The sequence below is a fragment of the Oryx dammah genome, unplaced genomic scaffold (assembly GCF_014754425.2).
Source record: "Oryx dammah isolate SB20612 unplaced genomic scaffold, SCBI_Odam_1.1 HiC_scaffold_4, whole genome shotgun sequence".
NCBI classification, from domain to species: domain Eukaryota; kingdom Metazoa; phylum Chordata; class Mammalia; order Artiodactyla; family Bovidae; genus Oryx; species Oryx dammah.
Genome location: NW_024070188.1, coordinates 74,052,444 through 74,196,622, shown reverse-complemented (window position 1 = coordinate 74,196,622; position 144,179 = coordinate 74,052,444). Strand labels below are relative to the sequence as shown.

At 44.6% G+C, this 144,179-nt stretch overlaps 1 protein-coding gene across 1 annotated transcript; it reads right to left on the bottom strand.

Annotated features, from left to right (window-relative positions):
- Positions 1-28,786: 28,786 nt before the first annotated feature.
- PPP1R14C (protein phosphatase 1 regulatory inhibitor subunit 14C) lies at positions 28,787-115,853 on the bottom strand. Its single transcript, XM_040238679.1, has 4 exons — positions 115,062-115,853; positions 49,051-49,134; positions 47,674-47,706; positions 28,787-30,389 (listed from the first exon to the last, which is right to left on the bottom strand). Exons 1-4 carry the CDS (start codon positions 115,374-115,376, stop codon positions 30,315-30,317), a joined length of 507 nt encoding a protein of 168 aa, XP_040094613.1. The 5' UTR covers positions 115,377-115,853; the 3' UTR covers positions 28,787-30,314.
- Positions 115,854-144,179: the final 28,326 nt, after the last annotated feature.

The following is a 144,179-nucleotide window of genomic DNA, read 5'->3' as shown; positions in this document are numbered from 1 at the left end:
TGAAGAGCCCCGGTCCCTCCCCACCATCCCGGGAGAGCAGCCTCAGCAAACTCCAGAAAACCCTTTTATCCGGAAGGTATGGCTTCCAAGTTGGATGCCCTCTGGGAAACAAAAAGATTAGAAACTCACTTGGTGTTGAAAAACAAGTACCTAACCATCTGGGAGGGCTTCCCATGGGGACGTCCATGGGGTCACAAAGAGTTGGACATTACTGAGCGGCTGGCCTGAACTGAACTGGTGGTGCTAGTGGTAAAGAATCCACCTGCCAGTGCAGAAGACCTGAGAGACTCGGGTTCAATCCCTGGGTTGGGAAGATCCCCTGGAGGAGGGCATGACAGCCCACTCCAGTATTCTTGTCTGGAGAAACCTCGTGGACAGAGGAGCCTGGCGGGCTACAGTCTATGGGGTCGCAAAGAGCCGGACACAACTGAAGTGACTTAGCACTCACACAACCTTCTGGACAAGAGAGAGTTAGAGGGAAACACCACAGGGGCTGAAGAAACACAGTGTGATCCTAACCATCCTGATGTTCAGTTAACAAAGGAAGAAAGGCGGGGAGAGACTGTTTTGAGCAGGTGTCCCCCAAAGTGACCCGAGGACCCTCCTGAAGGGCGAGGTAGAAGGCGGATTCCTGACCTCCCTCCCACAGAGAAGCTGAGGACAAGGTCGTGTGCGCTAAGTTGCTTCAGTGATGTCCGACTCTTTGCGACCCCACGTACTGTAACCCTCCAGGCTCCCCTGTCCATAGGCTTCTCCAGGGATTGAACCCGAGTTTCTTACGTCTCCTGCATTGGCAGGCAGGTTCTTTACCACTAGCGCCACCTAGGAAGCCCGAGGATGAGGTCGGAGGCTGCATCTACCCAGATTCCAGATGATTCTAATGGGCACCACGTGCTGGGGAGAAACTGCTTTAGAAACATGTTTCAATAAATGCACTCTGACCAATCTTCTCTCTCTGTAGCGTTTATACTGTCTTGTGGTGGCTTAACAGGCCTTTTTCCCAGAACTGAAAGGGTGAGATCCCCAAAAGACAGATTCTGATGAGAAAAGAACCAGGCAATCAATCAAAGAGGGGCAAAGGAAGCAAGAAGAGAGGAACAATCATGTGAGCATGGGTCTCTGGAAGCTTTTCCAGCTGGCCCGTGCTGAACACCCTTTCCCCTCGCCTCCCCAGGTAGTACAACGTGACTGGGCTTATTAACTCAGAATGTTCCTCTAGTGTTGTGGGCTGGGTCACTGGTCTGATTCTTCAGAGGCCAGTTTGTCCATTTACTCTGCTTTGCCATCAAGTATCTCTCTATGCATCTTGTGAGGTGAAAACAATTGGGAAGCACTGTAATTATTCCACCGCAAGCATATTTATTAGCCTTCTAATGATTGTGCACTCAAGTCTAATGTGTGTGTAGGTGTATATGTGGCATGGATTCCCCACCATCAACAGATTCTCCCACACCAGCGGGGTGTTACACAATTCTGACTCTACCTACCAGGAGATAGCATCAGATCTCACAGATTAAAGAGCTCAGTCCTGTAAGAATGCCCTCAACCTACTTCAAATGCTAATCATAAGCCTAGGTCATCACCTGTGCTTCTGACTGACCAGCTGTAGACCAGAAGTTCCCATGACCCCTCTCCTCAGGTTTGATTCATTTGCTTAAGTGGCTCACCAAACTCAGAGAAGCATCTTACTTACTAGATAATGGGTTTATTATAAAAGGATATAACTCAGGAACAACCAAATGAAAGATATGCACAGGGTAAGACATGGGCAAGGGGTGCAGAGCTTCCATGCCTCTCCAGGTGCCCTCCCCTCCCCAAACCTCCCCATGTTTACCCACCCGGAAGCTCTCTGAACCCATTCTTCTGCGTCTCTCTGGAGGCTTCATTATATAGGCATGATCAATTAAATCATCGGCCACTGTTGATGGAGGATTCAACCCCCAGCCTCCCCCTGTCCTCTCAAATTCGGGATTGGGACTAAAAGTTCCAGCCATCTATTCACCCACTTGGTTCCCCAGGCAACCAGCCCCCATCCTTAGGTGACCCAGGGGCTTTCAAAAGTCACTTGTTAACTTAACAAAAGACAGCTTTATCATTCTCATCCGTTTTTTTTTTTTTTAACTTTATACTTAATCATCACTTTTGAAAAATCCCAAGGGTTTTAGCAGTTCTGTGCCAGAAACTGGGATGCAGACCAAATACATATCTTATTTTAATTATAAACCGCATTATCACCCTGTCTTTTTACAGGTTTACTTGGGAAAAGGGGGTGGGGAGCAGTGATTTCAGCTTGCTTGCTATTGAACGAACGGAATGAGAATGCAACGTTGTCATATCCACATGTCTCTATCAAAGTCCCACAGTCAGTACAGGGCTGGTTTATCCAGGAACAGCTGGAAGACTGTGCATCCCTTCAGAAAAGGGTGAAGCTCTCAGTGCTAATCTGATCAGAAAACCTCCCATGTAGGCCCTCTCCCCTCCCCTGGCTGGCTTTCTCTCTTTCCTGGTTTACTCCTTCCTTCCAGAGCTGGTGGGGTTTCTGGATGCTTCTGAAGCATCAGCAATAAAAAGGAAAAGCCAGAGGCAGAATCCCGGTGGGGAGAAGGAGAGTGCTGAGGTGACTGCTGCCCCACAGCTGGGTCATTTTACATCAAGTCATTCTCATCGAAAGACTGAGAAGGCCACTCACGTCCTTGCAACACGAATGGACGCACATGGTCTTTCCCCTGAGAGAATCACATTAAGACTGATTTGCCCTTTTAAGCTCCCCAAATGCAACTCTAGAAGGTGTGGTGAGGCTATATTTAACCTCAAACCCAAATTTGAACATCAGCCTCCAGTGAGGGATCGTTGTTCCCCTAGGAACCAGCCAGACTGGACTTTGCTCTCACCCAGCCTTCACTCATGGGGCCAGGCCTCCCAAGGGGAGCCCTCTGGGGATCACGAACTGGCAGCCACACCACAGACACTCCTTTCCCGGAGAAAGGACCGTAGCAGGCTAGACGGACACACCCCAGCCTGTTCTGCTTCACAGCAGACAGGGAAGGAAAGCCATCCGCCAGCTTCTCATGGGCAGAGTCAGAACGCATGTCCAGGGACTTGCGGAGATGCTGCCCATTTAGTGAGACTTTGGTCCACACACTTTCTAGAACAAAAGCCCTTGTTGGTTCATGCATCCCTCATATCTTCTTCCCACTCCCCGGACATCTGTCAGACTCCTGACAATTCTACCAAGCAGGTTTTCTGTCTTCCGAAGGAGTCAGTGGGCCTTTCTTCATATCTTCCAGAGAGTGGGGGCCAAATGTTAACCTATCACTGTGGACCTGAGAAAATGGGCTACAACCACACCAGTTTTTAAAATTAACTATTAGAAAAAAAAGAATTTTGTACATACTGCTATATTTAAGATAAATAACCAACAAGGACTTACTGTATAGCACACGGAACTCTGCTCACTGTTTTGTGGTAGCCTGGATGGGAGGGGAGTTTGAGGGAAAATGGATACATGTGTACATATGGCTGAGTACATTTGCTGTTCACCTGAAACCAACACAACATTGTTAATTGGCTATACCACAGTAGGAAATAAATAGAAAGTTTTTTTTTTTTTAAGAGTTTTCTGAGAGAGTGGTGAATATTGAAATGAAAAGTGGTGCTGTCTCCTTGATTATATTCCTTCAAGACGAGAGCTCCAGCTACATGATGAAGCCCTCACTCCAGACATGCATAGACTAACTTATTTTCCTGGATTCCTTTTAAAATCCTGTGACCTGTGGGAAAAAAGAAAAGTGCCAAAATGTGTGGCAAACAGTGTGTGGTACAATTATAGATTTGTTTTCCCTTTCTTCCTATTGGATGTATTTTGCAATGTTCTAGAACAAGCATTTATTACCCTTATCATCAGAAAGAAGGGGAGACAATGTCCTGGTGCTGGGACAGTCATAGGTTCTACTGTGCAAATGGATTAACTTAGCGGCAGATGCTTCGTGAGGGATGGGGAAGGGCTGGCACAGTGGCATCATTTCCGTGAGTCATGCAGCTGGAATCCAGAGTCAAGTCTTCCACGTGGGCAGAGCTGTCCTCTCTCAGGAATATGCCCAAATCCACCTGGGCCTGTGGTTAGATTTGGAAGCAGAGATGGTTGAGGTATTTCCCACCCACCTTTATGCATGCTTGCATGCTAAGTCACTTCAGTCATGTCCAATTCTTTGCGACCCTATGACCTGCAGCCCGCCAGGCTCCTCTGTCTATGGAATTCTCCAAGAATACTGGAGTGGGTTTCCATGCCCTCCTCCAGGGGATCTTAACCCAAGGATCAAATCCAAGTCTCTTATGTCTCCAAAATTGGCAGGCAGGTTCTTTACCAATAACACCACCTAGGAAGCCCAGCAACATTTATAAAACCAGTTAAATGCAGGCTTCCAAAAACCTGTTTACAAATTTGAGAACAACAACTATGAGAGCTACCATCAGTCATCCAGTCTTGGCTAAGTGGTCCAGGAGCAATGGAAAGAGAAAGAAATGAATGGACTGCTTCTGACCCATCTGACTCTGTGTCTTTGGCCCATAAAAGTAACCATTGTCAGCAATTCTCTTGGAGCTTGCCCTAGCCTGGTTTAGCAAATCATGTCTCCAGACTTCAGTTAGCTTGAGTACAAACTGAGGGCAAGGAAGAGGGTAAGTGTTTGGACTTTTCTAGGTAAATATATTAAAAATAGGAAGCAAATGAGAATTTCCCTCCTCTTGCCAGCTCCCAGCATTGATCTTCTTTTTAATGGTATTTTTTTTTATTTTTTGGAGTATAGTTGATTTACACTGTTGTGTTAGTTTTTGCCATACAGCAAACTGAATCAGTTATACATGGATGTATATCCATTCTCTTTTAGATTCTATTCCCGTATTGGTCACTACTGAGTATTGAATAGAATTCCCTGTGCTATACAGTAGCTCCCAGCATTGCTCTTTAATAGCATGCGCTGGACAAAGGAATATTCAGATACTTTCTCAGTGAAGTGGAGATGGTAGCTTGGTAGCTCTTTATCTATTCCAACCCAAGGGCTATCATATGCTGCAATCACTTTGAAGGCTTAAAAGTGGAATTTTCCAGACCTTTGATGGGTCGATCCTTAAATTATGTTCTCCTGAAAATCTTTTTTGGGGGCCCAGCCTAAAATCCCACATCTTTAGACCTCCCAACAATTTTGTAAGCAGCTAATGCTCTGTGTTAAATCCCTTTGTGCTTAAACTATAATGAACACTGTTATCTGCAACTGAACCCTGACTTTCAGCAAAGATGTGCTGACTGCCCCATAAGACAAGCCCTGTGCTACTTGGTGAATGCACGGACAGTAATTCATCTGTATCAAGTACCTCTTATGTGCCACAGATCACTCCAAAGTTCTTTTCCTCCAAAACCTTATTGATGATAATTACAACTGGATAAACAAATATAATTACAAGTGTACATTATGATACAGCCAGTTAATACTATAACAGGAGCTCTAAACAGAGCTATGTAACAGAGGAGAAGACAGAGATCAAGAGTTGGGTAAGCTTTCAAAAGTGGGGCTCCATACTCCCTATATGTAACACGGCTATTAACTCTAGGCTGCTCCTAAAGCCCTCTTCCTTTTCTGGCTGTCTGTCCACCTACTGAGGCTTAATACATTTCAGTCCTGCGAGGTTGGTCTCCTCATGATTCCTCACCTCACCACCTCTGTTCATTTTATCCCCCATACTTTGAGTGTTCCTCTTTGCCCATCCACTCTGACTCCTTATTCCCCTCTACTTTCTCTGAATTCCTACACCATTTCCACACTCACTGTTTTGTGTTCAGTCTTCCTGATGTGAGGTCTGTGTAGTTTGTCATTATCACCCATCTGCTTAACCTGCTTCAGCAGCCCTTGGAAACAAGGATCCTTACACTAAGCACATGACAGTTGCTGGATAAGGCGCTGGATAAGGCACTGGATACATCTGATTTTTTAACAACCTCTGCTGCCTGATTCACTTGTTTATCCACATAGCCCTCACCCTTGCTGTCCTAAATGAGGTCAACACAAATCAGAATTCAAGGGAGAGGAGGAAGTGGGGTACTCAGTTTAAGAATGAAAAGAGGACAAGAAAGGCAGAAAATGGGGAAGGTAATACACCAGAAATCAAATGAAAAAAGGAAAGGAAAAAATACTTTGTCCTAAGGCTAGACAACACATTTCTATCTTCCTCCGAGTATCATCTCCATTCTTGATGATACTGTTTGACTTTCTAAGTGCCTGTTCAGATGATATGAGCCATGTTAGAGTCTTCTGATGCTCATGCGAGTGTGACAATAGAGGTCAAGTTCCCAATCATGACCCCAGTCTGCCATTCACAATCCCCATCAGTTGCAATGGTGCAGACCAAGCATTTGCTTTATTTCCATCATCCAGGTACCAAACACAAAATCCTCTCCATTCTTTCCTGTCTACCATACTGCTGGGGAAACCCACCTGCCTCTCTTCTTCTAATGAACTAAAAAAAAAAAAAAAGCAAAATGCTTCTCCTGAGAGTAAACTAGGATTTGGAAGTTTTTGCAGTGTTTGTTTCCATCTATTTATCTTCCACTTGAGAGTAGATGGATTCATTCATCTGTATTATCTCCTATATGCCATAGATCACTCTGACATCCTTTCCCTTCAAGACCTTATTGATAATTACATTTGAGTAAACAAGCAAACCAAAAATTACAACCAGCTAGTGCTATAGCAAGAATTTACCTGGGAGCAAACCAGGTTTGGAAGGCTTTACAGTGTTTATTTAATCTCTCCACCCTCCACATCTCCCCATACAGAGCAGTACATTTGATCAATGAAAAGGCTAGTCAGCAGCTGAGCTGAATATGCTACAAGCACAGATAAATACCAAACCAGCATGTGAAGATGCATGGCCCTTAAATGGATCCAAGGTTTTTTTTGTTTTGTTTTGTTTTTAACTTATAACTCAATGGCCTTTGCTATTAACATGGAGACTCTCACTCATGCTACTGTGGTTCTTCCCTAAGGACTCTTCTAGACACCATTTATTCACCTAGATGCTCCCAAGACAGAAATTACTCCCTTCGTGTCAGGCCCTGAGGGCAGGCATGGTAACTCTCTGCTGCCCTGGGAGACTCGTTCATCACAGGCTGCTGATCATCCGCTTCCCAGAGCAGAGGGATGTCAAGCAGGTGCATCCAGGAGCCAAGGGTGAGCTGGGAGCCACGTGCACAGGAGCGCTGGGCCCTGCCCCCTTCAGACTCCCAGCAGGCCTCCCCCCACACAAGACTGATATTTCCCATAGGAGGCTCACAGCCTCTCTAGGCAGAGGTTCCTCTTATCTGTCTAATCATGCAAAAGGAAAAGGAAAGTGAAGTCTCTCAGTCATGTCTGACTCTTTGTGACCCCACGGACTGTAGCCTACCAGGCTCCTCCGTCCTTGGCACTTTCCAGGCAAGGGTACTGGAGTGGGGTGCCATTTCCTTCTCCAGGGGATCTTCCTGATCCAGGGATCGAACCCAGGTCTCCCATATTGCAGGCTGACAGTTTACCGTCTGAGCCATCAGGGAAGCCCGATCATGCAAAGGAACAGACAAAACAAGTAACAACAAAACCCAGGCCCAGGTGGAGTTAATTCTTTAGCCAACGTCACACTGCAGATGGATTCTCAATCCTCAGGCGCTACAATGGATCCCTGTGTGGATAAAGTACAAGCTGCTTAACACATATGTGAAGCCCCTTTTGACCTGGCTGTCAGCTCCACCCCTCCCGGCCTCAAGCTGCAGCCTCCAGTCCTGCTCACATCATTCGTGTCCAGACACTTGAACTGCGCCATTACCGCTGCTAGAACTTTCTTCTCCAGCTGCCAACCCACCACCTCCGATGCCTCCTCATACTCATCTTTACTCATCCTTAGGGTCCCAGGACCCCATTCATCCTCTCATTCAATCGATCAACAGGCATTCTGCTAGTCCTTTCCCTACATGGTGTTGTTGGACTCTGAGGATATGACAAGGAATAAGGGGAAGTGGTCCCTGCCACCCAGAGTTCACAGCCCAGTGAAGAGGCGTAAGTAAACAGGCAGTGATAAGATGCTGGGGTAGGTGGTGTGAAAGGATAAGAACAGGGTGTGTATTCAAGGTTGTCCAGAGAAACAGAGCCAATAGACACTAGAAGGGATGAGTGTGCCTGCAGATTGAAATAAAGATAAAGAGATGTATTATAAACACTTGGCTCATGTGATCACAGAGGTAGGCAAGTCTCCAGTCCTGCAGGGTGGGAGTCATCAAACTGAGACCCTTAAGAGCCCATTGGCTCCAGTTCTAGTCCATCTCTGAAAGCTTGAGAACCAGGACAGCCAGTGGTGGAGTTCCAGTCCAAAGGCCAGCTGGCTAAAGATCCAGGAAAAACCAATGTTTCAAAAAAGATCCGATGTCCCAGCTCACAGGCAGGCAGGCAGGAGGAGGAACCCCGCCTCACTCAGGGCAGGGTCAGCTCTTTGTTCTTTCCTAGCCTTCATCTGATTGTGTGAGGTCCACCCACACTAGGCAGGGCCGTCTGCTTTATTTGGTCCACACATTTAAATGTTAATCTCATCCAAAACATCTTCAGAGAAATACCCAGGATGATGTCTGACCTAATTATCCTGTAACCCAGCCAATCTGACACACAGAAGTAACCATCACAAGGTGCTGTGGGGACACATAGCCAGGCCCTTGACTCTGGAAGTGCTTTCGTGACCACCCCCTAAGACTCCATCCAGGGTCCTTTCTCTCTGTTCCAACAGCCCTCACTACACTCCTTACCGTAATTCTTGTGGGCTAGTATTCTCTCTCTCCTGACCATAAAGTCCCTGACATTGCTAAAATGCTATTGAGACCTTGCTCTGAAATCAGACCTACTAGGCTAAAGTCCCAACTCTTCCACTTTTAGCTGTATAGCTAGGCAAGCTTTCTAACCACCTGGGCTTCAGTTTTCTTATCTGTAAAATGGGATAGCATTAGTGCCTACCAGCCTCACAGGAATATTGAGAATTAAATGAAGCAATACACAGAATGTGCTGAGGGTCTGCTGGCACACGGTAGGTCTCCAGAAAACAGTAGCTCTAACAGTCATTCTCTGCGTACTCCAGCACCCAGCAGGCTTCCGGCACATGACAGGTTCTTGTGGAGACCTGCACATTGCCACCTGACTCCCTCTCCTATCCTGCCAGCAGCTGCATCTGTGCCCATGAGCATCTCAGGGCCTTGTTCTTGCAGAATGCTGCTAGCATGCCCCCAGACAGGAGCGGTGGGAAGGGAAGTGTCTTGTCTTGCTGGAAAGGTGATGACAGGATAGATGTCTGTGAAAGGCTGTAAGTGCCTGGAGCAGCTGCCCTGAGGACTATTCCCAAAAGGTGACAAACGGTGGTCTTTAGTGACCGGCTTGACCTTCAGTTAATAGTAAGAATGACTTCAGTAGGGAAATTGATTTTTGGCCAATCACCTTCAAAAGATGGAGACCTCGGGACAACTCATTATCCAGTATTTGATTTCCACTTGGAGGAGAAACAGGACCCAGGGGAATGAAGTGACATTGTGCAGTTTCATTTTTCCCGCCATTAAGGCCTCTCCTGTCTTTCTGGAAGCTTTTAACAAGTCCTTAGTTAATTTTTTTTTTAATTGAAGTATAGTTGATTTACAATATTGTGTTAGTTTCTGCTGTACAGCAAAGTGATTCGGTTACACATACATATGCATTCTTTTTATATATTCTTTTCCTTTACAGTTTTGCATAGTATACACAAAACATCTCCCTGCACTATACAGTAGGACCTTGTTGTTTATCTGTTCCATATATAATAGCTTACATCTGCTAACCCCAGTCTCCCACTCCAGCCCTCCTTCAACTCCCTTCCCCTTGGAAGCCATAAATCCTTTCTCCATGTCCCTGAGTCTATTTCTGGCTCATAGATAGGTTCATCTGTGTCATATTTTAGATTCCACATATAAATGATATCATACGGTGCTTTCTCTTTCTGACTTACCTCACTTAGTACGGTAATCTCTAGTGGCACCCATGTTGCTGCAAATGGAAATATTTCATTCCTTTTTAATGGCTGAGTAATATTCCAAGGTATACAAGTACCACATCTTCTTTATCCGCTCCTCTGTTGATGAACATTTAGCTGGTTTCCACATCTTGGCTATTGTGTATAGTGCTGCTATGAACATAGGGTGCATGTATCTTTTGGGATTAGAGTTTGGTCTGAACCAGTCCTTTGTGTAGTGTGAACTCAGTGGTGTACAGACACGAAAGGATTTTTTAAATTAATTTATTTTTATTGAAAGATAATTGCTTTACAGAATTTTGCTATTTTCTGTCAAACCTCAACATAAATCAGACATAGGTATACAAAAGGGAGAGTATAAATCCCCTCCCTTTTGAACCTCCCTCTCATCTATCTCCTCACACCCTCCTAGGTTGACACACAGCTCCTGTTTGAGTTTCCTAAGCCATACAGCAAACTCCCGTTGGTTGTCTATTGACATGAAAGTATTTTGCTGTCCTTCTACCAAGGTCTTCCATCTGTGGTCATGGAATCAGCCCTGGAATTGTACCTCTATCCTGGCCCAGCCTCTCACTCTCTGTGCATCTCAGTGACCACACTTGTAAAGTAGGGAGCATCACCTTCCCCACAGACCTCAGAGTGACATCTGAGATAGGACAGATAGAGTATCTATATCAGCTGGGCGGTACTTGTGAAAAAGCCTGGGAGAGTTTGCAGTGTTACGCACATACAGGGCAGGAGCTTACATGGTAGGAACTCAGCCTGAAGGTCTTCCGTAATCCAAACTAATTTTTCATTTCAGTTCAGTCATTCAATCATGTCTGACTCTTTGCGACCCCATGGACTGCAGCACGCCAGGCCTCCTTATCCATCACCAACTCCTGGAGCTTGCTCAAACTCATGTCCATCGAGTTGGTGATGCCATCCAACCATTTCATCCTTCTGTGGTCCTCTTTTCCTCCTACCTTCAATCTTTCCCAGCATCAGGTCTTTTCCAATGAGTCAGTTCTTCGCATCAGGTGGCCAAAGTATTGAAGCTTCAGCTTCAGCATCAGTCCTTCCAATGAATATTCAGAACTGATTTCCTTTAGGATTGACTGGTTTGATTTCCTTGCAGTCCAAGGGACTCTCAACACTAGGATAAATGTAAAATGGGAGAAATATTTTCTCACAGCATGTAAGTCAAAAACCATGGAGTCATGCTTTTTAAAAATAACATAGCTTTTTCTCTAAAACGTCCATGGTGTGTCAAGGTGTTTGAACTTCGTCATAGCTTTTTATTTCCAAATCGTTCCAACCCATCTTTCAGCATGAACACCACCAACTAAGCGGGTGCTTATGAGATACAAAAAAGATGTTAAAACGACAGGGAATATTAACAACAGAATGATGACCCCCAACGTCACTCTGGCTGAGGTTCCTCAGCACATACCACTGTGTGGCTTGAAATTGGGTATTTACTCATCAGCTAGAGACTTCACTTTCACCTATCACTTTCATGCATTGGAGAAGAAAATGGCAAACTACTCCAGTATTCCTGCCTGGAGCATACCAGGGACAGAGGAGCCTAGTGGGCTCTATGGGGTCTCACAGAGTCGGACACGACTGAAGCAACTTAGCAGCAGCAGCAGCAGCAGCAGAGGGCACTGCCCAGGCCAGAGCATGAGCTGATTATAATTCACTAGACTCAACACGAAAGCTGAGTGTCATGAGTTTGTGTCCCCCTAAAAGATATTGAAATCCTAACCCCAATACCTGTGAATATGGTCTTACACAGTCTTCACAGATGATCGAGTTAAGATGAAGTCGTTAAGGCAGGCCCTAACCCTACATAGCTGTGTCCTTACAAGAAGTGGAAACGGACGCAGAGACAGACATGCATAGAAAGAAGACAACAGCCATGTAAAGACACAGGGAGGAGCCAGCCTTCTACAAGCCGAGGAAGAGCAGAGGCTAAGCTTCCAAACCTAGGAAAGAAGCATGGAACAGATTGTTTCCCCAGCCCTCAGAAGAAACCAGTCCTGCCAACACCTGAACTTAAACTTCTCATCTAATGAACAATGAAAATATGAATTTCTGTTTAAGCCACCTGGTTTGTGGCTGTTTGTCTTAGCAGGTGTATTGCTAGTATATTAGCAAACTAATATACTAAGCTACCCTCGGTATTTTTAATTTAGAGGGACTCTCTTCCATAAGGTAATATCTTCTCAATTATTTAACTAGCATGTAGCTTCCAGTGTGCAGTTAGCAGTGGTAACCTAGGAAATGTTTGAGAAAGAAGAACTTGTAGAACTCTGGCCTTCATATAAGAATGTGGAGCTCAAAGCAAAAGAATCTAGGAAGATGGACAAATAATAAAGGAAATTATAGCTAACATTTACTGGCTCTTTCTACGTGCCAGGCACTGAGTTCAGCCCTTCACATGCATTAACTCATTTAATTTGCACAACAACCTTATGTAGTAGACACAGTCATCACCCCCGTTTTTCAAATGAGGAAGTCAGTCAGAAAGGTTTAGTTACTTGCCTGAGGTGGCACAGCTAGTAGGTGGGAATTCTATGAATTTCAGTCCTTGATAGTCAGGCTCCAGAGCACACTCTAATAGCTAGAAAGAGCTGGAAGCCACCAGTTTTATAAGCTATGGCTAACCCAGGGCCTTCCCTGGTGGTCCAATGGTTAAGAATCTGTGCTTCCACTGCAGGGGACATGGGTTTGATCCCTGGTCTGGGAAATAAGATACCACATGCCCTGCAGTGCAGCCAAAAAAAAAAAAAGATATGGTTAATTCCATCATCGGCATCTCTGAGATAATGAGGAAGTTTTACGTATTCCCCTTGAGTCCATATTCACTGATGGACTCTCATGGCTACCCATCATTCCAGGCACTGGGAAAGCAGCACTGAGCCTGATGCAGACCCTGCCTGTAGAGCACAGGTTAGGGCCCAAATCTTCAGTCTTATTTGCATTTCTCTAACTCTTGGTTCTGCCCACCACAGAACTGAGACTTATCCTAGGAAAGATTTTTGTCATATAGCTGTGATGCTTAATTTTATGTTTCAGCTTGGCTAGACTATGGTGTGAAGTGAAGTGAAGTGAAAGTCGCTCACTCGTGTCCGACTCTTTGCGACCCCATGGACTATACAGTCCATGGAATTCTCCAGGCCAGAATATTGGAGTGGGTAGCCTTTCCCTTATCCAGGGAATCTTCCCAACCCAGGGATCAAACCCAGGTCTCCCACATTGCAGGCAGATTCTTTACCAACTGAGCTATCAGGGAAGCCTCAGGCTATGGTACTCAGTCATTTTATCAAACAGTAATCTAGGTGCTGCTGAGAAGGTATTTTGTAGATGTACATATTTTTTTCAAGTGGTTGATAGTAAATAAGGAAATTAAGCTTGATAATGTAGGTGGGCCTCATTCACTCAGCTCAAGGCTTTAAGAACAAAAACTCAAGTTTCCCAGAGAAGAGAAATTCTGCCTCAAAACTGCACCATCAACTCTTATCTGAGTTCTGAACTTCCAGTCTGCTCAACAGATTTTTGAACCTACCAGTTCCTGTAATCATGTAAGACAATCCTTAAGATAATAAAATGATAATATTAATAAATAATAATATCATACATATAATTCTGAAGCCTAATATTTTTAAAATATACAATTATATTAAAAATAGTGTACACACATAAATATAGACATACACATTTGTATGGGTATATGCAAATGTGTATTTGTATATGTGTACTCTATTGGTTCTCTTTCTCTGGAGAACCATGAGGAAATAATATTCTCATTAAAAATCATGAGATTAAGGTTGAAGATTTGGGTCTGAGTCCCAGATCCATCACATACCAGCTCTGGAAACTTCAGAAATTTCTGGAAGGCCTAAAAACTATCTTCAGAAATTCTCTTCAAGCTTTATATTCCTTACTTATAAAATGAAAAAAATTTAAATGTTCGAATAAAATTTGCTTCACGTGCTTCCTAGAGATGTGTCGAATGACACAGATTAAAAACAGTTTTGAAACAAAATGCCAAACCAGTGTCAGTTATTACATTCCAAGGGCATAATTCTTACAAGTGTAGGTGACTATTTCTTTTTCTTTCCAACTTTGCACAACTGGCCTCAAAGTGGGACAGTAAAAAGACATGCTGGGCATCAGAGAATGAATGGAGACAGAGCTGACTGGAGGTCATGGTGAGTCGGTGCCAGAAGGTGATCAACACACACCGTGGGGCATCTTTGCTGGGGGCGCAGGGAGGACAGAGGCAAGCAGGACCTGCACGTACTGTTGGCATGGAGACAGAGGAAGAAGGTATTTTCCATCAGCCCTGCAATCTTCTTAGGAGACGCATGACCAGGAAAATCAGCAGGCAGAGGGGCTGCTCAGAGTTGTGCAGTAAAACTGCCTTCTGAAGCTTCAGCATCTTGGGTCCAGAGGTCCCTGAGTTCTAGCTGAGCAGCCCCCTGCGATATGAGAGGTGGAGAGGAAGCCCCCCTGACCCTATACAGGGCCTGGAATAAGCCTTCAGAAGCATAGAGCGTTTGGCTGGGTTAGGAGTGATATCCCTCGGAAGAGGAGCCTTCTGGTGGGTTAGACATGGGGAAGGCGTGAGAGATGGGGTGCAAGGTGCCAGGGAACCCAGCAAGGGTATCATGAGAGGAACACTCTATTTGCTGTATTCAGAAAGGTGTAGACAAGCTAGGCACCCAACAGCATCCTCCTCTCAGTGACGGGATGCCCTGCAGTTATTTCTCTGTCTACACAACAAGGATGCCATGCTGCTGGTTTGGCTGAGTTCTCCCGGAAGCCCCCAGTGACTCCATCTGCTTCAGCCTCATGTATTACAGAGTGCTCAGCAGTCACCCTCTCTGGTGTTTGGGGGGCAGTCTCCATCCACCCCTTCTCTCTACTCCTCTTTAAGCCAATGACCCCAAAAGCCAAATGACACCACACCTATAGGGTCACAGGGCCACTATTTCCCTGGTCTTTGGGGTTTTATCCAGGCTAACAAATTATTTCTGAGAACAAATGTTTTCATCTCCAATCCAACAGAACCAACCCATTCTGCTAATATTGTAGCTCTAACTTAAAATGTGTCAAGTGTGACTGGTGTGAGCTTGTTTGATGCCCTGCAGCCCGTGGTCTGGAATTTCTCCATTTTCTCAAAGCTCCTTACCATACACTTTTCATCAAATATTGATTTTGTATTCAGCCCTCAGGATGCGTCATATTTTTCTTTTGTATTTTCAAGACTGTTCTCTGTTAGTGTTTTCTTTGTCTTCCAGAACATTATCACCGTTCCCCATATGTTTTCTCCCCTAGATAATCATAAAAATTAAAAGCCTTCATTAGCATGCACCATTGATGATGCCAAGTTTTCTAAGCACGTTTATGGCTTTGCGTCCAGTGAACACTGTCTTCTCCCCTTGTCCCCACATGGCACCTGTTCTGAGGCTGTAGTTCTAGAGGCAGAAAGCATTTCCACTGTTCCCATAGTTTACCACCTGCCCCAGCCACACACTGGTTTTCAGAAGTGGGATGAACCTCAGTCTGTAAGAATTTTATAGAGGAAGAGTGACTCTGGCACTCTGCTCCTCCAAAGTAAACCTCTGAGTTCAAGCAAGAAGTTTCTATAGAAATGATAAATCGTGCAACACATAACCATACCGGAAGGAAGGAAGGAGGAAGAAAGCCATGGACTATCAGGGAGACAGGAGAGGTGACAGATTTTATGACATTCCAAAGTCATCTCAGAGCATTTAACAGTATCTAATAGGTTTACGGACATAGGTAGCCTCATCTCAGTGGTTCTCAGAGCAGGGTCAGGCACAGGCTAGTGGACCAAATCTGCCAGCATACTGTAGACAGCCCTCAAATTAAGAATGGTTTTTATATTTTTTTGAGGATGGTGAAGAAGGTGGGCTGGAGGGAATTGACAGGGCCTGTCAAGAGCTTTGTCACCACAAAGCTGAAACTATTTATGATCTGGCCTTTTACAGGAAAAGTTTGCTCTAGAGTTTCCCAGACTTGCCTGATCACCTTGATTCACTTGTGAAGACTGTCACGCACACAGACCCCCTGTAATGATGAGTCCATCACAGCATTGTTCATAATTGCTGAAAGTCAGGGCCTAAACATCCATCCAGGAGAGAAAGGGCACACCTCCTTTAGAGTAAATGAAGTGGCCAAATTATTAATATTTACACAGGAAATCCTCACATGTAATAAACAGATTGCAGACAGATACATAGAATATGATGCTATTTACATGAAGTTTTTAATGTAGTATTATTTTTGGATCCTTCATAAGTAGTGAAAGTATGAAGACATACGTGGCAAGGACACACACCAAAATCAGGTTCATAGTTACCACTTACTGCTCAGTAATTTATAGTTCTTAATAGATTTCCAGTACAGTGCGGAAGAAGACTTTTGAGAACACTTTGAACTGCAAGGAGATCCAACCTGTCCATCCTAAAGGAAATCACTCCTGAATATTCATTGGAAGGACAGATGCTGAAGCTGAAGCTCCCATCCATCGGCCACCTGATGCCAAGAGCCAGCTCATTGGAAAAGACCCTGATGCTGGGAAAATTGAAGGCAAAAGAAGAGGGCGGCAGAGGATGAGACGGTTAGATAGCATCACTGACTCAATGAACATGAACCTGAGCAAACTCTGGGAGACAGTGAAGGACAGGGAAGCCTGGTGTGCTGCAGCCTGGCATGCTGCAGGTCACAAAGAGTCAGACATGATTTAGTGACTCAACAACAACCACAACAACAGATATTCCAGGAAGCTGAAGGATTTAAGGGTCAACATGTGGATCACGTGAAAGAAAGTGCACATTTTCTGTTCCCTTTTCTTCTTAGATTAATTAATTGAATGATGATTTAAAATATCAATGAGTTTTTCTAATCATTTTAGGGTGCAATGTCAGCTGGGTGGATGCTCAAGTAAGAAGGCTCCTCCACTTTGGTTTTTTCTGGCTGAAGGAGGGAGCATTGCTTCCTTAAGTTTCTTTCTGAAAGTAGTAAGGAATGCTGGTCAATATCTTGATTAAATACATGGACAGGTGGAGATTAATTCTAGGAAGAGCCGGGAATAAAAATCAGTAGGGTAGCAATAGGCAGGGGATGGTGGTTTAAGAGACAAAGCTGGCTGTGACCTTAGCTGGGCTCACAACAAAGACGCACTGGGAGAGAAAAAGAATGCAGCCTGAGGCAGCCGGGGAAGAAATCCTACAAATGCTGCTTCCAGACACAATGAAACAGATTGGAGCTGTCAGAGCACTGTGAGACCTGCAAATAAAACCTCGAGGCTGGGAGGAAGGATTCTGCTAATTGGAGTGGATAATTTAAGAGGTGAACACAGCACAAAGCCCTAGAGGGACTGATGCAGGTTTAATTAAAGATGATTTTCTATAACCTTGTCCTTGATTTAAAAAACACTGGCCCTTAGAAACACTGGGGATAAAAAAAAGTGTGTGCCTTGTTAGATGGATTTCACCTTCTTTGAGCCTTAGCTATGGAGGGCCATTTTCCCATCCATAATTTTGCCCCACTGGGATGACTGCTGGATTTAGGGTACTGACCCAAAGGCCGTCTCCACCCCCAGCCAGGTATGACCCCAAGAAGGAGAAGTGATACAAACACATTTCAGTAATGTGGACAAAATGTAATACAGAGACAGCAAGGATCCACCCAAAGTTCTTTCAACTCCTCCAAGCTTCTAACTATGGAATTGGAAAACCTGGAGAACCCTGGGGTTCAGATCCTTGTCCCCCATGGGCAGGTGCTCCAGCCTTGCCCCTGGAGACTCTTGATGGTGGCCTCACAGACTTAAGCTGTGCTGTCAACTTCACTGACTTCCCCCGGCTTCACCCTTGTGGTTGAACCGAATCAGATCAATAATGGTAATAGATGGAGAAGGAAGAGAGAGAAAAAAAAGCAAGGGCCCTAAGGGTAGTGATAATCATTTCTGAAACTGAGAATGAGCAAGAAAGATATTCTAAGTAATAACATGCATGTAATAATAATAAGGTGCTGGGTGAGATGTAAGATGTGAGAGTTGGACCATAAAAAAGGATGTGCACTGAAGAATTGATGCTTTCGAATTGTGGTGCTGGAGAAGACTCTTAAGGATCCCCTGGACAGCAAGGAGATCAAACCAGTCAAGCTTCCAGTAGACGTTAATGCTGTGGCCAGCTTTTAACGTTTATTGCTCATTTCTACTCCACAAGATAGTTAGGCCAAATATTCTTAATTTTAAGAGAAGATGGAAGCCCAGACAGAATCACTTGCCCAAAGACACCAGGCTGGGTTCTGACAAATCCAAGTGCTTTTTTCACTCTACCAACCTCCTAGGGCCCACGTGGGGCCCTCAGTGGACTTTATCACAGTGAAGGCGATACCTGCCCCATCCACCCCTTTGCAAACTTATCCAAGGCCCTTCTGGTAATTTTCTGAGCTTTACCTTTCTCTGCAATATTTGCATCACATGAAACATTCTGTGGACGAAATATTCAGATCCACGTACCAGAATCGCAGACTGCTTCATCTAGTGCCAAGGCAGGGCCTGCCTCGATACATATTTAGTTTTGCTATTTTAGCATTTTAATTACAAGAGATGCCCTTACTTTGTTTGGTGGTGATTTAGTCACTCAGTGGTGTCTGACTCTTTGAAACCCATGGACTGTAGCCTGCCAGGCTCCTCTGTCCATGGGATTTCCCAGGCAAGAATACTGCAGTGGGTTGCCATTTCCTCCTCCAAGGGATCTTCTCGACCCAGGGGTTGAACCCAGGTCTTCTGTAATGGAGGAAGATTCTCTACTGATTGAGACACCAGGGAAGTACTTTGTTTCGGGAGCCCTATATCACAGTGGGGCCAAAAGACATGATGGTCCACACTTGACAAAAGCGAAAATGATTAAAGCTTAAGATCCCAGGAGTATGTGCTGGTTAACGTGAAGGAGAATGAATGCCTGACTGGGGGGCCTCTGATAAATTGGTCGGGGGGGTCACTGTGTGGAGGAGGACAGGGGCCCAGGGGCCTCGCTATGGCTGCTGAAGCCTCTTCTAGAAGGTGTGTGCTAACCCCACCCTGCTTAGTACCCGAAGCTCGTTTCCTATAAGATTCTTATAAAATCAGCAGCACAGCACTAAGGGAGCTATATTCAATATCTTGTGAATAACCATAATAGAAAAGAATTTTTAAAAGAATATATATATATACATATATATGAATTCAGTTCAGTTCAGTCGCTCAGTCGTGTCCGACTCTGCGACCCCATGAATCGCAGCACGCCAGGCCTCCCTGTCCATCACCATCTCCCAGAGTTCACTCAAACTCACGTCCATCAAGTCGGTGATGCCATCCAGCCATTCATCCTGTCGTCCCCTTTTCCTCCTGCCCCAATCCCTCCCAGCATCAGAGTCTTTTCCAATGAGTCAACTCTTCGCATGAGGTGGCCAAAGTACTGGAGTTTCAGCTTTAGCATCATTTCTTCCAAAGAAATCCCAGGGTTGATCTCCTTCAGGATGGACTGGTTGGATCTCCTTGCAGTCCAAGGGACTTTCAAGAGTCTTCTCCAACACCACAGTTCAAAAGCATCAATTCTTCGGTGCTCAGCCTTCTTCACAGTCCAACTCTCACATCCATACCTGACCACAGGAAAAACCATAGCCTTGACTAGACGGACCTTAGTTGGCAAAGTAATGTCTCTGCTTTTGAATATACTATCTAGGTTGGTCATAACTTTTCTTCAAGGAGTAAGCGTCTTTTAATTTCATAGCTGCAGTCACCATCTGCAGTGATTTTGGAGCCCCCCAAAAATAAAGTCTGACACTGTTTCCACTGTTTCCCCATCTATTTCCTATGAAGTGATGGGACCAGATGCCATGATCTTCATTTTCTGAATGTTGAGCTTTAAGCAAACTTTTTCACTCTCCTCTTTCACTTTCATCAAGAGGCTTTTTAGTTCCTCTTCACTTTCTGCCATAAGGGTGGTGTCATCTGCATATCTGAGGTGATTGATATTTCTCCCTGCAGTCTTGATTCCAGCTTGTGCTTCTTCCAGCCAGGTGTTTCTCATGATGTACTCTGCATAGAAGTTAAATAAGCAGGGTGACAGTATACAGCCTTGACGGACTCCTTTTCCTATTTGGAACCAGTCTGTTGTTCCATGTCCAGTTCTAACTGTTGCTTCCTGACCTGCATACAGGTTTCTCAAGAGCCAGGTTAGGTGGTCTGGTATTCCCATCTCTTTCAGAATTTTCCACAGTTGATTGTGATCCACACAGTCAAAGGCTTTGGCATAGTCAATAAAGCAGAAATAGATGTTTTTTCTGGAACTCTCTTGCTTTTTCCACGATCCAGCGGATGTTGGCAATTTGATCTCTGGTTCCTTTGCCTTTTCTAAAACCAGCTTGAACATCAGGGTTCACGTATTGCTGAAGCCTGGCTTGGAGAATTTTGAGCATTACTTTATTAGCGTGTGAGAAGAGTGCAATTGTGCGGCAGTTTGAGCATTCTTTGGCATTGCCTTTCTTTGGGATTGGAATGAAAGCTGATCTTTTCCAGTCCTGTGGCCACTGCTGAGTTTTCCAAATGTGCTGGCATATTGAGTGCAGCACTTTCACAGCATCATCTTTCAGGATTTGAACTAGCTCAACTGGAATGCCATTGCCTCCACTAGCTTTGTTCGCAGTGATGCTTTTATGTGACTGAATCGCTTTGCTGTAAAGCAGAAATTAGCTCAACATTGTAAATCAGCTATGTGTGTGTGTGCTTGGTTGCTCAGTCATGCCCAGTTCTTTGCAACCCCATAAACTATAGCCCCCCAGGCTCTTTTCTCCATGGAATTCTCCAGGCAAGAATACCTGAGTGGGTTGCCATTCCCTTCTCTAGGGAATCTTCCCCACTCTGGGATCAAACCCAGGTCTCCTGCACTGCAGGCAGATTCTTTATTATCTGAACCACCAGGGAAGCTCCAAATCAGCGGCACGATAGCTGTACTTCAGAACCATTTAAAGTGAAAGGGGAGACCCGAGGCCACAGCAGCAGTATTGCAAAAACCTGAACCCCGTGGGGTGATGGGTAAGCTCCACCCACCTTCCTAAGGAGATGATCCCCTCTGACAGCAACAGGTCATTTAAAAGCTCTTGTGAAGCCTTGGGTGGAAAGCCAACACAGCTTCCAGACTCAGCCAATCCCATATAAGCATTTGAAGGGTCAATCCTAAAGCATCCAAGGCAGACATTAACACTTACTTTCCCACTGACCCATAAATAGCCACCAAGGACTTTTCAAGAAAACCCTGACAACACAAACGTGATGACCCTTCAGTAATGAAGTTAGTATCTGAGGGAGTTGACTGGATTGATGATTGGTTATAATCTTAAGAGCTCTTGCTGCTGCTGCTAAGTCACTTCAGTCGTGTCCGCTCCTGCTTGTTTTCCTCTGGGCGATCACCACTGAATGGACATTCTGTCTAATATTTGTTGTTGGCAATAAAATGGGAATTTCAATTCTTAAAGGGTTTCTGCCTTCAGGGTCTGGAGCGCATTAGAAATGTTGCTTTGTCTGTTTCATTCTGTACACGAATGAGTCATTCTTGATCTCAGGAGGTGGCAGGGTAAGCAACTACTTAAGCAGGGGGCAAATTCTGTTCTGAAATGTGCATCCTGCTTGCAGAGTGGCTTTACAAAGCATCTTTCATGTTTCCTCCGCAGAAAGATTGTAAATTAGGAAGCAACACTTTGGATTAAATGAAACTCATGATAAAACATGAGTAAGAACAATTAAGGGTTGACTTTCTCCTAGAAATTAAAAAATATTTTATGGAATTTAAATTCCCAGCCCAAATATAATACAGTATATTTGTATGCTTCTAGAACAACAGAAGCATATACAGAAAAGTGGTTTGCAGAAGGCCAAGGCATTATTCCTACCCTTTCTTTCCTTGCTTTTTTTCCCAGGGACAGGATGCCAAAGCATGGATTTTCTTCCACTCCTTCCGGTGCATGGTATACCACTATTCACAGGCTTGTTTTCATGCATTTTCTTGTTGGATGACCTAAATATGATTCCAGAAGGGACAGGAAGGGGAGGAAAGACATTTCTCCAGGTGTTCCGTCAGCTCAGAGTGTGCACTGCTGAGGCAAAGGGCACTGGCTACCGAAGCAGACCTGTGAAGCTGAGCCTGTTGGAGGTGAATCTACATCAAAAACGTGTGATCCTCAGAGCCTATGAGTGGAATTCATCCCACAAAAACAGAAGAGGAAAGGGACATGGAGCTCACTCCTGAATAAGTCAGTGTATGTGCGTGGGGCGGGGGCGGGGGGGGGGGGGGCGGCGCGGGACCATCCCCAGGGGCTTCCCTGCTGGGCAGGTTGCTGTTTGCTTTGGGAGCAGCATCTCAGGGAGAAGCTAATATTCATAGAAGCAATTTAGCAAGTGGAACCTCTGAGGATGAGGTGGGAAAGAAGGAAACCAGGGAATCAGGGAGGGCTGGGGCCCAGGACGGGAGGCTGGGCTTGCCCAGCTCTTCTGGAATACCCAGCAACCCTGGCTTCCTGTGGGACTATGGCCTCCAGAGCTTGGTTCTTCACCTGTTCTCGGGATGGACACTGTGGGAACCTGAAGAGAGCCTAGACCCTCTCCTGCCAGAAATGTTCCCACTTCTCTGCTCTTCCCTCTCTGAAGCAATTTATGTCTCTCCTTTAGAGCGCGCTCTCTCTCTGTTGCTCTGTGTGTGTCTCTATCTCTGTCTGATCTCTTGCTCTCTCTTACAAAGTTTCAGAGGTTTTGAAGACTCCCCTTAAGGCCACATGAGCTGTAGCTTTAAGAACTCCTAGCTTAAAGATGCGACTTTCCTGGTGGCTCAAAGGTAAAGAACCTGCCTTCCAATGCAGGAGACATAAGACACGTGGATTCGATCCCTGGGTCAGGAAGATCCCCTGGAGGAAGGCATGGTAACCCACTCCAGTATTCTTGCCTGAAGAACCCCATGGACAGAGGAGCCTGGCAGGCTACGGTGCATGGGGCCACAAAGAGTCCCAACGACTGAAGTGACTTAGCACAGCACGAGCTTTAAGGAGATAGGCAGGGCGCTCTCAGCTCTGAAAGGAGCACGTGGGACTTCCCTGGTGGTCCGGTGGTTAAGCCTCCACACTTCCAATGCAGGGGGTGCAGATTTGGTCCCTGGTCAGGGAACTAAATTCCCACATGCCATGCAGCATAGCCAAAAAGTAAAAATTTTTTTAAATGAGAAAAGGAGCACATGTTTGAAATAGAATAAAAGATTTAAAAACTATACTTTTTTTTTTAAAGTAGTTTGGGAGATTTTGTTAAACTCCTCACCCATCATTAATTTCAGAAAGAGATGATTCTCTAAGCCTACACTATAGATTATGCATTTTGGTGCTCCATGTTGGGGTTACAGCCAAAAAGAGTGAGGTGCTAAATGCTATAAAAATATTTTTTTTAATTAAGATACTTTGCCTTGTCTCCTAATCCATAGCTATCAGAAAGGGGGTTTGAGTCACTTACGGCTCCCTTTACAAATCTAATCCACACCAGGAGTAATTTCCTACTACTAATAAGAGGAAAACCAACCTGCAAAATCACTTACCCTCAAACAACTTGTGACCCCAAGGGGTATGATGCGTTACACTTTATATGGATCACTTTGCGATCTGGGAGTACCAGGAATTCATTCCATGAGCTTACTTTCCTATCTTCTTGTTCAGGGACCACTGGATTGACTGGGATACTGCAAATAAAGTTTACAGTCACTAAACTGCTTTTGGAGTTTAATTTGAGGATGTCAAGGTAGCGTGTGATAAACTGCCACTCATATTATTTAAGTACCTATTTTAAAGAGAAAGATTCAAGACAAGAACTGCCATCTGCCTGTCTTCTCAGCTTCACTCTAGAGTGTCATTTTTCTGTAAATTTGTTATGTCTCTCTTCCATCGGTCCATTTTCCCTTATCTCTACCACACAGCATCCTCCTTTTGTTGCTAACAAGGAGAGAGAGAAAAAATAGCTTTTGTGAAAGTAAAAGTAAATTCTGCCAACAGAAAATCATTTCCAGACATGAAATCTCTCTAAAGAAAATTTCTGACTCTCTATAATTGAAAACGATGGATCAAATTAGGGTCTAAACAAAAGAAAGTATCTACTAGTTACACGAATGATGCAAATCATACTCAAAGAGACCAGGAAGACTGATCATTGCCAAGAATTGGGTGGCATATGAGATTTGACCCTATTTCCAAGTTGAAAAGTTAGCCTGCTTGAGAGCCAGGAATACATCAAAGACCCAATACTCCTGGGTCAGAGAGAGGACAGCTTATTATTCACAAGAATAGTAGCTAGAGAAGCAGCATTTTGGAATGATGATTTTGCAAGTCCCAATTCGCACAGGGGGTTGCAAAGAAGGCTGAGTGACAACTGTACTTGCAAAGGGTTGCACTACAGGAGAAAGAACTCTGAACTTAGGGAACCCGTATCTTTTATAATAGGCAGTAAGCTTACCTCTTTTTTGCTCTAGAGGGAGAAGCAATCTCTATCCTCCAACACAGTTTGCTGCACATACAATCATACTTGAAAACACTTGTGCAGCCCTAACGCAGTGTCTGGCCACAAATACACAGAAACACTAGAGACCTGTATATAACTGTCTCCCAACAAGGATAACACTGAATTTGTGTGCATATGTGTGTCTGTAAAATGTGACTAAGTCAACATAGCACAAACACTTTTTTAAACCCCCATATACTTGATAGGACTTTCTACCTCTAGAATCCACCATAATAAGGTGAACCCAAACCCAGCAAGGTCATTTAATACACCCTACTTTGAAGAGCTTGAAGCTGAAGGAAATATGTACCAGAGATAAATCTAGTCTTATTTATCCAATGGACCCAACAAAAGCATCAGAAGACCAGATCTCCAGGTCCTAGTTTGCAGTTGTTGTAACAGTACTCCACTGAGATGCTCATCCAGTATGCTGTGATGGGAACACCCACACAACTGAGAGAGGTGAAGAACAATCCAGCCTTATGCAAACCATTCATTCCCAGGTGCATGACACCACGGTGGCATCAGAACACTGAAGAAGTGAAGCATTTCCAGCTCTGGTGTCTGAGTCGGGGAGGAGGGGATCTCCAGGAAGTCTGGATCTTTCTTGCTTACAGAAGACTGGGAGAATCCACCTGTTTTTCACAGGCACATTACAAACACCCAGCTAGTTACATCCCAAACTTCAGAGAGAATGTCACCAGCTTTCAGTGATAACTCTCCCGGATCCTTTGTGTTGAAATAAATTCAAAGAAGAAGAAAACAGCCGTGGGGAGAATCACTAGGACCCCTGTCTCTGTTCAATCTGAAACCAGCTTTCCCAAAGTTCCAATGCCAAATACACTGAGTTCTTTGTGTGTTTTTAGACCATAGACAAGGGGCCCTCCCACCCACAGTACTTCTCCCCACCCAATATCACTTAGGCCATTTCTGCCATCAAAGTGTCCTCAGGTTGGTGCCCAAAGCAGGGGTGAAAGGATGTGGGTGAGGGGGTTGGTAGGAAGCTCCCCAAAGTGTTGGCACTCAAGGAAGATCCCTGAGAAGCAGAGGGAATCACAACAACTTTAACTCAGAAGCAGAAGCGTGGTGCAAATGCAGAAGTGTCACTCAGCAGTCACACGAAGGGCTGGCTCTGAGCCTGGGTGTCTTGCCGAGCAACACTGGAGGGACAGGAATAAGAACAAGCCCCATGCTTGCAGGCTGGCCGTGGAGCAGCACCCAGAGCAACACTAGGCACCAAGGCAAACATGTGGCTCCCACTCTGACCATGGAAAGGGATGAGGTCGCCTCCCAGATGCTCTCCCACCTGCGTCTCCAGGTGGGGGCCTGGTGCCTGCCTGGCAATCTCTCGGCATTGAACCCATCAGCCTGTACCCCTCAGTGTGGCTTGCACAGAGCTCATGTCCCCAGCCACTTCATCTTCTTGGAAAGAACCAGAAATAATGACTTACTCATCTACTGTTGATCAACTGATTTCTGCACAGCACACAGCCTTTCATGGGGTCTCCAGTTTGTAAATGAAAATCAAACATCTGTGTGTAACAAGAGCTGGAAACCACATCACCCTGGGCTTCTCTTTCTCCTAAATTCGCCTTCTCAGGAAACTGAAGAAAGGGTGCTCTGTACTTTGCTGCCAAGGCCAAACCCAGGAGCTTTTTGTTAGGGGAGACAACAAGAAGAGCCTGGAATAGGCTGTGCCACAGCTCCAGAGCAGGCGGGGCCCTGGGTTCTCCAGTAGAAAATAAAATGAGAAATAGTGTGCTCACATCATGGCTGCCACCTGTCACAACAGCACAAGCTGATGACCTGCCATCAGACGTGGGCACTGGGTTATACAAGACTGGCCAGTGGCCCAGGCACTCAATCTGGGGACCTTAAAAATTGCCTAAGCTCTGCTTCTACCTACAGATGGAGAGGACCGTCAGGAGGCCGAGGACCTCTCCAACCACAGAGCCTCCCCACCGCACCCACCAGCTCAGGGGCCCGGCTCACTGTAGATGCAGTGAGATACTCTGATAGATGCAGATTCAGGGGCCCTACTCCTGTGTATGGGACTGAATATCCCCCTGTAAGAGGCAGGTAAGCCTAATGGTCAAGGGCTTGAATCTCAGCTCTATAACTGTGTGATCTCAGGTAAGCTGCTTACCTTTTCTGAGTTGATTTTTTCTCACCTGTAAAATAAGACTAACAATCCACCCCATGAGATTAATGTCAGATATAATGAGATAAGGCAGATAAACACTTAACACGGTGATCAAGAAGTGGGAGCCACTATTACGATTGCTGTAAATGGATACCACTCCATTTAAACGTGCATTTCCCAGGGTTCAAGCAATCACTGAGCCAGAAATTGGTTCCTTTGAAGTCATTCCCCAAGTGCTGACCCTTAATTGCTCTCCAGTAGAAAATAAAATGAGAAATAGTTAAGGTGCTCACATCATGGCTGCCGCCTGTCCTAACAGCACAAGCTGATGCCCTGCCGTCAAACGTGGGCATTGGGCTACACAAGAATGGCCAGTGGCCCAGGGTACTCAACTTGGGGACCTTAAAAATGCCTAACCTCTGCTCCTACCTACAGATTCTGATTAAGTTGGTCAGGACTAGGGTCTAGGCATCAGCAGCTTTTAAAGCTTCGTGGGTGGTTCAAACATACGCTCGGGTCTAATATGCACTCTCCAAGGTGGGAAGGAGTCAGCTGAGTTTTCTCGAAGAATCATTTATAATGTTTATTCAATTGGAAAACACATGTTGATCCCTCTGATGGGTCAAGCACAGAACCAGGGGCCTGATTGATAAGACCCAGTTTCAACCTCAAGAATCCTAGAGTCTAACAAATAAGACAACAGATGAATAGCCAGTAGTAACAGTGGAGACATGCCACTAGGCTGTACACACACTTAGGAAGGGTCCAACCCAGCTCTCCAGATACAGCCTGTTGGTGGAGAGGGTGTACCAGACCCAGGCAATAGTTTCTGCAAAACTTCTGAGGAAAAAAATTACAGAGAACATTTCAGACACCCCAAGGAATTCAGTAGGACCAGACATCAGTCCAAAAGGCCAAAAGAGAAGGCTGGAGAGGTAGGGACCAATTCCTTGAAGAGAAGTCAGAGGGGTTTGGGTTTTAGGTAGGGAGTGGAGCGATCAGAGCTGTTTTGGGGAAAGATTATTCTGATTACTGGGTGGAAAACAGATTGGAGGGACATAAGACAGAACACAGGGAAGTCAAATCCAAGATAGTTGTAGCAATCACAGCAAGATTTCCCTGGGACAGATTTAAGCAGTATTAACAGAGGAAAAGCTTGGTGACTATGGATGCGTTGGGACCCGGATGAAGAGGCGAGGAGGAGGTCCCAGCTTGTGGCTTGAGTGCTCCAGGGAGTCAGGTGATGCCAGGCCAAGAGCAAGGCCGCGGGGGGTGCGAGGGGGGCAGGAAGTGTGTGATGTGGTAGGCCTCAGAGGCCTTCAAAGGAAAAGTTCAAAGGAAAAGATTATAATTCAGGCTGGTCAAACCTAACAGAACTCCCGCAAGTTCTGATTTTTGTGTACCCATAGCGTGTGAGGCCTTCTAACAATAACTGGAATATCTGATTAATCTGAAATCTTGAGAATATACACCAGATGGGCAAAAGGGAGTTTGAATGAAGTGAAAGACGCATGGCCTGGGGGAGTGCTGGCATAGAAGGCAGGCAGGGCCAAGGCATAGAGTTATTTTCTGTTTCCTGCTCAAGTGGGGAGTCTGTCCCAGCTCCCCTCCTTTCACCCCCTGATCTGAAGATGCCTCAGGTGAGGTCCAGGATCAAATGAACAAAAGACCTGAAAACGAAAAGCCAGGGGTGCTTGGTACCCTTGTCTGTGGCTTCTCAGTTGTAAAGAACCCACCTGCCAATGCAGGAGGTGTGGGTTCGATCCCTGGGTCTGATCCTTGGGTCAGGAAGATCCCTTGGAGGAGGGCAAGGCAGGCCACTCCAGGATTCTTGCCTGGGAAATCCCACGGACAGAGGAGCCTGGCGGGCTGCAGTCTATGGCGTCGCACAGAGTCGGACACAACTGAGCATGTGCGCACACACCCTCGTCTTGAGAGCATCTGACAAAGTAAAATCATCACTCCTATGTTGTTTTGCAAGGCAAATGTGTAAGCAGAGTTGTAAGCAGCTTTGTTTATTTGAGTAAATAGCTTGTAAATAAATCATTGGTAAACATTACAAAATTAAATACATTTTCAAAGCTTGCCAGTGTACATAAAATTCACAAACATAGTTCTTTTAAAAAATAAAATATGTTCAGAGCACCCTTGATATAAAATGCCTGACCCCTGTCCTCTGACAGGGCCACCTAGAGACACCTTACAGTAGGGAGGGGGGTTTCTATGGGAGGCAGTGGGGGCTTCCTGGAGGACACCAAGAGTTTCTACTCTGACCTTTGACCCCACCCACATCCAACTGCATTTTGATCCTTCTCCAAGGAGCCGGTATAGAACTGAGAGGGGCTCAGCAGGTGCCCCAGGCTCAGCTCCAACCAAAGGGATCAGATCAGGGTGCACAGTTAGGGCCAGAGTCCTCACCATAAGCCACTGAGAGAAGCCGGAAGGGAAATCTCTACCACACTTCCAAACCAGCCCATGCTCCCGCATCGACTTTCTCCAGAGGAGCCGAGGTTTCTCAGTTGTACACCCACTCATCACTCAGCTCACCCACTCTGGTCTGATGCCCCCCAGGCACAGAAGTGCCCAGATCTACTTCTAAGGAGGAAGATATTGAATCTGCTCACTTCCTTATGACCTGCTTTCATGGAGAGAGAATAATATATGGTATTTGGTAGAAAGCACAGAATGAATTGCTACACGGCGCTTTCTGGTTCCACCGCCAAACACCCCTCAGATAGTGTGAACATTTCTCGAGAAATTCGAATAGTCATTCAAAGAAAGGGTTCAGAAAACTTTAAAATACCACAAATGAGGCAATAAGTACATGACCTGGCGAAGCATCCCGATTAACAGAATAATATAAAGTCCATAAATTAAGCCCTTGACCAACTCCACATTGTCGTAGTGTAGCTCATTAAAATAACGGATATGCTGAGTTCGTTTCACTTTGGTGCAGAAAGTGAACATTGGTGGTCTCCAGCACTCACATGAGAAGACCTAGTGGCCTCTTGAAAACACACAGGCCGTGACCTCCAATTTAAAGGATGACCACAAGTTTATTCCATCCATGTGAAATAAAACTCACATCCACATTTTAACTTAGTTGCCTGTAGATATATACAAGTACAAGAAATTTGACCTTTGTGTCAAATGTACAACTCAAGAAAAAAGTATTAACCAAACTAGCTGTAAGAAAACCATCATCCCTGGATCAGTAGGTCTTTAACATCTGGTTTCTCCAAGAAGATGCTGCCTGGTCCAGCCCCTCCTTGCGTGTCTGCCTGATTTGATGCTCTCTGGTTGGGCTGAAGCCAGAGTCTGTGATATCTTTGCTATTAAAATATTACACCAACCAAACCTTTAAAAACCCAAAAAGGAACACTCTTGAATAAATGTCTAATAGATACCACCCCTCCCCACCCCCCAAAAAGTTGCTCTTAAGGACAACAGTTCTTTAAGAAAAGTCTTCGTGAAGTCCAAATTCCTTCCTGGGTCTCCAGCAGAGTTCCACCTGGGCTGGAATTATACAGCCTTCTTCTGTGGGGGGCTCAACTTCCTCATGCCTCTTATCCGAGAGAGCAGTTCCTTAATGAACTCCTAAAAGAGATCAGAAGTTATTATGAGAGAGACACTATTCAAATAAGGGTTTTAAAACTGCTTGAAGTCACTGAGGTCAACGGCAGCTAACCTTAATTGATGAGCTTGGTTGGGTATGTTAACCCAACTGGCACAGTTTAGGACATTTTTAAACAAATGAAGATACTTAAACTTCTCACCATCCTGCCTTTTCACTACTGTACTCTCTTTAAAGAGAAAACCAAGCTGCCTTCACTCATTAACATTATCTACCTGGCCCCTGAAGGCCTATGTGGTTTGGATCAATGCTTTGCAAACTTCACTAAATCTTTAACACTTGCTTACAACTCACCAGGGAAATGTGTGGATTCTGAATGAATAAGTCTGGTTGGGACTGAATATTTTGCATTTCCAACTGGCCACCAAATGATGCCAGCATTAGTCTCTGAACCTCACTTGAAATAGCTAAACTAGACTCGTGGTTTTCAAACTTGAGTGCACATCAAATCACAGGTGGGAAGGAGGGCTTATTAAATAAACTCCAGAGTGCTAGGCCCACTCCCCCAGGGTTTCTGACTCAGTAGATACAGGCTGTGGCCTGAGAACTTGCATTTCTGACAAGCTTCCAAGTGATACCTATGCTTCTGGTCTCAGGATCTTACTGAGAACCATGGGTCTAGATTGTAATAGAAGTCTCTTGACTTTTTTGGACTTCAAATCACAGTTTGAAAACAAAAACAAGACACATTTATATTTACAATTCAGTACATACAAAAATACATCTGAAATAAAAACTTAAAGAATTAACACCTACTATGATGAAAGTTAAAGTGGAGAGTGAAAAAGTTGGCTTAAAGCTCAACCTTCAGAAAACGAAGATCATGGCATCTGGTCCCATCACTTCATGGGAAATAGATGGGGAAACAGTGGAAACAGTGTCAGACTTTATTTTTTTGTGCTCCAAGATCACTGCAGATGGTGATTGCAGTCATGAAATTAAAAGATGCTTACTCCTTGAAGAAAAGTTATGACCAACCTAGATAGTATATTCAAAAGCAGAGACATTACTTTGCCAACAAAGGTCCGTCTAGTCAAGGCTATGGTTTTTCCAGTGGTCATGTATGGATGTGAGAGTTGGACTGTGAAGAAAGCTGAGCGCCAAAGAATTGATGCTTTTGAACTGTGGTGTTGGAGAAGACTCTTGAGAGTCCCTTGGACTGCAAGGAGATCCAACCAGTCTATTCTGAAGGAGATCAGCCCTGGGATTTCTTTGGAGGGAATGATGCTGAAGCTGAAACTCCAGTACTTTGGCCATCTCATGTGAAGAGTTGACTCATTGGAAAAGACTGTGATGCTGGGAGGGATTGGGAACAGGAGGAGAAGGGGACGACTGAGGATGAGATGGCTGGATGGCATCACCAACTTGATGGACGTGAGTCTGAGTGAACTCTGGGAGATGGTGATGGACAGGGAGGCCTGGCATACTGTGATTCATGGAGTCGCAAAGAGTTGGACTTGACTGAGTGACTGAACTGAACTGAACTGATATGCCCCACACTCTTTTTTATTCCACTCTAATTTCATTTAAAACATAATAGTGGGGAAGACCCACTAAAATGATGTTGTGACTATTCATGGATCAGAACCCAAAGAACAGTCTAGGATAGTTCTTACTTTAAGCCATTAACAATCTTTTGTTGTTGCCTCATGTATTAAAGTTTCTGGCTACTAAATAAGTCACATTTATTAGATAATAATTACTTTGTCTTCCTTTTTTAGATTTGTTGAAACAAATCAGACTTTCTGATCAGCAAGGGACAGCCAGTGAGTGACAGAACTGTGCACAACAGAAACATCCGAGAGCAAAAATGTTAAGGAGACTTCCTTTCGTTTAAGACCTCTGAAAAACAGCTCTCAGACAGTCACCCACCAATTACAACCCCGAGCCATAGCTCCCAGACTAAATGGTCCCTGTGCTTCTATCCAGCTCTAAAACATAATATGCTTAAACAGTTTATATATGATGAGCTGCCATGATTTCATTTTTAATAATCTTTTTGCTAATATGAAAGTTACATGTGCTTTTTCTAGAAAACCTAGAAAATATAAACCAACAACAATTACTCCTCAGAACAAACCACTATTAACATATTTTCTTCTATGGAAGTTATTTTTACCTAATTAAGATTATACTATATAAGTATATCCTTTATTTGCACTTGGCATTGTGTGTGTGTGTGAGTCACTCAGTCATGTCCAACTCTTTGTGACCCCACGGACTCTGACTCCAGCCCGCCAGGCTCCTTTGTCCTTGGAATTCTCCAGGTAAGAATACTAGAGTGGGTAGCCATTCCCTTCTCCAGGGGATCTTCCCAACCCAGTGATTGAACCCAGGTCTCCTGCATTGCAGGCAGATTCTTTATTATCTGAGCCACCAGGAAAGCCCACACTTAGCAGTATGTCAAGTCTTTCCCCCGCAACATTAAATAGTCTTTCTAAAAATTAATTTTAATAGTTATACAGTCCTTTATTATATGGATGTTCTACAATCTATTTAATTTCTCCATCACTGGATATTTGGTTGGTTTCTGGCTTTTCAAAAGTATAAACAATGCCACAATTAACATCTTTGCATATAAATCTCTGTATACAATTTGGATTATTCCCTTTGGAGAGCTATTCTGTAGTAGGTCAAAGGACATAAACATTTTAATCACCACCATTTCTGAACTTGGACAGAAAACATAAATATGGGTATGACTAGCACTGATCTAAATAGCTTTCAACTAAAAACAAAAACAAACGAAAAACTCGAAAAATCTTGTGATCTATACATCGTTATAGCAACCTAGTACACAGAGATGCAAGACTGAAACAAAAGCTTCACATAAAAATACTATATGTAATACTATATGTAAGATATTTTCTATTCTATTCTATTTTGAAAAAATACAGATCAAGATCACTTAATGGTTACCACCTATAATTTGTAAACACAGGAATCTAGACCAAGGTTATTCAATACATTAACTTCTAACCACAGGTGTATATTTCACTTTAAACTAATTAAAATAAATAAAAATTAAAATTCACTTCCTTAGTCACACAAGCCACATTTCAAATACTCAGTTGCCACATATAATATGTTAAACTAGCTAATGGTTATCATATTGAACAGTAGGATTTTTCCATCATCTCAGAAAATTCTGTTGGAAGTGCTCAAGATGACAATACTTGGAATCACAAAACTAGATGCAAAAACCCTGAAGAAAAGTGCAAATAGAGAGGAAAAAAAGGCCAAAGACCAAGGGCAGAGGCTCCCTAACAAGTGAGATCTAAAGGCTTGGAGCCAGCAAAGGAGACTGAAAAAGAGGAACCAATGAAATGAGGGGAAACTCAAGAAAGTGTTCTGGTTTTATTTTATTATTTTTTAAAAATTGAAGTTTAGTTGATTTCCAATATTGCAAAGAAAGTGTGTGGTTAAGAAGCCAAAAGAAGGAATTACTGATGAGAGATTAAGTCAAAGACAAAGCTATTGAATTAGGCAAGAAAGGGGCCATTGTGTCCTGGAGGAAAGAAATTTTAAGAGAATGGTTGGGATGGAAGCTCTTAACACTGAAAGGACCCCAGGGACTTTTTTGTAAACAGCTTCACTAAAATATAATTGATATGCCACAAAATATACATAGTTGAAGTATACAGCTACTATGGGCATACTATCTGCACAATGAATAGAATGGACATATCTAACACCTCCAGGTGATTTTTCATTTTCCTTGTAATCCTCCCCTCCTACCCCATTCCTCCTGCCCCAGGAAAACACTGATCCGTTTTCTGTCATTCTAGATTCATTTGCATTTTCTAGAGTTTTCTATAAATACAATTATAACACTCTATACTTTTTAGTCTGGCTTCTTTAACTCAGCAAAACTATTTTGAGGTTCAGTAATACTGCTGCATGTATTAATAGTTCATTCCTACTTTGTTGCCAATTGGCATACCACTTTAGAGAAGTATCACAATTTGTTTACCTAGTCACCTGTTGATGGAAATTTGAGTTATTTCCACTTTGGGGCTATTATGGATAAAATTGCTTAAAAACATAAATGTTAGAGAGAGCGTGGAGAAAAAGGAATCCCCTTGCACTGTTGGTGGGAATGTAAACTGATACAGCCAGTGTGGAGAATGGTATGGAGATTTCTTAAAAAACTAGGAGTAAAACCACCATGTGATCCAACAATACCACTACTAGGCATATACCCTGAGGAAGCCATAACCGAAAAAGACACATGCACCCCCAGTGTTCACTGCAGCACTCTTTACTATAGCTAGGACATGGAAGCAACCTGGATGTTCATCAACAGATGAATGGATAAAGAAGCTTTGGTACATATATACAATGAAGTATTACCCAGTCATAAAACGGAACGCATTTGAGTCAGCTCTGATGGGGTGGATGAACCTAGAGCCTATTATATAGAGTGAAGTAAGTCAGAAGGAGAAAAATAAATATTGTACATTAATATGTATGGAATCTGGAAAGATGAGACTGACGAACTTATCTGCAGAGCAGCAGTGGTGACGCAGACATAGAGAACAGACTTACGGACTCGGCGGTGGGAGGAGAGGGAGGGATGAATTGAAAGAACAACACTGAAACGCTGCAGTCCCTGGACAGCAAGGAGGTCCAACCAGCCCATCCTAAAGGAAATCAGTCCTGAATATTCACTGGAAAGACTGATGCTGAAGCTGAAACTCCAATACTTTGGCCACCTGATGCGAAGAGCTGACTCACTGGAAAAGATCCTGATGCTAGGAAAGATTGAAGGCAGGAGGAGAAGGGGACGTCAGAGAATGAGATGGTTGTATGGCATCACTGACTGGATGGACATGAGTTTGAGCAAGCTCCAGGAGTTGGTGATGGACAGGGAAGCCTGGCGTGCTGCAGTCCATGGGGTTGCAAGGAGCTGGACATGACTAAGAGACTGAACTGAACTGAACTGAACATTGAAACATACACACTACCATATGTAAAACAGATAGCCAGTGGGAATTTGCTGTATGATGCTGGGAGTTCAAATTCAGTGCTCTGTGACAAGCTGGAGGGGTAGGATGGGGTGGGAGGTGGAAGGGGAGGTTCAAGAGGGAGAGGACATATGTATACCTATGACTGATTCATGTTGCTGTATGGCAGAAACTAACACAATATTGTAAAGCAATTTCAAAAATAGAAAACTACATAAATCATTAAAAAATTGCTAAAAACATCATGTACAAGTCTTTGTAAGAAATATGCTTCCTCTTATTTTGGGTAAATACCTAGAAGTAGAATAGCTGAGGCATTGATCTATTTATGTGTCTATCCTTACACCAATGTATGGCAAAACCAATACAGAATTGTAAAGTAAAATAAAAAATAAATAAATTAATTAATTAAAAAAAATAAAAACATTAAAACAGACAAAGTATAGATTTTTATAATGTCTTAAATCAGGTAATGTTAATCAGCCAAATTTATTAATCTTTTTCAAAACTATTCTAGGTCCTTTAAATTTCTTTAATAATTTTAGATTCGTTTTGTTTGTAAATGCCTACCAATGAAAACTGGCTGGGTTTTCACTGAGACTGCATTAAATCTATAGATCAATTTGGAGAGAACTGACATCTTAACAATAATAAATCTTCTCACCCATGAAAATGGTATATCTCTGTATCCATTTAAGTCTTGTTTAAGCAACATTTTTGGTTTTCAGTGTACAAATATCACACATCTGTCAGATTTATTCCTAAGTATTTAATATTGTTGATGTTATTGTGAGTGGTGTGGATTTATTTCAATTTTGATTGTTGCTAATATATAGAAATACAATAGACTTTTATATACTTATCTTGTATCCTGCAAGCTTGCTGAACTCATTATTTCTGGTAACTTTTGGGTACACTCTTGGATTTTCTACATAGACAATCATGCGGTCTGTTAATAAAGACAGCCTAAATGAATAGCAGAAGAGGGGATAAATACGTTACAGTATATTGTAACATATAATGTTATTGCCTTCTTTGGGAAAGGCCTGTGTTTGTGGTGCTTACATTCACTTGAGACTCCAGATAACTTGATTTGGGGAGAGAAGAGGAGCTTCACCTAACTTCTTTGCAGTTAACAGTATTTGAGGGGCCTTTATTTGGCAAGGAGAGTTAGTAAGTGAGTAACACACTATTTTAGGAAGATAAGAGTGGACAGTTCAAAAATGTTAAATTTTGGAATTATTTAACTCTTAAAAGTCAGCAGAGTAATAGAAACTTCTGTTGCCAAGGTGCCCACTGAAATTCACAAGGAATTCCAGAAGACACTTGAGTAGGGGTAGAGAGACACATGAGACTATATTGTTTTATTGACCTAGGAGACCCAGAGACCTTTCTAGGTTTCCTATGAGGTGAAGATATAATGACTAAGATACTAGCCTTTTCTTTCTTTCTCTCTCTCTCTCTCTCTCTCTTTTTTTTTTTTACCATTCTCAAATAAACAGTAGATTTTTCTAATGAGTGGAAAGAATATGCCCATAAGAATCTAGTGTCTTAACAAAGAGATCCATGTCAGTTTCTAATGTAGTCATGAATTATAGTAAAGAGGATTATCTACATTTAAACAATGTTATTGCACAGGAATGCAATAAAAATGAATAAACTAGAGCCTTCTGTATGAGCATGGACAAATCTCAGAAGTCTCATGTTGGGCACAATAAGCAGGCTGAAGAAGAAATGTTACAAAGTATCATTTATATATTTGGCTGCAAGAATCCAACTCCTTCTTGTTTTCCTAGCACAGTGCATAATACAGGAGGTGCTCAGCAAAGGTTTGTAAAGCCAAGAAATATGTACAAAAAGCAATTAATCCACATAGCGAGGCATTAAAGTAAAGCCGCAGGGAGAGAAAACATGAGAATCTTTGTATGTCAGTGGAGAAGGCTGGAACGGTGCAAAGTATCATCTGGCCCTAGCTACTCTGGAGGAAGGTTCCAGAGTTCTCCTTTCAGCGCTGGAACACTAGGCTCCTGGGAGAGTTAGGGAAGAGGAGGAACACTTGGGGGAGAGTGGAGCCTAGGATGCTGGAGCTGGGGAGGGCAGCGAATGGAGGAGAGCTGTGCACAAGCACACACACAGAAGAGATCAAAGAACAAAAGAAAGAAAAGAAACATCTCCAGTGACCCTGGAAACCTGACTCAATGACAAGCGGCCACCGGATTTACAGAGAGACTCCTAGGAAAGAAAAAGCAAGGCTTCTGAGGGGACCTGGCAGCTTCATGAAAACAGAAGGTCCCTCCTCGCTCTGGAGTTTGGGCAGTGTGGGCTGGCACGGGGCATGGCCTCGCAGTGGCCACACTCTGAGCTCTCGTTCCTAATCCCTCCTGGGCCCTATGGCTTTCAGCTGCCACCCCCTCTCGCCTGCTGGGGTCTGTGCCAGAGGCGGCAGATGGATGCGCGTTTTGCAATTATTACCAGAGCCAGGCGTCTGCAGCCCTTCCCTAGTCGCTCAAAGTGACTCATCTGTCAGTGATGACCCTGCACTGCTCTGGGTGGGTCCCTCGAAAAGCGGGAGAAGGAGAAGTCTGGGTGTCACTACAGACTGCTGCTGTGTGCATGACTAAGCTGCACTCACTCATGTCACTCTTTCAAGCGTTTCAAGTCATTGGAAAAGATAAACAAGATAAATGGATATTATGATGTAGCCCCTTGATGAGAAATATTTCCCGACAAACAGATTTTTCCAAAGAAATGCTTAAAACTGCCGCTTGGTGAATGATGTCACCAATGAGAACGACTGTGTGCAACATGCAAGTTCTGACAAAGGGCGCCCGGCAGAACTCTGGGGGCTTTACCTGCTTGTCCAAAAAATACCACCCACCCCTTAGGTGGCATGAAGAGAAACAGCAGGGGAGGATTCTGAAGGCTGGAACCCATGAGGATCAACAACTTCCTGTGTGCCTCCTCTTTGTCACCCCATCACTGCACCAAGCATTTCCTAAAAAGGCACATTTGGGGACCATCTGTCCCTGAGCCTCGCTGCCAAATGACGGCAAATCAAGTCAACTTGTACCTGTTTCATGTAGCTACCTGACACTTCTTCCAAAAAGCCTGGCATTCAACAGATGACATGGGAATCAGGCAAGTTGTGATTGGCAGAGATGGAAGAATTTCATTTTTTTAATTGACATATAATTGACATACAACATATTAGTTTCAGGTATACGATATAATGTGGTTTCCTCATGGCTCAGTCGGTAAAGAATCTGCCTGCAATGCAGGAGACCCAGGTTTGATTCCTAGGTTGGGAAGATCCTCTGCAGAAGGAAATGGCAACCCACTCCAGTATTCTTGCCTGGACAACCCCATAGACAGAGGAGCCTGGCGGGCTACAGTCCATGGGATTGCAAGAGTTGGTCATGACTTAGCAACTAAACCACCATACGACATAATATAAGAATATATCGCAAGATAATCATGACAGTAAGTCTAGTTAACATCCATCACCACACAGTTACAATTTTTTCTCTTAGCAACTTTCAAATATACAAAACAGCACTGTGAACCATAGTTACCAGGCTCTATGAGAAGAATTTCAAGATCCAGCAAAGATTAGATATGTGAGAACAATGGAAGGGTAGGCAGTACGTACCTCTTCTTAAACATGATGGCAACACCTGAAAACTATTCCAAATGGCAAAATGTATGCCCTCAATGAAACAGCTAAGCATTTAAAAATCACACTGCAAACTTTCACTGGCTTGACTATCCGGGTCACACAGGATGCCAAAGGGGCAGGCAGTGAATCAGTCCTGATGAACGTGGCTTTGGGGTTGAGCCCATCCCTGTGTGACCCTGGGATTTGCTCTCCTCAGTCACTGGCATTATTCAGCAGCACCAGTGCCTTCATCACTCATCACTGAAATACTTCACTTCTCCGTCTTTTGGGGGAGAAGAGGAGGGGAGAGGGTTTATCTTCAGAGGAGTTCATTTGCTGACAGGGCCACACCAGAACTGATCCTATTTTTCATGATCTGAAGAGAGGCTTATGAATCTGTTTTGGGTGAGGGTTTGTGCCTGCTGTGCTTATAATGACTTCTGCCAACATAAATTCCTGAAGGTCTTAACTGCATTCTGGTTCCCCCTCCTTTAACTTACAAACCACTGACACTATTTTGTCCATTAATTTCCTTGACTATCCACCATTAAAGATTAATTTGCTCTGCTGATGAGAGCAGTCTCATGAATCTATTTTAGAGATACAGACCACTGCTCTTAGATTAATTTATTTTGTATCCAAATTCTAACCTTTTTGTATATGTAGCAGAACAGTTCATTTGCCCTCACCAGATCCAACCTAACTGGCATTTAATTCTTCCTTCACTTACTAATGGGTTTCTCACACACCGTACACCTGAAATTTATACCACATAAAGTGCACATAAGTAATCCAACTCCAATAAATAATCAGTGGACTAAACTCAGCAGAATTATAATTTCCCACTTCATAATTCCTAAGAAAACTAATTTCATCAAGGGTCCCATTATCAATGAAGGACAATATTATTTAGTACAAACACCTGAATCTTGTCTAAAGGAAAGAAATCCGTTTCTAAATTGTTTGAGACTTGTGTGATTGTGACTCCCTTTGCTAAACATATAGAAATCAAAAATCATGTGTCAAATTGCCTTTAACATAGTTTTTCTCCTGCCCAGATAAATCTAAACACAAGAAGAGAACATAAAGCTGATTTTAATATAGGGTTGATCAGCTTTTAAAACATGATCATGGTGTCACATGATCACTCATTTGAATTTAATAGAAAAAGAAAAGGCCATAAAAGCACAATCAATCACTGGAAAATGCCAACTGTTTAAAGTCACTGCCCTGTAAAGCCTCTACCTCCTCCACTGAGTCTTTTATAAAATAGTAATCATTAATGTCTGGGGGGAGGAGGACCGTCCAATGGCAAGATGCATGTGGTTCTTCCAGCAAAGCCAAAAAATAAAATAAATAAATAAATCTACTTTAAAAATGGGTCCAAAAGTCAGCTCCAACACATCCTGGCTCTTTCTCCCTAGGCAGAAGAGAGCTGGAGCCTAAAGAGCCCTAATGAAAGTGTGTGAACAACTGACATACTGGGACTAAAACCCTTTTGGCACTTGATAAAGCTTCCCGTGTTTCTGGCTAATAAATCTGAACTCTTTATGATCTATCTGCCTAATTACTCTAACACATAATTAGGCTCTTGTAGCCAATGGCTCCAACCGCTAGAATGTTGTTTCTATCTGACTCCCGTCTTTCTTTGTAATTTCCCAATTCTCACTTTTCAGAAACATCATTCTGAAGGTGACAGTTTTCAAAGGGTAGATTTCGACTCGTTAATCTCACATTCAAGTTCTATTCCTCTCCCCAGCCCCAAACAGCAGTCTTTTTTGAGGAAGTCCTGTGAGAAGCCAGATGAAAAGTTTTCCCTGCATGCAGGCTCTCAGATCCATTAAACAAGCAAAACGGTGGCCTCCTTGGCTTTTTCCAGCAAAGTACAGATCCCCTAAAATCACTCTCCATTCATCAGTTTGATTTCTAAGCTAGAGAACCATGAGATAAGCTGACACCCCAGAATTTCTGTCCTTTTATCCCTATTTTAAAATTTTTTGAGCATTGAAATTCTCCACCACAGGTGGCTGTGGCCTTTAAAAAGATTGTTCTTATTTTCTATTTCTTATTTAATGTTTTTATTTATTTTGGCTGCACTGTGGGTCTTAGTTTCGGCATGTGGGATCTAGTTCCCTGATCAGGGATGGAACCGGGGTCCCCTGCATTGGGAGCGTGGAGTCTTAGCCACTGGGCCACCAGGGAAGTCCCTAAGAGATTGTTTTTAAACTGGACACACATGTTCGCCACCCTCTCTAAGTCACTAGATTACAAAAATCTTCTATAAATATTTGTTGAACGGATGAACAAAGAGAATACAGCAAAACACCAAGCCAAGCCTCTTCCAGTCACTCACACTGACTCTCCTAGTTTACATTTTCTTTCTGTTGCAGTCAGCTCAGTAATCAGGGCTGGGAGTACTTCCATGTACGCATAAACTGAACAAGAATTAAATGACAGATTAAGATACTAAATGGTGGGTGTGAGTAGGAAGGTGACAGTGGCCAGCACCAAAGCCTATCAGAAATGTAAGATGCAGTCACTGTGATCAAAGCAAGGAGAGAGCATCTGCCTTCCTACCCACCAACACGCGATGAACAACAGAGCAGGCCTGTCCTTCTGAAAACACTAGTCAGTTCCCATTTGCAAACAGTAATTAGACATCCTTCTTCTGTACCGTCACACGCGGCATGACAATTCCATGACCCAGCCGACTACCGGGATCAAAGATGCCTCTCACCTCCTACTCACAGACTGACTCATCCTGCGTGAACCTCTCATGCATATCAATGGACAGACTCTGATTGCTCAGAGTCGCTAAAGTCTCTGCTCCCCTTCTAGCCTGGCTAATTAGCCTTGACATCCCCATCCTTGATTTCTACAAAGCCCACTGCGTGCTTGCTCAGTGGCTCCATCATGTTCAACTCTTTGCAACCCCATGGACTGTAGCCCACCAGGCTCCTCTGTCTATAGTATTTTCCAGGCAAGAATACTGGAGTAGGTTGCCATTTCCTCCTCCAAGGGATCTTCCTAATCCAGAGATTGAACGTGTGTCTCCTGCATCGGCATGTGGATTCCTTACCACCGAGCCACCTGGGAAGCCCTACAAAGTCCACTTGCATACTTCAAATCCAAGTAATAGCCAAAGCAAAATTACTTATTTTCTTCATGTTTTACATAGAAATATCCTTTTTCTACCTATCAGCTCTATGTTAATATCAACTACATCAAAAATGGCATCTATTGAAGTGGAAAAAATGAAAGCACCATTCTGACTAGTCAATCACTAATCCATTAGTGTGGGAATTTCAATTATACTGCTGTGTTTTCTAAAGGGCCCAAGTCAGGAAAGATTTAAATGTCAAGAGTCCACAGTTTGGCATATGAATCAAAATGGGGAAATACAAGTCTCTTTCTTCCTAACCAGGGAGCCACACAGGATGAAACCATGGACCCAAAGACCGTGACAGAACAATATCACTTCCGTGAAATCAGCAGATTCTTTCAAACCTGCTCTTCAAATTAAATAATGTAAGAATATCATTATCAGTGCATTTGGGCATTTTATGTGATTAATATGTAATGGAGAAGTATTGCCTTATATGGAGCCAGATTCAACCAGCATGTGGCAAGCTTCATGTTACGTGCTTTCCTACATACCCTGACTTCTCCACTTATTAACTATGTCACCTGAGGCAATTTACACAGGCTGTTCTGTGTCTCAACTGATGATCATAGTGCCAACCTCATAACTCTGCTGTGAAGATGAAATGAATCAGTGCCTGGCATGTGCTTAGAGATGACTAAGCTATTATTATTGTTGCTATCACTAATAATATTCTCATTGCAAATAGCCCTTACTAAAACCTAACGAGGTGGTTATTAACTACCTCCATTTTCATAAAGGAAGAAAAGGAGGCTCAGAGAGGTTGAGAAAATTCTATAAGTCACACAAATTTGGTGCTGGTATAAGACTCTAGATTCAAACTCCAGTTTTCTTTCCACTCCCCGGTCCCCACCCCAACCGCCAACTCATCCTTTGCAATGAGACTATAAATAGATCTGTCTGATTCAGCAAAGACGGCTTCCTTACATTTCTAACTTCAAAGAGGCATAATAATTGTATGTAAAATTCTTTTGATCAAAAAATAGTACTTCCAGAGCAGGAGACTTGAAAAGGAACAACATTGATTGTCAGGCATTCAGCTGAGATAAGTCAAAGTCCTTTAACGTCCTGCATGTCTTGCTGTGTCAAGCAGCTTAGGAAGACTGGCAGGATGGAAAGAAAGAACACAAGATCAGGTGTCCGAAACTCAAGGATAAGTCACGGGTCCCTCTGCTCACTGCTGTGAGATCTTAGACAAGTCACCCAAATTCTCTGCTTCAAGTGATGGTTGTGAGGATTAAATAAGATAATACTTGTTCCCTCAGTGTGAACTCTAGAGCTCGGGGGAAACACAAGCTATTATTTTTATCATTACAATCCAGGTGCCAGTAAACGCTATTTCTTGTGCACATAAGCTTAAAGACAAAACTATCCAAACTTTTCTGAAATGATCCTTTAATACATCAATGACCTTGATTGAAATTCCCTAGCAGTTTACACCATTTCCATTCTTAGGAACCATGAGCTGAAAAAGGGGGTAAGACAGGCTCCCTCTTAAACTCCAGCACCTTTTCCTTCCTTCTTCCTTTGGGACTCTGAGGAACATACAAATACCACACCCTCTCATCTCATAAGCCTCCTCAAAGAGACCAGCTCAGTTCAGCTGCTTAGTGTATCTGACTCTTTGGTGACCCCATGGACTGCAGCATGCCAGGCTTCCCTGTCCATCACCAACTCCCAGAGCTTACTCAAACTCATGTCCATTGTGAGTCAGTGATGCCATCCAACCATCTCATCCTTTGTCGTTCTCTTCTCCTCTTGCCTATAACCTTTCCCAGCATCAGGGTCTTTTCCAATGAGTCAATTCTTCACATCAGATAGCCAAAGTATTGGAGTTTCAGCTTCAGCATCAGTCCTTCCAATGAATGTTCAGGACTTATTTCCTTTAGGATTGACCAGTTTGATCTCCTTGTCATCCAAGGGACTCTCAAGAGTCTTCCCCAACACCACAGTTCAAAAGCATCAATTCTTCTGTGCTCAGCATTCTTTTTAGTCCAACTCTCACGTCCATACATGACCACTAGAAAACCCATAGCTTTAACTATATGGACCTTTGTCGGTAAAGTAATGTCTCTGCTTTAAGGAATACTGTTATTGCAGGAGGAAAACACCCTCCATCTCATTTAATTATAAGGAGTGTAAACACTTTTCTCCCTGAACATTGCAAAATCTGGCGAAAGGGGGGGAGGGCTGTCATACATATCCAACCTTTCTCACCTAAACACCAAAAGATGCACTTTCCCACCCAGAAGAACTGAAGAAAAAAGGGAATGATAAGTGAGTAAGGGGCATGTCTACGCCCACCAGTCTGCATCTACTCTCAGCAGCCATCCCTCACCCCTACATCACATGTTAAGTCATCGGCATAATTCATCACTTATCCTGACTAAGATTCCACTAAGCTTGTCCAACCCTTCGCAACAATTCGATACTGCTCTCCAGATATCTAATTGTTTTAACTCTTAATTTCCCAACTGTGTATAAATTAAGGAGTCCTAGTCCCTGAAGAGCTAAAGGGGGAGTCACCTGCTGCCATTCTGTCCTTACTTTGATAAAGCCTAAAGTCAGATTATCAACCCTCAGATAGGAGTTTACTGGGTCAAATCTTAAAAAAAAAATAAAACAGACAAACAGAAAAACAGAAAAACCTCTCCAGAAATTAGATGTCCAAACAGCAACAGTTTGAGAAGCCCCCTGTTCCATATGGGTGTGTGTGTGTGTGTGTGCGCTCAGTCGTGTCTGACTCTCTGCAACATTATGGACTACGGTCTACCAGGCTCATATGTCCGCGGGATTCTCCAGGCAAGAATACTGGAGTGGGTTGCCGTTTCCTCCTCCAGGGGATCTTCCTGAGCCAGGAACAGAACCTGTGCCTTCTGCATCTCCTGCACTGGCAGGTATATTCTTTACTACTGAACCACCTGGAATGCACCCCCTTCTCCATACCCACATACAATGAAAAAAAAAATCTGATATGCAACCTGGTCACTCCATGGTGAGACCCACCAATGGACAAGTTGTGCTCATACACACATATTCCAATCAGCTTACTGAGTCCTAACATTCAAACATGAATACACTGCCCAGAATTAGCAAGGATGGACAAAGACAGAGAAAAAGGTGATTCAGAGAAAAAAGAGAAAATGCAGAGAGCAGAATAATCTTCAAAAGGAAACAAAACATTGACTGATATCCTCAAAGAGAAAAAAGAAATAAATGCATCCATAATATGAGAAGAAATACTCAAACAAAATAGTGAACAGTGATCAAGAAACAGTTCTTGAATACTAAAAATAAGACAGCTGAAAATTTAAAATATGAATAAAAAGTGTAGAAGATAGAGTCAGGGAAATCTTTCAGAAAGTAGAACAAAAGATCAAAGAGATGAAAAACAAAAGGAAAAAGATAAGAAGTTAGAGGCTCCATCCAGAAGATGTAACATCTAAATAATAAGAGAACCAAAAATACAGAATATTGAGGGGAAAATTTATAAAAATAATAAATAAAAAGTTAGTTTTGAAGAGCTGAAAGGCATAAATCTTACTAAAAGAGTTTACAAATTACCCAGCATATGAACAGAAAAGAACCCACACTAGAGCATAACATTGTAAAATTCCAAAATAGGAGATAATCCAAGTTAACTGAAGGGAAAAGAATAGGTCACCTAGATTCTGAGAATGGAAACAGCTTCAGAATTCTTCACAACCGAAGTAATACAACAATAGGATAATGCCCTTAAAATTGAGTTTTAGAAATGAATTTTATCTAGAATTCTATACCATCCAAACTATCAATCAAGATACACTTTCATATATGAAAGGATTCAAAAATTTTACCTTTTATACATCCTTTCCCTGAAAGCTATTGTAGGATAATGTACTTCAACTTAAATGAGGAAGACTGAGATTTAAGAAACAAAGCATCTGACATGGGACAGCAGTAAAGAGAAGTCTCAACACAATAGCTACTCAGCAGACCCAGAGAATAATTTCTCCATATTGTTGCAAAGGGGCTCCAGGAGGAAAGTCTGGTGTGGAGTGAGTAATGATGCATTTGAGCACACAAAAAATATACTACATAGACAAAGATTCTGGAGAGTTCAACAAAAAATACCAATAGGCACTAGACAAAAATAAATGACAAGGTACTTATCAGCTCCAGGAAAAACAAACGGCTATGCAAGAAAGAAGCATTGGTAATATTTCACTGTTTGACTTATCAGTGAAAAAATTTGTTTAAATCATAATATTATTAATCTTGACTACTGGGTTAAAACAATACTGTTATATAATTCTATTGAGGGGATGGAAGGAAATGAATTGTGTGGAGACTAAGAGATCTATCATATTTCTCTTAAGTCAAGGAGTGAAAAACAGTAGTAAATTCATACTTAGCAATATAAGAGTAAACAGCAGGGAAACAGCCAAAATTGTTGTTATATAAATATACATAAATATAAAATATATACTCTAGGGAGGGGAACTAGGGAATGGGAAAGACATTGCTACTTTTTCATTATAAGCCTGTTTTGGGTTTTCAAAATTATGAATATATATATATCACATTGATTAAAAATAGATGTTTTGATAACTAAAATTTTAAAATTTCTATGAATACAGTATGTAATCAATATAAAGGAAAACTGGAGATTGTAAGAATAAAGCTCAAATAAGTAACTGACCTCAAGGCAAATGACCCTAAAACCTCCCATTCATTTAAATTTTACACTCTTAAAAGCATGCTTTCCTCTCACTTTGTAGTTATACCACTTCAAAAACAGAAGTCCTCTCATTATTGCTTTGATACTGTAAATTAACTTCAAAACACCTGATAGATCTTCTAATTTCTCTTACTTATCATAGGAGCAAAGTGCAAATACCTCTTTTACATATATTTTCATAAATGATCAAATCCTTAATTTGTACACTGGTCATTAGAGTATTCGTTAAATGCTTTGGTCTAATCAAACTAATATCCATGTGTTTTACATTAATACTTATGCTCTTGATGAATATCCACACAAAGCATAAAATTTATCCTTCCAATAAAGGCAACCATTCAATTATGAATAACAGAATAAACTTTAAGCTTTTTAAAAATACATACCTCTACACTAATAGAATGCATTCTCCAGTCATAAATCTAAAATTTTTGCTAAAATGATTCCAAACCTTCTTATAATTTCCTTTGAAGTTTGGCTTTTATATGATATAAAAGCATGCAACACACCCAACTCTATTAGTTTTAAGTCTTCCAGAACCAGACATGTTTAGGTTTACAAATAAGGAAGTCAGTGTTATTCAAACACATGCACTTCACTTATGGATATAATGGTTACTTAGTGTACACATAATCAAAACCACTTATTGTGGTTCTGCTTTAAAAATAGAGAAATCAATTTAATTAAAAAAAGAGAAAAAAACCAGCTCAAACTTGACATTTAGGGAGAGTGATTTGCTTACCTCTGTTGGTTTGTAGCAGTCTATAAGAGCTTCCTAGAAGAAAATACACAGAAGCTTTATTTTAAAATTCAACATCATTTAAGTGAAATTATTTCATTTTTATAACATTATTAACAGGGTAAATCAATATTTCATACTGACTACCAAGAATCACACTGTATTTCAGTATCTGTTAGCCCTCTGAAGACACAAAATTGTACCTTTCACTTTCACTCTTCAGAACACACACATACACATCTGTCCTTTGGGCTGCCTATGTGGTTCATAATAATCTGGATACACTTAAGTTGAGACAGCCTGTGAGAGATGGTGACAATCACATTGGACGTGGAGAATGAGAGCCTGGCTATGATTCAGTCACAAAGTAGCTTGTCTCACCTCTGCAGGCTTTGGTTATCGTTCCCTGGGAACCAGACAGGGTGACGTGATGGCAGTTAAAGCTTCTTTCAAGTAATTACTTTTTGATAAAAAAAATTTTATGTCATTACATTTTTTATAGAACTGGTGCCTGGGGTTTTTGCTGTTTTTGTTTTGCTTTTGTAACTTTCACAACTGGGATGCTATCATCTCCCAACTAATTTACCAACAAGAAACAAGAGCCTGGCTCTACCACATTAAACTGAGACACCAGTAATTATTAACACACTAAACATATTAACACATTTAAATGTGTCCTTTACTTGCCCCTAGTGATCATTTGTCTTCTGTGATAACTAACAGCCATTAACAGTAATTATCAATGAACAGTGAGAACCATGGCAGGTCAAAGGTTAATTGGTTTTAGAAACTCATGAATGCCGATTTTAAAATGATAGATTTGACTTCCTGTGGAAAGGGAAATAAGTATTTTTTTTGCTCTGGACAAAGGAAATGGGGGAATCTCAATATCCATTATATTAGGTGAGCATGAACCGAGAAAAGATATTTTATTAGAATTATGTTGTAAACAATCTTATCTAGAAATGAATTTCATGAATGGTGGTATAATCCACAACTGCAAGACCAGAATCCTGGGTTTAGGTATTCCAGTTCTAGCTCAGCCCCTCTCCTTCTCATACAATTGTGGGACATGCTTTCCTTCTCTGGCAAAAGGATCTCTGGTGGCAGAACCATCCCAAGAAGTTGGAGCGGAAGAAACTCATATCCGTAAGGTGTTGTAAGATCTGACTGTAGTCAGGTTCTTTGGGCTGTTTTATCCCCAGATATGCAGTTTATGTGGGTGAATACTCAGCATCCTATTGATTCCCTCTGCAAACTGCCATTGCCCAAGTGCTGGTACCAATACCACCCGAGGGCAGGATCAGTGAGAGCCACGCTCTGGAGACCCAAGTGGATTCAAGCATTCATCAAAGGATCTAGATTTTGAATACTACTTACTCGTAATTTTAAAGCCCTCTCTTCTTCACTGTCTGCATCAAGAAGATCATCAATGTCAATTTCCACATCGGGCATTTCTTCTTCCTGGGGGACAAATATGGAAACATTCTATTTAGTAAGATACTGCATTGTATCGAACCAATGTCGCCGAGTCATATAGATGTGCTGACAATTAACGGGGGTGGGGGCACAGGGAAGAGACTAGGAGGAAGAGGAGGGAAAGAAGAAGGAAGGGGAAGTAGGAGACAGAAAGGAGGAAAGAGAAGAAAAAGGAAGAAGAAGTGGGAAGGGGAAGGAGGGAAAAGGAACAGAGCGGGGAGAGGGAGCAAAGGAGACGTTAGTATCACGAAGCGCAGACACTAATGCTGCCTCAACAATGAGGATTTCCCACTTTCCGAGAGGAAATTGCCTTTCTGAGTTTTTAATGGAGGGTTGATCAATTATAGGAAGAGTAGTGTGACTTGCAGCTTCCCACCCAACATCTATACTTCCCTTGGTGACTACTTTGTCTGTTTTCAGAGGGTGGGGGGTTTACGGGGGGACGTGGATCTGCATCTCCCTTCCTAGCTCTGGGTCTGGAAAAACCTGAGTCCACCAGGGGTTTCTGAGCCAGGGCTCTTGGGTTAGTGTCACCCCAGCCCCAGTTACAGACTCGATGCTCTTTCAACAGCAGCATCCTGGCTGGAGAGCGGGCTGAGGCAGCCCGTTACCTAGAAACTGCTGCAACCATTGTGCAACCGTGAAGGGAGAGTCTGACTCATGGTGGGCAGACTGGGGAGAAGTAAGAAAAGAGGGTTCTAGAAAATGTCGCCTCTGAAGCCCACCTACATTCCAGTAGAGCCCTATTATTGTGAATCGAGTTTAATATTCCTGCAGCCAAAGACATCCCGTCCATAACAGAGGCGAGGAAGTGCAGCGGCAGTGCACCGCCTGATCTGGAATCTGACCTCCAGCGCCCGGTCAAACCCGGCTCCCTCTCCTCTCTGTTACCTAATATTCCCCACGTCTCGGTCTGAGAAAGCGGAGAGAAAGATCGCATTTAGAAGAGTGTTTTAATTTCGCACTTCCGCTTCCCATGAGGAGTCACCTGCATGCCAACTCGTCCCAGCCTCAGGGATGGCGAGGTGTATTTACAGAAGTCAGAGAGAAACTCGTGCGTGGACACCTGTGCGTCCACCTGGGCTTCGCTGCTCTGTGCCAGCTGCATTGGCTGGTCCTCAGAGGCAAGGCTGACTTTCTGAGAATTTCCTTTCTAGCAAAGCGCATTTTTTACTAGGTAATGGTGCTCAACCATTCTTTTTCCTGCTCCTGCACAAAAGTGAGGACCCAAGTGTTTTGAGGAAACTGAGGCAGATGATATACTACTGTGAAATAATAAGAAAATGTTTATTGCTGTCTGTATCCCAGTTCCTGACACAGAGCTCTTCAAACCCTTGTAAATAGTGAAAGTGAAAGTGAAGTCGCTCAGTCATCTCCAACTCTTTGCAACCCCATGGACTGTAGCCCACCAGGCTCCTCCATCCATAGGATTCTCCAGGCAAGAGTACTGGAGTGGGTTGCCATTTCCTTCTCCAGGGGATCTTCCCAACCCAGGGATCGAACCCAGGACTCCCACATTGTAGGCAGATGCTTTACCATCTGAGCCACCAGGGAAATCCTTGTAAATCCTTATGAATAGGTGACTATTGTTTTTTTTTTTTTTTTTGGTTTGTTTTTTACTATTATAAGATATGAAGTCAATATTGGAAAGTTCACATAAAGCAGAAGGAAAACTGAACCCAAAGTAGAGGGGCAAGTCTAAGATGTTAGTCTTATTAAAGTTAAAATCTCTTTTTAAAATTGTTAATAATACTAACAAAAAATGGGAAGGAAAAAGCAAGTCTCCTTAGAGAAGTCAAATGACCTCAGAACTGGGTAAGAATGATTCTTGCTGGAAGGTAGGGATAGGAATAAAATTAAAACATAATCACCTGGCCTTCCAGGACATCAGAAAAGAAGTACAGGGTTGGAGGTATGTATCTGCCTATAGGAATATTTGACAGAACCTTACAGGCCCTAAGACTCAGTCTACATGAGGCAATGAACACAGCATCACTGTGCTCCACTTAGAGCTGGCTGGGCTGCTGAGCCTTTTCCTTCCTTCCCTGGAAGCCATCCAGCCCACACTTTTATCCAGCCAGTCTGTCTCTCAGGCTGGTACAGAGCTATTCTTTCAAATGAGATAACCATTTTTAAGCCCTCCCCAGGGCTTTGGAAGCAACAGTTAGAACTGGACATGGAACAACAGACTGGTTCCAAATAGGAAAAGGAGTCCGTCAAGGCTGTATATTGTCACCCTGCTAATTTAACTTATATGGAGAGTGCATCATGAGAAACGCTGGACTGGAAGAAACACAAGCTGGAATCAAGATTGCTGGGAGAAATATCAATCACCTCAGATATGCAGATGACACCACCCTTATGGCAGAAAGTGAAGAGGAACTAAAAAGCCTCTTGATGAAAGTGAAAGAGGAGAGTGAAAAAGTTGGCTTAAAGCTCAACATTCAGAAAACGAAGATCATGGCATCTGGTCCCATCACTTCATGGCAAATAGATGGGGAAACAGTGTCAGACTTTATTTTGGGGGGTTCCAAAATCACTGCAGATGGTGACTGCCGCCATGAAATTAAAAGACGCTTACTCCTTGGAAGGAAAGTTATGACCAACCTAGATAGCATATTAGAAAGCAGAGACATTACTTTGCCAACAAAGTTCCGTCTAGTCAAGCCTATGGTTTTTCCAGTGGTCATGTATGGATGTGAAAGTTGGACTGTGAAGAAAGCTGAGTGCCACAGAATTGATGCTTTTGAACTGTGGTGTTGGAGAAGATTCTTGAGAGTCCCATGGACTGCAAGGAGATCCAACCAGTCCATTCAAAAGGAGATTAGCCCTGGGTGTTCTTTGGAAGGACTGATGCTAAAGCTGAAATTCTAGTACTTTGGCCACCTCATGCTAAGAGTTGACTCATCAGAAAAGACTCTGATGCTGGGAGGGATTGAAGGCAGGAGGAGAAGGGGATGACAGAGGATGAGATGGCTGGGTGGCATCACCAACTCGATAGACATGAGTTTGGGTGAACTCCAGGAGTTGGTGATGGACAGGGAGGCCTGGTGTGCTGCAATTCATTGGGTTGCAAGGAGTCGGATACGACTGAGCCACTGAACTGAACTGAGGGCTTTTGAACTGTGGTGCTGGAGAAGACTCTTGAGAGTCCCTTGGACTGTACAGAGATCAAACCAGTTCATCCTAAAGGAAATCAGTCCTGAATATTCATCAGAAGGACTGATGCTGAAGCTGAAACTCCAATACTTTGGCCACCTGATGTGAAGAGAACAGACTCCTTGGAAAAGACCCTGATGCTTGGAAGGATTGAAGGCAAGAGGAGAAGGGGGCAACAGAGGATGAGATGGTTGGATGGCATCACTGACTCAGTGGACGTGAGTTTGAGTAAACTCTGGAAGATGGTGAAGGACAGGGAAGCCAGGCATGCTGCAGTTCGTGAGGTTGCAAAGATTCGGACACGACTGAGCAACTGAAGAAAGTGCAGAGCAGAGAGATGGGGACAGATGTGGCCTCCACTGGGGGAGGATGCCGGAGGAGCCCAAGGCTGCACTCCACTCAGTCAGGATGCTGGGGAAGACCACACTGACGCTTCCCCATGTGGGTGCCAGTCTCCCTGTTCATCATCTACCTTTCACACTGGTATTTTCTTGCTCCAGTGCTGCCTGTGCTGACTTCTTATATTGTGTATATTTGACATTGTGGTTGAAAGGAAGACTGTGGGTGGAGAGGGGAGACATTTGGGGAGCCACAAAGAGCAGTGTGGCTCTCAAGGGGCTGCCAGACTTTCCACAGTGAAAGGACTGGTGGGAACTGACACACCAACAAAGAAACTCACTGGATGACGGGACAACTGGCAGCCCATGAACACAGATTGCAGCTGGGAAGACGCAGTGTGGAATAAATGACGCCTGAACACATGGACCCTCCCTGGAGCCAGTGAAGACTGACGCCACGGCACACACGGTGCGGATATTCTAGCAAAGGTGGTGCAAGATTAACTCACCTAAGCCCGCAGCTCAGCACGACTTTAATAACCACCATATGAGGGCAAAACACCGAGAACCCGTTTCAGCTGATGCTATTCAAGAAAAACCAAGAAAAAGCGAGAACCTCACAAGTTTCAGTCAGTGTATACAGCCTCGCCCAAAGTTCCCTGACTCCTCTCTCAAAGCAGTCATGAGTTCAGTGATTAGACACGCTTTGGGTGCAAAGTATGCATTTATGTCACGGTTTAATGAAATCAAGTAGAGGAAACAGGATATAGAAACTCGCTCAAGTAATTACAGCTGAGGGGAGCTCCGTGCCTGCGCTTCTGAAAGGAAATAAAAGAACAAATGAACAATGCCCTTGTCAGCACAGCACAGCACAGGTTTCCCTGCAAACATCGTTCAGCTTTGAGGCCAAATTTGGTCAAACAAGCTTTTACTTGCACAGCGGCAGAGTCTCGCCTACATGGCAGCGTCTGCAATTAGGTGTCCTCTCACCACGACTGTACCGGGCTCCCCAAAGGTTCTGACCTCATTTGACCCATTTCCCCCACCCTTGAGGTCTGGGCCATCCAACGTGGCCACCACATGTGGTATTTATGTTTAAAGTCACTAAGATGAAATAGAATTCAAAATCTGGTTCCCCAGTCACCTTAGCCACATTTCAGAGCTCAGCTACCACACGTGGCAAGTGACATGGGGTCTTTCATTTCACTGGACACCATGGCCCTAGGGTCCGCTCACTCTCTGGCCCAGACAAAGCAAAGCCCCTTCCCCTCTTAAAGGAGCTTGACAGGAATAAAGAAAACAGCCAGCATCCCAAGGTCACTGCCATGCCCCAAGGGCATATAGCTGAGAAATCCTGGGTTTGGCTTTCTAAGTGGGAAGGTTGATGCAAACCAAGTATTTACTCGTTGAGTAATTATACCGAATCACTAGGTATCAGCATTTTTTACCAACCGATGAGCTTCTCAGGACCCCCACCTGCTTCTCTCAGAAGCCAGGAGGAGGTCAGGCTGAGTGTGTGGGCCAGAGCAGAGCGTGGAGCACAGAGCAGGGTGGATTCTGAAGGTTGGTGATACTGAAACCAAAGCCCCGGGGAGGACAGAGAGATGGGGCCATGGAGGTACAGGTGGGAAGACAAAACAGATCTAGCATCAAGCGTAGAATCCTGCATATATTTGGGGTTTAATCATTTTAATGAAGAGTGTGGACATAGTCCAAATTCAATTGATGTTCTCTTGAGCTCTATCTTCTGTGTAAAGCAGTATCAGTGAATAACCTTGGGGACAGATCAGGTCACTTACAAGGAAGAAACTCCACCCATGACATACTCTGGTTTGCCAGAATTTAGTTGTGTTCGGGGACTTCCCTACACTAAAAATAGATATGCCAACAGGGGCTCAGGTGACAAGATATGAAACAACCTCTTCAGAGTGGCTGGGTAAGTCACCAGCTAACATCATCCCCACCGAGTCAGAGATCTTCCTATTGGTACCCTCAGAACGAAGTCCTTGATCACGTGTGTGCACCCTTCTGGTTAAGAAAGTATCCATTGAGCGTTCACCATGCGTGAGGCTCTGTGTGTCAACCCTGTGAGGCCCTGCCCTGGAGAGGCAGCCGACACACAAAAACAAAATAATATCCAGAGGCACCAAAAGACAGACAAACCAAAGTGCTTTATGATGAAGGAAGGGGAACACTTCCACCTGGGGCACAGAGGGAGGGTTTCACAGAGGAGAAGCTGGCCTTGTAGAATGGCAGGATTTGGACAGGCTTAGAGGAGAGTGAAAAAGTTGGCTTAAAGCTCAACATTCAGAAAACGCAGATCACGGCATCTGGTCCCATCACTTCATGGGAAATAGATGGGGAAACAGTGGAAACAGTGTCAGACTTTATCTTTTTGGGCTCCAAAATCACTGCAGATGGTGACTGCAGCCATGAAATTAAAAGGTGCTTTACTCCTTGGAAGGAAAGTTATGACCAACCTAGATAGCATATTGAAAAGCAGAGACATTACTTTGCCAACAAAGGTCCATCTAGTCAAGGCTATGGTTTTTCCAGTAGTCATGTATGGATGTGAGAGTTGGACTGTGAAGAAAGCTGAGTGCCAAAGAATTGATATGTTTGAACTGTGGTATTGGAGAAGACTCTTGAGAGTCCCATGGACTGCAAGGATATCCAACCAGTCCATCCTAAAGGAGATCAGTCCTGGGTGTTCATTCGAAGGACTGATGCTGAAGCTGAAACTCCAATACTTTGGCCACCTCATGTTAAGAGTTGACTCATTAGAAAAGACCCTGATGCTGGGAGTGATTTGGGGTAGAAAGAGAAGGGGACAACAGAGGCTGGCTGGCATCACTGACTCGATGGATGTGAGTCTGAGTGGACTCTGGGAGTTGATGAAGGACAGGGAGGCCTGGCGTGCTGCAATTCATGGGGTCGCAAAGAGTCGGACACGACTGAGCGACTAAACTGAACTGAACTGAACTGAGAAGGGGACAGAGAGCACCCAAAAGAGACAGGATGGTACACAGGAGGCAAAATACCAGAATTATTCTAAATACCGGGTACAGAAAGGGAGTCAGACTGCTCTGGGCTGCAAATATTAATACTAATGCCTATGAAAGGCAGAAATGAGAGCTGAGGCAGGTGGGAGTATGGAGTATGAGTGCAACAGACAAGAGAAAACATGCCCCATGGAAAAGTAGCAAAAGAAAAGAAAACAAAAACAAAAAACTCAAAACCCTCCATTCCCTACTACTGCAACCTTTTAGGAACAAATGCTCAGTGCTACCAGATTTTCCAAGTTTTCAGAAAAGTTGAAAAGATGGATTTTTTAATGTTAAAATATCCTGATTTTTTTTCCAGTTGGCTTACAAGTCCTTAAAATATTGTGAAAGACAAACAAAATCCATCCCTTCATGTTGCCAGCCTTTCCTTGCAGACTGTAGCAACGGAGGGCTCTAGAGCAAGAGTGGGGAATAATGTTGGGAGAACTGGCCCAGCTGCACAGTCCCGGCCCAGGGGCCCAGGGGCTCAGGGTAGGGGGTGGGGCTGCTGTTGAGAGGCTGCTGCACTCATCTGTGGGAGCGAACAGGGCCTGGATGCCAGTTGAGGCAAGAATGGAAAGATTTCAACAATGATAAATAGGAAGGGGAAAGAGATGCAATTTGGAGATGAAATGGAAGTTGGAAGAGGGAAAGAGAAGATGGTGGTTTCCAGCCTGAGAGGCTTTTTGTTTTGTTTTGCTTACAATTTCTTTCTTTCTTTTTAAATTTATTTTCTTATTTGGTGCTGGGCCAGATCTTTGCTGTGGCATGCAGGATCTTTAGTTGCAGCGTGTGGGATCTAGTTCCCTAATCAGGGATCGAACCTGAGTTCCCTGCATTGGTGGCTCAGGATCTCAGCCACTGGACCACCAGGGAAGTCCCAAGCCTGTGCAGTTTTGAGGAAACACACAAAGACAGGCCATGCCTCAGACCCTGAAGACACCTCACAAACCAAAAGGCAGTTCAGAGGGCAGCTATCTCCAGCAGCCCCACCCCTAAGCAAAAGGGGGACCCCCACGCTGCCACATCCCCGTGCAGGCAGGACTCCGCAGGGCCCGTGACCACCCCCGGCTCACGCACCAGGACACAGTGATGCAACCTCGTATTGTGTTCCTGAAACACAGACGGCCTGTGGGGAAAACACACACACACACTCATACACTGCTAACCAGAGATTTTACACCATGAACCACAACAAGTGTGGTGTCAGCTGTTAGAAAGTACAAATGCTCACCTCCCTCCACAACAGGGAAGGCGGCAGGAAGGAAGATGCTAAAGCCACTTGAAAACCCTCAAGCCCTTTGAAAACGATGGTTTTTAAGCTCCACCACACAGCCGAAGGGCTTCCCGAAAGGGACAGTGGCTCATTGTTCTCCACAGTCTCCGTCCCAAAATAAGGACGTGAAGAGCCCTGAGGTTAGAGTGTTGTGAGCATGGTGCCGGCGAGGGAGACATGGCAGCGGGCCGGGTGGGTACTCGCCTATTCTGATACCCGCACTCCCCAGGGTTCCCCTCCACAGGCTTACGGGGAAACTGGAGGAGGAAAAACCAAAGAAGGTCCCCACTCCCAGGGACTATGTGAGCGTTATTATTTTCTCTGAAAATATTTACATTTCATGTTTTCATTAATGACAGCCCAAAACCATTTCTGTAAGCAAGCACATTTATTCTAAGAATTATCTGGATGACCATCCCATAACTAGATCCAGCTCTGTGTTTATCATCAAGCAGAATTATGTTAATGGCCTAAGGAGAAAAAAGCCAACAGGTAGATTTAACACTGACTCATTCACACCAAGTGAGGCCCCAAGCCACTGCTCAAAAGATTGTGCTGCCCACAACTCTGCCTTGCTGTTGTGTTAGTGGCTCAGCTGTGTCAGACTCCTTGTGACCCCATGGACTGTAGCCCGCCAGGCTCCTCTGTCCATGGAATTCTCCAGGCAAGAATACTGGAGTGGGTAGCCATTCCCTTCTCCAGGGAATCTTCCTGACCCAGGTATCAAACCCATGTCTCCTGCATTGCAGGCAGATTCTTTACCATTTAAGCCACCAGGAAAGCCAACTGTGCCTAATTTCCCTTACAGAAAGAATGACATCAGCCATCTGTCAATTCACATTGTACATACGAGTTGGTTGGGTACTTTATGTTTAATTTGCAATTTTGATTTTGTAGTCAGAAGACCCATAAGCATAAAAAGTTTATGCTTGGTTGTAAGCAGCTTATATCTAAATATTATCATATTAAACCTTTAAATCACATCAGAGTAAACCTTTAAAGCCCTAGAATTTGTAAGAAAGTTTTCTACTTAAAAAGGAGCCCAGCCTACCCTAAGGCATATCACTGTGAAATATCAGAACACTGGAGATGAAGCGGAGATCTGGGAAGCTTTTAGAAGGAAAACAGGTCACACACACACAAGGACAGAAAATCAATGTCATCAGGCTTCCCAACAACAGTGCTGTGAGCTGGAAGCCAAGAGAACAAACGTGCCAAGATCCTAAGGGGAAATGACGCCCCGGACTGTCAACTAAGAGACAGGGAAAAATCACAGACATTTTATGATACATCAGGTTTTATATCTTAATATGTTTACCTCCTGTTTCAGGAAGAAATGCTCCAGTGAAACAAATAAACTAAAAGAGTCATCTGTCGCTGTGGACCATGGAGGCCAGAGGGCGTACAAGGATCAGGACTGAGGAGGGGGGCATGAAGAAGTGGGAAGGGATCAAGACTGAGTGGGGAGGCGTAAAGAGCTGGAAAGCTGAGTGAAAGGAGAGGAGATGAGCCTCTTTTTAATACGGGCACCAGATCCAGTCCCTGATGGGCCCACATCCACCAGGCACTTTAGAGGAGCTGGGTAGGAGAGTCCTGTAATAGAACTCAAAGGGTTAAACGAGCACACACCATTCCAGGTTCACCACTGACAATCCCGTGTCACTAGCACAAATCTAATACACGCTTGGCTTTTGCTTTTTTGAGTTTGTTTACATCTCCTTTTACTTGGATTGCCTTCCCATTAGGTCACCACTGAGCACTGAATCCAGTTCCCTGTTCTATACAGTAGGTTCTCATTAGTTATCTTTTTTATACATAGTATTGATAGTGTATATATGTCAGTCCCAGTCTCCCAATTCTTGTTTTGAAAGTTAAGTAACCTTCAAAGGCTGAAGCTTGCTCTGAGCCAAACAGCAAAATCCACCAAACTCCTCCTTTAAAAAGATTAGAACAGCCTGACTGGGCTTCACCCTGTGATAAAGCGAAGGGATGATTTAAATAATAAGCTGAGAGGCTGCCCTCCTTGCCTCCCGGGTCAGACATCCCTCTATCCCACACTCCCCACAGCTAAGGTTCATTTCTGGGGTGTCAGCGCGTACACACAGCGGTGGCAGGAGAGAGCAGGAAAGCCACAGGGCATACCCCATCCCCAGTGCCATAGGCAGCGTGTCTCCCTCTCGTCCTGCTCAAGGAAACACTGTGATACCAGTGAGCAAGACTGACGTTACTTCACAACACCTAGAATATATTTTAACTTTCTGATAGTTCACCAACTTTACTTGGTACTTTCACTATTATCATTGAATAAATTATTTGAGATACATCCTTGTGTCATAGCAATCCAGTTGAGAACTGTCACCTTGCTCTATTCTTAGTCACTCAGTCATGTCTGACTCTTTGTGACCCCGTGGACTGTAGCCCACCAGGTTCCTCTGTCCATGGGGATTCTCCAGGCAAGAACAGTGGCATGGGTTGCTATGCCCTCCTCCAGGGGATTTTCCCCATCTAGGAATCGAACCTAGGTCTCCTGCATTGCAGGTGGATTCTTTACCATCTGAGCCACCAGGGAAGCCCAATCAACAATACAAAACAGGGGTTTCCCTGGCGGTCCCGCGGTTAAGACTCTGTACTTCTGGTCTTTCCAGTAGTCTCATACGAATGTGACAGCTGAACTGTAAAAAAAGCTGAGCACTAGAGAAATGATACTTTTTAGTGCTGGAGAAGACTTTTGAGAGTCCCCTGGAAAGCAAGGAGATAAAACCAGTCAATCCTAAAGGAAATCAACCCTGAATACTCTTTGGAAGGAATGATGCTAAAGCTGAAGCTCCAGTGTTTTGGCCACCGGACAGCTGACTCCTTGGAAAAGACCCTGATGCTGGGAAAGATTGAAGGCAGAAGGAGAAGAGGGCAGAGACAGTTGGATGGCATCCCCAATTCAATGGACATGAACTTGGGCCAACTCCAGGAGACAGTGAGGGATAGGGAAGCCTCGTGTGCTGCAGTCCATGGGGTCAGGAAGGGTCGGATATGACTGAGCGACTGAACAACAAGTTCCACTGAGAGGGGCGCAGGTTCCATTCTTGATCAGGGAACTAAGATCCCACACACTGCACAAGGTGGCCAAAAAATAATAATAACAATTTTAAAATAATACAAAACAAATGCCAGCCCAGAGATATAAAGATTCACACTACTGGTCACAGGAGGATACTCCAGATCTAGGCACATTTACACTGGGATTTAACACCCCAGGCAAATCCATGTGACAGCCATTAATATTTACTGAGGCCCTGCTATTTGTCAGAACTTTCTAGATGCAAGGGTTAGAGAATGAATTATGGACAAAAATACTTGCTCTCAAGGAGACTGAACCCTGATGGGGAAGACAGACAATAAACCCCTAAGTACAATATACACAAATGGTGATAAAGGGGGTTCCCTGGTGGCTCAGACAGTAAAGAATCTGCCTGCAATGCAGAAGACCTGGGCTCATTCCCTGGGTAGGGAAGATCCCCTGGAAAAGAAAATGGCAACCCACTCCTAGAGATTCTTGCCTGGAGAATCCCAAGGACAGAGGAGCCTGGCAGGCTATAGGCCATGGGGTTGCAAAGAGTTGGATATGACTGAGTGACTAACACTTTCAATTTTAATTCAAACCTCAAGGGGCGAACTTCTATACGAGCAGCTGCATGGGTTAACAAGATGGGCTGAGCCTGAGTGCTTTTCTAGGTGCGTGCATAAAGGCACCCTACTGAGCTTGGGTGGGTGTGATGGTGGCTGTGAGCCACTGGCAATGCAGGACACTTGGTGTGCGTGCCCAGGCCAGAGGCAACCTAGATACTAGGAGCTGCCCGGGGAAGCAGCAAGTCAGTGTGGAGTCAGCCGAGGGGTTGCACCCCAGTTCCCTTCCCTCCCCTCTTGGCACATTGTTCCCCCTCCACAGGGCTCTGAGGAGCTGGTCTTCCCCACCCTCAAATCTCTGCCCTCTCTAAAACATTTAGCAATTCGTTTTAACAGAAGATTGTCCTTGAAGAGATAATGTAGCTCTCCAAACACAGTTTTAAAAAAGGGCTCTCAGAGTCAGGGCAGAAATGACATTATGTGTCCCATCCTTGGTCTCAGTGGTGATGAAAGGACACCAGGGGGATCTGGGTGACCAGGGCTCAAAAGCTGCCTCTTTCCACACAGGCCCAGGTGGCCCTGCTTCTCAGCACAAATGAGACCCCTCCAGCAGGTGGCAGGAAGTGGCACAGGGCATTGAGTTTGGAGAGAGACAGGCCTAGGTTTAAATTCTGTTCTTGTCCCTTACAACATGCAAATCAGGCAAGATAATTCATCTCCTGACCCGGGTCCCCTACATCCATAATCCTCAGGGATGAATAAGCCACTGGCCTGAAGGTGCCCGGCTGGGTAGCGCAAACTAACAGATGATAACATGACCTCAGAAAGTGCTCAGTTGACTGGGTGCTTCTGATTGCTGGATTTCTCTTTAAAAAATAAAGCTCAATGTGAAAGTGTCTTTCAAGGAATCCTTCATTCCTGATGCCTGAAAAGGGCAAGTGAAGACCTAACACATCAGCAACTCGTTCAAAAGCACAAGAACTCAAAGGAAGAAAAAAGAAAGGAAATATAAACAAAAATCTCCAGATGCCAAGCTTTCTCAAAACAATAGCCCTTGGTTCCGCATTTCTGCATGTGAACATTAAAGGTGCATGGCTGGCTGCTAACAGCACCAAAGTGACAAGAAGAGGGAGGGGGAGATGGCTCCTAATAAGGGATTTGAAACCAGCGATGGCTGAGGTAGATGGCAGAGATGGCAGGGACAACCTTCTCAGCCGTGGCACACCTGAGGATGGGGAGGACAGGACGTCCTAAAGGCTCCAGATACAGCAGGTGGACGGCCACCATCCTCACGCCCCCGTGCTGACCGACAGCAATGCCTCACCTCTGACCCTCACTTTCCACGGCAGCACCTATGTCACGAGGAACACCACACGTAAGCGGGTCCTGAGGGAGGTGGAAGACCCAGACATGAAGACACCATAAAAAGACGAGGGACTGGGCAGCTGCAAACTACGAGCAAGGCAACTCAGCAATGACTTCAAATCGGTCCTGGACTGCAGGCAATGACTGAGGGCGCTGGGGAAGAATAAAGGAGTGTTCTAGAACAGGGCTGGTGATGCCCAAAGAGAGCAAGAGGCCACAGCCATGCAGCCTGTCTCTAGGAAGTCATACTTGTCTGTGTCCCATTTCTCATTTTCAGTGATTTGGCCAGAGCTGTCTTCTGATGCAAGATGGCATACACTCTCCCTTGCAACAAAACTACTTAGGTGCCAAGCTGAACTGTTTTGGCTAGAAATGCTCAATTTATCCCCAGGGTGTTACAAAGGCATTGATAACTCTAAGTCTGGTACAACCCCATTCTTAGAGAAAAGGCAGTTCTCCCATGCTACCAAAATTTTCACTGAATCATTCAGTGGGAATATGGAGTCACTGTGGTGTCTTATTTCCTGAACATGAACACTGAATCCAATCATTTTCCAGTTCCTATCTTGGGAAGGTTCCTAAATCAGCTATGGCCAAATGTCTCCAGGGCTGAAGGTGCACAGAAGAGCAAGATGGAGGAGAAAACGATGTGGAAATGCCACTTGGAAGAGAGGCCAGGCACCGAAAAGAAACTGTGATTCCCATACGGAGACCTCCAGGTGCAGATGGAATTTGAAAGATTTGGTGAAATGAGCTACCAAGTCATGAGAAGACATGGGAGAACCTTCATGCTAAGTGAAAGCAGCCCATCTGAAAAGACTCCAACTATAGGACATGCTGGAAAAGCCAAAACTATGGAGACAGTAAAAAGACCAGTGGATATCAAGGGCTCACAGGAAAGGAGGGATGAGTGGCTGAGCACAGGCATTTTGGGAGCAGAGAAATCATTCTGAAACCATCATGGTGGATCCATGCCATTACTGTCAAATCCCATAGAATGTACACACATTGAACCCTAATGGAAACCATGGACTTGAGTTAATAATAATGTATCAATAGTGACTCACCAACTGCAATAATCACAACTGCATTAATAACAGGGAAAACGGGGGGGTGGGGTGGAATTGGTGAGGGGGTGTAGGGGAGCTCTGTAATTTCCGGTCAGTTTTTCATCTAATATAAAGCTGTTCTAAAAGTAAAGTCTATTGATTTTTTTAAAAATGACTATCAGATACAGAGATAGACCGGTGATTGGCTGGGGTGGGGTGAGGGGGGTAAAAAGGGGGGAGGGAGTCAAAACTTGGAAGCTTCCAATTATGAATAAATAAGTCATGGGGATGTAACGTCACAGCATAGTGACTACAGTTAGCAAACTGTATTGCATATTTGAAAGCTGCTAAGTTTAGAAATTCTCATCACAAGAAAAAAATTCTGTTATGGTGATGAATGTTAGGCTTATTTTGGTGATCATTTTTCAGTATATACATCAAATCATTATGTTGTACACCTGAAACATAAGGGATGTCAACTAAACTTCAATTTTAAAATGTGCCTATAATTTTAAAAAATGACTACTGTGGTTGCGGTGACAACACATAGCAATGTGACAGGCTGACCCTCTCGCTAATAGCCTTGAGAATCCTTATTATAACATATGGAAGTGTAAAACATCCTGATGCAGGGAAAGATTGAAGGCAGGAGGAAAAGGGGGCGACAGAAGATGAGATGGTTGGATGGCATCACCGACTCAATGGACCTGAGTTTGAGCAAGCTCCAGGAGACAGTGAAGGACAGAGAAGCCTGGCGTGCTGCAGGCCATGGGGTCGCAAAGAGTTGGACACTACTGAGCGACTGAACAACAACAAGGTCCCGACTGCCATGGGTCAACTGCCAGGCTGAGGGAACAGGCCAGCCTCCTCTTCATCCCTCAAAAGCCATTTAACCAGAGCTTCTGTGAGAACTGAGCAGACCAAAGGGAGAGAGAGCTGCTTTGTAAACAATTACCATAATAATTTGCATTTAATGAGGGCTTGCTCTATGCAGGCAATGTGACTATTCAGAGAGGCCTTGCCCCTGAAGGCTCCTCCCTCTCTGTCCCCACCATCAAATCATCACCAAGTCTATCAATTCATGGCTTAAGTGTCTCCTGAACCTACACTTTAACCACTTTCCAAGTCTAGGCTAATCATCTCCCCCAGGCTGGAAGCTGGTACAGGATGGATTTCCTTACAGTGCAAAAGATAAGCTTAAGTCTGGAGACTTGGGTAGAGAAGGGTTCAAGGTTACAGAGGGAAAAAAAAAAAAGCAACTATTTCTTAGAAACAATTAATTATAACCTTGATGCCATAAGGGATGGCTGTGAGGTATTGCCTAGTCTCCCAGGGCTAAAATCGAATTTCTTTAAGATCTGATATTTGGACACTTAACTGTTTTTTTTTTTTTTTTAATGTATGCCCAGTAATTTTTTACTATTGTTCTCCCATAAAAGCACTCAATTTTTAAACCGTCAACTGCTTTCAACAATGTCATTGAAAATTTAAAGTGCACTTGGAGAGAATTTTAAAGTATGCCTCAGGGACTCAATGCAGGGCAGCACAAGATATCAAAGTTTGGGAAACCACAGGCGCAAGATGAAAGCAGGGCAAGGGCCAGAACTCCCTTCTCCAACTCTTGATTCCCCACTTGGAGAGATTTTTCACTTTTTTAAAAATTTAATACTTTTTTTGGCTATACCGCACAGCATGTGGAATCTTAGTTCTCCCACCAGGAATCAAACTCATGCCCCCTACAGAGGAAGTTCAGAGTCCAGTCCACCACTGGACTGCCAGGGAAGTCCCGAGAGATTTTTCCAGGGCACTTCCCAGCTAGAAGCTTGAAGGGCTCTTTCTCAAGTGATGATTCATGGAATACCTGCCTGAGAAACCACTTGTGAAGATGCAGATTCCTGGGCACCCCCCTCAGGGTCACTGGACCCTGACACATAGGGAGGAACTCAGGACCCCCACAGGGAACCGGAGCCCAGGGGATTTAAAGTCAGTTAAAGCTTGCAGGGCTTCCCTTCCCCAGGGGCTCTATGGTAAAGATCTGCCTGAAGTGTAGAAGACTCGGGTTTGATTCCTGGGTCAGGAAGATCCCCTGGAGAAGGAAATTGCAACCCACTTCAGTATTCTTGCCTGGAGAATCCCATGGACAGATGAGTCTGGCAGGTTATAGTCTATGGGGTGGTAAAGAGTCGGACACGATGGAACGACTAGCAACAACAACAAAAGCTTGCAAACCCTGCCTCAGGAGGTTCTGAGTGTCTCCTAAGACAGTAACAACAAAAAAGGGAAAAGCCATTCCTTGTGCACAATCACTGATTTCCACGGCCCTCGTAGAACCTTCATTCTGCACTGGCTGCCTATTAGGGGCTGGCCAGGGGCTGGGTACTGAAAACAACCATCAATAAGACAGGAGACCCACACTCATGCAGAGATGATGCTGATGGAGGCAGATGGCCATGATCCAAGGCACACTGCTGCTTGGCCAGGCACTGAGGCTCAGCTGAGTGAGTGCGGCTGCACTGTCCCCATCAAATTGGGCCTGGGAGGTTGTCTCCAGGTCCAAGGCCACCATTGCTCTGCCATTGCTCAACCTCGCTTCCTCCGGGACCCTCAATGAAGACATCATCTGAGTATTCCTCACCTCCTGCTGGTAACTCTATTTTGAAAATGAGTCTCCCCTCCCATAAAAAACAAAATCTTCCTTAGCTTTTGTAATTGTGCAGGTCTTGCACACACACTGATGCACGCTCAGTCAAATGCCCAGGGTGAAGGAAGCTGTGGCAAGGGACCTGAGCCATCACACAGCTCTCACCGAGGAGCAGCCCTCCTCCCCCAGGCGTCAGAAGTCATCTGGCAACAGTGCAGCCAGAGCAGGATCCAATCCATATCCTCTTCTTCACTGACCACAGCAATCAATCAGGGGACAGATGTCACAGGCAGATTGCCACCACATTGGAGAGTCATCCCATAACAGCCTGGAATTCAGCAATTTGCCAACCTACAAAGCAGCCCTTTAACTTTGGGGCCTCCTTCTCCCTAATTTCACAGATTCTGGGGACATGGTAAACATCAAATGCAACTCAAACACTTGGTGCCTTTTACATGCAAGCCAAGTGCCCTCCTGAGCCACTGCTGGAACGGCCTCTAGAAGCGAGTGCTGGTGAGAAGAGGTCCAGAGCGGAACTTCCTAGACAAACAACAGGAAGCAGAAAGGGGTCTTCACCTGAGTTGAACCTGCAGTGGGTCCAGATTAAATTCTCAGGTGGGGCTGAGGTCTCAGCCTGGGCTGCACTCCTGACTTTCTCCCACAAAGATACCTCCCCACCCTCCACTTGTGCATGGCAGGAGGAAGGCAAGTGCAGCTGATGATCCTTGCAGCTGAGTAATTCCCCCAGGTTACCTGTCGGGGAACTAAAGGGGTGAAGAAAGCAGCGAAGTTCAAGGCTTAGTGGGTGGCGAGTGGAGGGTTATTAGCTTTATGTGGTGCCGTTGGGAGGGGAGGGGAGGGCACCCAGGCCTTCCTGAAACTTGGAAATTCTCATCTGTCTTCCATACATGCTGCCAGCCCTGATTATGATAGAGTTTCCCCTTTATGGTAACAGCTCTGGGACTTAGACCCTAGGTGAGTCACACACAATTCCAGTAATTCTCAAAATTCTGATTCTGTTTTTCTGATTCAGCCACAATGCAAACTTCCGCTAGTGAGGCAGTAGGTTGCTGCCTCACGTCCACCTGTGACTTCTGCTCCTAGGACAGACACTCATTGGAGATCACAAATAGTGGCAGATGGAAGAGGAGTAGGGGCTCCATACTTTCATTTTAACAAAAGTATTGACTGAACGACAGATTTATTTTTAGAAGGAGAAAAAACGGTGATAAATAATGAGGGGGACAAATTTCTCACACTTACTCTGGTTTTATTCCCAGAAAGCTACTGAATGCTCAAATCTTTCCCCGGAGCTTCATTTATTTTGTCGTGAGCAGGGAACAATTTTGATTGAGGATGATATATTCAAATCCACCTGGTGTGTTCAGTTCTCAGTCATGTTCAACTCTTTGTGACCCCAAGGACTGTACCTGCTGGGCTCCTCTGTCCACGGGATTTTCCAGGTAAGGATACTGGAGTGGGTTGCCATTTTCTCCTCCAGGGGTTCTCTTCCCAACCCAGGGGTCGAACCCATATCTCCTGCAGTGGCAGGTGGATTCTTTACCACTGTGCCATCAAGGAAGCCCCCTCTTTTCTGTATCTGCTGCTGCTACTGCTAAGTCGCTTCAGTCGTGTCCGACTCTGTGCGACCCCATAGACGGAAGCCCACCAGGCTCCCCCATCCCCGGGATTCTCCAGGCAAGAACACTGGAGTGGGTTGCCATTTCCTTCTCCAATGCATGAAAGTGAAAAGTGAAAGGGAAGTCACTCAGTCGTGTGACTCTTAGCGACCCCATGGACTGCAGCCTACCAGGCTCCTCCATCCGTGGGATTTTCCAGGCAAGAGTACTGGAGTGGGGTGCCATTGCCTTCTCTGCTTTTCTGTATAAATACTAACAAATGCCATACACCATTAAGCCTGATCCATGCTGTGCATCTCAGCACCCATGCCCTGGCATTTTCCCTGGCTGTGGAAGACACCTGCATGTGCAGAGACCAATTCTGGAAGCCTCTCCCCTCAGTGCACCTTATCAATTTTTTTTAAAGTCCTTAGAACAGAAATGAGATTCAAGAATACAATGCCTAGCTCCTACTCTGCTAAATATTGACAGAAATGAAAGAGGGACCAGAAGGCCTCACACCTAGTGGCCACTCCATAATTATCTGCTGAGTGACTGCCTGAATGATTTATTTTGAGTCCCAGTGGGTCTTTGCTCTAGCAAGCTAACTCCAGTGTTATAAAGGCAAGCAGGGATGAAGATTTATGACGGCCCAGTTGCCCCTAGGACTATAAGTCTTTGCCAGCCTCTAGGCTGCTTGAAGCAATCCGGCTAGTATTCAGCAGGCATAACGACAGTATACTGTGATGATTCCCTTCTGAAAGTCCCACTGTTACTCCTACTTAGAAAGGGAGGGTCTACTAGGATGACAGTTCTCAGGGTCTATGACACAGGACAGGGGAATCCCTTTTCTCCACTCCCTGAGACAGGTTCTTCTGCCCAGACAGTGACCAGGCCAGAGGGTCTCAGTCTTCTCCCCTTGGTACACAGTGCACATGAGGAGATGGGTGCAACCCATTCAGGCCAATCACTGACCATGACCGGACACTGTGTTAGCATCTGGAGTCTCCCATTCTCTGGTTGCCCATGCCCTGTGGTCCTTGGCAGACTCCATCTCCCCACAGTCACTAGCATATTAAAACCCACCAATATGTATATCTGCTGTCTCCACCAGCAAACTCAGAGCTCTGGGAAGGTGGGACTGTGCTTCCCTTATTCTTGTAACTTCCTCCCCTGCCCATACAGATCATGGTATCCAACTCACATACACACACAGTGACCTTTTTATAGTCAGTGAATAAATTGAAGCCCTCTCCCAAATAAAATGCTCAGGCCTCAAACTTTACCATTAAACACATTTCTAAATGATTCAAGTTAATGAGGAACCCATATAATTGCATGGGTACTTAATTTCCTCTTGAAATTGACCCAGAATTGGAGATAAGATAATCATGCAGGTTGTATAAGAGAGGCTATAAATAGTAACTCCTCTAGGTATGTAAGTAAAGCTAGTCCAAAGGGAAAGTGGGCATATATTCTTTTTATAACTCTTGCCTTTGTTGAATGATTCAACCTAGACAGAGAACCTCTTGGATCAATTGTTATATTTATGAACTGGCTCTATCTCACCTTTAAATTCCATGTCGGTAATTAAATTCAACAAGCATCAGAGCTTAAACAAGAGGATTTCCCCTTGACTCACTGAGATGGTAAAGAACAGAAAATATCTACTGCCAAGGAGCTTAATTAAATGAAACAGGGTTTTCAATTACGGAACAAATTATATAAGAGCATCTTTTACATCTTGCAATTTGCCAAGGCAGTTATTTTATCAGGTTAACAAATGCCAGAACTGTCTGAAATGTCTGGAAACTCTTGCTGTCTGACATAAAGCAAGAGTAGCCAGCCTCCTACTAAGTAAAGGGGTTAGTCATTTCAGAGTGAGGAGAGGCCAATGCAACTTAATAAAATGTAAAATGTTTATTTTTCACTGTGCTGGGTCTTCACGGCTGCAGGGGCTTTTCTCTAGTTGTGTCAAGCAGGGAGGGCCGCCTCTCTAGTTGCCGTGCACGGTCTTCTCACTGTGGTGGCTTCTGTTGCAGAGCGTGGGCCCTAGGGCAGGCGGGCTGCAGAAGCTGCAGTGCACAGGCTTAGTTGCTCTGCAGCATGCGGGATCTTCTCAGATCAGGGATCGAGCTCACTTCCCCTGTACTGCAAGGTGGATTCTTAACCACTGGACTATCAGGGAAGCCCCAAAATATTTTAAATGAAAAATTGTTGTTTTTTTTTCATCACTTCAAAGTAACATTTAAAAAACCATTCTAGGATAATAAAGTATTTCTTGGTAGACAGTTGGAGGGTTCTGCCTTTAATTAATGGAAAAGGAATGATGTGTAATTGACATACAAATTGTAGCGGGACATTATGTGGTTCTCGTCACTAAGTTACACTTACCACTTAAAGATCCGCCCAACCGAATCCTTTTGTACACATTCTTTAAAGGGAAAACAAACAGAGGTGTGCAATACAAAGGCAAATCTTGGCTCAGGCTGCGTCCAAATCCTCAGTAGGCCTATGGATCGGTTGAGTAACTCTTTCTTGGGATAAGAGAAGGGCAATCAAAATGGAAGAGGGATGTTGAGGGAAAAGAGATAAGGGAACCACGCCCACATCAGGCATTCAGTAAACATCTGCCAGGGTGAGAAGCAGGGTAAGGAGGCTTAGGACAGTGGGTTCAGGGGCTCCATCCCTGGAACAACAGTTGAAGGAAAAGAGGAATGAGTTATTATCAAGAGGAACTGTTCAAAACCAGAATGAGATGTGTCAGAAGGTATTCCAGACCTGAATCAGCAGAGGCTGATAGAGGGTGCCATTCTTCCTCTAGAATATAGTCTCCTTGTGTTTATTAATGTTGATTCTTGCACCCTTTCTTTGGCAATGTGACTGAAGCGGCTTTAGAAAGCTCCCCTGGGATGGGTGGGATGGATCGGGAGACTACTATGTACAAAATAGACAGCGAGAACCTGCTGTACAACACAGGGAACTCTGCTCAGTGCTCTGTGGTGCCCTTAATGGGAAGGAAATCCAAAAGAAGAGGGGATATATGTATATGTATGGTTCATTCACTTTGCTGTACAGCAGAAACTAACATAGACAGCAAATATTCCAATAAAAAAATAAAGTATTTTGAAAAGAAGGCTCCCCTGATGACTCTAATAAGCATCAAGCTTGGGAAACACAGCCTAAAGGAAATCAGTCCTGAGTGTTCATTGGAAGGACTGATGCTGAGGCTGAAACTCCAATACTTTGGCCACGTCATGCGAAGAATTGACTCATTGGAAAAGACCCTGATGCTGGGAGGGATTGGGGTCAGGAGGAGAAGGGGACGACAGGATGAGATGACTGGATGGCATCACTGACTCGATGCACATGAATTTGGGTGAACTCCGGGAGTTGGTGATGGACAGAGAGGCCTGGCGTGCTGCGATTCATGGGGTCGCAAAGAGTCGGACATGACTGAGTGACTGAGCTGAACTGAACTGAACTGAAGCTCTTCTCTCTGTGAATCAAAGCCTGGCCCTTACTTGTGGTCCAGCGGCAGCCTACACAAATGATTTGTACTTTGCAGTAAAATAGGGGATTAAGAAAGGAGACATGCAGAAAATAGCAGTGAGCACTCAGAATATTTCAGGATCTCTCTCCTTCCCACTAAAAGGCTGACTAGGTTTATAACTGTGCCCATGGCATCCTGTAGGACACTCAAGTAACACTCAAGAAGAACACAAACAATTCAGGCCAGGACTTAAGAGACATGTAAATTACTACACAGAGAGGCTGGCATCCAGATCAAGTACACAGAATGGATGGGCAAAGTCAAAATGGACCAGTGCAAACTTAGTCAATCAGATCTCAAGCACTGAGTTTCTATGCTTTGGGTGGACCTGAGGCAAAGTATTCAGGACCTCTCCAAGGAGACACAGCACCTCACACACGGGAAGCTTACAGACAAAGTGATACCACAAACCAAGTGACTCATTCTGTACACCGAGTCTGAAAGCTCCCACCTCTGTGCACATGGGTGTCCACACCTGGAATGCTCCTCTGTCCCCATATAAACCCAACTCCCAGCTTAAGATCACTGTAGTGCCTGAAACCATTTCCTTCTAGAACAGCTGGCAGGGTAAGGTCTCTTTTAAAGTCTCATATCAGGATGGCTAGAAGTGAAGAGGAACTAAAGAGCCTCTTGATGAGGGTGAAAGAAGAGAGTGAAAAAGCTGGCTTAAAACTCAGCATTCAAAAAGCAAAGATCATGGCATCCAGCCTCATCACTTCATGGTAAATAGAAGGAGGAAAAGTGGAAACAGTGACAAATTTTCTTTTCTTGAGCTCTAAAATCACTTTGGAAGGTGACTGCAGCCATGAAATTTTAAAAGATGTTCACTCCTCAGAAGGAAAGCTATGACAAATCTAAACAGTGTATTAAAAAGCAAAGACACCACTTTGCTGGCAAAGGTCCGTCTAGTCAAGGCTATGGTTTTCCAGTAATCGTGTATGGATGTGAGAGTTGGACCGTAAAGAAGGCTGAATGTTGAAGAACTGATGCTTTCAAATTATGGTGCTGGAGAAGACTCTTGAGAGTCCTTTGATCTGCAAAGAGATCAAACCAGTCAATCCTAAAGGAAATCAACCCTGAATATTCTTTGGAAGGACTGATGCTGAATCTGAAGCCCCAATACTTAGGCCACGTCATGCAAAGAGCCAAGTCATTGAAAAAGACCCTGATGGTGGGAAAGGCTGAAGGGAAAAGAAGGGGACAACAGAGGATAAGACAGTAAGACAGTTAGACAGCATCACCTACTCAATGGACATGAATTTGAGCAAGTGGGAGCTAGTGGAGGACAGAGGAGCCTGGCGTGCTACAGGCCATGGGGTTGCAAAGAGCTGGACATGACTTAGCAATTGAAAAACAACAATCAGAATGGCACTTAAATAGTGATTCTAAAAGTTGATGTGAGGCACATGTCTTTTCTTAATGGTCATCTGAGTTAAATTCACCCATTCCAGGCCATTTTAGTTTGCTGATTCCTAGAATGTCGACGTTCACTCTTGCCATCTCTTGTTTGACCACTTCCAATTTGCCTTGATTCATGGACCTGACATTCCAGGTTCCTATGCAATATTGCTCTTTACAGCATCAGACTTTGTTTCTATCACCAGTCACATCCACAGCTGGGTATTGTTTTTGCTTGGGTTCCATCCCTTCATTTTTTTGTGGAATTATTTCTCCACTGATCTCCAGTAGCATATTGGGCACCTACTGACCTGGGGAATTCCTCGTTCAGTATCCTGCAGATGGTGACTACAGCCATGAAATTAAAAGACGCTTACTCCTTGGAAGAAAAGTTATGACCAATCTAGATAGCATATTCAAAAGCAGAGACATTACTTTGCCAACTAAAGTCCGTCTAGTCAAGGCTATGGTTTTTCCAGTGGTCATGTATGGATGTGAGAGTTGGACTGTGAAGAAGGCTGAGTGCCGAAGAATTGATGCTTTTGAACTGTGGTGTTGGAGAAGACTCTTGGGAGTCCCTTGGCCTGCAAGGAGATCCAACCAGTCCATTCTGAAGGAGATCAGCCCTGGGATTTCTTTGGAAGGAATGATGCTAAAGCTGAAGCTGCAGTACTTTGGCCACCTCATGCAAAGAGTTGACTCATTGGAAAAGACTCTGATGCTGGGAGGGATTGGGGGCAGGAGGAGAAGGGGACGACAAAGGATGAGATGGCTGGATGGCATCACTGACTTGATGGACGTGAGTCTGCGTGAACTCTGGGAGTTGGTGATGGACAGGGAGGCCTGGCGTGCTGCAATTCATGGGGTTGCAAAGAGTCGGACACAACTGAGCCACTGAACTGAACTGATCGGGAACACTCTGAGAGTATTATACACACCTAATTTATTTTTGTGTCCCTCCCATTTCTAAGCACTGTTCTTTGCACATTGTGATAATAACCAAACATTTGGCAGATAAATTCATTCTGCAGATATTTATTGAGTGCCTACTATAGGCAAGGCCTTGTTCTAGGTACTAGGAAGAGAGCAGGAAACAAAATTTACAAAATTCTACCCTCCAGGGACATAAGTATGCAAAATAATGTTGAATGGACGCAGGTGCCATAAGGAAAATTAGAGCAGGCAAGAGAGGCAGGAAGGATTGAGGTATTGCAATTCCCCAGATGTTGAGGGTTCATAGTGAGTAAAGTTCTGAAGGCAGTGAGGGACTGAACTGTGAAGATGTCCAGGGGAAGAATGTTTTGGGCAGAGGAAGAGCAAGTTGCAAAACCCTAAAGAGGAAACACAAATGGCTTGGAAAATGAGGACACCAGTGTGAGAGAGCAGAGTCAGTGCAGGGAAATGAAGGGGAAAATCAGAGAGGTAAGGCCTGGGGGCCAGAACACAGATCTCGTAGATCAGTATAAGGACATATACATAATCTGAATTACAGTAATGAGATCACTCTAGCTCCTGTGTTGAGGATGAAGGGGGAGGAGGCAAAGGAAGAGAAAGGAGAGCAGTAGAGCTAAAGTAATCCAGGCAAGGGAAGTGGGTGACACAGATCACAGAGGAGGAGGTCAGCTCTGGGATACTTTTCCCATCCATATGATGGGAAAGCAGAGCCAATGGGGTCTATTGACCAACAGAATACAGGATGCAAGGAGAGAATGGCTCCACGGTTTCTGACTTAAGGAACCAATCAGATGGGCTGCCATGTCTTAGCTGAGCAAGATGGGCTGGAAGGGCAGGTGGGGGTGGGGGCGATGGAGCTGCAGATGGAGCTTGGTTTTGGATATACTGAGGCTGAGCCACCTTCTAAGCATCTAAGTGTTGATGTAGAAGATGCTGTTGGATATGGAAGGATAAACTCTGATGGAGAGGTCCAGGCTAGAGACAGAAATTTGGGATTCACAAGTGTATAGATAATATTTTAAGCCATGAGACCAAATAAGAACCCCGAGAGATGGGATGTAGAAAGAGAAGAGGTCTGAGGGCTAATCCCCGAGGCCTCGAATGTGTAGAAATTAGAAAGATGTCAGAGGATCAGCAAAGGGAGTGGGAAGAGTACAGTGTCTGGAAAACCAGCGGAGGGGAACAAGTTTTAAGGAGAAGGGCTGATCAGCTGCATCAGACCCCCAAGTGAGACTGGGCCACTGCACTGAGCGCCATGGGTGTGACAGCTTCCTGACAAGAACAGCCTTGGTGCAGTGCTGGAGGCAGAAGCCCCAGCTGAACACAGTAAAGCAGGCTCCTCTTCAGTGGACCTCACACATCACTTCGCACACTGTTTACACTCCGTTCAATATTTGCGCCCAACAGAATATTCTCAAACTAAACATCACCTGCACCTTCAAGCCATAATGGCATTTCAGAACAGACAGTAGAGCCAAGCAGACCAAGGTCTGGGTCCTGGCGCTGCCAGTTACAGGCTGTGCAACTTAACCTCTCTGCTCCTTAGTCTCCTCATCCATATGATGGGAATAAGGACAAGAGAGCCTACCTCACTGGGCCGTTTCAAGGATTCAATGGCATGTCCTTTGCTTAACACAATGCCTGCTGTATAGCAGGTGCTTCTCCAATAAGAGCTTCTGTGAGTCTGAGGAAGTCAACCGTGGACCCAGGCCAGAGAAAAGATTAGTCTCGATTCAAATTCTTTATCATATCTGAGTGATGCCTTTGTTTACAGAGTTCAAAACATTTTATTATGCAGCTTTACAGGGTGACTGGCCTCTGTCCAGAAGACTGCTTAGCAAACACTGCAGCTATAGCCTCTGAGAATCCCAGAGTACAGACTATTACATCCACTGATTAAAAAGGCAAAGTCCTAAACCACAAATCAGCTATGAGTCAGTAACTTACAGCCTAAGTGTCTTTTTTTTTTCAAGAAATTTGGGTAAAGCACAAACCATCACAAAGCATAATCCTGGGTCTGGTGGAATAGTGCAAAACTAAATAAGGTAGTCTTCTTTTTTTTTTTTTTTTTCTTCTAAAGAATAATCGCTAATATTTACCAATACCTCTGTGCCAGGCACTGTGCCTATAACTTTTACAGTCAAGAGTTTAACTACTTCTCATCTCAACCTAATTGTAGGTGCTCATATGACAAATGAGGAAATAAAGACTTTCAGGGGTTACAAGATTTGTCCTGGGTCAGGCAGCTTGACCCAAGGTGATCTGACCAAAAATATCTTTTACCCCTCGTAACCTGTGAGTGGGATGGGGACTCAAAGCCAGAGGTGAGAAGGCCTTGCTGGGCAGTCACCTACTTGGCCTTCACCTTCCTGGAGATTTTGGGGGGCAGTGGGAGGTTACAATCCAGAACAGATCTGTGTGACTTCACAGATTTTAAAGATGAGCAGGAAGGGGGTTAAATTCAGTACAGAATCAGCCAGGATTAAGATTCCAAACCATGGTTGTTGGTGTTAAGATGTCTATAACTTTTAAACTGTACCCAGAGGTATAGGTATGCTTGATGACAAAGTATTCCATATGTAAACATCTTGAGAGTCCCTTAGACTGCGAGGAGATCAAACAAGTCAGTCCTCAAGGAAATCAATTCTGAATATTCACTGGAAGGACCAATGCTGAAGCTGAAACTCCAATATGTTGACCACCTGATTCAAAGAACTGACTCACTGGAAAAGACCCTGCTGTTGGGGAAGATTGAAGGCGGGAGGAGAAGGGGACGACTGAAGATGAGATGGTTGGATGGCATCACTGACTCGATGGACAAGAGTTTGAGCAAGCTCCAGGAGATGGTGAAGACAGGGAAGCCTGGCGTGCTGCAGTCCATGGGGTCACAATGAGTCAGACATGACTGAGCAACTGAACAACAAATATGTAAACATCAGTTTTAAAGCTTCCAATGGGAGTAGCCCTCGAAAGTAAGGTGAGAAAATGTTCCCTCTGAAAAAAGAAAGAAAAACTACAACAAATCAACATCCACATGATGAGCTTGGCCATCCCCAGAAATCCCTCCCAGGCAAAGGACAGCTTGATGACATAGGGTAAGGGAGTTAGAGAAGGTGAGGCTCAGGAAAAAAAAAAATGAGACCAGCACTTTATAGGAACAGATCACCTTCAATGAGGTGAGAAGGGGCAGCAGTCAGATTAGTGGGCTGCTGCGCTAAGTCAAGAAGAGAGTAGGTATATATAGAAAACATATATATGTGGAGATACATTGTTTTGAGGAGGTCTGTTTTTCCTCATGATTATTTTTGATTAGTTAGCTTTCAACAACTGGGGTAAGGAATTCCTGAGACCAGCTGGAGACTAGGGTCCGCTGGGAGCTGAACATAATCAATCTTAATGTCCATTTCTTTCTTCGGGGGAGAAAGTTCTTTATTCTGTATAGAATGGTGAGGAGGACCTGGAGGGGAGTTTTAACTGCAGGCTATTTTGAGCTGTGTAACTTTCCTTCAGATGATGATACATTGCAGATGAGACTCAGGTATTTCCCCAGTCCTCCACAAGACTACCGGAACTGCCAAATTCGATCAGGGACACGCAGGTATCTTCCTTATCCAATCAAGAGACCAGAGTCTCCCTCAAATCCAATAACAGTGACCATGAGAAATGGGACAAGGATGTCAATTAAGTCATCAGAGAACACTGTGTTCTGCGCTATTGCATTCTGACCTCCATCTGAGCTGGCACTGTGTCAACAGAAGGAAATACATTAAGAAGCACAGGGGTGGTGAATGGGGACATAAACATGCTAACTGTATCATTCTTCATCTGGCATTCTGGAGGGAGAAGGATGGCACTGACTCTCAAGGACTGATTTCAGTTACATCCATAAAAAATAACTCAAAGGAGGGAGAACTTAGAGAATGAACAGGGGTAAAGAAAACACCTGCTGTGAAGGTAGTTCCCTTTGTTCAGTTCAACACCAATCTCCTGATGTCCCCGCTCAGTTCCCAGGTGCCCCTGCCCTCCTGGAGAGCTGCCCTGAGCAAATGACCACTGTCACCTTCCTGCTACACACCAGCCATCCACGGGCGAGTCCTGTCAATCTCACCTCCGGGGAGCATCTCTACCCACCCCATCCCCCGCTCCCCCACCTCCATCCCCTTGATCCAGGCCACACACCCACTCTCCAGCCTCCTAACTCTCTCTGGCCTTCAGCCCTGGGTACTCGGCCTGTTCTCCCCACAGCAACCACACTGGTTTTCTCCAAATTCTAATCTGCCTTCAAATATTTAGAAACAGAACTTACCATTTAAGAGTGCATTGGATAAATATTTGTCTGACCATCTAATTAAACCCTTAACCAAAAGAAGAAAGATTCAAGTAGATTACCTCACCATAAAACCAGAAATAGATTAATCTGTTCTAAATTAGAAACACTTAATGCTTTAAGAACACACAAAGTTAAATTTTCACAAGACAACAAATGGTAGCCATCACCTAATAAGATAAATAAACATTGATAATAAACAGATCTCTCTCCACGGTAACTGAATCTGAGAATATAATATACTCCCTCAGTCTTTTCACATAGTTGAAATTTCTGTGTGAGTGAAAAACACTGGAAAAGATGAGATGTAAATGTGGTTATCTGGTGTAAAGGGCTTCCCAGGTGGCGCTAGCGGTAAAGAACCCACTTGCCAATGCAGGAGACACAAGAGACGTGGGTTCAATCCCTGGGTCAGGAAGATCCCCTGAAGAAGAGAATGGCAACCTATTCCAGTATACTTGCTTGGGAAATCCCATGGACAGAGAATTCTGGCACGCTACAGTCCAAAGGGCCTCAAAGCATCAGACTCTACTGAGGTTATTTAACAAACACACACACACATTTGGTGTAAAATAAAACTTTAGGTTTAAGACAGCAGTATTGTGAAGAGTCATTAGTTGTGGAAATATAAATCATACCAAGAAGTAAAACATGTGAAACAAAAATTCATGAATAAATCCGGAACAACTTTTAAAAATATCCAACCTGACCATCTCACTCCCTTGATTGCTTCAATGTCTGACTAAACTCAAAATTCTGACTCCTTGACTTGCCTACAACGCTCTCCTGGTCTGACTCCACCAGCTTTGTTTTATGCCTGAAGTGGCGTGCAGGCCTGTGAGCACTTTCTGAAGTGCCATCCCCTTGCACCTCAGGCCAGCTGGCTTCACAGCCTCCCAATCAGCGCCTGGGAGAGGCCTGATCTGCCCACTGCCTCCGGGGCCCAACCCTCCCTTTATTCATCAGCCCAGGGCTTCCCTCTGCTGCTTCTCTCAAACCGTTGTGTTTATGAATCATATAACCGTAGAATACTATGAGATTATTAATGCAGGCTTACTTGATTTCTCCATACAATGACAAGCCCACCTAGTCTCATGATGAAAGGCCATATAAACAATTCCTGGCAAAAGCCTGAGGAAATAGCTGAGTTAATTCAGTTCAGTCACTCAGTCGTGTCAGCTCTTTTGTGACCCCATAAGGGGCTTTTCCTGTAAAACACTCCCCTTGAAGCTTGGTTCTAGATTACAGAGGACACATGCTCTTCACACTGCAGAGTGATTTCCTTCAACCAGGATGGGAAGGCTGTCCCGAGAGCCCTGGAAGACCCTCACAAAAGAAAACCCCATGTGTGAAGCTTCCTGGAATGAATTTTTCTCCTTGACTACATTAAATAATGATTTAATATGAGGGTAGAGATATAGCAGGAGCAATCCCTTTGAGGAGTAACACTCCATGTATCAGCAAAATCTCTGGTTGCAAATATTCTGGTAGCTCCTTCCTGGTATAGGGCGGGTCTGCACTTTGCTGCTCCCTCTGAAGCTGGCGGTGGGGAGTGACTCGTTAGGGCCAATAAACTGGGTGTGGAAGTGCTGTGCACCCTGTCTGCTAGCAGCTCTAAGAGCCATGGATGACTCACATGCTACTGGGTCTGCTTTGTTCATTGTGTCCAAGGGGGAGCCCCGTCGGCCTGGGCCCGAGTGACAGTGAGGAGCAGAACCCCCATATCAGCCAACGCTGGATACACCGCACGAGTGAGAGCTATGATTTGTTGTTTCAGACCACTGAAATTTGGGGTGAAATTTGGGAAAATTGCTTCTTGGCAATCAGATCATGGTGGCACTCATGATAAAGAGCCTTGCCTGCCAATGCAGGAGACATAAGAAACATGGGTTCCATCCCTGGGCCAGGAAGATTCCCCTGGAGGAGGGCATGGCAAACCACTCCAGTATTTTTGCCTGGAGAACATCATGGACAGAGGAGCTGGGCGGGCTACAGTCCATGGGGTCTCAAAGAGTCAGACATGACTGAGCACAGCAGCAAAAGCAAGCTGATTGCAACATAACCTAACCTATCTTGACGGATAATGCTGATTTGTCACTGATTGTTGGAATTAAAACTGTCATCAGTTTCCTATTACAGACTAGGAGTCTGCAGAACTGTTATGCAGTAGCAGCCTTCAGACTGGGAAGCCCTGAGCCCCATACCCAGCAGGGGACTAGGCAGGGAATCTCAGCTTCCTTCAATCAACAATTACTTACTGATACACATTGTCAGACCCTGGGCTAAATGCGAGGGGTACCATTGACTATTGCTGGAAAACTGTGCTGGTGGCTGTGAGGAGGGTCCCTATGGCAAGTTGGACAAAGTTGGGAAAACAGTGAGGTAGCTGGCAGGGCCAAGAGCAAAGGACAAGAAGCCTGGGGCCTCAGTCAGAGCAGCCTGGGGCCTCAGTCAGAGCAGCTTAGCATGTGTCCGTGACAATGAGAGTGACTGTGGGTGATCAGAGCTGACTATGGCCAGGCACTTTCTAAGTGCTTCACACCATTAACTCCTCTCAGCCTCTCAGCCAGCCTATCAGACAGGCAGAAACCACAGTTGTCATTTCACAGATAAGGAAGGTGATAAGGAAAGAAGTTCAACTCACCCTAGGCGATCCAGTGAGGCTGAGAGGTAGGGATGTGGGAATGCAGACATGAGAAATTAGCTATCTTAATAATAATCTGAAATTCAAAGGGGAAGAGATCTGTAACAGAATGTGACAGCTAAGATCCAACCACAGATGGTATGGTTAGCCAAGAGAAGGCCCTGACTGCTCACCCAGAAATCAAGGGAAAGAAGAGAGAATTAGTCTTCCTCTCCCCTAAAGGATGAGTCACAACCAAAACCTCTCTTGATTGTATCTCAGCCAGGCCATGTGGGCCAGCTGAGGTCTGCTCAGAGACATGGTTCTTTCATTCACTGACTCATTCACAAATCTTTTGGGGTGCCTGCCATGTGCAAGGAACTGTTGGACATTCAAATATACAATCATGAGTGACCCATGTAGTGGCTGTGCTCCAAGAGCCTTTCCTCCAATGAAGAAGACAAACTGGGAGTGAGGACTCCCGTGGGCAAAACAGAGGTCACTTATCCAGATCTTTGGCAAAGAGAAGCTCTAAACATGCCAGAAAGTAACGTCCCCCAAATTGCAAGCGATGGCAAATCACACACAGGGCCGTAAGGGGAATGCGGCGGGGATGGGGACAAAGAGTCGGGCATCCACGTTTCCCTGGAGGAGGCGGGGTCTGCCCAGCCAGGAGAAGGAAGCTTGCCCGCCAACAGGAGGAGGTGTCAGTGAGTGCGAGAGCCCCTCTGTACTCCACATGAGAGTCACCGCAGCTCAAAGACGTGTCGGGCCCAGCGCTAAGGCCCTCTTGCAAGAAAGAACATCACATTCTACCTGGGAAAGATGTTCACCAGGTGCAGCATTTACTGTACTCAGACACGTGACGACACCTGCAGATTAGCTCATGGAGAGCCCAGACACTAACTTCTGATCCGTCTATGACAAAGAAGACGACGATCTTTAACCTGCCCGATTTAGTGGTGCGTCAAGTTTTGACAACCAACCCTTCTTCAAAAGCTGGATGAATCACCAACCTGACACTCAAAGTGACTACTCAGAACCTGAGAAACCTTTGAACAGTCAAAAGGAGAGCCTCACACCAGAGTACGTCTCTTCTGCTTTTCTCAGATGTTCAAAGTAAACAGACTTAGTAACGCCTGCACCAGTGTGAGATTTTACATAAACCTTTTACTCACTCAAGAAATTTCCCAATTTAGTGACACGGGTAGAAACCAACACTCAGATGCTCAGTCATAGGTTTGTAAGAACTCTCCATGCCCTATGGCACTTGGAAGGATTTTTCTGAACATTGAACTTCCCTGAAGTCCTAAGACAAAATACATTTCATTTTTCATTCTATTTCCATTCTGTGGAGAAAGACAGAATTTATAAACCCATTTTCACCAACTTGTTTTCCTTTCTAGAGATAGCTGTAATATAGAAAATTCAAGTGAAATTTATGACTAACATTAGCTAGAGTTGCTTGCTAATAATCCAAGATAACTCATTAAAAAAAAATCACTCCCACTGAAATGTAAAAAGTCTCAGCTATACAGCAGTTATGAAAAGGATAATCCACAGACCAGCAGAATATTTGTACCTTACATGGACATGTATGAATTTCTACAGTGATAGCGTGCTTACTTGGCGACAGGCACTATACCGTGTACCTTACATATTATATATCATCTCATTTAATCCTCACACTGATCCTATAAAGTAGGTATACACATTTATTATCCTCACTTTATAGTTAAGCAAACAAAGAGGCTGAGTAACTGGCCCCAAGGCACACAGCTTGAAAATGACAGAGCCAGAATCAAACCCAGGAGGTCTGAATGTTGAGTATGCACCCTTGGCCATACCAAACTAAAAGTGCTCTGTTACTGACCCTAATCAATTTGATAAAAATGGCTCAGTTTAGTGAAATGACAAGACTGTTTTATTTTTCTTTAATAGCATTTATACCCAAGCTAGTTAGCTGCATGGTCCATGTCAAGCCCAGCATTTTTAAAAAATGGATTCTTATTCTACCTCTTGCATCCAATTTCCCACTGCTTCTAGCAGCTGCTATGGAAGAAAAAGAAGAAAGGGGTAAACATACTGCAAACTATTTACTGCACAAGGTAATTTTATTTCGAGTCTCAAATTAGAGGAGCAATGAAAAAGAAAACCTGTCAGAGCCCCAACTCAAAAATAATCATCACGTTAAAGAAAGATCTTAACAAAGATACCCACAAAGGGTGCGTGTTTGTCAGGTAGATGGCTCACACAGACTCAGAGCAACCTCTCTCTCCAGAGAGCTCCAGTTAAGGCGAAGGACAAAACATCTTATTATGTTTAGAAACAAGAGGGCTAGGCTCCTATGTGACATTTTTTCCTAATTAAGGCATAACCCAGGAAACCATTATGTGCAAGAAACCACTTTTTTTTTTTTTTTTTAAATTTGAGAAGTGCCACATCTGGGGAAACAGGAAACCACAAAAGTGATGAGCCAGGGTAACAGAGAAGAACATGAATAAGTAACAGTTACATATTCAAGTCAAGATTGTTTAAAGGTTCAACCATACTATTAACATTTCTCCTCTAAGGACAGTCTACATCCTACAGCAGAAAGGAAGGGAAAATGCCCACCAGTGCCTCCCCTCACTGAAAAGTACCCTTGAATGTTTGGGAGAGGAGCCAATTGCCCACCAGGCTGAGCAATCCTTATCAAAACGATCTCAATGGCCAGCCTCACCGGAAGCAGTGGCCCACTCATTGATTAACAGGCAAGCAGAGAGAAGAAAAACTGCGGTTCTGAGGACAGGCCTCATTGATTCCACTTTTAAAAAGATACATATCACTTACTGCTGCTGCTAAGTCACTTCAGTCGTGTCTGACTCCGTGCAATCCCACAGATGGCAGCCCACCAGGCTCCCCCGTCCCTGGGATTCTCCAGGCAAGAACACTGGAGTGGGTTGCCATTTCCTTCTCCAATGCATGAAAGTGAAAAGTGAAAGTGAAGTCGCTCAGTCGTGTCCTACTCTTAGCAACCCCATGGAACTGCAGCCTGCCAGGCTCCTCTGCCCATGGGATTTTCCAGGCAAGAGTACTGGAGTGGGTTGCCATTGCCTTCTCCACATATCACTTACTACTAAATTTAAATCTGACCATGAGTTCCTAAGGGAGAAGCTATAGTTGGTCAACCTTACTCTCCCCCAAATAAACCTAAACTTCGACAGTCCGTCCTTACTTTGGAGGCACTGTGACAAGAATGTGGGCATTAATTTTTCTAGTGATGATCCAGATTGGCACTGAGTCATTTATTATTTCAAGCAGAGCCCCTCTGAGACCGGATGATACAGTTCAGTATCAGCACTCAGCTCTTCCAACTGCACACAGGCTTCCTTCAAGTCCAATCAAGCCTGTGGTTTTTACACTCACCGGCCCCTCCTGCCAGTCACACTGTTTGGCGACAGTCCCAAATCTCTGCAAAATCACCCAATTGCACTCTGATCTCCATACCACATGTGCTTTAGGAGCTCATACTGATGCTTCCTCCTGCATCTCCCACTGAAGTGACCCCAGGGAGGTCCTCCAAACACGCACTCAAAGCATCACTTCCGAGGAGGGTTTGTATGGCTGTGGCAAGGTTTACATCAGAGAAAACCAAAGGCGAAATGAGGAGCTTTTGAGATTTTCCTGAATGTGTGGATTCCTTTCTGCAATTCTGGATGAAATAGTAAACTACCACGCCTGACAGTCCCAAGTACTTACATGTCATTAAAGCACTTTCCCCAAATGCTGTTACACATTGCTCTAGTGAAACCTCTTTCATATAAGTGGGAACTAATTTCCCATTTCATGATGAAGAAACTGAGGCTCAGAGAAAGGTTATTTGCCCGCAGTCACACAACCGGAACTTTGTATCAGTTTATGCTGCTGCTGCTGCGAAGTTGCTTCAGTCATGTCCGACTCTGTGCGACCCCTTAGGTGGCAGCCCACCAGGCTCCCCCGTCCATGTACTCCAGCCTACCAGGCTCCTCCATCCATGGGATTTTCCAGTCAGGAGTACTGGAGTGGGGTGCCATTGCCTTCTCCAAGTTTATGCTATTCAACCTCAAATAGAATAATAGCTGACATTTACTGAGAGCCTAGTATCTACTAGAGCCCATGAGTGCTCAGTGCTAAGTCAGATCTGATTCTGTGCAACCCTATGGACTGTAGACTGCCAGGCTCCTCTGTCCGTGGGGTGTTCCAGGCTAGAATATTGAAGTGGGTTGCCATTTCCTCCTCCAGGGAATCTTACCGACCCAGGGATTGAACCCGTGTCTCTTGCATTTCCTGCATTGGCAGGTAGATTTCTTTACCACTGAGCCACCTGGGCACTTTATTACCTAAATCATCTCAATTCATTCTCACAACATCCTTGTCATGACTCTCAATTTTACAGATGAGAAAACCAAGGAGCAGGAAGGCTAATTTCCCCAAGGCTGTACAGTCACTATGTGGCCCAGCTGGGACTCAAACTTTCCTCTTCCTCACTCATTCTATGCATGATATTACCCTTCAGTTTCACCACAAACACACTAAAAATAATCAGACAGATGTTTCTTTACTCTAATATAAAATCATCATCATGAATAATGACAATTATTTTAATAGCTCATGAACCAACAACTGAGTTTTAACATGAGATGCGTATTTGGGGATTCAGATTCTAATAAAGGGCAAAACTGCCGGGTTAGTTTCCATTTAAGAAGACAGGCCAGTGCTTAGGCCTCCTTACTGGGCTCTTCAGACCCCCGGGGGCCATTTCCCTCACTGAGGATGAAGGCCCCAAGGCTGGAAGTCTCTTCCCTCCCTGGGCCCCTCCCCAGGCCTCCCCACTCTGAGGACAGCAGATACCACAGGTCTCCCTTCCTCCTCAGAGGAAGTGGGCTTGGAGAAGAACTTGGGAAGTAGAACAGGGCTTTGAAGGGAACTTGTCCACTCAGAGTGATGCAGACAGTCTCGGAAGTCAATGAGCAGAGTTGGTGGGCTTTCCTTGGAGAACGTGCTATGCCTGCAGCAGCCAACGGGTACACAGATCTGCCCTTCAATCCTTCTCTGTGGATGGAGAGACAAGTCAGCTGTGAGAGCTGAAAATTTGCATATCACGGATCCCAGAAGCCTCCGGATCTCCTCAGGCTGGCTCAGAGTCAATGGGCGCTTCATCTCAGATTATCGCTTCCACGCATAGTAACACAACAACCAATGGCATAAAGATCCTCTTCAGTGCTCCTGGCCCAGGATTTTATAGTGGCATGACTGTTCCGACAGCCAGGGGTAACTTTGATTCCAAAAAATGAAAGCAGAAACCAAGCCATCACAGTAATGAATCTATGACTGGGCTTTCCTCAGACACACAGTCATCTCTTGGGTTGAGACACTCTTCCAGCAGATCTATCCACCTGTCATGCTGACTGTGCTAACTCTGAAAAACTGAACCTCAAGGGCTAGTCGGGCATAAAAGGAAAATGACAAATCTCCAGCTGCCACACCCCCTTCTCCCTCCAATCAGAGCCCGAGTCTCCTGAGATTTCGCCAGCCGGCTTTGCCCTCTCTGTCAGCCCCCTTAAGGGCTTCACTGTCCTCATGGCCCCCAACACGCTCCTCTGCCCACACTTGGGTTTTCCTCCAGTCTTCCACACGGGCCGCATTATCAGACAGACCAGACCCTTCATCCCGACCTCCCATCGCTGTTCCCAGGTGTGCCCAAGACAGGTCCCCATGAGCCTTCCCAGGGGGGTGCCAGACTAGGAGGGCACAGAGCCTCCTCAGGGTACCTGTGTTCAGAGGCACTAGAGGGCCCAAAACATCTACAACAAACCCAGCAAGTTGTCTGTCAGGAACGAAGGTGAAGTTTACAGAACACAGATATCAGAATTTCTGGTGAAAACAGGACATGGAGTCAGGAACTTGGGAAACCAGAAGGTAGAGGGACAGGGCAAATGACACACGGGGTGTGGCCCGATCACTGGCCTGGGGTGGCATCTACCTTAAATAATTCCCATAGTGGGTGGCGGCGTGGAGCCCTGAGTACCAGGGCACAGACAGGAACCCTGCTGGGAAATGATGTCACAACCCACAGCCTTGTGGGGAAAGTGTGTTCATGACCGAGATAAAACCTTAAACTGATGAGCAACTGAACAAAGATCATCCCACAGCCTAGGCCAGGAGCAAAGAGGAAGGACACAGACAGCCAAGAGAAGCACATCTTCCTCACCCGAGACAGGGCCTTGATGATGAGGTCCATCCCATCTACCTGCGGGGAGGGTCACTGGGCCACCCTGGCTGCTGGTGTTTGGATGTAGGCCCAGTTGGTCCAATTACAGTAACTCTGCCTCAGCCGCCCTCTGCCTTCATCTACAGGAGAAGAATATACGCCAGCAGGATGGAAAGAAGAGGGCACTGGGGGGCTACCCCATCCCTACAGTGGAATCACCACAGCTCCTGATAGCCTCTCAGACATGCCTCACATGACCCGATTTCCCTTCTTTGCTGTCAACAGACAGGGTCCAGGCCTCGGACACACAACAAGGATTTTTACCTCTTATCTATCAAGATAGTTCCCTTCCCAACATAGACTTGACCTGAAAGCGCCACTAAGACCCACACATGGACCCAAATGATCACTTTGGTTTCCTTCTCTTCTCCCAGATCCCTTTGCAGAAACAACGGGTACAGAGCAGTGCACCTTAGTTTCTCTGGAACTATCCAGATGCTTCTCCTGAAAGCACTTCCCCCTCGGCCAATCCACAGTGCAAGGACACAGCCTGAGTTCTCTGCTGACGGTCAAGACAGGGCTTAACTGTGTTCAGAGGGCACAAGAGGGCCCGAAACATCCTCAAGAAAACCCAGCAAGTCATCTGTCAGGAACTAGGGTCACGTTTGCAGGCTGGGAACACGGATATTAGAATTCCTGGTAAAAAAGGAAGGCAGCAAACAGGATGTGGAGTCAGGAACTTGGGAAGCCAGACAGTAGAGAGACACGGTGCGGCTGGGGCACTTGCCTGGGGTGGCACTTGCCTTAAATAATTCCTGCAGCTCTTTCATCCCACTTCCTTGAGGGGCCTCATAAGTCAACATAAAACCCACTGCCTCGCCCCCAGGATCCCCCACACAGCGAACAGGTTTCTCCCGATTCAGACTCCCCTCCAAGTCCTCTGCTGAACCCAGACACCTGCACAATGGCAGGGACCTGCCTGACACATGCCTGACCACCAGGAACAGCTTGAAAGAAAAATCTCACTTCTCTGACCCGAAAAGCTTTTGTTTGAATGTGGACTAGTTGAAGACGATCCTAAGAGCTCTACTGGCTCCCACGACACCAATCCACTAATCCTCTGAAATATCCACTGAAAGAAGCAGAGCGCAAATTAGACAAGGAACAACTCCTTCACAAGAGATAAGGAAGTTCTCGCATCTATGGAGCCTGAACTTGGTACTTTAAGTGTTTGCACCGACGGAAACAGGATGCTGCTTTTCTGTTCTCCCTTTGGCACTAAGACTGATAATCAAGGGGAAAGTTCAGTTTAAACCAAAAGATACTGTCTTAAAACAGGAAACAAGACAAGAGGTACTTGCCCCAAGGGAGTCAGATACAAACTGTACCATAAGCATCCTTCTTCATCCTTGATTTTTTTGGAGCGAGGGGGGAGAGCCACCCCAAGTGGCACGTGAGATCTTAGTTCTTTGACCAGGGATCAAACCTGGGGCCCCTGCAATAGTGGAAGCACAGAGTCCTAACTACAAGGCTTCCAGGGAATTTCCCAAGCTTGATTTTTAGGAACCATTCCTGGTTTTGTAACTCAAGGAGGCCATGGGTGCCCCTTGGGACTTCCCAAGGTGGCTCAGATGGTAAAGAATCTGCCTGCAATGCAGGAGACCCGGGTTCAATCCCTGGGTCAGGAAGATACCCTGGAGAAGGAAATGGCAACCTACTCCTGTATGCTTGCCTGGAGAATTCCAGGGACAGAGGATCCTGGTAGGTTACAGACCTTGGGGTCACAAAGAGTCAGACATGACTGAAGCGACTTAGCATGGGTGCCCCTTAGAGATGGAGACAGCCTCCAGGGTGGCTTATCCAGACCGGTCAGCAGGTGACTGTCAGTGTCAAACCCCAGCCCCACACTCCATCACCTAGCGGTCCAACAAGGACCCTCTTGTTCATCCCAATCATGAGAACTCTTTTCCCCCTACCCTCAAACCAGGTAACCCAATCAAAGGATAAACCCACAAGAAAGGGCGGGACCCCCACAGGCCACGACAGGCTAGAGCACCAAATATTTCCAGAGGGGTTTTAAATTCTTTCTTAGAGTAACTAGTAACTTACATGCAGATGGTTTAGAAATCCTGTTATCAAAGGGAGAACTTCAGAAAGTTCAGGACCCACTGGAGCAAACCAAATGGTGATTAAAATACCACAAGTTTTTTTTTTGAACCTGTGGTACAAAGTGCTCTTCCCAAACACACTGGTGGTAAGACATCTGAGTTTTACTTTAACCATTTCTGCTGAAATAATCAGCCTGAAACCTCGTAGTGTCAAAAGCTGTGTGTTATGGTTACCCAGTAACACAGGGTTTGGATGCTGTAAAATGATTAAGCATTAGAACAAACAAACTGCACAAAGTAAGAGTTCTGGTAACTGCCTACATTCCTGTTGGGGGAACCACCACCCAGGAAATCTCAGAGTGACTTTCTTGCAGTGAGAAATGCCCACAAATGCCAAGCTAGGGAGCTCACATTTGTTTCTGCTTTTTATGGTTGAAGTAATGTTTTACATGGAAATTACTGTGCAGTCATGAAGAGAGAGGAGTTAAATATTTATAAAGACCCACAATATAAACAAACTCACATTCTCCAAAATATGCTTAGATGTATCAAGTTTCTGTATCCTTAGTATAAGATCACTCTGGTCTCAGGAAAAGAGGAGGTGGGCTCTGTGATGCCTGCTGGCAAAGACCCCAGTGAATCAGATCCAAGAGATCCACAGGGGACAAGCCTTCCCACCCTACCAGCTGTTCTGAAGCCCTCGGTAAGTTACTGAATCTCTCTGTGCCTGGTTTCCAGCTTTTTAAAAATGGGACCAGTGATAGTATCCAGGGGCTTCCCAGGTGGTACTAGTGGTAAAAAAAAACCTGCCTGCCAATGCAGGAGGCATAAGAGACACAAGTGCCATCCCTGGGCTGGGAAGATCGAATGGAGGAGTGCATGGCAACCCACTCCAGTATTCTTGTTTGGAGAATCCCAAGGACAAAGGAGCCTGGTGGGTCGCAGAGTCGGACACGACTCAAGTAACTTAGCATTGTCACACACCTCATAGGTTTGTTAAGAGGATAAAGAGTTAATATGAAGAAGGCTCGGTGTTGTTTGGGTTTTATTATTTGCTCAATAGGGATTAAATGCCATAGTAGCACCATTAGCAACATTCAAACCATTCATGGTATGTTTCAAGTACCATGAGACCAAAAAGACAAATCCTTCATTATTTATCATCATGTGACATTCCAAGAAATCACACTTACTTATTAAAACACATCTATTCAACAAAGAAATGTAATAGTCATCATGGTCAACAAAAGAGTCTGAAATGCAGTACTTAGATGCAATCTCAAAAACGACAGAATGATTTCTGTTCATTTCCAAGGCAAACCATTCAATATCACAGTAATCCAAGTCTATGCCCCAACCAGTAATGCTGAAGAAGCTGGAGTTGAACGGTTCTATGAAGACCTACAAGACCTTTTAGAAGTAACACCCAAAAAAGATGTCCTTTTCATTATAGGGGACTGGAATGCAAAAGTAGGAAGTCAAGAAACACCTGGAATAACAGGAAAATTTGGCCTTGGAATGCGGAATGAAGCAGGGCAAAGGCTACTAGAGTTTTGCCAAGAGAACGCATTGGTCATAGAAAACACCCTCTTCCAACAACACAAGAGAAGACTCTGCAAATGGACATCACCAGATGGTCAACACCTAAATCAGATTGATTATATTCTTTGCAGCCAAAGATGGAGAAGCTCTATACAGTCAGCAAAAACAAGACCAGGAGCTGACTGTGGCTCAGATCATGAACTCCTTATTGCCAAATTCAGATTGAAATTGAAGAAAGTAGGGAAAACCACTAGACCATTCAGGTATGACCTAAGTCGAATCCCTTATGATTATACAGTGGAAGTGAGAAATAGATTTAAGGGACTAGATCTGATAGATACAGTGCCTGATGAACTATGGACTGACGTTTGTGACATTGTATAGGAGACAGGGATCAAGCCATCCCCATGGAAAAAAAATGCAAAACAGCAAAATGGCTGTCTGGGGAGGCCTTACAAATAGCTGTGAAAAGAAGAGAAGTGAAAAGCAAAGGAGGAAAGGAAAGATATAAGCATCTGAATGCAGAGTTCCAAAGAATAGCAAGAGGAGGTAAGAAAGCATTCCTCAGTGATCACTGCAAAGAAATAGAGGAAAAGAACAGAATAGGAAAGAATAGAGATCTCTTCAAGAAAATTAGAGATACCAAGGGAACATTTCATGCAAAGATGGGCTCGATAAAGGACAGAAATGGTATGGACCTAACAGAAGCAGAAGATATTAAGAAGAGGTGGCAAGAATACACAGAAGAACTATACAAAAGAGAGCTTCACGACACAGATAATCACGATGGTGTGATCACTCATCTAGAGCCAGACATCCTGGAATGTGAAGTCAAGTGGGCTTTAGAAAGCATCACTATGAACAAAGCTAGTGGAGGTGATGGAATTCCAGTTGAGCTATTTCAAATCCTGAAAGATGATGCTGTGAAAGTGCTGCACTCAATGTGCCAGCAAATTTGGAAAACTCAGCAGTGGCCACAGGACTGGAAAAGGTCAGTTTTCATTCCAATCCCAAAGAAAGGCAATGCCAAAGAATGCTCAAACTACCGCACAATTGCACTCATCTCACACACTAGTAAAGTAATGCTCAAAATTCTCCAAGCCAGGCTTCAGCAATACGTGAACTGTGAACTTCCAGATGTTCAAGCTCATTTTAGAAAAGGCAGAGGAACCAGAGATCAAGTTGCCAACATCCGCTGCATCATCAAAAAAGCAAGAGAGTTCCAGAAAAACATCTATTTCTGCTTTATTGACTATGCCAAAGCCTTTGACTGTGTGCATCACATTCAACTGTGGAAAATTCTGAAAGAGATGGGAATACCAGACCACCTAACCTGCCTCTTGAGAAATCTGTATGCAGGTCAGGAAGCAACAGTTAGAACTGGACATGGAACAACAGACTGGTTCCAAATAGGAAAAGGAGTCCGTCAAGGCTGTATATTGTCACCCTGCTTCTTTAACTTATATGCAGAGTACATCATGAGAAATGCTGGGCTGGAAGAAGCACAAGCTGGAATCAAGATTGCCAGGAAAAATATCAATCACCTCAGATATGCAGATGACACCACCCTTATGGCAGAAAGTGAAGAGGAACTAAAAAGCCTCTTGATGAAAGTGAAAGAGGAGAGTGAAAAAGTTGGCTTAAAGTTCAACATTCAGAAAACGAAGATCATGGCATCTGGTCCCATTACTTCATGGGAAGTAGATGGGGAAACAGTGGTTGACTTTATTTTGGGGGACTCCAAAATCACTGCAGTTGGTGACTGCAGCCACGAAATTAAAAGATGCTTACTTACTCCTTGGAAGAAAAATTATGACCAACCTAGACAGCATATTGAAAAGCAGAGACATTACTTTGCCAACAAAGGTCTGTCTAGTCAAGGCTATGGTGTTTCCAGTGGTCATGTATGGATGTGAGAGTTGGACTGTGAAGAAAGCAGAGTGCCGAAGAAATGATGCTTTTGAACTGTGGTGTTGGAGGAGACTCCTGAGAGTCCCTTGGATTGCAAGGAGATCCAACCAGTCCATTCTAAAGGAGGTCAGTTCTGGGTGTTCTTTGGAAGGAATGATGCTAAAGCTGAAACTCCAGTACTTTGGCCACCTCATGTGAAGAGTTGACTCATCAGAAAAGACTCTGATGCTGGGAGGGATTGGGGGCAGGAGGAGAAGGGGATGACAGAGGATGAGATGGCTGGATGGCATCACTGACTCGATGGACATGAGTTTGAGTGAACTCCGGGAGTTGGTGATGGACAGGGAGGCCTAGTGTGCTGCGATTCATGGGGTTGCAAACAGTTGGACACGACTGAGCGACTGAACTTAACCGAACTGAACTGATTCAACAGAGAACATTTGCTGGACTTTTTGGAGGACCTAATATGTTATGAACCAACATCCCTACCCCCTAGGAGCTTAGAGACAAATTAGGAAGATAAGATAGATATACATAAGAAACCACACCACAGGAAGCATATGGGAAGTGCCAGCTGAGCAATGCTATCACATTTATTTTTGATTGGCTTATAAATACTAAGATGTTTTGGGTCGAGGGTGTGTGTGTGTGTGTGTGTGTGTGTGTGTGTGTGTGTTACTCGCTCAGTTGTGTCCGACTCTTTGCGACCCCATGGACTGAAGCACACCAAGTTCCCCTGTCCTTTACTATCTCCCAGAGTTTGCTCAAACTCATGTCCATGAGTTGGTGATGCCATCCAACCATCTTATCCTCTATGGGCTTCCCTAGTGGCTCCTCCTGGTGGAGGAGAATCAAAAACAAACTCCACTAAATACAGTGAAATATTCTAGATTAGGTCTTGGAAGAGAATAAGGACCTAATCTAGGGGGAAAACAACAACAACAGCAAGGAAATCTGAATAAAGACTGTAGTTTAGCTAACAGCATTAATATTACACTGAGGTTGATTTCTTAGTTTAGCTATATGTACTAGATTACAAGATGTTAGCATCAGAGGAAGCTGAGTGAACGTGGATATGAGAAAAATTAATACTATCTTTGCAGCTCTATCCATCCAAACTGTGTTGGGGGGTAGGGTAAGGTGATGGGGAGACAGAGAGTGTGGAAGTGAAGAGGAAGCAGAAAGAGGAGATGGGAGGAGGAAAACAAGGGGAGAGGAAGGGGCAGAGAAAGGATGGGAAGAAGGCAAGAAGGAGGCTAAGGAAGAGGGGAGGATGGCGGGGGAGAGACCAGAAGACAGAGAGAGAGGAGTATTTTATCTATTTAGTGTCCTGAGGAAAACAGTGGCTCCACAGGTATAAGCAAATTATTTCAGATAACCAGTATTGACACTCTTTTTCTAAAATTTGCTCTGAATGCACCTGCCTTCTGAAGCAGAGGCTATCGATAGCATTGAACATTTTCTTGATAACTCGGGTCAGATGTCCTATGCGTTGTGCTGCCACCCTCCAGGCCACTGACACGCACACAGTTCTTTGTCTTCTGGGAAGACGGTGCCAATCTCCTGAGCTTTTTATAGCCTCCCTGTCAACCCCCTACTGTCAGTCTGTCAGCTGTCACTTCAAGACAGTACTGACATCTCCCAGTACTTACATCTAGCAGCCTACTTTGTGGCTTCTAAATCAGAATGAACTAAGAAATCAAGCCTGTTAGAACCATGGCTAAAGGAAGAGGAAACAAGCTCCTCCGAAGAAGAAAGAACAGACTCTCCAGGGCAGCTCCTTCACTTCGCAAATCTCCTCCTCCTGCTTTCTTCCAGGTCCATCTCTGTATTCCAAATGAGTGACCTCCAGAGAGGTAAGGTTTCACTCAGTAGGTGAAAACATTCAATGGAGACAAACTTAGAAAATAAAACTAAAAAGCCAGCGGTCACTACATAAGAGAGGGAATCAAAGCCCTGTCTGTAAGGGATAGTGGAGCGCATGGACACTCAGCTCTCTGGCCAGCCTCTGTCTCTCTTTCCTGAAGCAGAGGACAGAGCCAGCCCTGGCCCAGCCGCAGGGCTGCCTGTCCCAGTGTCCACAAAGGGCTCCGAGCAGCTGGAACTGGAAACCACCAGAAACAGGAGCAGCGGCCAAGAAAATGCTGGCAGAAGTGGCCCCACCTTCCAGCAGCTACTGCGGGGCGGGGCGGGGCGGGAGGAGCGAACTGGCTCCAGCTTCCAGCATTTGCTGAACACACCCCACCTCGTTCAAGTCCCTGGAGGAGGGAGGCATGGGGCAGAGAGGCCCTGGGACGTGAACCGTGGCCCCAGCATAACGGAGCAAGATGGCGGCCACGGGGAAGCCATCGACTAACAGGCCGCCAGCGGACAGGTATGAGGAGCGGCACTCGCATGAGACCCGCCTGCTGTTCAACACCAATTCCCGCTCCTAGGCACAGTGCCAACCTCCTGAAAAGGCGCGTCTCTACTCCCCTGAATGTGATCTTTGCACTGGCACTGAATTCGGAAAATAAGAAATATATTTCACAGCTCACTAAATTCACTGGATGAAATAATGTGCTTTAAAACGTTTTTGTTTACTCTCTTTTCTTCTGTAGAGTTTTGTTTTAAAATATTCTGATAGCAACATAAAAGCTCTAATTCATAGGCTTGTGGCCTGTTTACCCAAACTGTCACACACACACAAAAATTTTAAATAACTATAATAGAACAACAAAGCTATCCCAGAAATAGAAAATTCCAAAAATTACCCTCCTCACACTGGAATGTTTAACTTATAAAGAAAGAAACAAATGCTCTAAAATAAAAAACAGAAACTCTGGAAAGAATCCCATAATTTCATAGTTCTACTTCAGGCCTGACACACAGTAGGCCCATAACAAATATTGATCAGATGGATGACTGGATGGTTGAATAGATGAAGTCTTATTGACTAGTCTGAAGCTAACTGGACTTTCTTAGGACTGTGGCCAATAGGACTTGTCTAAAACCATATTTGGACCTGTTGAAGAAATATAATCAAGTTGTCAAGGCAAGTCTTCTCTAAAATCAAATCTGAGAACCTTCTCTTTGAGTCTGAACCTAGGGATTTCACATACTCTTGCTGAAAATGCAAGTTCAGACCTGACCATCAACCAGCTGATACCTACTGACCATTTCCTGTCTGTAGGCCATTGTGCCAGGAATGGAAGACAGAGTATAGTAAGCACAATGGGAAGATCCCACCCAGCAAGAAAACACACCATCAGAATCTAAAATAGCCCCCCCCCCGCCACACACACACAAGGTCCTTGTTTCTTGACTATAGCATGGTAGGGAAGAGGATGAGCTTTTCAATGAACAGTGCTGGGTCAACTGGATGTCCCCAAGGGAAAAAAAAAGAGTCTTGAGGTCTATAGTATACCATCAATTTCAGGTAGATTATAGATCTAATTATAAAAACTTAAACAATGAAGGATCCAAAAGATAACATTGGAGAACATCTTCATGACCTTAGGGCAGACTAAGATTTCTTAAACAGGATGCAAAATACACTAAGTATAAATGAAAAAACTGGTAAACAGGACAATATCAACATTAAGAACTTCTGTTCATCAAAAACACTTAGACATTACAATAGTGGAAAAGGCAACTTACAAAGTGGGAGAAAATACATACATTACGTATTTCTGACAAATGACTGACATCTAGGATGCATAAAAGATGAGTATCCAGGATACATAAAAATCAGTAAGACAACTCAATCAAAAGTTTATTTTTTAATGGGCAAAAGAGTTGAACAGGTACTTCACAAAGAGAATACCCTGAGGGTCAATAAACATAAAAAAGGACTAAACTTCATGATAAATGCAGATAAAACCACAATGTGAAAACACTGCATACTTAACAGACAGTTAAAGTGAAAGAGAGAAAATACCAAGTGATGGCAAGGATGTGAAACAACTGGAACTTTCCGATACTCTAGTGGGAACGTAAGTCACTGTCATTACTTTGTAACATTGTCTGGGAATATCTAGCAAAGCTGAACATATGTATGCCCCGTAAGCCAGCAATTTCACTGCCGTGTATACCACCCAACAAAAATGCAGACATATGTTCACCAAAAGACGCACACAATAATGTTCACAGCAGTTCACTTCAGAATAATTCCAAACTGGAAACCTCCCCAATGCCCATCGAAAGCAGAACACATTAAAAAACAACTGAGATGTATTCAGACACCGAGCACTGTACAGCAACTCAAGTGGATAAACCTCGATGGCGTGCAATGACTTGGACGTGTTTAACACAATGCTGAACAAAAGACATGAAAGTTACTTAAAAAGGCAATCACCCTTGCAGGCGAGGCTGGGGGGTATACTAACGATGGAAAGAGGGTACAACAGGGACTCGTGTGGTACTAGCAATGTTCCGTTTCTTGATCTGGATGAATCGTGGCAGGTTCAATTTGAGACAATTCATCAACCCGTACACTTAGGATTTGTGTACCCTGTCTGTTATACTACAAGAAAAAGTTTTTTTAAAAAATGCTCTCACTCATGATCTCATCTCACAATTTTTTCTGTCTCTAGTCCCTTGATTATGTCAAGGTCCATCCTGCCTCGGGGTCTCAGCATTAACTGAATCCTACTGCAGAAAAACTCATCCTCTCCAGTCTTTGTGCAGCTGATGTCAACTCTCATTGTGTAGGTCCTGGTCCAAATGCAATGAACTTCCTCAGAGAGGCCGCCCCTGGTGCCAGGAAGCTAGGCACACTCATTCATTCTTTATTCCCTTAGTCTGTTTTATTTCTTCCACAGCACTTCTCACGAGCTGAAACCATTTTGTTTTACTCTCGAGTATTTGGTTCCAGAGTACAAGGATTTTGTCTCTCTGGTTTATTGCTGTGTCCCTACTACCCATATCTCTAGCATTCAAAACTACATCTGGCTTATTTACCCCAATAATTTTAAGTTTATATCCACTCAAGAGCCTGTGAGCGAATGTCTATGACAGGTTTATTTATAATTGCCCCTAAACTTGAAGCAACCAAGATACCCTTCAATAGCTGAATGGACAAATTGTGGTACACAAAGCAATATTACTTAGCTATAAAAAGAAATGAGGTATCAAGTCATGAAAAGATGTAAATGAATCTTAAATACATGTTGCTAACCATAAAGAAAACTGAATGCCGAAGAGTTGATGCTTTTGAACTGTGGCATTAGAGAAAATTCTTGAGAGTCCCTTGGACAGCAAGGAGATCAAATCAGTCGATCCTAAAGGAAATCAATCCTAAATATTCATTGGAAGGACTGAAGCTGAAGCTCCAATCTGTTGGCCACCTGATGCAAAGAACTGACTCACTGGAAAAGACCCTGATGTGGGAAAGATTGAAGGCAGGAGGCGGAGGGGATGACAGAAGATAAGATGGTTGGATGGCATCACTGACTTGATGGACATGAGTTTGGGTAAGCTCCAGGAGTCGGTGAAGGACAGGGAAGCCTGTCGTGCTGCAGTCCATGGGGTCTCAAAGAGTTGGACACAACCGAGTGACTGAACTGAAGTGAAACAAGCCAGATTGAAAAGGCTATATACTACATGGTTCCAATTATGTGACATCTAGGAAAGACAAAACTGTGGCAATGGTGAAAACATCAGTGGTGTCAGGAGCTCAGGGGGAAGTAGGAAAGGTTGAATGAGTAAATTATGGGAGATTTTTCAGCACAATGAAGCCATTCTATAGGATACTGTAAGGATGAATACATGACATCATGTATTTGTCAAAACACAAAGTACTTTACAGCACAAAGGACAATTTAGGATGTGCAAGTTTCAAGAAAAATTTTTAAGGAAATTCTTTGATTGTCCAGTGGTTAGAACTCCATGCTTCCACTGCAGGAAGCACAAGTTCAATCCCTGGTCAGGGAACTAAGATCCTGCAAGTTGCATGGTATGTCCAAAATAATAATAATAAAACAAATAATCACTTAAGAGTTTGGGCGATCCCAAAATGGAATGCAGAATGTGGCAAAATCAATCTAACTGTATTACAAATGTATGAAACAGCATCACTTAAAGAGGTATGGGGAAGAGGTGCTGACCTAAGTACCTGGAAATGAGTAGAGTCTATAACACTAAATGCAAAGTGAACTGTGCACAAACACGGCACTCCCGTTGATAAAGCTATTTCCCACAGGAGTATGGGTAACAATTCTGATAACTGCTGTACATGAACCCCACAACTGCACAATTAAGTGAATGGATGGCAGGTGGTGGGAACCTCAAGTTTCTCATCGATGGAATAAAAATTTACAGATGAGCAAGAGAAAGAGGCTAGAATAATGGTAATGGATTAGAGTGGGAGACATCACCTTGAACTCATGTTTGGCTTAATATAGAGAGTGATGGTTGGTTACCTATAGAAATATTTACAGATATATGTAAATACCATAGTTATTCACACATCCCTTTCTTCACTCTGACAGCTGACAGACCCTAGAAACAATGACCCCAGTAGCCACACCGAACATCCATGTCCTGGTTTCTAATACCATTCTTCTACAAAAAGAACTAAATCTCCTTGTAGAAATGGCTGACTCTATGCCTAGGGCAAAAAGTACACAAGATGAACTTGGAATATCTTGTAGAACCAGAGAGTAAAGAAGTATTAAACACACAGAAACACACACGCGCAAACACATGCACACACATACAATGATGGGAGTATGTCAAACATACAAACAAAGGAACCAATTGAAACAGCTTCCAAAGTTGGAACAATTCAGGCAATAAAATAAATACAGAAGGAACAAATTTTAACCCAAAGTACATAATAAATACCCACAGCCCACAAAGATTTAAATAAATTATTGGCTAAATAAACAAGTGAGAGAGAGGAGACAAATGTCCCACGCAGAAGAATTCCATTTAACTTATGTAGAAATGTAAGGAGTTGGAGCGTAAGTCCCCCCTCCTTAGGTGTGATGGAACCTGGAAGACACTATGCCAGCCAGGTGATCAAGATCAACATCAACAGTGATAAGTCCTGTTGATAAGAAGTCCCTTGACAGGATGTGATGAGAACTACCCTTCACCTCTGCGATTTTCCTCACCCAAACTCATAATCCCAGTCTAATTATAAGAAAAACATCACACAAGTCCCATTTGAGGGGCGTTCTACAAAATACCTGACAGTACCTCACACAACTGTCAAAGTTATGAAAACCGAGAGGCACCAGAGAAACCACCATAGTCAAGAGGAATCTAAGGAGACGTGACAACTAAATGTAACACAGTATCTTGGGTGAATTCTGGAACAGAAAAAAAGACGCTGAATAAAAACCAAGGAAACTGAATAAAGTATGAATTCTAGTTAAAATAATGTATTGATATTGGTTCATTAATTGTAACAAATGTACCATACTAATTTAAGATGTTGCTAATAGGTAAAACTGGTTGCAGAGTATATGGAGTTCAGCTCAGTTCAGTTACTGTCATATCTGACTCTTTGCGACACCATGGACTGCAGCACGCCAGGCTTCCCTGTCCTTCAGCATCTCCCAGAGTATCCTCAGACTCATGTCCATTGAGTCAGTGATGCCATCCAACCATCTCATCCTCTGTCATCCCCTTCTCCTCCTGCCTTCAATCTTTCCCAGCATCAGGGTCTTTTCCAAAGACTTGACTCTTCACATCAGGTGGCCAACATATTGGAGCTTTAGCATCAGTCCTTCCAGTGAATATTCAGGGTTGATTTCCTTTAGGATTGACTGGTTTAATCTCCTTGCAGTCCAAGGGACTGTCAAGAGTCTTCTCCAACAGCACAGTTCAAAAGCATTGATTCTTCTGTGCTTAGCCTTCTTTATGGTCCAACTCTCACATTCACACATGACTAATGGAAAAATCATAGCTTTGACTAGACAGACCTTTTTCAGCAAAGTAATGTCTCTGCTTTTTAATATGCTCTTTTGGTTTGCCATAGCTTTTATTCCAAGGAGCAAGTGTCTTTTAATTTCATGGCTGCAGATCTCCACAGTGATTTTGGAGACCAAGAAAATAAAGTCTGTCAACTTAGTTTGGAATACTACATTCATAATTTTTCTGTAAATCTATAAACTTTTTTTTTAAGTGGGCCCAGCAGAAGGTGATTGCAGGACTGTGACTTCTGGTAGATGGATATTGGAAAGAGGGAGAGATGGACGGCAAAATGACTGATGGGAGGATGGGCGGAGGGCAAGATGGCTGATGGATGGATAACGGATTGAGTGGCTCCAGAAAGCAGGGCAGACAACCATTGCTGAGAGCACCGAAGACGAGAAATGAGATGGGCATGAGGGTCTCAGCACCCTGGAGGGTGTAAGCCCCATCAGTGGAGAGGAGAGACAGCCACACGGCAATGGGCTGAGGGTGAGCAGAAGCTGTAGACAAGCTCCCGGCTGTGTATGCTTCTGACTCTATGCAACTCCATACTGTAGTCCACCAGGCTCCTCTGTCCATGGAATTCTCCAGGCAATAATACCAGGGGTAGCCGTGCCCTTTTCCAGGGGATCTTAGATCTGGGCAAAGAGAGGAAGAAACAGGGAGAGTCTTCTGTGTATGTGTGTCTGGCACTTTACTGAGCCATCATTTACATACAATGAAATGCACAGATTTTCAGTGTCCAGCTCTCTGACTTCTGAAGGAAAGGCTGAAGATGAAGAAGCAAGTCCCTCCTTGAGCAGCAAGATGGAGGCGCCTGAGGGGAGGTAAGAGTGTTGCTCACTCATACTCACACCCACCAGGGCTGCTCAGAACTCAGGCTGGTACCATAGAGGCAGCTGAATAGGATAGTGTCTTAGTCATAACGGTTGGCTTGAGAATTTGGATTGCACTTTGCATGCTTTGTATGTTCTCCGTATCTCATTCTTTGCCCTCCTTGACTGCTCTAAATTGCTTTAAGCAAGGCAATTCATAGTACAGTGTCAAGGATAAATAAACTAGTTCCTCTTTAGAATAATGAGTGAACTCAACTGACAGATCTTCCACGTATTAAAGGTGGCCTACTATCCCTCTCTGAAGTTTAACGTGGAAATAGTCCAGAAGTTTGAGACGTGACTGTCAACTAAATGCTTTTAAAGTCTCAGGCTAGTTTGGGTGATGGTCTGTTTTCCTAGATACACACACACACACCTGTGTGCACACACACACCTGCACACACACACACACACACACACTTTCATTATCTAAACATCCATCCATATAAACTGCTTCTGGCATAAGATTACTAAATATTGAACCATCTGGATTTGATGAAGAAATGGAATATTTTAGCTTAACAAAAGACACTTGTCTACCAGAGATAGTACATGTTATTTTTTTTTTAGTTGTAATATTTGGAGAGTGTTATCATTATAGCAAGCATAATCATGTTTTAGCACCCAATCAATGACTCATTTTCTTTCGACTTGTTAAAGAGCTGCCACACCCCATCACAAACAGGAGAAAAACCAGTTGACTAATTAGAACTGTTATGTGCAATATTAACTCATGAGAACAGGAAAGTCATCTTTACCAGTCTGAAAATGCAGCACCTTACCTGCTTGCCTTGAAATAGACTCGATTCCATTAATATTCACAGAAATGAATAAAGCAGCTCTGTCAGTAGTACTACTGACAAAGAAAACATAAAAGATATTAACAGATGGTTGACCACAAAGCTCGGGACAAAAATATTCTTTAGCAGAAGCAAAAGATATTGTTTAGGATTTTTCATATTTTATTTGGAAGAAGCATTATTTCTTTACTTCATGTCAAAGATAATATTTGGGATTTTCAAATATGAAGGATAAAATATCTACTCTGTATCCTATGGCTTATTTAAAGTGAGTTTCCAACTTTTTACTTGTTCTCCATTTATCTGCTCAAATGGAGTTTTGTTCAAATGGAGTTTTGAAGTAAAAAGTTGGAAACTCACTTTAATAAGCCATAGGATACAGAGTAGGTATTTTATCCTTCATGAACCCCAATACTAACTACTCATGCAAACCTGGCAAAACGAAATAAGTAATACACTTAACTGTGATATACACTTGAAAACTAATGGATTTGAATTTTTCTAAAGAAACAGCTGAATCCGGTAAATGATTCATCTGAAAAATAACAGAATGCTATAAATTGTTCAACTAAGATGCAGAATATTTGAAAGTATATAAAATAAAATAAGCTGAAAAGTTTTGCCTGATGTATTGGTCAAAAATGCTAGAATACATGGAAATGATCAGGGGTGAAGGTGAAACTGATGTTCACGGTTTCCAAGAACTGCTTCTGAATCTGAGTCTTGTTCTTCTTACTGGCAGTTTAAACTTGGGCATGTTACTAAGCCCTTCTGAGACTCAATTTTCTCATTTAGAAATAGGATGACTACTTATATCACAGAGCTTTTGCATAGATTGAATGGGATTATCTGATGGGGCTTTATGGATCCTATCATAAAACAAAATAAACCAGTATTATAAGGAGCAATCAATTCTGCTTTCCACTTTCTACCAGAACTGTCTATGAAAAATCTTAATTTCATTTTTCTATCCTGTTATGTTAGTTCTAAATCTAACTATAAAGTGACATTCCAGGAATAAATTCCCCAGTGGAAATTAATTTGTTGAGTACAGATTTCTTCAGCCTCTAATTTAGGCTAATTTATGCTCCTCGCCTTTTAAAAAATTTATTTCCTAAATCTGCCGCACTTTTCTCTCTTGAATGCTCATTTTATATCTCAACACAAATCCTCCTCAAGTTAAAATAAATACCACCATTAGTTAATTATGAGCTGCCAAGATAAAGGACAAATAATTAGAACTGGAAAAGTCCCTAACAGCCAATATTAAAAATTATATGCCTAAAAGCTTTAAGTCAGATATGCCAGTTCTTCTTAAAGGTTAGCCCCATTAAATGCAAAAAAAAAAAAAAAAATAGGCAGATAAGAGTAGCTCTGAGTATCTGCACTGTTAGATTTCAAGTTCAACTTGGAAGTCAATGGTAGGAGGAAAGTACTAGAGGGGGAAAGAGTGTTTTTCTCTTTTTTAAAAGCCTTCTCAATTTGATCCTTCCCATCCAAGTGGCATCACACAAGAGATTATGCAAGGGAAGGGTGGAGACACTCACTTTAGCTACTGAAATGACTATGGAAATCAGATGATCTTTGGGTGAACTAGTCTAATTGTCTCAGGTTTGCCTTGAAAGGAAAGCCCCTCTATTACTGCTTACAGCATCACCCTCCCTTTAATAAATCTCCTTTTCTCCAGTGCACATCCGGGTTTATTATAGAACCTCTAAAGATCAGTCAAGGAAGCCCTAGACTTCCTCCCCCTTTTTTTAAGATGAGGAAAGAAAACCTGAAAACAAAAGCCTAACATGAAGATGATAGGTCACCAAGGTCGTCTGGCTGGTGAGCCAGCCACCCACTAGAACAGAGGCCAGGTCGTTCCCACAGCATCGTATTAGAAACAGATTTTGAGTCACAGATTTCATAGACACCAACAAGGTCCCACAGCCCATAAATGATATAGCCTGCCCTGTTTATTCATTCCTGAAGTTCAGTTATTAAATGATGACTTTCTCTTACTTAAGACTTTACTTCCTATTAAAATGAAAGATAACATGTTTTTAATCATTTACATTATAATGTCAATGAATTTAAGATAATCTTCCTGAAAACAGGCTTAGAGTAAAGGAAGAAGGACACAACCACTAGGCAGTAAATTTGTTGTCATTGTTCAGTTGTTAAGTCGTGTCTGACTCTTTGTGATCCCACGAACTGCAGGACGTCAGGCTTCCCTGTCTTTCACCATCTCCCAGAGTTTGCTCTCGTGTCCATTAAGGCAGTGATGCCATCCAGCCATCTCATTCTCTGTTGTCCCCTTCTCCTCCTGCCCTCAATCTTTCCCAGCATCAGGGTCTTTTCCAATGAGTTGGCTCTTTGTATCAAGTGGTCAAAGTATTGGAGCTTTACCTGCAGCATCAGTCCTTCCAATGAGTATACAGGATTGACTGGTTGGATCTTCTTGCAGTCCAAGGGACTCTCCAACACCACAGTTCAAAAGCATCAATTCTTTGGGCCTCAGCCTTCTTTATGGTCCAGCTCTCACATCTGTACATGACTACTGGAAAAACCATAGCTCTGACTAGACAGACCTTTGTCAGCAAAGTAGTGTCCCTGCTTTTTAATATGTTGTCTAGGTTTGTCATAGCTTTCCTTCCAAAGGGCAAGTGTCTTTTAATTTCATGGCTGCAGTCACCTTATGCAGTGATTTTGGAGCCCAAGAAAACAGTCTGCCACTGTTTTTGTTGTTTCCCCATCTATTTGCCATGAAGTGATGGGACTGGATGCCATGATCTTGGCTTTTTGAATGTTGTTTTAAGCCAGCTTTTTCACTCTCCTCTTTCACCTTCATCAAGAAGCATTTTAGTTTCTCTTCACTTTTTGCCATAAGGATGGCAGAAAATTGGTTCAGAATTGGGAAAGGAGTATGTCAAGGCTCTATATTGTCACCCTGCTTATTTAACTTATATGCAGAGTACATCATGGGAAATGCCAGGCTGGATGAAGCACAAGCTGGAATCAAGACTGCCAGGAGAAATATCAATAATCTCAGATATGCAGATGACACCACCCTTATGACAGACAGAAAAAGCAAGAACTATAATTCTACAGCCTCCAGAATGAAAACCACAATCACAGAAACTAATCAAAATTATCACATGGATCACAGCCTGTGTAACTCAAGGAAGCTATGAGCCATGCTGTGCAGGGCCACCCAAGATGGATGGATGGAGAGTTCTGACAAAACATGGTCCACTGGAAAAGGGAATGACAAACCATTTCAGTATTCTTGCCTCAAGAATCCCATAAGCAGTATGAAAAGACAGTAAAGAAATGTATGGAAAACACATATTCAACTGCAAACAGGAGAGAGTTGCTGCCATCAAAGGACTTCCAATTATGTGGATGCCTCCATTCTCCTCCTATAATGGACGGGGTTCCTTTACTTTCTCTTTTTCTCTTATCTAATTTAAATGGATGATGGCGTCTTATTCCTCTTTCCCCATCTATGCAAATGTCTGTTGGAATGAATGAATAAATGAGTATTCTTGCCCTCTACAAGTCTTTCCACAGTTTGCCCCAAGGATTCTTTCAAAAAGGAAAACCCCTTGTGATCATTTTATCTTCAACCATAAAGTGATGCTTTAGAGACTAAATCACACTCTGGTTTCCTTTTTTCTCAGCTTTTACTCAGTGGAACAGATTTCCAAAATGCCAGTGCTGACTAAGAAAAACCTGGTGAGAATTTATTGGCCTGAACTTTTAAGCAGAGGCAGGAATCCTGGCTTTCATTCCTTGTTCCATCAAGACATGTGTGAGCCTGTCGCTCTGAATGTTATCTGCTGCTGGAAAAGCCCTCACCTCTTCCCAGTACAGCAAGCATCTCCACTCCCAAAGAAGTGAACAATTACTGTGCAAACAAAGTAATATTCTTGTCCATAATAAAAAATTAAAATTACAGAGAAGAATGGCAGTAATGTGTGATTACTCCCTTTGAAGATTTTTATGACCCGGGCATCAATGCCTTATTCCATCATGATACTCTTTTAATTTACAGTCTCAGAAAACTGTGTGCTGGGTTGCTCAGTCATGTCCAACTCTTTGTGGCCCCATGGACTATAGCCTGCCAGGTTCCTCTGCTCAGGGAATTTCCCAGGCAAAAAAAAAAAACAAAAAACAAAAACAAAACAAAACACACAACTACATGGATATAATTCCTAACCATGAAAAAGAATCAAAACTTCATCAATGATAGAAGTATTTTTTTGTTTTGTTTTGATTTTTTTTTTTTTTGCCATGCTGCATGCTGTATGTGGGATCTGAGTTCCCTCACTAGGGATTGAACCTGAGTCCCCTGCAGTGGAAGAGAGGAGTCTTAATCTCTGGACCACTAGGGAAGTCCCAAGAAAAGCAGGTTTTTAATACAGGCAGATCATACTACATTAATACACTTAATTTGGGTTATGTACTTCTGAAATGCATGGCACCAGAAGATGCTGCCAACTGGTCTACAGGGCCAGTCTGTGCATCACTTACTTGACAGCCAGGTCCTGGACCCCTGAGTGCAGACAGGATGAAGAGGCCACCCAGGCTGCAGGAACCACAAGATTCCACCCTGACGAAACTGGCAGCAAGGCCAGGGGACAGGATTACAAAAAGGTGCTGAGACACGGGTGGGCACAAGCCGGCAAAGGCCTGTCGGCCAGCTTGCCAGGGACAGCACCTGTCACACAGGCTTCCTGGAGGAGAACAGGTAAGAGGTAGACAGGTGAGGAGGAGGAAGAAGAGAGAGGTGATGCTGGCAGAGGGAGAAAGCAAGGGGTTTGGGGTTCCTGTCTCACCTGCACTGGGATCTCGGTTGATAACTGAAGAAGCAGGGGTGGGGTGGGGACAAGAGATGGGACCAGAGAGGGGACCCCTGAGCTTTGTCATAGCCCCAAAGGCTTTGGGGGTGACTAGATCGGGTCGGGATTTTGGAAACACTCCAGCCACGTGGATGGGGCTCCGAAGCTCCTGTCGGGAGGGAGAGCTGGAAGTGAGGGATCAGAAGAGAAGACCCCATCCCAGGAACTGGAGACAGGGCTTCGCTCCAGCCTCGCCACTTGAGACGATATTACCTCTGAATGAGACCTGTGGCTCAAGATCTCTGTACTGCAGTCTCTCGACCTCCCTTCCCGACTTACTGCAAGGACTGAACTCCAGCTCAGCAAGGATCGGGTGTGCAGTAAGAACTTGAGACAAGCAGCTGATGGGAGCGACAGCAGCATGGAGGCCGTGTGATTTTGGGAGTCACCGTGACCTTGGACAGGGACAAGGAGCAACTTCTCTGACCTCAGTTTCTTCCTCTATAATGCGAAGCAATGAAGATAATACCTCCCACCCCATACAGTTACTGCCAGGATCAGCTGTTGGAGATAAAATGTATACATCACCTGGATCTTGACCGCGAGCTATTTGAGTAGCAGAAGTAGTAATACCAGCAGCACTAGTAGAGGGATTGTAGTAGTACTAGTACTCGTAGTAGCAGGAATTTGAGGGCCAAGAGACCAAAGTGTCTCGTGCTATAATACAGGTGAGATGTTGTAAGGTGCTGGACTAAAGGGGTGGCAGTGAGAAGCCACGCAGTCAGACTCCAGGGCTTGAAGGCGCAGCCATCAGCAAGGTCTCCTGACTGCTGGGTGTGACCCGCAGGGAGAGGTCAGAGAAGGGAGCCAGCGTGATTTGGGCTGGGACACCTGCAGACAGCGTGCCCACCACCCACCGAGGCAACTGAGGAAGAGGGTGGGTTTGCAGAGGATGACAAGAAACTCAGCTTCAGAGCAGCTGAAGGTGAGGCTCCCACCCGGCATCTGAATATGTCTGGTACTCCGAAAACAGATCAGGGCTAAAAATGGAGATTGAAGAGTTGTCAGTATGTGAACAGTGACTGAAGCCACAGGAATATTCATATCACCCAGAAGAGGATGTAGCAGTGGGAAGAAATTAGAGAGAATAGAGTAGGGACCCAAAGACAGGCCCAGTGTGACATCACTGCAGAGGAAGAAAATGCAGAGAGGAGGCTGGAAGAGTCACTAGTGATAAGGATGAGACGCAGGAGAGATCTGCTTAGAGCAAAGGGGTTCCCAAGGAAATGCAGAAGGGCACCGAAGGCCTCGGAAGGTCAATGAAATAGAGACCCAAACAAACCCACTGGATTGAGCAACAAGGAGATCCTCAGGGAAACCGTGGCAGAAGCCAACATCAGATGATGATGGATAAACAGTGGTGTCATGGAGGAGAAAGATTTGGAAAAATAGTAAGGGAAGGAGAAGATAGGGCCACAATCAAAGGAAGTACAGGATTGAAAAAGGAAAACATTTTTGTGGTAGGGGGTTGTTGGTAACAAAAAGAAACACTGCAACTTATGTGTGTGCTGGGGTGAAAAGGGGAGGCTGAAAAAGCAGCCCAGATAGGAGAGTAATTAAGAGCCTGCTTGGGAGGGCAGTTGGCCTGGCTTGAACACGGGAGGCTGCGAGGGGCAGTTCAGGTAACAAGAAAGGTACCTTGCAAAGCCAGGTGAAGGTGTGAAATAGCCAAGTACAGGAAACAAGAGACAGGATAGCAGACCGCAAGACGCAGTTATGCACATGGTGTGCAGACCACATGGAAAATGAAACAGACTTCACTGCGCCTTCCATCTAGAAAGAGGACAGCTGTGAGGTAAGCAAGGGCACCCTAGGAAGCCAGGTTGTTTCAATGGTGGGAGAAAGACAGAAGATCCTGGAAGCAAACAGTTGCCAGGGATGAGAAGGGCAGGTGGGTTAGTGTGGCGAGGGGCACAGTAGAAGCAAAGGAAAAGAGTGAACAGGACACTGGAGGAAGAAGTTCAATTGTCAAAAGAATTCTCTCAATCTAAGCTTAAAAATCAATTAGCTGCAGCTACTGTCTTTAAGTTCCTATTTCAAGCAAATAAGTCAATGAAGGTAGGCGTATATCCAAAAATGTTGAAATCAAACAGTAAAGATGCTAGAGCTTGATATGGATGACTGTTTAACAAAATCCTAGATTAGTATTTTTCCATAGCCAGAAGTATGATAAAGGAGCATCGCTAAAAATAATCCAGGACTAAAACAACAATGACTTTTCAAAAGTTTTCTGAAGGTTGATTCTTTTTCATTCATTCACGCTATTGCTTCATGTTTGAGCCCTACTAGGGACACAGACGAAGAAAATTAAAATCAACCCTGCCTTCAAACTGTTGATGCCCAAGACCCTAATGCTGAGAAAGACTGAAGACAAAGGGAGACCAGGGCAGCAGAGGATGAGATGGCTAGGTAGCATCACTGACTTAACAGACATGAATTTGACCAAACTCAGAGAGCTAGTGGAGGACAGAGGATCCTGGCATGCTGCAGTCCATGGGGTCACAAAGAGTCAAACACAACTTAGTGACTGAACAATAGCAACTTCTCTCCACATAAATGAAAACTCACAAGGACTTCCAGAATAAGGAAGGTGCTAGGAAAAAAAGGGGGTGGGGGGAATGATCTTTGCTCATGTTCAAGTTCAAAGACACACCAACACCTCTGACCCCATATCCGTCTCCAAACTCTACCACCAACTAGGTATGAAGACTTCATTTTCTTCCCCACTTCTGGCCTCCTGTATCATAGAGAATGACCAACAGTAGTGGCTGGTTATGGTTCCAACTGGGGCTTCCCAGGAGGCTCAGTGGTAAAGAATCCATCTTCCAATGGAGGAGACACAGCCAGAAGATCCCCTGGAAGAGGAAATGGCAACCCATCCCAGTATTCTTGCCTGGAAAATCCCATGGACAGAGGAGCCTGGCAAGCTACAGTCCATGGGGTCACAGAGAGTCAGACACAACTGACTGACCGAGCACGCACGCATGCGTGGTTCACACTACACCGACTAAGTTCCAGCTCCGTGGTCTGACCCATGCAGAACTCATAACGACCCCGCCAAGGGGCCAGGATGATTCCCTTAAACACAGGGGAAAGTGGGGCTCAGAAGTTAATAAGGAAGTTGCCCCATCTCAGCACTACTCAATGCAGGGGCCAGTGTAGCTTTCAGGGTCCCTCACTTCAAAGCATTTACTTTTTTACCTGCTGCCTCCACGTCAGATTTCCCTAACCATTGCTCCAAAGGGAACTTATTAAGCACAGTTTCCTTTTCAGCCTTTGGCAATTTCGAATTCTTTTACTCACAGAATTTTAAACATGTTTAATTTATTCCATAATATTTTACAGATTGAGTTTATGGTGTTGTCTTTAAGCAGTTCTTTTTTTTTTTTTTTTTTTTTAAGTTGGAGTATAGTTGTGTTACAGTGCTGTGTTAGTTTCTGCTGCACAGCAAAGTGAAACCAGTTGCATGGATACATATAGCCCCTGTCCTTGGATTTCCTTCCCATTTAGGTGATCAGAGCACTGAGTGGAGTTCCCCGTGCTGTACAGTAGGTTCTCATTAGTTGTCTATTTTATACGTTAGGGGGTTCCCTGGTGGCTCAGACAGTGAAGAATCTGCCTGCAACACGGGAGACCCAGGTTTGACCCCTGGGTCAGGAAGATCCCCTGGAGAAGGGAATGGCAACCCACTTCATAGTAGGGTATATTTGTCAATCCCAATCTCCCAATTCATCCCATCCCCCCTTCCTCCTTGGTATCCATTTTAAGCAGTTTTGTTGGAAAGCCGATTCATTCTCAAATAGCTACCTAAATGGGGATTCACCACATTATCCGCAAATCATCTTCTAGACAGAAGTTTCTACCTTCCAGCAAAGCAGGCTAATTTGATGTTGTAGAGTGGGAGTTGAGAACAAAGTAAGGACCTGAACTGAAAAGAAGCAGCCTGATCCAAGAACAAACCCACAGACACCTGTGTCCCTCTACATGCAACATCAGTCAACCCAAAAGTTGCCACAGCTGCATCCAGGAGCAGGTAACCTACAGGGGTTCACAGAGAGTGCCAGGCACTGTCCCATCTCAGGAAGCAGTGGTTAGGGTACATCTGGCTTTCTGGACACAGCCCTGCTCTGCTGTGTTCCAGCTGAGGGGCCTCAGGCAACTTCTAGACTTCTCTGAGCCTCAGTTTCCACATCTACGGGACTATCAGAGGTTGTTACTAGGATTACATGGCCATACCTGATACAGAAAGTACTTAATATATTTTAGCTTTGTCTCTTAAATATGTTTAAGTGTTTCTCTTTCTGGAGCAGTACATTTTTAATGGCAGGTCACAACCCCCAAATGTGTGATGAAATCAATTTAGAGAGTCACAGCCAGCAATTCTGGTAAATTAAATAGAACAGAATATTGTATTTAAATATTAATAAAGTCATATTTTATATCAGGGGCTTCCCAGACAGTGCTAGTGGTAAAGAACCTGCCTGCCAATGCAGGAGACTTAACAGATGTGGGTTCGATTCCTAGGTCAGGTAGATCCCCTGGAAGAGGGCATGGCAACCCAGTCTAGTACTCTTGCTTGGAGAATCCCATGGACAGAGGAGCCTGGTAGGCTATAGACTATGGGGCTGCAAAGAGTCAGACACGACTGAAGCAACTTGGCATGTATGCATATATTTTAGATTAACTTGGTAATTTTTCTTTTGCATCCATGGTAACATTAACTGGTCTTTGTGAATCTCTGCATCCATCCATGTGTCAGTGTAGGTATCAGGAAGCAAGGGAATTTCTTTCTAGGGCCACAGTCAAAATATTTTGAGAACCACTGATTTACAGAATGAAGATGGTAGGAAGTAAGGGAAGATGAAAAAGTGTAATGTGCCAGAAACCACTTTTTAAAACACAGACATCATGTTGAGGTTTGACAGAAAACAACAAAATTCTGTAAAGCCATTATCCTTCAATTAAAAAAATAAATAAAATTTTTAAAAATGCAGACTGATGCTGGAAAAGGAAAGTCCTTCTGAATGGACAGTCAGGATCACCAGGGGATGCCCTCTGTGTACAAGTCTGTTTATGCCTAGACTGCTGTGGGGGTTTCAGTAATCTGAGATTAACAACGGGCTTTTATTTCCAAAGCAAATCAAATTGCAAAACTGGAAGTACCAATGTTATTTTGATGCTGGGCAAGATGAGAAAAATTGACATGACTTATCCAGTAAGTCCTCTTGCAATACTTGTCAAAGTAGAATTATGCCAGATATCAAGTGCTCTTTAAAACCATCAGGGTTTGGGAGAGATATGAAAATGTCTTAAAACAGAAATCCTTACATGCTGATGCAGAGTTAACCTTGCAGTTTCAGGATAATCAAATTCCTAGGTGAAAATGTAACTACCTGTACAAGTAGATGAAATGGAAAATAACTATAAACATAACCATTTTAGAATCTATAAAGACATTTATGTTTATATCCAAAAGGCTGTGCTGTTTAATGATAGTATGCTTAGACTGTGTAAGAGGGGTCACAGCCCTGGGCCATTCCTGCCACAGGCATTTTCCTGCAGAGTACCAGGTAGACTTCCTCATTCAGGACCGGTAAGCCTCCATCTGGTTTTAGGCTACACTTCAAGTCCCCAGCATCCCCTGATCAAATACGCAGACACTTCCAAGGCATGAACCAGCTCTTTCCAGCTCTGGCCTCCTTGGTTGGAGCCAGAGGCATGGTTAGGGGGTGGCGGAGGGTGTGGACAGACTGGACGTGCAAGTGGACACAATGCCCTTCACCAGGTAGGATGGTATCACAGCTGAACAGCCAAAGGAAGCAGGCCCTAGGCCAGGGAACAGTTCTTTTGATCAGTTCTGAGCTTTGGGAGATCTGGGAATTCACGGTTCAAATCTCCCTTTCTGGGTCATTATGAAGATCAGTTGTCAAGGTAGGAGGATAAAACACATTTTAAAGAGACACTTTTAAATATTCAGACACACGCTGTGAGGCCTCCACCTGTTTTCTTACACAGGACGCTGCAGAGTTAGAAGCAGGTTTGGTGGTTGGAACATGGACTCAGAGTGCATGCCTTCCACCCAGGGCCATCCACCAGCTACGGAGCTTGGGAAAGCCTTTTAATTCTGCTGTGTCTGAGAGGATAACAGCACCCTGTTCATGTGGGTTGTTGTAAAGACTAATGAATTAGTGCACACAAAGGGCCTAGAACAACACCTGGGACCTAACCCAAGTACTTACTCCATAAATTCTCTTTGTGTTATTCTCTATTAGATAAAACCATAGCTGGGAAGTTATTCTGTGTATTTCTTTATCCCCACTCCTTTCTAATTTAAAATATCACACTTTATGGCACTCTAAAAGACCACTATTTCCTATTCTGAAAAGGACAGATCATCTAACTGCTGACCTGCCTGATGCAAGTTTTTCTGAAATTACATCTAGAAGGCACCCAACCTGGTAGACAGCTCAAGCCTCTGGCCGAGCTGAAGTCTGGCAAGTTGGCTTTCCATGTCAATTTCACACATACACCATTTGGACATTTACTAACCTTCATATTCAGGAGATTCAGAGCTACAAACCAGCTAGGTCCTTCTCAATTTACACACCAGAGGCTGAAATACTTGAAACTATCAGTGAGGAGAGGCTATCAGACCGGAGAGCTGAAGCTAAAAATAGAGCCCTACTAGTGGAGAAAGAGATGGAAGAAGACAGCCCTTTATATGGCTACTTATTAGTCCACAGGCTTTTTATTATTCAGTGAAGGTGTGGCATCAGCATAGTATTTATAAATTGCCAACATGACTTATAGCTCTTCACCCTAACAGGACAGAACAAGCAACTTGAATAGAAATACCTGCCACATTTTAATAACAAGCCGGCAGCATATAGCATCTTGTGTCATTTTACCACGAAACCTCTCAGATCTTTAGCTGTTTGCTATATGTGGAGGTCTGAAATGTGAGAAGCACAGGGAAAAGATTCAAGGTCATCTTTACCCTTTAAAATAGGTACCTAATCTACATGTTTAATACAATGAGCATTCAATCTTCCTTTTTTTTTTTAACAGTTAGAAGAATTTTGAAAATACATGATTTACCAACCTTGCTAAGCGGCTGGAACTCTTTCCCAAGCTACATGTAATTGGTCTGCCATAAAAGGAGCATTACTAAAGCATAGTTAATTTCAACAGTAGTTTCTCTATTAACCCAAATCTTCTCTAAACCCAAAATGGAGCATAAAGACTACTATGAAATAAATGAAAACTAATTGGATTCTACAGAAGCAAGACTGAGTCTTCCATCCACCCCCACAGTAATCCCATCGAAATCAAATATATTGTTTCTTTAAAGAGTTTTGCCAACTTCCTGTTTAAAAAACACCATAAACACTTTCAATTTGGGCCAGTTTTTATTTACGCAATTAAAATGCTTTTATAAGAGCTGGGCTGGAGGAACAATATATTTTTACAAGCCCATTAGTCATATAGTCAAGCTTCATTATATCATAATCATTCATCAGGAGTCCGTAATGAGAATGCTGTTTCCTTGCTCGATGAGAATATTAAGGAAAATAGGTATTCACAATAGGCCATAAAATGTGTGAAATCCAAACCAGAGGAAAAGCCAGTAGGTTCATCTGGCTTTCATTTTTGCTTAAGAGAGTTAACAGCCAGATGAACGCAAACCCAGCTTTAACTCAGAAGCCATATCCTTAATTATTAACCCTCTTCATCCTTCCACCCTTTCCAAACTCCACTCCCTTAAGAGAAGTAGAATACTTCATTTACAACCATTGCCATTAAAAAGACTCTCCTGGGAGAACATTTTAGCTTCGGTCCTTTTTCGGTAAGCACAGTTTTGTTACAGTTTGTTCTTAATATTTCTCCAAAAAACACTTCAACCATTTCTCCTTATGCGGCAGGCTTGCGTACAGGCTTAGCCCCTGAATTGTGGGAAGTAAATATCGCGGCGGAGTGGGAGCTGGGGAATTCCCAGCACACCTGCAGGCTCCCTTCCTCCACCCCGCACCCTTCCAGGTTGCCCAAGGCTCTCATTCTGCTCCCATCAACGGGAGTAACTGAAACTGGGCAGGAAGAAAGAAACCTGCTTCAACAAAGCTCAACGCTTGCAGCTTTGGTAAGGCAAGGACAAATCGTGGAGACACGCGTCGTGGCTGGCTGGAACAGGGAACGCGTTCAGCTTAAGGTTTTGTGATATTATTTCAAGAACGCAGAGGGCCCCTGGGATCCCCAGACCCTCTCCTCTCGGTGAAGCGGCTTTCAGTCTCTTCCCTGCTCCCTCTCCACAAAACTCGGGGTTGCCAGGATCCTAGCAGGGAGTCCTGTTCTTGCGCGCAGCTGGGTGAGCCCCTCCGAGCCCCACTTTGGGAAGCTGCAGCTGAAGCCGAGGAGAGCCCGGGGTTGGGAGCGCTGAGCAAGACCCGACCTCCCCACGATCATCACGGGGCCCCCAGCTCTCTGGGCACCCGGCAGCTGAACCTAAGCAGGGTGAGCCCTGGCACCCTGGGGAGAGAACGCGCCGCGTCTCGCTCCCAGCCCTCGGTTCCCAGGAACCAGGGCGGCGCGCAGCCGGGAGCAGGAGCCGTGGAGAATTCCTGTGTTAGCACAACCGGGTGAGCGAGTCTGCCCCCCGCCCCGCGACCCTCCCGACCCCGCGCCCAGGTACCTCGCAGCCATACAGCTGTCCCAGCTGCTCCACGATCCACTCCTCCAGCACGAGCCGTTTCCGAAGCTCCTTGCGATCGTATTTTACCGTCACTTTTCCCTGCTGGTGGCGCCGCTGCTGCTGCTGCTGCTGCTGCTGAATGTGCCCGGCGGGAGCCGCGGTGGCCACGGGCGCCGAGTCCTCCCGGGAGGAGCCCGAGCCGCTGCTAGAGCCCGGGCTGCCGCCGGCACCGCCCCGGGGACTCTGGAAGAAAACCCGCGCACCGCTGCCCGCGGCCCCGCCGGCGGCCTCGCTGCTGCCCGTCGCCACCGACATGTCCCCGCGCGCGTAGGAGCCGAAGTGCGGCCCGGAGGAGGGCAGGCGGAGCGCCGGGCGCCGCTACCACCTCGGGCCGGGCAGTGGCATACGAGGGCTTCGCCGGCACCTGCTCCTCGCCGCCGCCAGCTCCAGGGAGGTCTGGAGAAGCGAGGGCGGGGGAGAGCGGGGAGGAGGCAGGGGCGGGGACGCAGCCTTAAAGACGCCGCCGACGACCCTCACGGTCCAACCGGGGAGGCGGATCCGTCGCCCCGCAGGCAGCAGCCAGGGGCGTGGGAGCTGCGCGCGGCGGAGCGAATGTGGGCGCGCAGACGACGCGGGCGCCGGGGTGTGGACACCCGGAGGACTGGTGAGGGTCTGCCGCCAGGGATGGTCCTCTGCGCGGATGACCGTGCTCTGTCCCCCGGGACACAAGGATTGCTCTTCTCCCGCCGTCCCGAAGCTCAGGAAACCCACCGCCGCCAGCGGCCTTGGCCAGCGCTACCGGGGGACTGGCGATCGCCAGGGGAGGGGGGGGGTTGGGGGGGGGGGGCAGGCGACGCGGAAAGGGACGGAGCCGCAGGTTACTGGCAAAGGTTTTTCCACTCCCTCCCGCCTCCTGGGAGGGCGGGGACGTGTCTCCTCCCCTCCTGGCCCCACCCCACCGCTCCAAACACCCATCCCTATTCATGCAGCTTTCTCCCCCGGTTTGTGAGAAAATTGACTATGCGACGTTTGTGCCATGAGGTAATCCCGAGCTTGAAAACTACTCTCCAGACCAGTTTTTCTCCTCTTACACCGTGTCTTGTTTCTTCATAGGCAGAGCATGAAGGTATCTTTACATCTAAAGGGCAGAAGACTCGCTGTCTCTTGGGCAAGAGACTGGGGACGCAAATCTTTGTGAGTCCCTGCTGGTTCCCGGTCTTCCATTTCTCGTATTGTAGTATTCCCTGCACGGCCGCCTTTCCTCTCTCAATACCATTGCCAGACAACTTCCTTTTAGCTAGGAAAATAACAGCAGAGACTACTTTTAAAACTTTATACAACCAGTTCAGTTCAGTCGCTCAGTCGTGTCCGACTCTTTGCGACCCCATGGACTGCAGCACGCCAGGCCTCCCTGTCCATCACCAGCTCCCGGAGTCCACCCAAACCCATGTCTATTGAGTCGGTGATACCATCCAACCGTCTCATCCTCTGTCGTCCCCTTCTCCTCCTGCTCTCAATCTTTCCCATCATTGGTGTCTTTCCAAAAGAGTCAGCTCTTTGCATCAGGTGGCCAAAGTACTGGAGTTTCAGCTTCAACATCAGTCCTTCCAATGAATACCCAGGACTGATTTCCTTTAGGATGGACTGGTTGGATCTCCTTGCAGTCCAAGGGACTCTCAAGAGTCTCCTCCAACACCGCAGTTCAAAAGCATCAATTCTTCAACGCTCAGTTTTCTTCACAGTCCAACTCTCACATCCATCCATGACCACTGGAAAAACCATAGCCTTGACTAGATGGACCTTTGTTAATAAAGTAATGTCTCTGCTTTTTAACATGCTGTCTAGGTTGGTGAGGAAGGAAAGTTATGACCAACTTATACAGCCAGGAAAAGTTATAAATGAATGAGTTTCTTATAAGGTTTAGGGCAAGGAGATGGAGCAGAACTTATAAGCAGAAAACTGAGTGTTTATGTGTATAAAATTATTGGGAGACATATATTTATGTGGTATTGCTATATAACAATACATTTCTGTTCAGACCATTGAAAGAAATCATAAAGATACTCAAACACAAGTAAGTTGCTTGTACGAAATTCTTTTAAATGCTACTGGGCACTTCTCAAGGTGGCTCAGTGGCAGAGAACCTGGCTGCCAATGCAGGAGACTAAGGAAACTTGGGTTCAATCCCTGGGCTGGGGAGATCCCCTGGAGGAGGAAATGGCAACTCACTCCAGTATTCTTGCCTGAAAAATCTCATGGACAGAGGAGCCTGGTGGACTACAGTCCACTGGGCCACAAAGAGTCGGACAGCACAGCAGCAAAGGTTACTAGCAGCTACCCGAGTTTCTCAGAGATAAAGAATCAAGTCAATTTCCTCTGAACACTTTGTTCAATGGAGAGGATTCTAGCTGGGCCCTTAGACTCACAGCTATAAAGACAGAAAGACACTGGATATAAAAGTGGCCAGAGGTTTGTTCTGACTCTTCTGGCTTTGCATCTGGTTCCCTGGTTTCCTCTACCCAGGTTTGTGTCTGCTTTATTCTTTCATTTGGGGTTTTCCAGCTGGAACATGACTGTGAAGGGATTTTCCTAAAGCATTCCATGCCCGATGTTCAACATTGGGACATGTCTGGCCTTGCAGAATGAAAGGAAAGATCTAGTGGGGATTGTGTGGGGGAAAAAAAGTGGCTGGTATAGGTCTTGATGCATGCATGCTCAGTCGCTTCAGTTCTGCCCAATTCTGCGACCCCATGGACTGTGGTCCGCCAGGCTCCTCTGTCCATGGCATTATCTGGTCCAGAATATTAGAGCAGGTCGCTATTTCCTCTTCCAGGGATCTTTCCAACCCAAGGATTGAAACTGCATCTCCTGCTTCTCCTGCATTGCCAGGGGGATTCTTTACCACTGTGCCACCTGGGAAGTCCCTAGGTCTTAGACCCTTCTCACAATTAGAAGGGGTTGAAGCTAAAATCCCTGCCCCCTGGAAGAGGCCAGCTGTCCTTAAGTTGGTAGGTTTCCTACCCAGCTACTCATGGAGAAGGGAGACAAAACTATCCTGACTTGCTCCTGAGAGACTGATGTGAATTCTCCCCCTGACCTTCACCCCCACCTGCCTTAGGGGGTAGATCATTTTAAACCCTGTGCTCATAACCAAGAGGGCAAGCACATCAACAAAAAGGAGCTTTGTCAGCCAGGCTGAGGAGGCAGAGGAGGGTAGGCAGTGATCAACAAGACTCTCCCCCCAACCCAGAGAGAGACTAAGCTTGTCTCCCTCTGGACATCTGGCACTTATTCAAGTTAGCTAGCACCAGCTTTAACCAACTGGACTAACCAAGAGAATTTCGTTCAAAACAAAAACAGCTAAAATTGTACTTCATGAGGGAGAAACTATATAAAACCTCAGCCTCATTCTGGCAATGGGGCCTGGCTAGTCCCATTTATTTTGAAAACTATGCCTGGGATCCAGGAGTGTGGCAAAGAGTGGGAAATTCCAACTCCCTATTTTGAGTCTTTGGACAATGAATTCAGTCATTCGAGAATAACATCAAAGGATTTATAAAAATTCACTAAGTTCTTTCTGAGAATTTCTTGTGCCAGTTTTTTCTCACTGTATAAGATGCTTTTTCCTTTATGCTTAAAATTCAGCTTTCACTTTCATGACTTCAAAAGTGACAAGTACTAAGAGACATTTAAGAAGAAATTTAGAGTTTTTGCATCCTAACTTGTAGAAAAATAACCAGGGAGGAGTCAGCCTCCTTCCAGAGGTACACTGACCTTCAGATGCCCAAATGAGTCACCTTGACTTGGAATTATAAGTTGAACTAAACAAGAGTCCCCTCTTCCTATAAATCCCATAGCTCCACCCAGAACATAATTTACCTTTTTTGTTTTTAACTTAAGAATATAGCATGGACATCTTTTTGTTGTTGTTGTTGTTTTGCCACACTGTGGGCCATGCGGGATCTTAGTTCCCTGCCTAGGGATCAAATCTGTATCCTCTGCTTTGAGAGCTGGGAGTCTTAACCATTGGACTTCCGGGGAAGTGGAACATTCAAAGTGAACTGCACAGCCCCATTCCCACCACAAATACACACACACACACACACACACACACACACACACCTCTCCATGTTTGAATAATCAAAACTCAATGTTCAAATCTTGATGGGTCATAGAATTACTGTGTTTTGCAGACTTCAAATACTGAAGACAAAGTATTTGGGAGCAAGGGCTAGAAACCATTTACACAGATGAATATTTAAATTCAGTAAAACCAAAGATATTTCTTATCTATAAGATTTATGTGTAAATTTGTTCAGGGCAAACCCTTTCTTTTCTACCTTAAATAATTTTTTAATGGCAGTTAATCAAAAACAATCAGTTCGGTTCAGTCTCTCAGTCGTGTCCGACTCTTTGCAACCCCATGGACCACAGCACGCCAGGCCTCCCTGTTCATCACCAACTCCCTGGGAGCTTACTCAAACTCATGTACATCAAGTCAGTGAGGCCATCCAACCATCTCATCTTCTGCTGTCCTCTTCTCCTCCTGCCCTCAATCTTTCCCAGCATCAAGGTCTTTTCAAATGAGTCAGTTCTTTGCATCAGGTGGCCAAAGTATTGGAGCTTCAGCTTCAGCGTCAGTCCTTTCAATGAACATTCAGGACTGATTTCCTTTAGGAGTGACTGGTTGGGTCTCCTTGCAGTCCAAGGGACTCTTGAGAGTCTTCTCCAAACCACAGTTCAAAAGCATCAATTCTTTGGGGCTCAACTTTCTTTATAGTCCAAATCGCACATCCATACATAACTACTGGAGAAATCCTAGCTAAAGGTTGTTAGAAAAGGGTGAAAATCAAGAGTTCCAGGGCTTTCTTCATTCCTGGAGGAAAGAAGGACTAAAATACAAATGTTCATACTTAGACCCAATTTCCTTACTTTTTAAAGGCTAATTGTCACAATAATCATGCAACACTTGGGAATCTACCTTGAGACTGTGATAATTACAGTCCCCAAAGCTACAGACCTCAACAGAGAATTCTTATCTTGACTCATACAAGTCAGTGATAAGATGCCTGCCCTTGATTTCTCTCAAAGATGTGATGAAGCAAATAGACAAACAAAAAGTAACTTAATAAGTCTGTTTTTCATTATAAAAGTAGAGAAAATATCATCTGTTCTTTGGGATTCTATCAACTGTTCACAGTATTTTTAGTTTTCAGAATACAGTACATTATTTCATTATTCTTTATGGAGTGAGAGAAGTGATATTGTTAACCTATATCAGTGTAGTTTCCTTTTGGCTACTACTTCATCTCCCCTTCCCTCACTAACTTTTTTTCCCCCTTCTTAATTCTGGGCATTTGATTGTATTATGTACTACAATTTAAAATCATAATTCCTAAATGAACTTAGCCACTATTTGCATAAATAACCAGAATCAACAGCAGTCACTGTCACAGTTCTTTATCTTAGCAATTAACAGAAATTCTTATGTGACAGTTCAGAGATGACGAAAAACAGGGAGAAACCCATAGCTTCATTGCATCCCTTCTAACAAAGATTAAGTATCCCTGTGGCTTCCTGTAAGCCTCGCTTATCAAATATTTTGTCTTTTTCTGTGATGAAAGTGAAAGAGGAGAGCGAAAAAGTTGGCTTAAAGCTCAACATTCAGAAAACGAAGATCATGGCATCCGGTCCCATCACTTCATGGGAAATAGATGGAGAAACAGTGGAAACAGTATCAAACTTTATTTTTTGGGGCTCCAAAATCACTGCAGATGGTGACTGCAGCCATGAAATTAAAAGATGCTTACTCCTTGGAAGGAAAGTTATGACCAACCTAGACAGTGTATTCAAAAGCAGAGACATTACTTTGTTGACTAAGGTCTGTCTAGTCAAGGCTATGGTTTTTCCAGTAGTCATGTATGGATGTGAGAGTTGGACTGTGAAGAAGGCTGAGCGCCGAAGAATTGATGCTTTTGAACTGTGGTGTTGGAGAAGACTCTTGAGAGTCCCTTGGACTGCAAGGAGATCCAACCAGTCCATTCTGAAAGAGATCAGCCCTAGGATTTCTTTGGAAGGAATGATGCTAAAGCTGAAGCTCCAGTACTTTGGCCACCTCATGCGAAGAGTTGACTCATTGGAAAAGACTCTGATGCTTGGAGGGATTGGGGGCAGGAGAAGGGAACGACAGAGGATGAGATGGCTGGATGGCATCACGGACTCGATGGACGTGAGTCTGAGTGAACTCTGGGAGGTGGTGATGGACAGGGAGGCCTGGCGTGCTGCGATTTATGGGGTCTCAAAGAGTCGGACACGACTGAGCAACTGAACTGAAATGAAACTCTCGAGAGAAGCCGATTCTCCCCTGTCTAGCCAATGGCCTCTTGCCCTCCCTCTTTCACTGTCCAGTGTTATGGAATAGTTGTCCATTCACCAACATCTCTGTCTTCACTCACACTCAGCCCTCTGCAGTGTGACTGCCACTGCTGCCAAGAAAAGTCTTCATGTTGCTCAATTCAGTCTGTGCTTTTTCAGCTCTTCTCTACTTTGAACCTCTGCCACACTTGACAATCTTGACTCCCTCCTGGCCAGCATCCTCCTGCTTTTGCTCCCACCTCTGTCTATTCCATCACCATGCATCCATTCATGCTAAGTCACTTCAGTCGTGTCTGAGTCTTTGTGACCAGGCTCCTCTGTCCTTGGGACTCTCCTGACAAGAATACTGGAGTGGGTTGCCATGCCCTCCTCCAGGGGATCTTCCAGACCCAGGAATCAAACCCATGTCTCTTTGTCTCTTACATCGCAGGCAGGTTCTTCCCTGGTGGCTCAGCTGGTAAAGAATCCACCTGCCATTCGGGAGACCTGGGTTCAATCCCCGGGTTGGGAAGATCCCCTGGGGAAGGGAAAGGCTACCCACTCCAGTATTCTGGCCTGGAGAACTCCATGGACTGTATAGTCTTTGGGGTCTCAAATAGTCAGACATGACTGAGCGACTTTCACTTTCTTTACCACTCACACCACCTGGGAAGCCCATCACAGTGATTCTGGTGAACTCCTTTTCCTTCATCTCCACCTTCAAGATAAGCGATTCTCCAGGGTTCTTCCCTCTGCTTCTTTATTCACTCATATGCTCACTCAAGGTGACTCTGTCTCTTAATGACTCTTGTACTTTGACAACCTACCATCCACCTGTCACAGACTCTTCAGATGAACAATCTCCAGCAGAATCCTGATCCAAGCTTCAGATCTACAGGTACATTGCCTTTAGTACCCAAGCACTATGCAAGTGTGTTTACTGTTAAAGTACACAGATTCAGGGGGCTTCCCTGGTGGGTCAGTGGTAAAGAACCTGGGAAATCCCATGGACAGAGGACCCCAGTGGGCTACAATCTATGGGGTCACAAACAGTCGGACTTGAGTTAGCAACTAAGTAACAACAACACAAATATATATTGATCTCAATTCATTTGAGAGCAAAACAGTACAGTAAATGTTGTTTTGGTCATGGATGGTTAGCACAGTAAAGGCTACTCTAGCCCAATTCATTCAAACATTTTTTTACCACAAACCACAATAAGAAATACATTTCTGGCATGACCTAAATATATGTCTACACACATAACTTACCCATATTACATGTAATACACTCTGACACATCCTATTCTATTCTGTTCTATTATTTCTAAAGACTGCTGCTCACAATCTACTGAACAGATTTCCCAACCTCCTAAAGGGTTGCAACCCAGAACTGGAAAAGAGCTGTTGTCAGCCAGAACCATACCTAGGAGCGTCAATCCTGGCACACTCCAGGATGGTTTATTTCTCCAGTGCTCTCTTTCTGTCACTATTAAATTAAGTGTTCTGGTCAACAATTTTGACCCAAATGACTGACACAGAACTTGAGTGTGATCCTCCTGGAAGTGCTGCAAAAGAACTAGAAAGGAATGCTCTGGACATGAGCATGGGCCTTTGCTGAACCTACACTCCACACTTCCTCAGGAAACGGGGGAGTCCCTTAGGGTAAAGACAGAAGGCGGTCAGGGATTGGTAGAGCCTCCAGCCTCAGGGCAAGAATAGGGTTCTGGGGAAGATTGAAGGCAAAGGATGAGATGGTTAAAGAGCATCACCCACTCAGTGGACACAAATTTGAGCAAACTCTGGGCAATAGTGGAGAACTGGAGGATAGAACTGGGTAGCGGAGCCTGGAGTGCTGCACGCCACGTGGCACAAACAGTGGGATGTGACTTAGTGACTAAACAACAACAACAAAAACCCAGCACAAAGCCCGTATCCCAAGTGCCTGGATTGAATCTGACCTGTGCCACTTATGGAGAAGGCAATGGCAACCCACTCCAGTATTCTTGCCTGGAAAATCCCATGGAAGGAGAAGCCTGGCAGGCTACAGTCTATGGGGTCACAAAGAGTCTGAAACAACTGAGCAACTTCACTTCACTTCTGCTGCTTAGGCACTGTGTGACCCTGGCAAGTTACTTAACTTCACTGTGCCTCCATTTGTCCATCTATAAAGGGATCAGTAGCACTCGTTTCCCAGGTTGTTCTGAGGGAGAATGGACACCTGGAGAAAAAGCACCTAGAACAGCGCCTGCTGTTAGGTGTGAAGGGATCCTAAACACTGCAGAGAGAACTCACCATAGTTCCAATAATGTCACAGAGAAACTATGGCCATAGGCATGTCCTGACTCCAGGGATGTGGAGTGAATGGTGGGAAACATCTCCACAGGGAACCTACTCCAGTCATGACGCAGCAGACTCAGCATTCCCAGGGACAAGTTCCAATAAATGGAGGAAACACACATAGCCACTGCTTACCCAGTTGGCACCTTCACTTACATGTCTTGAAGTCACCTCAAAGTAACAAATTCTAAATGACATCATTGACTTCATATGTCCTACTTCCTTTGCCTAGTTTCCTTTTGCCAGGACTATTTAGCACCACTCACTTCTTTGTTTAATCTAGAAACTTGAAAACCATCTCCCTCATTCTCTTATCCACCTTGTCCAATCAATAAGCAAATCTTTATGGTCCCGTGTTTGTCTGGATCTAAGATCTGCCTCCTCCTCTGGTCCTCACACTCTCCCCTGGATGTTTCCTGTGCTCTCCTACTTTGTCTTCATGACCTGCCTTCCATCCATTCTCTATACTGCTCCCACAGAGAGATTTCTGAAAGCAAATGTGATCAGGATCCTATGCTTAAAAAATCCCTCTATATCCCCCATTCCTCTCAGGCTAAAGTACGAACCACCTTGCATTGCACACAGGCTTTCCAGCCCTTGCTTTTTGCTCCAGCATCTGTTCAAACATTCCGCATCCCAGCACATACACATACATACCTCACTCTGCCCACCATCTCACTGAATGTGGATTCCCAAATAGAGAACACTCACCATCTACTTTTACCTGTGCCTATACACCCCTTCTCTGGTGGCTCAGAGGTTAAAGCATCTGCCTGTAATGTGGGAGACCTGGGTTCAACCCCTGGGTACGGGAGATCCCCTGGAGAAGGAAGTGGCAACCCACTACAGTACTCTTGCCTGCAGAATCCCATGGACGGAGAAGCCTGGTGGGCTACATACAGTCCACAGGGTCACAAAGAGTCAGACAGGACTGAGCGACTTAACTTTCACTTTGACTTTCAAACACCCCTTCCAAGCTCCCCATGGTGCAAGGCTGACCCCTCACTCCCTCCAGGATCATCTCAGGTCTCACCTCCTGGACTAAGCTCTTCAAGACGTCCTTGGTCTTAGCTCGGGGTTGCTCTCATGTCTGCACATTGGCCATCAACTGTCACATCGCCCATCAAGCCTTTTTGTGAGCACGTCTCTGCTCCAAGGTCACCTCCTCAACAGGCCTCCTGTCTGCACCCTCTCACCCCTTGATTGCTTTCTTTTCTCCTTCTCATTCGAATGACTTCTTGAAAAGTGCATATGTACTTGTTAACTGACTCACTCTCCCGCCGGAATGTAAATTTCATGAGGGCAGGGACTCCTATGTTCACTTTTTCCACTTCCTAAAACAGTAGTTGGGGAAGGAAATGGCAACCCTCTCCAGTATTCTTGCCTGGAGAATCCCATGGACGGAGGAGCCTGGCAGGCTACAGTCCATGGGGTCACAAAGAGTCCGATATGACTGAGCAACTTCACTTTCATTTTTCAAAACAGTAGTAGCACTAGGCTTCTCATTGTCAGCAGAAGGTGTCTGTTAAGTCATCTGTCCCTCCCACTAGATTGTAAACTCTGGAAGAGGAGGAGGTGGCTAATTAGAGTTTATATTCTCAGCACCAAGAACAGTGTGCTTACCACATGTTAGGTGCCCCAAAATAGGGAATGAGTGAAACTAATCTCCACTTTGGCTATATGCTATTTTCCACCTCCTCCCTTGGCTCTCCAATACAAATATACAGAAATGCAGGTCTCTCCCATCTCTCCTCAGTATAGGCTCAGCCTGGTGGTGGCTGTTCTTTTAAAATCATAGGAAATCACACTTCTCCCCTCTACAGAGATGCTCCAGGGTTTTTACTATGTTTCCATAGTAAACAAAAGAAATAACTGTCTCTCTGTTCTCCCCAGGGCCCACTCACCAGCTGGAGCTCTAACGCCCTTTCAGTATTTAGTTTCCGCTTTTCAACACCTTGTTGGTTTGAGGCTGTTATGAGACAGTGGCTGAGGAATCAGGTGTGAAGTCCGATGATGACTCCAGTTCTCCTCTCACCTGACTCTGCTGTGGGCTGAGCAGTCGTTTTTCCATCTGCAAAATGAGGAATGATTCCAAAGGCTACCACCTCAGGCCATCTGTGTGTGGTAAAGGACCAGGTCATCATGGACCGAGGCGTGGTCCCACAGGGCACTTCGACTCACCAAGCGAGTGTCACAGCGCTCAGACTGCTCCAAACCCTGCTGTCTGACCCCTGTCTGTACCATTGGTCCCTTGGCAACATCGATTGTCTCTAAAATTTTTCAAGCATCTACTCTCACGTTCTGTGCTTATCTTGCCGTGACCCAGAAACAGACCAGATGAGCCACTGGCACCAGCTCAGGAACAACCCTCTGAAAATCCCTGTGCCACAGGTCCCGTGTTGTCATGATGCGTGACTTACCAACTCTAACAGCTGTAATAATATCAATAGCAATAATAGTGGGATATTGCCCTCCAGCTTGGGAGAATGAGGTGCTGGTCTTCACTTCCTCCTCTGGAAATCTCTGTTAGAAGGGGGTTGATTCTAGCGACCCAGAAGGACGTTTACCTTCTGAGAAGTGTGTGTAGCCTCTGTACTCTGCCCGCCACGTGCTGTGGAGGATGGCACAAGACTCCTTCCTTTAGAAATCCACATCCCAGGCTTCCCTGGTGGCTCAGTGGTAAAGGATCTGCCTGCTTATCCAGGAGACGTGGGTTCCATCCTTGCTCCAGGAAGATCCCACATGCCTCTGGGCAACAAAGCCCATGTGCCACAGCTACTGAGCCTGTGTTCTAGATCCCGGGAGCCACAACTTCCAAAGCCTGTGTACCTTACAGCCTGTGCTCTGCAACAAGAGAAACCACCACAATGAGAAGCTCACACACCCCAAAGAAGAGTTGGCCCCACTCACTGCAACTAGAGAAAGCCTGAGCCACAACGAAGGCCCAGCATGGTCAAAAACAAACAAATAAATAAATGTAATCGTAAAATTATGTTTTAAAAATAACAAAAGAAAAAATAAAAAAAATCCACCTCTTATTCCTGTGTGTCTCTGAGGATTGTTGGCCTCACTGAGTTGCATCGTGTTGTACTGTGTGTTGCATTGTGTTACAATGGGCTCCAGCACAAGGCAAAGGGGCTGGGTATATCTACGCCAAAGCTTTTGACTGGGTGGACCACAATAAACCATGGAAGATTCTGAAAGAGATGGGAATACCAGACCACCTAACCTGCCTCTTGAGAAACCTGCATGCAGGTCAGGAAGCAAGTTAGAACTGGACATGGAACAACAGACTGGTTCCAAATAGGAAAAGGAGTACGTCAAGGCTGTATATTGTCACCCTGCTTGTTTAACTTATATGCAGAGTATATCATGAGAAACGCTGGATTGGAAGAAACACAAGCTGGAATCAAGATTGCCTGGAGAAATATCAATCACCTCAGATATGCAGATGACACCACCCTTATAGCAGAAAATGAAGAAGAACTAAAGGGCCTCTTGATGAAAGTGAAAGAGGAGAGTGAAAAAGTTGGCTTAAAGCTCAGCATTCAGAAAACGAAGACCATGGCATCTGGTCCCATCACTTCATGGCAAATAGATGGGGAAACAGTGGCTGACTTTATTTTTCTGGGCTGCAAAATCACTGCAGATGGTGATTGCAGCCATAAAATTAAAAGATGCTTACTCCTTGGGAGGAAAGTTATGACCAACCTAGATAGCATATTTAAAAGCAGAGACATCACTTTGTCAACAAAGGTCCATCTAGTCAAGGCTATGATTTTTCCAGTGGTCATGTATGGATGTGAGAGTTGGGCCATAAAGAAAGCTGAGCACTGAAGACTTGATGCTTTTGAACTGTGGTGCTGGAGAAGACTCTTGAGAGTCCCTTGGACCGCAAGGAGATCAAACTAGTCCATCCTAAAAGAAATCAGCCTTGAATAGTCATTGGAAGGACTGATGCTGAAGCTGAAACTCCAATCCTGTGGCCACCTGATGCTAAGAACTGACTCACTGGAAAAGACCCTGATGCTGGGAAAGACTGAAGGCAGGAGGAGAAGGGGATGACAGATGAGATGGCTGCATGGCATCATTGAGTCGATGGACTTGAGTTTGAGCAAGGCCCAGGGATTGGTGATGGACAGGAAAGCCTGGCGTGCTGCACTCCATGCGGTCACAAAGAGTTGGACACGACTGACTGACTGAGCTGAGCTGAACTGAACTGAAGAGGGAAGTGAACCCACAACTAGGTTAGCAGGCCTCAAGCTAGTCTTATCTGAAGCAGGTGTCGCAGGTTTATAATAGTTTGAATCTTATAATCCCCAAAGCTCCCCATCACTGATAGCCAATGATGTGTCAGATGCTGCATTATAAATGCTATCTCATTAAGTACCTGCCCCCAACCCTGCAGATAAGCTACCTTCAAGATTGACAATTCCACTCATTTGAAAGAGAAAGAAACCAAGCTGCAAGAGACCCTGCCTTCCACCCTGAGGCTTTTTGGATAGTGGAGCTGTGATCTTATCTTTTACCTTCCAGTCTGGTCATTAGTAAGACCTTACCCCAAAGTCCCAGCCTCCTCAGTTCTGCACAGGCCCTTTAGGGCCAGGCTGTGAGCCTAGGACTGAGCCAGGGAGTTATAGACATGGAGCATCCCCTTTCCTTCCTTTGGAGCTTGGCTTGGTGGAGCCAGGGTCATTGTGAGAGAGCCTCGGGGCACAAGCAACGTTCAAGGGACCATAAACCCACTCCTCACAGAGATCTCTAGTCTGGTTCCAGATCTGGAGTAGTCAGGTTTTATTTTTAAGTGAGGAAGGAAGTTTTTCCTTTCCCCTTCTCCACTTCGAGAACTGAGATGTTCTGAAATCAATTGGCAGTTATATATGGCATCGACTAGGTGGGCAGTTTCCGGTTCCCTGACACGTGGGATGAAAATCTGATGCTGGTCCACCTCGTATCAATGAAGTCAATGTCTCTGGGGGTCAGGCCTGGGCATCAGTGCTAAAAGTTCCCAGGTGAGTCCACTGTGCAGCAAGAGTGGAGGGCCACGGCCCAGGACCACTTGGGGACAAGTTTCATGACTCCCCAGACTCTCCCTCTGTTCTCAGCCTTATTCTGTTCTTTCTCACTCTGGCTTTGCCCTACAAAGACCTCAGGAGCAGAAGCATCAATCCTCCATAAGTGCTTACTCAAATACATCGATTTCTATAGAAATGACTATTCAGTCACAGTATGAGTTTCAGGGTACAGTTTGAAACTGGTGATGTGACTTGGCAATTGTTTTGAAATATAAAAAGAATGGACCTTTACAGACAGACAAAAACATCTCAGTTGTGGAATAATAAAAGGATCAGACATAATTGTGAAGTTACATAAATATGTAAATTGATCATGTCACCAAGAAATCTAATTACTTAACTGGAAAAAAATTTTTATTTTAACTGGAAGAGAATGGTCTGTCAGAACCTTGTGCAGAGAATTATGTTGATCCTAGGAAACATAATATGTTGAAAAAAGCAGAGAATGGTATTTCTTTCCAGCTTTTATGTTTAAGATAACAGAAAAATCTGTCAATATGTTGCATACATTATGTTTGAAAAACAAGCAAAATTATAACATGGTGCCACAACAATGCTACTGCCCAGAAAATGAGGCAAGAAGTGAGTGTGCATAATGTCCTTAGTGTAGACTGCAAGGCAGTAAGCTGTAGAATAAGTAATAAGTGGCATTAACCTTCACTGCCTCAACTGCTCAACCCACGGAGAGAGAGAATTATTAAAAATTCCACAGATGCCCTTTGGCTATCTGAACCCTTAGAAAGAGGTTCTGTACAGAGAAGCCCAGAAATGCTGCAGAGCGTAATGAGTGAAGATAAGCCTCCGGGTACATCTATGTCTGTCACCATAGATATTGCAGGACTGTGACTGTGACTGTGGCCAACATTTTAGAAAATAAAACTTCTAGTAAATTTGTGATTCTGGTGAACCAAGAAATGTGGAGACTTTTCAGGAAACAGTGTCAGAATCTAACTTACCAACTGTGCTGTATGCCCCATTTTTTTTTGGCCCCACAGTAGGCAGGACCTTAGTTCCCCGACTAGGAATCAAACCTGTGACCTCTGCAGTGGAAGGGCAGAGTCTCAACCACTGGACTGCCAGGGAAGTCCCTATCTCCTAGTTGGTCTTGTACAATCAGTCGGGCTGGGAGAGGAACAAGCCAGACCCCACACAGGGGATGTGGGGTGGGGAGGTAGGGGAGTGGAGGAGGGACGGTAAGCAGGGCAGTCTGCAGTTGTGGGTTGGATCCAGCTGTGAACCAAGTTGTGAGTGGGTGAAATGTGTCCCTCTTCCTAGTGTGCAGGCCCCCACCTCTCCCAGGTGCGTATTCTAAGCATTTCATCCACCATCACTACCCTTTGCCGGCAGACAGAGCCTCTCACGGCCTCTCCCCATCACTTGTGTCCCCTGTCTCCCGTGCCAGCCCTCTTTCCTACCCTCCAAGAGCAAGCCAGCAACTAACACTGGGGAAAAGCCAGCTGTGTGATGAAGACAGAAGACAAAGCCTGTACCAGATTGAATAGTGTCCCTGCCCACTAAATTCAAGTCCTTCTTAGAACCACGAGCCTATTGCCTCACCTGACAATCTTGCCACAGAGCCCACGGGCACCCCCAATGTCCTGGGTGCTAAACCCACACCTTCCCACACTCTGGAATCAGCTCCACAAATGTGGCTGAATTTGGAAATATGATCACTGTAGATGTAATGGATGAGGTCATACTGAAGTAGGTGGGCCCCTAATCTAACATGATTGCTGTCCTTCCAAGAGGAAAAGAGACACAGCCACACAGACATACAGACATACTGTATCTGGAGGAAGACAGAGTGCAGACGCCCAGAGAACGCCATGTGAGGCGACGATCACAGGATTGCACCTACAAGCCAAGGATTGCCAGGACCATCAGAAGCTAGAAGAAGCAAGGAAGGCTCCTTGCCCAGAGCCTTTGGAGAGCACACAGCCTTGCCTCATCTCCAAGGTTGGACTTGGAGCCTCCAGAACTGGCAGACAATGTGTTTCTATTGTTTAAGCCATCCAGATTGTAATACTGAGTTACCCCAGCACTAGGTACTAATATGGAGCCTTTAAAGGTAAGCATGTACCTGACTGCTAACCACAGTCTCCTGCAGACTTGGGGTTAAAACAAGTCTCACCTCAAATGAAGACTCCCTGTGTCCAGGGGGGAGTCACTTAGTGCTCTGCTTGGAGCTGGGCTGTGAGGTGGCATCCAGACTTTACAAAGAAGAATGCCGTCAGGTACATGGCATTCATGAACCCAGAAGAGGGAGTGACAGCTTGTGTCAGCTACACTCAGCCCTGCTGGAGGCACCTCCCAGGGGTCACAGCCTGGGCACCCTCAATCACCCACTCTCCTACTATGTTGAGACGCCTTCTGTTTTTCACTCAATGGGGGGAGAAATAAACAAATACAAAATAATGCACTTAGAACTTTTTTCAAATGTCTGTTTCAAATAAATCTAATCTATTTTTAAAAAATGAAATTATTCTTATACAAATACACTGAACATCAGTTAATTTCTTCTTTAATGGAAGCTTTGTTAGTAAGCTGCAAAACGGCCCTGTGAGGACCAGTTTATGAAAGTATAAATATTTAAGATACAAAGTCAAAGTGGTTTCAGAAAATTTGTGAGACTGGACCAAAAAAAAAAAAAATGTTTTTTAACCAATAGGATTTAGATTATAAAAACTTAGAAGAAAAAGAAAGAATGACTTTGTTTACCATTCACTTTCCCTGGAATGACTACCCACTCCAGTATTCATGCCTGGAGAAGCCCATGGATGGAGGAGCCTGGCAGGGGGTCCATGGGGTCACAAAGAGTCAGACACAACTGAGCGACTAACACGTTAACTTTCACTAACTGCTTGGTTTCCTTAGTACCTAGCATGGAGTTTGGCAAGCAGTAAATTTAATGACTAAGTACTCGACTGCATATGTTAATTAAAAAAAAACTTCAAGATTTTTAAATATCAAATGCTATTTGGCCATGAAAATATCATCTTGATAAGCTATAACTCTTCTATACTCTTCTAATGAGCTAATGAAATATGGAGAACCACTTCAACATTCTGAAAGTCAGCATTCAAGGAAGATATTAATACTTCTACTGTAATAACAACAGCAACACTTATAAACCCTGCTAAATGCCAATTACTATCATAATTGTTTCTTTTACATCTGAAGGGGAAAAAAGTGAAAATGTTAGTCTCTCAGTCATGTCCAACTTTTTGCAAGTCCATGGACTGCAGTCCACCAGGCTCCTACACCCATGGAATTTTCTGGGCAATAACACTGGAGTGGGTAGCCATTCACTTATCCACGGGATAGATCCTACCCAGGGATTTGAACCCAGGTATCCTGCATTGCAGGTAGATTCTTTATCAGCTGAACCATTGTTTGATCCTCACAACTCATCATTTTGCAGATGAGGCAATGGAAACACAGAGAGGCTAAGTAACTTGTCAAAATCACACAGGAAATAAGGGGCAGAGCTAGCCAGTGTAGCCCTATCTACACAATGCAGCCTCTCACTAGGAGTTCCTCCTCCAGTAAATGTTTATGAAGAAGTGAAGTGAAGTCGCTCAGTTGTGTCCAACTCTTTGCGACCCCATGGACTGTAGCCTACAAGGCTCCTCCCTCCATGGGATTCTCCAGGCAAGAGTACTGGAGTGGGTTGCCATTTCCTTCTCCAGGGGATCTTCTGGACCCAGGGATAGAACCCTGGTCTCCTGCATTCCAGGCAGACACGTTAACCTCTGAGCCACCAGGGAAGGCCTAATGTTTATGAAGGAGCCACTGAATGTGAGTACTATGTCTGGGCATCATTTTGAGATGAAGAACCACCACTGAGTCACTGCCGGGAAAGCTCTTCCGGGTCATAGCTCACTCATGTTCCTCCAAACCTGAGACTCCGGCACTGCATAGCCTCCTCCATGAAACTGCTTTCAGACTCAAAGAGCTCTCACTTACTCAATTCTCACCCCGGAGTCACACAGTTATAGAGAATCCTTTCAGATATTAACATCCTATGGCCAAGGTGTCGATCATAGTGTATTCATTGGGAGAGACCTAGAGTGCTGGTTTGCCTTCCTAAGAGGGAAAGTTAGTGATTGCACATACATTCCTATAGCCTGTTTTAAAAGCTGAACTCTTTGTTTCCTTAGATAGCTATCTTTCCAGATGCCATATTTCCCCTGGCTATGATTTGAATGGCCATAATTGAGATTAAATTTTAGGCAGACAAGCAAGACGACAGCAGCAATGGTTTTGTTTGCAGGGTCAAGACTCGTAACTTCCTTTGGCCAAACTTCCTGGAGGTTTTAGTAAATTTTCTGAGTCATCCAAGGTAAGGAGCAGTGGCTGTGCTTTGCTGGAGTAGCTGTGAAGAGATACCCCACACCCAAGGTAAGAGAAACCCAAGTAAGATGGTAGGTGTTGCAAGAGGGCATCAGAGGGCAGACACACTGAAATCATACTCACAGAAAACTAGTCAATCTAATCACACTAGGACCACAGCCTGTTCTAACTCAATGAAACCAAGCCATGCCCACTGGGCAACCCAAGACGGGCGGGTCATGGTGGAGAGGTCTGACAGAACGTGGTCCACTGGAGAAGGGAATGGCAAGCCACTTCAGTATTCTTGCCTTGAGAACCCCATGAACAGTATGAAAAGGCAAAATGATAGGGTACTGAAAGAGGAACTCCCCAGGTCATTAGGTGCCCAATATGCTACTGCAGAGCAGTGGAGAAGTAACTCCAGAAAGAATGAAGGGACAGAGCCAAAACAAAAACAATACCCAGTTGTGCATGTGACTGGTGATAGAAGCAAGATCCGATGCTGTAAAGAGCAATATTGCATAGGAACCTGGAATGTCAGGTCCATGAATCAAGGCAAATTGGAAGTGGTCAAACAAGAGATGGCAAGGGTGAACATCGACATTCTAGGAATCAGCGAACTAAAATGGACTGGAATGGGTGAATTTAACTCAGATGACCATTATATCTACTACTGCGGGCAGGAATCCCTCAGAAGAAATGGAGTAGCCATCATGGTCAACAAAAGAGTCCGAAATGCAGTACTTGGATGTAATCTAATAAATGACAGAATGATCTCTGTTCGTCTCCAAGGCAAACCATTCAATATCACAGTTATCCAAGTCTATGCCCCAACCAGTAATGCTGAAGAAGCTGAAGTTGAACAGTTTTGTGAAGACCTTCAAGACCTTTTAGAACTAACACCCCCAAAAGATGTCCTTTTCATTATAGGGGACTGAAATGCAAAAGCAGGAAGTCAAGAAACACCTGGAGTAACAGGCAAATTTGGCCTTGGAATGTGGAATGAAGCAGGACAAAGACTAATAGAGTTTTGCCAAGAAAATGCACTGGTCATAGCAAACACCCTCTTCCAACAACACAAGAGAAGACTCTACACATGGACATCACCAGAAGGCCAACACCAAAATCAGATTGATTATATTCTTTGCAGCCAAAGATGGAGAAGCTCTATACTGGCAACAAAAACAACACCAGGATCTGACTGTGGCTCAGATAATGAACTCCTTATTACCAAATTCAGACTCAAATTGAAGAAAGTAGGGAAATCCGCTAGACCATTCAGGTATGACCTAAATCAAATCCCTTATGATTAGACAGTGGAAGTGAGAAATAGATTTAAGGGCCTAGATCTGATAAATAGAGTGCCCTATAAACTATGGAATGAGGTTCGTGACATTGTACAGGAGACAGGGATCAAGACCATCCCCATGGAAAAGAAATGCAAAAAAGCAAAATAGCTGTCTGGGGAGGCCTTACAAATAGCCGGGAAAAGAAGAGAGGCAAAAAGCAAAGGAGAAAAGGAAAGATATAAGCATCTGAATGAAGAGTTCCAAAGAATAGCAAGAAGAGGTAAGAAAGCCTTCTTCAGTGATCAATGCAAAGAAATAGAGGAAAAGAATAGAACGGGAAAGACTAGAGATCTCTTCAAGAAAATTTGAGATACCAAGGGAACATTTCATGCAAAGATGGGCTCGATAAAGGACAGAAATGGCATGGACCTAACAGAAGCAGAAGATATTAAGAAGAGGTGGCAAGAATACATGGAAGAACTGTACAAAAAAGATTTTCATGACCCAGATAATCACGATGATGTGATCACTAATCTAGAGCCAGACATCTTGGAATGTGAAGTCAAGTGGCCTTAGAAAGCATCACTATGAACAAAGCTAGTGGAGGTGATGGAATTCCAGTTGATCTGTTTCAAATCCTGAAAGATGATGCTGTGAAAGTGCTACACTCAATATGCCAGCAAATTTGGAAAATTCAGCAGTGGTCACAGGACTGGAAAAGGTCATTTTCATTCCAATCCCAAAGAAAGGCAATGCCAAAGAATGCTCAAACTACTGCACAATTGCACTCATCTCACATGCTAGTAAAGTAATGCTCAAAATTCTCCAAGCCAGGCTTCAGCAATACGTGACCTGTGAACTCCCTGAGGTTCAAGCTGATTTTAGAAAAGGCAGAGGAACCAGAGGTCAAACTGCCAACATCCACTGGATCATGGAAAAAGCAAGAGAGTTCCAGAAAAACATCTATTTCTGCTTTATTGACTATACCAAAGCCTTTGACTGTGTGGATCACAAGAAACTGTGGAAAATTCTTCAAGAGATGGGAATACCAGACCACCTAACCTGCCTCTTGAGAAATCTGTATGCAGGTCAGGAAGCAACAGTTAGAACTGAACATGGAACAACAGACTGGTTCCAAATAGGAAAAGGAGTCCGTCAAGGCTGTATATTGTCACCCTGCTTATTTAACTTCTATGCAGAGTACATCATGAGAAATGCTGGGCTGGAAGAAGCACAAGCTGGAATCAAGATTACCGGGAGAAATATCAATAACCTCAGATATGCAGATGACACCACCCTTATGGCAGAAAGTGAAGAGGAGCTAAAAAGCCTCTTGATGAAAGTGAAAGAGGAGAGCGAAAAAGTTGGCTTAAAGCTCAGCATTCAGAAAACGAACATCATGGCATCCGGTCCCATCACTTCATGGGAAATAGATGGAGAAACAGTGGAAACAGTGTCAAACTTTATTTTTTTGGGCTCCAAAATCACTGCAGATGGTGACTGCAGCCATGAAATTAAAAGACGCTTGCTCCTTGGAAGGAAAGTTATGACAAACCTAGATAGCATATTGAAAAGCAGAGACATTACTTTGCCAACTAAGGTCCGTCTAGTCAAGGCTATGGTTTTTCCTGTGGTCATGTAAGGATGTGAGAGCTGGACTGTGAAGAAGGCTGAGCACCGAAGAATTGATGCTTTTGAACTGTGGTGTTGGAGAAGATTCTTGAGAGTCCTTTGGACTACAAGGAGATCCAACCAGTCCATTCTGAAGGAGATCAGCCCTGGGATTTCTTTGGAAGGAAAGATGCTAAAGCTGAAACTCCAGTACTTTGGCCACCTCATGTAAAGAGTGGACTCATTGGAAAAGACTGTGATGCTGGGAGGGATTGGGGGCAGGAGGAGAAGGGGACAACAGAGGATGAGATGGCTGGATGGCATCACGGACTCAATGGACATGAGTCTGAGTGAACTCCGGAAGATGGCGATGGACAGGGAGGCCTGGCATGCTGCGATTCATGGGGTCACAAAGAGTCGGACACGACTGAGCGACTGAACTGAACTGAACTGAATATGAGAAATTAGAATGGGAATGAGGGAGTTTTGCTAGCGTGGCTCATTCACACTACGATTATACATGGATCATGCTTATTTACAGACTATTTACAGACTCATTAGACCAACCCCAGGACATGTCCCAGGATGTAGCTAGTTAGCAGACCTTTTACTGGCATTAAATGATGTCTTAAAGCGATTCAGAAAAACTTTAGTCGATGCATCACTTTTCTGGGAAGCAAATATCATGCATGGATTTTATGCGTCACTTATTTCCATCTGGCCCATGAGCCACACACTTCGCTCATGCACCTGCTTCTGGATCAGTAGCACAGCATGTGTTCATTAGAACAGCTAAGTGTTATTGCAAACGCTCCAAAAGTGTACTGGCTCCATCACTCCAGAAGTTCACTCTGTGCTCACGTATTAATCTTGGATGGATGAACAGGGAAGAAGTTTTAGAGAAGGTTCAAGCTTCAATACCATACCAACCCAGGCATATTAATTTTTAGGTTGGGCCTGAAAGTGACCAGACAATAACTGTAAATGACCAGAAAATCTTTTAGTTCTTTCAGCCTGAACAAGGAAAGGACTAAGCCTACAGAGAAACTTAAGAATGAGAGACCAAATTTCCACAGCCTGTGACTGCATTCGAGGATTCCTACACATTCACTATAATAGTTACACCCTTGTTCATGAAAGCTACTCTCTTTAATGTAATACTCAGACTAGAATCACCTCTTGTTAATAGTATTATAGTACTAAGCACTACAGCACGCATTAAAAATACTGAAGTTTACTAATGAGGCCAACATTTGGGGAGCTTTAAGCACAAGCTGGAATCAACATTGCTGGGAGAAATATCAATCACCTCAGATATGCAGATGACAGCATCCTTATGGCAGAAAGTGAAGAGGAACTAAAAAGCCTCTTGATGAAAATGAAAGGGGAGAGTGAAAAAGTTGGCTTAAAGCTCAACATTCAGAAAATGAAGACCGTGGCATCTGGTCCCATCACTGCATGGCAAATAGATGGGGAAACAGTGGAAACAGTGTCAGACTTTATTTTTTGGTCTCCAAAATCAATGCAGATGGTGATTGCAGCCATGAAATAAAAAGACACTTACTCCTTGGAAGGAAAGCTATGACTAAGCTAGATAGCATATTGAAAAGCAGAGACATTACTTTGCCAACAAAGGTCCGTCTAGTCAAGGCTATGGTTTTTCCTGTGGTCATGTATGGATGTGAGAGTTGGACTGTGAAGAAGGCTGAGCACCGAAGAATTGCTGCTTTTGAACTGTGGTGTTGGAGAAGACTCTTGAGAGTCCTTTGGACTGCAAGGAGATCCAACCAGTCCATTCTGAAGGAGATCAGCCCTGGGATTTCTTTGACAGGAATGATGCTAAAGCTGAAACTCCAGTACTTTGGCCACGTCATGCGAAGAGTTGACTCATTGGAAAAGACTCTGATGCTGGGGGGGATTGGGGGCAGGAGGAGAAGGGGACAACAGAGGATGAGATGGCTGGATGGCATCACTGACTCGATGGACATGAGTCTGAGGGAACTCTGGGAGTTGGTGATGGACAGGGAGGCCTGGCGTGCTGCGATTCATGGGGTCACAAAGAGTCGGACACGACTGAGCGACTGAACTGAACTGAACTGAAGTGAGATCAAGATATAAAAAAATATGGAGTGCCTCTTTTTCTTTAAAATTGTAAATCTAGATATCCACAAAGAATTGGATTTACCCCAAAAGAAAAAAATATATTTGAGGAAGACCTATATATTTCAGGTTAGTTTCCTAGGACTGCTGGTTGGCTACCACAACTTGGGTGGCGTGAAGCGACAGAAGTGTGCTCTTACACACTTTCAGGGGTGAAGTTCAAAATCAAGGGCCCTCAGTGAGCTGGAGAGAAGAAGCCTTCAGAGCCCCATCCTCTACTGGGGTGGCTGCCAAACCTTGACACTCACCATCTAGCAGCTGTAGTGTTTCACCTCCTCCTCGGTCATCGTCACGTGGCTGTCTCACCTGGGTGTCTATGCGTCCTTCCCTCTTCTTACAAGGACACTGGTCACATTAGATTAAGCTTCCACCAACTCCAGTGTGATCACATCTTAACTAATTACATCAATATTGACCTTACTTCTAAACAATGTCACATTCTGAGGCACTGGGGCTTAGGACTTCAGCATTTGCTTGGGAAAGGACACAATTCAACCCATTAAAATCTATCAATTCCTTTTTTTTTTTTTTTGCTGAACCATGCAGCTTGCAGGATCTCAACTCCCCAAATAGGGATCAAGCCTAAGTTCCCTGCAGTGGAAGCTGCTGCTGCTGCTGCTGCTGCTAAGTCGCTTCAGTCATGTCTGACCCTGTGCGACCCCATAGATGGCAGCCCAACAGGCTCACCTGTCCCTGGGATTCTCCAGGCACGAACACTGGAGTGGGTTGCCATTTCCTTCTCCAATGCATGAAAGTGGAAAGTGAAAATTGAAAGGGAAGTCGCTCAGTCGTGTCTGACTCTTAGCGACCCCATGGACTGCAGCCCACCAGGCTCCTCTGTCCATGGGATTTTCCAGGCAAGAGTACTGGAGTGGGGTGCCATTGAGTCCCAGTCATTGGACCACCAAAGAATTTCCTCATTTCATCTTTTAATTACTATAAGGTCTACATATGAGCTTCCCAGGTGGCACAGTGGTAAAGAATCCATCTGCCAGTGCAGGAGACGCAAGATGTATGGGTTCAGTCTCTGGGTCAGGAAGATTCTCTGGAGGGGGAAATGGCAATCCACTCCACTATTCTTGCCTGGAATATTCCACGCACAGCAGAGCCTGGAGGGCTACAGTCCACAGGGTCACAAAGAGTCAGACACAACTAAGTGACTGAGCACAGCACCATGTATGAGGCAGAATTTTAGCAAAAGACTCTAATTAGTTCAGTTCAGTTCAATCGCTCAGTCGTGTCCGACTCTGTGACCCCATGAATCACAGCACGCCAGGCCTCCCTGTCCATCACCAACTCCAGGAGTTCACTCACACTCACATCCATCGAGTCAGTGATGCCATCCAGCCATCTTATCCTCTGTCCTCCCCTTCACCTCCTGCCCCCAATCCCTCCCAGCATCAGAGTCTTTTCCAATGAGTCAACTCTTCACATGAGGTGGCCAAAGTACTGGAGCTTCAGCTTTAGCATCATTCTTTTCAAAGAACACCAAGGACTGATCTCCTTTAGAATGGACTGGTTGGATCTCCTTCCAGTCCAAGAGACTCTTGAGTCTTCTCCAACACCATAGTTCGAAAGCATCAATTCTTCAGCACTCAGCTTTCTTCACAGACCAACTCTCACATCCATACATGACTACTGGAAAAACTATAGCCTTGACTAGATGGACCTTTATTGGCAAAGTAATGTCTCTGCTTTTCAATATGCTATCTAGATTGGTCATAACTTTCCTTCCAAGGAGTAAGTGTCTTTTAATTTCATGGCTGCAATCACCATCTGCATTGATTTTGGAGACCAAAAAAATAAAGTCTGACACTGTTTCCACTGTTTCCCATCTATTTGCCATGCAGTGATGGGACCAGATGCCATATCTTCGTTTTCTGAATGTTGAGCTTTAAGCCAACTTTTTCACTCTCCTCTTTCACTTTCATCACTCTAATACACTTGCAGAAATACTCCATTGCGGGGGTTTAAATTCTGAAAGCATTTGTCTAAGTTACTGTTGTGGCAGCCAGGTATTTATGTGCACTCCTTTGGAAGGAAAGTAGCAACCCTGAGCAGATTACTCTCCAGAGGTTTCCAAAACATTTACATTTACTTGAAGGCTGTGAGCATTGCAGTTTCACAACACCACAACTCCACATGCAGCCCAGCTGACTCAGGTCCACCCATCCAACAATCTGCAAAATTTCTTAAAGCAGAAAAGATGTTGTTAACTTCAGCCCCCTGAGACAGCAGCAGCCCTCTGATCACTTAACAGTGTGTTAAGTTGTTCCCACATTCTCTTGGAAGCTCCATCATCTATTGACTGGATTCTCTAATTTCACTGATGGGCACAATTCACATGAAATCTCTCTCTGCTCAGAGCACCAGAGCCCCGGGGGCATCCATCATCATTTCAAGTCTCTTTAAAGCATTTTACCTGGGGAATTCGCTGGTGGTCCAATGGTTAATACTCTGTGTTCCACTGCAGGAAGCATGGGTTCAATCCCTGATTGGGGAACAAAGATCCTGCATGCCAGAGCAGGGTGGTCAAAGAATAATAAAAATTTTTAAAAAGCATCTCATGTGAAAAATATCTCTTTGGTGAGATGGGTGGTCCTGGGTTGGTTAAGCTCTGCTAGGACTGGCTACATAATTGGGGGAAATTGCTTGATAGTGAAAGTGTTAGTCACTCAGTCATATCTGATTCTTTGCAACCCCATGGACTATAGTCCACCAGGTTCCTCTGTTCATTGAATTCTCCAGGCAAGAATACTGGCATGGGTTATCATTCCCTTCTCCATGGGATCTTCCTGATCCAGGGATTGAACCCAGGTCTCCTGTACTGCTGGCAGATTCTTAGTGCAAATGAAACTATGGGACCCTTGTTCAAAACATCATTAATTCAAGATAACATCAGCAGAGCATTAAACCAAGCACGGACCCTATGTGACTACAGGTCACTTGTCCCTGAAGCCAGCAACCCCCACCTTTCCCTTCCCCATAGGCCTCCCCAAAACTGATTTTCCTTGACCTCTGAGGAACTTCCTGAGCGACACAGCCTCTGAGTTGGTTAGAAGTGTTGACATCAGCGTTACTGAGAAACCATGTTTATTCAGGTGCAAGTTTGTCACTTACTTGCTTTTGATTCTAGACATGCAGGTACTGAGTAGAGAATCCTGACTCTGAATTCCTCCAAATCCTTGCCTGGCACTGGTTACCCAGGGGGCTAGTGGCCCCTTGCCCATCCCCAGGAGAAGCAAGACCTTCCCCAGCCTGAAGCCCTTAGGGCCCCAGGAAAGGAGTAGAGCAGCCCCAATGGCATGTTAAATTCAGGCACAGGAATTTCCTTCGCAGTCCAGTGGCTAAGACTCCGAGTTCCCAATGGATGGGGCCTGGGTTTGATTCATGGTCAGGGAACTAGATCCAACAGGCCACAACTGAAAGTTCACAGGTGGCAACTAAAGATCTTGCATGAGATAAAAGATCCCATGTGTGACCAGTAAGACCTGGCACAGCCACATACATAAATAAATTCTGGTACAGTCTTTCAGTTCAGTTGCTCAGTCGTGTCTGACTCTTGCGACCCCATGAATTGCAGCACTCCAGGCCTCCCTGTCCATCACCAACTCCTGGAGTTCACTCAGACTCACGTCCATCAAGTCAGTGATGCCATCCAGCCATCTCATCCTCTGTTGTCCCCTTCGCCTCCTCCCCCCAATTCCTCCCAGCATCAGAGTCTTTTCCAATGACTCAGCTCTTCGCATGAGGTGGCCAAAGTACTGGAGCTTCAGCTTTAGCATCATTCCTTCCAAAGAAATCCCAGGGCTGATCTCCTTCAGAATGGACTGGTTGGATCTCCTTGCAGTCCAAGGGACTCTCAGGAGTCTTCTCCAACATCACAGTTCAAAAGCATCAATCTTTAGTCCCCCTAAATCTACACGTGGCCATGTAGATTCCACATGGCTACATCTTCAAGTTTTCAAAAGACTCCAGAAATACAGTTTTTCATGTGACTTCTCCTAATTGTACAATGTTGATAACTAAATGAGCTTCCCAGGTGGCATTAGTGGCAAAGAACTCAGCTGCCAATGCAGGAGACTTAAGAAACACTGGTTTTGTCCCTGGGTCGGGAAGATCCCCTGGAGGAAGGCATGGCAACCCTCTCCAGTATTTTTGCCTAGAGAATCCCAGGGACAGAGGAGCCTGGCAGGCTCTAGTCCATAGCATCATAAAGAGTTGGACATGACTGAAGTAACTTAGCATGCGTGACAACTAAATAAGAATTTTAGAAAATTGCACAAGCAAAACAAAAGCTGTCTGTGATCCCTGTTTAGCTGTGGGCTGAAGTTTGCCAGCTTTGCCTCATTGGAGGGTTACCATCTGCCCCTAGAGATGGTCCCCACATCCTCCCCATGACCATGTTCCTTAAGGTTGCACTTTCTCCCCAGACAATCACCTCTGGGTTACCGAAGGCCTGTGTGTTATATTCGTGTGCACAGAGCATTGTAGGATGTGTGTGTGCTCCCTCAAGAGCAGAGAAGGCTCTGGAAGGTGCTGAGGTCTCTAACCAGGGCATTAGCAGGGAAGACTCTATCAAGGTACCAGCCTGGAGAAAGTGAGGAGGTGAAGCTTGGGGTCTTAACAGGCTAGGGGAGACTGGCCTTGGATGAAGCCCACTGGCCTGGGTAGTGGAGGGGGGGGCTGGTGGTAAGAAAGGTGTGGTGGTAGGAACAGGGCTGGTGAGAGGACAGAATGAGGAAACTGGAGAGGATGTGGCAGAAGAGAGAGGAGCACAGGAGGGAGACCACGAAACAAGCCCACTGCTGCAGAGCTGCCCAGCCCAGCCACTGATGGACCAACAGTCCTCCTGGAGAACAGTGTTTTCCTCCAGACTTTGCACACGTGACTCATGACTGTAATTTAGGGGCAGCTGGCTGGGCGGCCCCCAGAGTCTCCCCGAGAGAAGAAGCACAAGTGTTTTTCTGCCCTGACTGCCCCCAGGGGAGCAAACACTTGTAGAATTTGTTCATACTTCTCACTGTGGGTTTCTGTTTGACGAATTGCACGTTCCCAGGAAGCTTCGGTAACACGATAGCTCTTGTTGGGTGTGGGTGGGGTGAGGGTGGAGAAGGGGACTGTGTGGAGCACCTGATTGACACTGTGAACAGGAAAAGGCAGGCACCATTCTGTCCCAGAATGTGCTGTGTCACCTGGAGCCGGTCTGAATTGACCAGTCCTGGGCAAGCGGGAAAGAGAAGTCAGGAGCTTGAGGGGCAGACGGCTGACCCTGGCCCCTATAGACAGGCTTGGAGTTGACCATGATCTTCAGGAAAGGCCTGAACTTCAAGGAGGCTGAAAAGGACTGAAATCACCTGTCCTCCCTTAGGCTGGGGACTCAGCTAAATTATCAGGAGTGTGTTGGACCACCAAGGTCACTGTCATGGGCACTTGGCTATGTCTGACCTGTTCGTAGTGTGAGCATCAGTAGATTAAAACCCTAAGCGATCTGAGGTGGGCAGTGGCAGGTGTTGTGTGTGTCCCTAAAGCAGGAATTATTGAGAATATCTTTCAAAAACTATCCATGAGACAGGAAGCCAACTGAAAATTTGTCAGCTACAGGGTCTTGCAGATGTAGTCAAAGTAGATGAAGTATATTTTCATGCCTAAATGACTCGGTATGGTTTTGAACACTGAATACATTAACCATGGAGCTTTAAACTTGCATTTCTCTCTAAATTATATGGACCCACCACAAATATTTAAGTTGGAGATGACTTGTGTTCCTAAACATTTTACAGGAAAGCATGTACACACATATATATTCGCTTCTGTTATGATCTTTGTTAAATAACAAAATGCATTCCTACAGAATTTTACACAATGTTTTCCATACTCCTGGCCTGTAAAGCACTGCAGAATTCCATTAAATAATAAAGTGCCCTGAACACACTATCTAGAATGGTAAGGATGGA

Bases quoted from the DNA above. Each gene is read 5' to 3' on its own strand.
- PPP1R14C (XM_040238679.1), bottom strand. From the start codon at position 115,376: ATGTCGGTGGCGACGGGCAGCAGCGAGGCCGCCGGCGGGGCCGCGGGC. The intron at 47,707-49,050 runs GTAAGTAGTATT...ATTTTCTTCTAG, and splicing joins AGAGGGCTTTAAAATTACGA to GAAGCTCTTATAGACTGCTA. The intron at 30,390-47,673 runs GTAAGCAAATCA...GATCTCTTTTAG, and splicing joins ACTGCTACAAACCAACAGAG to GAGTTCATTAAGGAACTGCT.